Source organism: Miniopterus schreibersii (genome assembly GCF_964146895.1).
Source record: "Miniopterus schreibersii genome assembly, chromosome: 18".
In the NCBI taxonomy this organism is placed as follows: Eukaryota; Metazoa; Chordata; class Mammalia; order Chiroptera; family Miniopteridae; genus Miniopterus; species Miniopterus schreibersii.
This window is the reverse complement of record NC_138121.1, coordinates 2,607,781-2,736,255: the sequence shown is the minus strand read 5'-3', so window position 1 is coordinate 2,736,255 and position 128,475 is coordinate 2,607,781. Positions and strand designations below refer to the sequence as shown.

General features: G+C 53.7%; 14 protein-coding genes across 16 annotated transcripts in view; 3 read left to right on the top strand and 11 right to left on the bottom strand.

Moving 5' to 3' along the window:
* The first annotated feature begins 9,186 nt into the window (after window positions 1-9,186).
* On the top strand, window positions 9,187-23,284 carry IGLON5 (IgLON family member 5). 2 transcript variants are annotated; one of them, XM_081118599.1, is made up of 8 exons: window positions 9,187-9,288; window positions 15,767-15,845; window positions 16,483-16,715; window positions 17,962-18,081; window positions 19,114-19,248; window positions 19,417-19,537; window positions 20,071-20,225; window positions 21,726-23,284. In XM_081118599.1, the coding sequence occupies exons 1-8, from the start codon at window positions 9,210-9,212 to the stop codon at window positions 21,812-21,814; spliced, it is 1,011 nt and encodes a 336-aa protein (XP_080974725.1). In that variant the 5' UTR covers window positions 9,187-9,209; the 3' UTR covers window positions 21,815-23,284. The 2 variants fall into 2 exon arrangements, with proteins under 2 accessions (XP_080974725.1, XP_080974724.1); XM_081118598.1 differs by lacking the exon at window positions 9,187-9,288 and adding an exon at window positions 14,723-14,836.
* Window positions 23,285-24,385: 1,101 nt separating this feature from the next.
* On the bottom strand, window positions 24,386-31,060 carry VSIG10L (V-set and immunoglobulin domain containing 10 like; the record flags this gene model as incomplete). Of its 2 annotated transcripts, none has more annotated exons than XM_081118491.1 (10): window positions 24,386-25,486; window positions 25,986-26,140; window positions 26,370-26,483; window positions 27,236-27,532; window positions 27,894-28,175; window positions 28,481-28,735; window positions 28,977-29,261; window positions 29,391-29,684; window positions 30,070-30,915; window positions 30,997-31,060. In XM_081118491.1, the coding sequence occupies 10 exons, from the start codon at window positions 31,034-31,036 to the stop codon at window positions 25,415-25,417; spliced, it is 2,640 nt and encodes an 879-aa protein (XP_080974617.1). In that variant the 3' UTR covers window positions 24,386-25,414. The 2 variants fall into 2 exon arrangements, with proteins under 2 accessions (XP_080974617.1, XP_080974618.1); XM_081118492.1 differs by having other exon boundaries at window positions 30,070-30,765; window positions 30,997-31,036.
* A 2,758-nt stretch (window positions 31,061-33,818) lies between these two features.
* Window positions 33,819-43,473, bottom strand: ETFB (electron transfer flavoprotein subunit beta). Its single transcript, XM_081119121.1, has 6 exons — window positions 43,290-43,473; window positions 39,556-39,714; window positions 39,198-39,356; window positions 37,102-37,164; window positions 34,862-35,020; window positions 33,819-34,030 (listed from the first exon to the last, which is right to left on the bottom strand). The coding sequence occupies exons 1-6, from the start codon at window positions 43,344-43,346 to the stop codon at window positions 33,860-33,862; spliced, it is 768 nt and encodes a 255-aa protein (XP_080975247.1). The 5' UTR covers window positions 43,347-43,473; the 3' UTR covers window positions 33,819-33,859.
* A 456-nt stretch (window positions 43,474-43,929) lies between these two features.
* Window positions 43,930-45,462, bottom strand: CLDND2 (claudin domain containing 2; the record flags this gene model as incomplete). The annotated part of the gene is made up of 4 exons (XM_081119122.1): window positions 43,930-44,190; window positions 44,445-44,564; window positions 44,875-45,012; window positions 45,294-45,462. The coding sequence occupies 4 exons, from the start codon at window positions 45,460-45,462 to the stop codon at window positions 44,117-44,119; spliced, it is 501 nt and encodes a 166-aa protein (XP_080975248.1). The 3' UTR covers window positions 43,930-44,116.
* Window positions 45,463-47,273: 1,811 nt separating this feature from the next.
* On the bottom strand, window positions 47,274-48,559 carry NKG7 (natural killer cell granule protein 7). The gene is made up of 4 exons (XM_081119584.1): window positions 48,046-48,559; window positions 47,814-47,960; window positions 47,596-47,730; window positions 47,274-47,504 (listed from the first exon to the last, which is right to left on the bottom strand). Exons 1-4 carry the CDS (start codon window positions 48,200-48,202, stop codon window positions 47,446-47,448), a joined length of 498 nt encoding a protein of 165 aa, XP_080975710.1. The 5' UTR covers window positions 48,203-48,559; the 3' UTR covers window positions 47,274-47,445.
* Window positions 48,560-51,574: 3,015 nt separating this feature from the next.
* LIM2 (lens intrinsic membrane protein 2) lies at window positions 51,575-54,977 on the bottom strand (the record flags this gene model as incomplete). The annotated part of the gene is made up of 4 exons (XM_081119021.1): window positions 51,575-51,636; window positions 51,815-51,949; window positions 52,971-53,120; window positions 54,803-54,977. 4 exons carry the CDS (start codon window positions 54,975-54,977, stop codon window positions 51,575-51,577), a joined length of 522 nt encoding a protein of 173 aa, XP_080975147.1.
* Window positions 54,978-55,730: 753 nt separating this feature from the next.
* On the bottom strand, window positions 55,731-57,663 carry LOC308547884 (piRNA-mediated silencing protein C19orf84). The gene is made up of 2 exons (XM_081118814.1): window positions 57,585-57,663; window positions 55,731-56,903 (listed from the first exon to the last, which is right to left on the bottom strand). Exons 1-2 carry the CDS (start codon window positions 57,617-57,619, stop codon window positions 56,378-56,380), a joined length of 561 nt encoding a protein of 186 aa, XP_080974940.1. The 5' UTR covers window positions 57,620-57,663; the 3' UTR covers window positions 55,731-56,377.
* A 5,957-nt stretch (window positions 57,664-63,620) lies between these two features.
* On the bottom strand, window positions 63,621-80,647 carry SIGLEC10 (sialic acid binding Ig like lectin 10). Its single transcript, XM_081119020.1, has 19 exons — window positions 80,588-80,647; window positions 80,139-80,522; window positions 79,657-79,932; window positions 79,428-79,475; window positions 78,712-78,969; window positions 78,196-78,348; window positions 75,958-76,042; window positions 75,326-75,624; window positions 72,144-72,223; window positions 69,772-70,267; window positions 69,356-69,640; window positions 69,006-69,053; window positions 68,619-68,882; window positions 67,334-67,381; window positions 66,946-67,203; window positions 66,571-66,855; window positions 66,205-66,301; window positions 65,982-66,129; window positions 63,621-64,607 (listed from the first exon to the last, which is right to left on the bottom strand). The coding sequence occupies exons 1-19, from the start codon at window positions 80,619-80,621 to the stop codon at window positions 64,392-64,394; spliced, it is 3,762 nt and encodes a 1,253-aa protein (XP_080975146.1). The 5' UTR covers window positions 80,622-80,647; the 3' UTR covers window positions 63,621-64,391.
* A 4,656-nt stretch (window positions 80,648-85,303) lies between these two features.
* LOC308547489 (sialic acid-binding Ig-like lectin 6) lies at window positions 85,304-89,613 on the bottom strand. Its single transcript, XM_081117952.1, has 3 exons — window positions 89,520-89,613; window positions 89,152-89,230; window positions 85,304-86,428 (listed from the first exon to the last, which is right to left on the bottom strand). Exons 1-3 carry the CDS (start codon window positions 89,561-89,563, stop codon window positions 86,252-86,254), a joined length of 300 nt encoding a protein of 99 aa, XP_080974078.1. The 5' UTR covers window positions 89,564-89,613; the 3' UTR covers window positions 85,304-86,251.
* Window positions 89,614-91,527: 1,914 nt separating this feature from the next.
* On the bottom strand, window positions 91,528-98,259 carry LOC308547998 (sialic acid-binding Ig-like lectin 5; the record flags this gene model as incomplete). The annotated part of the gene is made up of 8 exons (XM_081119019.1): window positions 91,528-91,556; window positions 92,512-92,796; window positions 92,890-93,144; window positions 93,636-93,683; window positions 93,866-94,144; window positions 94,300-94,671; window positions 94,748-94,829; window positions 98,107-98,259. The coding sequence occupies 8 exons, from the start codon at window positions 98,257-98,259 to the stop codon at window positions 91,528-91,530; spliced, it is 1,503 nt and encodes a 500-aa protein (XP_080975145.1).
* A 3,187-nt stretch (window positions 98,260-101,446) lies between these two features.
* ZNF175 (zinc finger protein 175) lies at window positions 101,447-108,336 on the top strand. Its single transcript, XM_081117950.1, has 5 exons — window positions 101,447-101,528; window positions 103,257-103,425; window positions 104,397-104,523; window positions 104,757-104,852; window positions 105,605-108,336. The coding sequence occupies exons 2-5, from the start codon at window positions 103,276-103,278 to the stop codon at window positions 107,434-107,436; spliced, it is 2,205 nt and encodes a 734-aa protein (XP_080974076.1). The 5' UTR covers window positions 101,447-101,528; window positions 103,257-103,275; the 3' UTR covers window positions 107,437-108,336.
* A 753-nt stretch (window positions 108,337-109,089) lies between these two features.
* Window positions 109,090-116,889, bottom strand: LOC308547997 (beta-1,4-galactosyltransferase 3-like; the record flags this gene model as incomplete). The annotated part of the gene is made up of 7 exons (XM_081119018.1): window positions 116,823-116,889; window positions 112,903-113,180; window positions 111,133-111,368; window positions 110,261-110,448; window positions 109,577-109,699; window positions 109,316-109,420; window positions 109,090-109,243 (listed from the first exon to the last, which is right to left on the bottom strand). Exons 2-7 carry the CDS (start codon window positions 113,177-113,179, stop codon window positions 109,090-109,092), a joined length of 1,083 nt encoding a protein of 360 aa, XP_080975144.1. The 5' UTR covers window position 113,180; window positions 116,823-116,889.
* A 155-nt stretch (window positions 116,890-117,044) lies between these two features.
* Window positions 117,045-120,449, top strand: LOC308547996 (cytoplasmic tRNA 2-thiolation protein 1; the record flags this gene model as incomplete). Its single annotated transcript, XM_081119017.1, has 3 exons — window positions 117,045-117,159; window positions 118,480-119,027; window positions 119,914-120,449. The coding sequence occupies exons 2-3, from the start codon at window positions 118,520-118,522 to the stop codon at window positions 120,447-120,449; spliced, it is 1,044 nt and encodes a 347-aa protein (XP_080975143.1). The 5' UTR covers window positions 117,045-117,159; window positions 118,480-118,519.
* A 6,137-nt stretch (window positions 120,450-126,586) lies between these two features.
* LOC308547488 (sialic acid-binding Ig-like lectin 5) overlaps window positions 126,587-128,475 on the bottom strand; it is a 4,640-nt gene continuing 2,751 nt past the window's right edge. The window contains exons 8-9 of the mRNA XM_081117951.1: window positions 127,799-127,880; window positions 126,587-127,279 (exon numbers count right to left, since the gene is read on the bottom strand). Of these exons, the coding sequence (XP_080974077.1) occupies window positions 127,085-127,279; window positions 127,799-127,880 (277 nt within the window). The 3' untranslated portion in view covers window positions 126,587-127,084. The remainder of the gene's footprint in view (window positions 127,280-127,798; window positions 127,881-128,475) is intronic.

The window sequence follows — 128,475 nt, the reverse complement described above, 5'->3', positions numbered from 1 at the left end:
CATGTCGCAGCCTTAGGAGGAAGGAGACTCTCGCTTCCCTCTGATTGCAGATGAGAGCACAGTTCCCCAGATGTTCGTGAAAGGGCTGGTGCAGGGCGTGGTGTACGGCGTCATCATCCCGGCCCTCCTCTACTTCCTCCTGGTCCTCTGCGTGTGAGTACCCCAAGCCCCCAGTTCCCCAGCTTACCCCTGTGCCCGCCCTCCTGGCGCCAGCTGGTGTCACTGCAGTCAGTCTTCTTTTTCAATATTTGCACTTAAGGCTATAATTTTCCCTCTGAGCAAAGCTCTTTAGCTGCATCCCACAAATTTTAATGTGAAATATTTCATTATCGCTTAGTTAAAATATTTTAATTTCCATTGTGGCTTTTTGTCCCAAGGGATATATTTAGACACATCGATATTTCCTGATTACCCTTATTTATTTATTTCCAGCTTAAATCCAGTAAGTTCAGAGAATACATACAACGCATGATTTTGGTTTTTTGTTTTTTTTGTGGCACAATTATTGTTTAGTTTTTATAAATATTCCATGTGTGCCTGAAAATAATGTGTATTCTGCACTTGTTGAATTCAGTGCTGCGGTTGCTTTTTGGTTGTGTTTTGTGTTTTTTTCATCCTCACTGAGGATATTTTTTCCGCTGCTTTTCAGAGTCGAGGGGAGAGGGGGAAGCACATGGGCTGGTGGCCTCTGCACGGCCCCACCAGGTCAGGGTGGAGCCTGTCACCGAGGCGCCGCCATTGGCCGGAGTTGAACCTAGGGCCCTTCAGTCCTGGGCCGACGCTCTAACCACTGAACCAAACCAGCCAGGGCAAATTCAGTGTTTTCATACATATACTGTAAATCAGGTTCATGAATCGTGTTGTTTAAACCTTCTCAAGCTGTGCTGTAACTCCCTCTTGGTGAGCCCTCTGCACTGACTCTCCCACTTCTGTCCCCTCCTCTTTCTTGCCGCAATTTACTCGGCATGTAGCACTGGGCTCACAGCTCTTCCATCGGGTGCCCCCGGAAGCCTTGCCTGGCACTGGGCACGGTGCCTTTGGAGGGCTCCCGTAGCCCATTGAGCTTTGGGGTATTCACACTGATGTGGCGAAGTGTAGATATCTTTTGTTTGTTTGCTGTTATTTATATCTTTTTGGCCTCTTTAATGTGTGTTTTTGTTCTGGAAAATTCTCAACCTTTGTTTCTTCACATACCGCCTCTGCCCTTCCCTTTCACTATGGGGTTCCCATAAGATACTTGTCAAACTTTCTTTCAATCTTTATTTTATTTTTTTAATCTTATCCCGTGGTCTTGTATTTTCCAGAGCTATAGACAAGTACTAGGTGAAAGGTCTGTACAAGGAAGTCACTAGGGGAACCCCGCGCCCCTTCCACACTTCCACGGTGTGGGGGCGGAGCGCAGCACTTCCCAGAAATGCTTCACCTTGCCCCTAGTCAGCCCTCTCCAGCAGAGTGCTCAGCAGTACTATAAATGTGTTTCTTTTTTCCACAGCCCTCTCATCTCCTGCTCCTCTCACTCTCAGCACAAAGGTTTACATATTTCACGGGAGCAAAGCAACTCCCAACACCTGCAGAGTTATTACCGCTGGTGCTGGTGACTCACTCCTTGCCTTTTTCGGGGGACGAGGCCTTCCTCTTCCTGTCCGAGGTTAGTCCCACCTCCTTTGCGTGGGAATCCACCTTCCCCACACTCCATTCATCATCCCTTCTCTCTCCTAAACTTTCAGTCATTCTTTCTTTACTGGCCCTTTCCCTGAAGGATATAATCATGCCCAAACCTCTCCCACTTGAGCCCCACCAGCTCCCGCTGTGTGCCATCCAGTGTTGCCATTTGGGAGAACAGCTCACACCCACTTTCTGACCCTCATCACCCTTCCGCCCTTCAGCCCACTGCAGTCTGCTCCCCAGACCATGCCACCGAAGTGACACTGTCTAAAGCAACCAGATACCTTGTTTTCAAAATCCAGTAGCGGTGTGGGATGTTTCCTCCCAGCCGTGGTTACTGGGAGATAAAGAGTAGATGGTAGCATTGATCTAGGTTTGGGTCCTTGTAGGCAGAGTGCCATCAAAGGCTCATGCTGTGGGCAGCGAGGGAGGCAGGGAGTCTGGAGGGAGAGAGCCCTTCAAGAGGGTAGCCATTCAGCCAGTATGGTAGGGAAGAGGGAGAGAAACCAAGAGAGAGGCTGGAGAACGCGGTGTCTTGGAATTGAAGCTTCCACCTGTGAGATCAAAGGACAGGAACACAGACTGGAAGGAGAGCACAAGAAAACTGGAGAGAACGGAGGAACTAGGCAGATCATGAGATATTGGGGTTGAAAACTTCAGAGGTGGAAGTGTTTGGGGGGGACAACGGGCCCTTGGCAGTTGAGGGAGACAAGTTGCGTCAGCCAGGACAGTTCCCATTGTGAGCAGCAAGAGCAGAACTCTGCAAGTTCAAGGGAAAAAAAGAACAGTTCAGGTTATCTGTTGCTATGTCACTACCCCTGAAATTTAGTGACTTCAACCAAAGATCGTTTTGGTGTTTCTCATAATTTCAGGGGCAGGAGTTTGGGTGGGGTCCAGCTGGATGGTTCTTCTCCGTGCCATGGCATCCATTGAAGTCACTTGGTATGGCATTCAGCTAGCAGCTGGGCTGGAGGGTCCAGAAGGCTGGGCTCAGCTGAACCCCTGTCCCTTCCCATGTAGTCTCAGGGCCTCTCATCTCTTCCGAGGCAGGAGTTCCCAGTCATCTTTAAGGCGAGGCCTGGAGTAGACTGAGCATCGTTCCTGCCATATTCTGTCAGCCAGAGCAAGTCGTAGGCTAGCCCGGATTCAAGGGCAGAGGAAACAGACCCATGTCTTCATGGGAGGAGCACCAAAAGTCTGTGGCCATCTTTAACCTACCACAGGAACATATGGACCACATGTTAAGTCTAAGACTTAAACCACAGAGACTTATTTTCTCACAGCTCTGGAGGCTGGAAGTCCAAGATTTAAGTGTCAGCAGGATTGGTTCCTCCTGAGGCCTCTCTCCTTGGCCTATAAATAGCCACCCTCTGGTTGCCTCTTCACATGGTTACCCCTCTGTGCACACAGGCCCCTGCTGCCGCTCCCTCTTCTTACAAGGACACCAGCCACATTGGATTAGGGCCCCAGTTAACAGCCTCCATTTAACTTAATCACCTCTTAAAAGGCCCTAGCTGCAAGTACAGTTGGCCCTTGAACAACACAGGGTTGGACTGTGTGTGTCCACTTATACGCAGATTCTCTATTGGCCCACACAGTTCAAACCCACATCATTCAAAGGTCAACTGTACAGCCACGTGGAGTAGGGCCCATTCATAGGACCTCATTTAACCTTAATTACCTCTTCAAAGGCGCTATTTCCAAATAGTTACATTCAGAGGTACTGGGTGTTGGAACTTCCACATATGGATTTGAGGGCAGGGACACAATTCAGCCCACAGCAGGGAGTGTCTGTGCTTTGAGCATGGCTGGGTCCGGGCCGCAGGTCCTCAAGTCTGTCTCCCTCCCTTGACTCTGCTGCCTCTGCATTGACTTGATCTTCGGAGGCTCTCGCCACCTAGTGGTCCAGATGGCCCACAGCAGCCCCAACCTCACATCCTCCTGTCTTAGCAGCCAGCTGAGGGAGAACTTGTCCTTGTCTTGGTGATGTATCAATCCCAGAGGTAACTCTGGTTTCCCTGCTTGAGTCACAGGCCCATCCTCGACCAATGGCCATGTCCACGTGGGCGAGGCACTTTGATGAGCCTGCTTACCTTGCCTTGTCTGTTCCCTTGGAAACCACAAGGAAAGCTCCTACCTGTAGTTCCTCCTCACTCCTTGCACCCCCTGACTGACCCTGGTGCTTTCCCATGTGTCCCCATGTAGCACGGCTGCCCCTTCCTCTGGGAACTTTGAGTAACAAACTCTTTTCAATGGCAGTTGGCCCCGATCTATTGGCTCCATCATAGCCAAATATGAATAAAATCCTAGGTACACTTTAAAACAGCTCTGGGAGATCCAGGCTGGGCAAAGCAGGGGACCACTGGGCAGGCCTGCAGCTGCCAGGCAATAGAGGAAGGGGTCTGGTTATGTAATCAATGGCAGGGCCACACGATAGAACGCTACACAGCTGCGTAGATGGAGGAAGCTCTCCATACACTGATGTGCACAAATATACCAGGAATATTAAGAGAAATAAGGAAGGTACCAAAAAAGATTTGTCCAGAAAAAAACAAACCTATACTCTTACCAATAAATTAGGCCCTAGCCAGTTTTGCCCACTGGCTAGGGTGTTGGCCCACGTACTGAAGGCTCCCCAGTTCAATTCCAGCCAAGGACATGTACCTCAGTTGCAGGTTGCATCCCCAGCCCTGGTCAGGGCGAGTGCAGGAGGCAGCCAACTGATGTGTGTCTGTCATATCAATGCTCCCCCCACACACTCTGTGTGAAAAGCAATGGAAAAGATATCCTCGAGTGAGGGTTAAAAAAAAAAAAAAGATGTTAGAAGCCTGGGAGAGAAGCAGAGAAACAGTGCAGTCATGAAAAGCGACCAGGCAGGAGGGCTGAGACTTTGTCCTGGGGGCTCTGTGGAGCCATGGAAAGACTGTGAGCAAGGGAGAGGCAGGGGCAGCTCTGCGGCAGGAGGCCAAAAAGAGGGTGGGGAGAGGGTCCAGGCCAAAAGGTAGGTATTTGTACCCCATTTGATGAAGGGAAGGGAAGGCTGGTCACAGAACCTGCAAACAGAGGAAAACAGTCTTCTGACCTCCCGCCCAGGGCTCCATCTGGTAATGAGAAGCTGCGGATGGGGGACTGATCACAGCATTAACCACAAGGTTCATTGCCTTAGAATAATGTTTCTTAAGTGGTGGGTGAAGCATCAAATCCCCAAGGAGGAAGAGGCCCTGATCCTCGAGAAACCAGAGCTGCTGGAGGAGCCAGAAGTATCCAAGGAGACTGAAGATGAAACCTCACCAGTTTCCATGGAGGTAAGTCCCTGGGACTGTGGGAGCCCAGGCAGTCCACCAGCCAGGCTGCTGCACCGCTGAGGCTACCAGGGGGCACTGGTTAGAAACAAAGACTCCCAGGACCCCTGGACCCTCCAACCAGGACGCCCAGGGCTGGACCCCAGAGGGTATATGCTTGAGGCAAGCTCTCCTGCTCATTCCAGTGTATGGCCACCAGCACAGAAAACCGGGGCTGAGCCTTAACAGCCTCTGTCTGGTTCTGCAAAAACTCGGGATCCAGCAGCCAAGCCCCAGGCCCAGCACCTGTCCCACAGAGGAGGCCACTCGGTCCAGGTAGCCACTGCCCTGCTGAGAGGATAGTAAATCCTAGGGAGGGAGCTTTATTAGTCTGCTCAGGCTGCTGTAACTAATTCCACAGACTGGGTGGCTTAAACAACAGGAAGGTATTTTTCATGATTCTGCAAGCTGGAAGTCTGAGATGGTGTCGGCAGGGTTGGTTCCTTCTGTGGACTGTTCCTTGGCTTGTAAGTGGCCGTATTCTCTCCATGTCCTTGCATGGTCCTCTCTCTGTGTGTCTGTGTCCTAATCTCCTCTTCTTATAAGGAAATCCTGCTGGATTAGGGCCCACCCCAATGACCTCAATTTACCTTAATTATCTCTTCAAACGCCCTTTCTCTGAGTACAGTCACATTCTGAGGTCCTGGGGTTAGGGCTTCATTGTACGAATTTGTGGGGGGAACATAACTCAGCCCATAATAGAGGCTTCCAGGAGCTAGCTGGATCTCTCCATTTGTGGGAGACCCAGAGAGAAGAGGGACTTGCCCAGAGCAGAGGAATGACAAGATCTGGTTCTCCGGCAGGGGAAAGCTAGAAAGAAAGACGCAAACGTGTAGATCCACCACCTAACAAGACGAGCGCGGACCTGCAGAGCAGGAGGAGTGACTCCATCTCAGACTAAGACGAGAGGCCACGGCTGGGCACTCGCCATTCACTCCACAGACATCTCCCCAGGCCACCCTGTGCCGGCCTCTTGTCAGCCACATCGGAAACATGCCTGCTCTCTGCCCTCGCGGAGCACCTAAGAAATACGGAGGACTCTGGGCCCCAGGAAATGGGCTGTTTCTGGTGCAGAAGCCAGACAGGGCACTGTGAATCCAGAGTGACAGTGACCCTCCTACAGCCTCGGGCACGGCCATCAAATCCAGCCTCCACATCCTGCAGAGAGAATCCGAAAGCTGTGGGAAGGAAGGGGCTGACACACTAAAACACACACAAACAAAAATGGAGGTCCTTCTGTGGGGACATTGAGAGTCCTGAGACGCCATCGTCCACACACTGCTTTGCAGACAGGGAAACTGAGGCTGGCAATGTGCCCTGCCCAGCACCCCTGAACCTGAAGGCCTGTCCTGGATCGTCTCCTGACCTTACAAGACTCTGGTGCAGGGGTTGCAAACTCGAAACTCCACAGGGCCAAGCCGGCATCAAAATGAGCGCAGTGTGTCCGGTGAGCCCACCTGGAGAGCAGGTCCCCACCCGAAGGGGGCTCCCTGCAGCAGCAAGGTCCTCCCACTCATCCCCCACCTCCTCCAACACCCGCCTCCCAGCTGGAACTGTGTCTCTATTGCCAGATCTTCTGACTTTTTGTTGTTGTTTCATTATAGGAAGAAACCAGAGATTCATATTTCAGTGTGAAGTTTCTGGATTCGAACATGTTAGTAATTAAAACCATGTTTTTAAAAACAATATGGGTCCAAGAAAAGCCTCTCATTTGCAACTCTGAGTAGAAGCACAGATATGGAAAGGACACCCTTTTGGCAGGACGTGTCTTTATTCAGAATGCGAACCCCTAGCCAAGTGCAAATGGAGTCCCCAGGTACTGGGCAGAGGCTTGGGTGTGGACGGGTGAGGAGGTTTCCTGGGTGCAGAAGGATGTTCCAGGTGAGTCAGTGGCCCTCCCTAAAAAACGCTGCCCTAGCAAAGCTTACATTCTGGGGAGTGGGGAATGGGGGAGATGATTGGAAATGAGTGAACACGTGAAATAAGGGAATGGTAAATGCTATAGAGAAAACAAAACAGGTATGACAGTCTGGGGAGTGGGGGTTACTGTGCACAGCATGATCAACAAGGGCTTCTTAAAAGGGAGACAAATGATAGGAAAGAGTTCTGTGCCAATCTGGTGGGAAGAGCACTGCAGAAGCGGGAACAGTCAGTGCAAAGGCCCTGAGGCTGGAATACTTCTGGCTTGTCCCGGGAACACACAGACAGGCAGAGCAGCTGGAACCAAGTGAGCATCTGAGGCAGGGTGATGGTGTCAGGGCCGTGTTCAGTGGTGGTTGATCTAAGGTGGCGACAAAGGTGGGGGCTGGGAGGCCAGGGCATTGGCTGCTGTAGTCAGAGCAGCCCTGCAGGGGGAGGCAGCTCAGAGCAAGGTGGGGGAGGGATAGAGAACAGTTGAGATCTGTTTAGGAGGCAGAGCCAGTTTCTCCTGCACATGGATTGGGGGGGGGGGGGATTGAGGATGGATATGCTTTTGAGGTAAAACAGCTCCTATGGGGGTAGTTTACAAGTTCCTGCCTCCAGCTGCCCCAGACGTGGAGCAGGCTCAGAGAATGCTCTCAGAGGCCTACCTGAGGGACGGGGGACAGGGACACTTCTCCTGGTGGGCCAGGAGGGAGGGCTAGGCCTAGCAAATGGATGCATGGCAGGGCCAGGAGGAAAGAAGAGACTACAGGTTGTCGGGGTGCTGGGCAGAGCTAACCCCTCCCCAGGATCTTTATTCTTAATACGCCCTGGAAATGGAGGGGTCCATCTAGCAAGGGAGGACGCTGAGGTCCTGGGAAGAGAGGTGACTCGTCCAAGGTCGCACGGCCAAGCCTGTGAAAGAATGGGAAATGGGATTTTTTTGCACCTAAGCTTTGGACTACCATCTCCTCCCCACTTCCAGCCCCAAGATCCGGCCCCCCAGGCCCTCCCCATTCCCTTGTGATCCTGGGGGTGAGGACTGGCATGGAGGGAAGGAGGAAATGGCATCCCTAACGCCAGTGCTATTCATGAAAGTGGAGAAGCTGAACTATGTCCCACCAGGAAGAGGGGGCTGGGGGCCTGGACCCCTGGGTGTGAGGGGGGAGGGCTGGGGGTCAGGACCCCTGGGTGTGAGGGGAGAGGGCTGGGGGTCAGGACCCCTGGGTGTGAGGGGAGAGGGGCTGGGGGCCTGGACCCCTGGGTGTGAGGGGGGAGGGGCTGGGGGTCAGGACCCCTGGGTGTGAGGGGGGAGGGGCTGGGGGCCTGGACCCCTGGGTGTGAGGGGAGAGGGGCTGGGGGCCTGGACCCCTGGGTGTGAGGGGGGAGGGGCTGGGGGCCTGGACCCCTGGGTGTGAGGGGGGAGGGCTGGGGGCCTGGACCCCTGGGTGTGAGGGGGGAGGGGCTGGGGGCCTGGACCCCTGGGTGTGAGGGGGGAGGGGCTGGGGGCCTGGACCCCTGGGTGTGAGGGGAGAGGGGCTGGGGGCCTGGACCCCTGGGTGTGAGGGGGGAGGGGCTGGGGGCCTGGACCCCTGGGTGTGAGGGGGGAGGGGCTGGGGGCCTGGACCCCTGGGTGTGAGGGGGGAGGGGCTGGGGGCCTGGACCCCTGGGTGTGAGGGGGGAGGGCTGGGGGTCAGGACCCCTGGGTGTGAGGGGGGAGGGGCTGGGGGCCTGGACCCCTGGGTGTGAGGGGGGAGGGCTGGGGGTCAGGACCCCTGGGTGTGAGGGGGGAGGGGCTGGGGGCCTGGACCCCTGGGTGTGAGGGGGGAGGGCTGGGGGTCAGGACCCCTGGGTGTGAGGGCGGAGGGGCTGGGGGCCTGCACCCCTGGGTCTGAGCGGGGATGACACTGGGACCCGAAGCAGGAGGGCGGTGGGCGCCGGGAGAAGCGCCCGAGCCCGGGGTTCTGGGCCGAGGGTGTCGCGGGGACGTGGGGCGGGGGTAGGGGCCGGGCCGCAGTAACAAAGGCCTCTCCCTCCCACCAGCACCCCCCTGGGCCCCGCCTCCCCGGCCCCCCGCCCGCCCTGATTGGTCCGTTTCCCTGCCCGTCAGCGCCGCCCCCCTCCCCGGGTCTGCTGCAGCTCCGGCCGCCTCGTCGCGCCCCCCCAGCCCCTTCCCCCGCCCCCGCCGCCCCCCCGGGCCGGTGCAGCCGCTGGCGGGGTCCCCCTCCCCCTCCCCCTCTCCCCCTAGGCCTCGCGCGCCCCGGGACGGCCCCCCTCCCCCCTCGCGCCGCCGCCGCCGCGATGCCCCCCCCCGCGCCCGGGGCCCGGCTCCGGCTCCTCGCCGCCGCCGCCCTGGCCGGCCTGGCCGTCATCAGCCGAGGTACCGCAGCGCCGGGGGCGGGGGTTCGGCCGGGACGCCGCGGCCGGGCGGGGACTGGGGGCGGCGGGGCTGCACCCGCAGACGGGGAAGGGGCGCCCCGGACGCCGCGGTCTGGGCCCGGGCGGGGGCTGCGTCCCCGGGCTGGGAACGGGGTGCTCGGGCGCCTGGATCCGTGCCCGGGGCACCGTCCGCGTCCCGGGGCGCGAGCCTGGGCCTGGGGTCTGCTCCTCCCGCTCGGCCAGGGGTCGCGGGCGCCGGGTCCCGGCCTGGGGCGCGAGTGCGCGGCTCCGGGCGGAGGGGGCCGAGCTGGGGGCGGGGGCTGCCCCGTCGGGGTCTTCTCTCCGCGGGGAGCGGGCCCCCGACGGGTCCTGGCCTGAGGGCGGGGGCTGGCGTTCGTGTGCAGAGGTGGGGGGATGGGGTCTTCCCAGGGTCAGTATGAGGAGGGGGCAGGGGTGTCCAGAGACTTCAGCCCCAGGGCCAGGGAAAAAGAAGGGGGCGGGGGTCTGGTCCCCCGGCTGGGTCCTGTGGGTTGGGGAAAGTGTTGGCATTTGGAGGGTTGCAGCTATGTGGGGAATGGAGGTCCAGGAGGTTGGGGTACTGAGCTGGGGGCAGATGTGGGAGCTCTGTCTGAATATCTGCCCCCCCCCCCCCCGGACTGGAAGGATGAGAGCCTGGCAGCCTGAGAAGGACGGGAAGGGCCAACAGGGGCCAAAGGGTGACTGTCACCCCTCCCAGGCGGGCGGGCTGGGGGCTGGTTTGTGCAGGGAGAGGGGAGAGTGGAAAGGGGGGCAGGGGGTGCACCGGGAAGCCTCCGGATAGAGGATGTGTAGCTGGACCTTGTGTCTCCCCAGCAGGGGGTGCTGCCCAGGTGGGCCAGAAGGTGCCCTCTGAGGAAGGCAGGAGTGGGCAAGGAGGCCGGAGGCCAGGAACAGGGGCAATTCAGTGCTTTTGGAGCCCTCTGCCTCCAAACAAGGGTCACAGAGTCAGCGACACACAGTTGGGGACAACGTAGAGCCCCCAACGGTCTCAGTGAGGCTCCCGGCCTCCCGCCCACACGGGCCTGGTCTAAACGCCCTCACTGAGGGTGGCGGGAGCACCTGCATCCTGGCACCAGCAGCCCAGCAGCCGCCCACGGTCACACCAGCCCGGTCACACCAGCCCGGCTGCATGCACGCAGGTCAGCAGCCAGCCAGCGGCCGCAGGACCCAGGGCCCGGGCCCCAGCAGGTGCCAGCGTCAGTCCCCCCCTCCTGCGGCCGCTCTCAGTGCTCCTTCCAGCGGCCTCTCACTCTGACTTTCTGACTGCTCGCCTCTGTCCATCTGTCTCTGTCATTTGTCTTTTTGTGTCTCTCTAGGTGTCTCAGGCGTTTCTGGAGGCTCCCTGGCTCTAGGTGTCATTCCCTGTGTCTCTGTCTCTGGGTCTCTGTCTCTCCATCCCTGCTGGTCTCAGCACAGTCTCACATCTGTCCCTCCCTGCCTCTGGAAATGCTTCCCATCATCGCGTGCCGCGTGCCCCTGTCCCTTCCTGGCTCTCACGCGAGCTGCGTCCTCCTTGACTTCTGGGAATTCGTGTCCCCTCAGTCACTGGCACCTCTTTTTTCTCTCTGCCCTTGCCTTGTCTCTAGCCTTCTCCCTCTCCTCCCCTCACTCCCTCCCCTCTCCCTTCACCGCCCCCTACTCTCCCCCCCCTTCACTCTCAAGATAGCTTCCCACTTCCCCCTTCCCCCTTCTCCTGGTGTTGACACATCCTGGGCTGGGAGCTTTGGGCAGCCGGGAGGTGGCTTCTGGCCTAGGTCAGGTGCTTTCCCCCCCTGGGCCTCAGCTTCCCCACCTGAGAACCGAGGGCATGGAGGTTGGGGGACTGGTGAGCTGAGACCGACCAGCAGGCGGAAGGCAGCCCGCCTGCCCACCCACCCACTGAGCTGGGGCTCCCGAGGAAAAGCTCCTGGGAGAAACGCAACTGCGTCTTCTCCTCTCTTGTTTTCCAAATTGTGGGAGGAATGTGTGCAGGTCACCATCCCCTACAGCATGTCCCTGCCCACTCTCCCTGGGCAGTCTGACCTGCAGAGCTCCACAGGGTAGGAACAGAATTAACCCATTCCTCTGCGGGGGGCTTTTTTCTACCTTTGGGCATCTGTAGATACTGTTCTAGCTTTAATTTTTTTTCCTGCGGGGCAGTTCCCGAGCGGAAGTTTCCAGGGCCCTTGGCTCAGCGTTCAGAGTCTGGGCATCAGTGATGAGATGGCCCCTGGACTTCCAAGGTCAGCAGTAAGAAAGAGGGGTCTGGGGGCTCCTCCATGGCAGCGAGGCCAGGCCCCCCCTCTCACCGGCCTTCCCTGCCAGAGCCACACACCCCATCCCAGCATGTCCCCACACCCCCTCCGGCTCACACAGACTCCTGGCCCCCTTTGTGGGTTCCAGGACTGTGGTATTCCAAGCACCCCCTCACATTGGCAGGTCCCAGTTTTGCCTAAGTTCCTTCCAGGGATGACAGGAGGTTCTTTCCTCCAAGTCAAGGTCACCAGCTTGTTAGAAATTTCCTCCCTCAGGAGAGGGGCGCTCGCCCACCTGCAACCTTCACTCCTCGATTTATCAAACAGGGGGCTCCCTCCAGTCACCGCCAGACCCCTATAATTACAGGCTGGCACCTGCCCCACAGTGCAGCCGTTGGCGGTGCTTAACCAGCGGGCTCTGCATGAAACCAGTCCTTGAATGACCTCATTTCCTCTCCCCTCCCACCTGATGAGGGAGGCAGGATGATCACCCCTGTTCACAGGTGGGGAAACTGAGCCCCAGGCAGGTGAAGTAACTTGTGGGACACAGAGGCAGAGCTGGGCTTTGAACCTGGGCGGCCAGCCCCCCAGGCCTTTCCTTCAGGTGTCGAGCAGACGCTGATGGGGCATCTGAATGATCGCCAGCTAGGGGGGTGGGTGCTGGGCACGCAGCAGCTTACAACCCAGACACCCCTGCCCTTCCCAAGCCCCACCCCCAGGGAGACTGACCCCAACCCAGGGGTCGCAATAGATGCTTCTTTAAAAAGAAAGTGCTGGCATTTATCGGGCCCTCTCTGCATGCCAAGCACTGAGCTAGACATCTTGCTAATATGTCCTGTGGACTCCCTCACAAAGCCCCAGAGGGAAGAACTCTTATTTTTCTCTCTTTTACAGATGGGGAGACTGAGACTCAGGTTGGTGGTGGGAGTCACCCAGCCAGGAAATGGTGGGGCAGACATTTGACCTCCCAGCTCTCGCTCCCCAGGGCTTTCTTATCCAGTCTCTAGAGACCTTCTGTTCCCTCTTCGAACACTTCCCTGCTCTGAGCTAAGCCCAGCTGTGGGGAATACAGCCAAGATTCAGGCCCTCGGGGAATTCCGGGTCAGGCGGAGATACGCCACAGCTGAGTCCAAGCTACCCCTTAGAGAGAGTGGAGACTGTCTGCCGTGAACACTCAGAGAGGTCCTCCTGGAGGAGGGGGCATTTGAGTTTGGGTCTTGAAGAATGAGTAGGAGTTCGAGTTGGAGAAACATGTTGCAGGCATCTATTATATTCATTTATTCAACAAGTATTTCCCAAGGCCTTCCAGGGCCAGACCCTGTGCTGGGAGGTGCTGGAGGCACAGACCTGAGTCAGACCCAGGCTCTGCCCTCAAGAAACTTAGGACTGCCCTCAGCTATGCCCGAGCTGGCATGTTGGGACACAGAGATGCTCTGCCCCGGGTCCTGTCCTGGAGGAGCAAGTTTGGGAGGAGGTTTGACCCTGATCCAAGGTGCCCTGGGCTTATATACACCATCCCTCCCAGAAGAGGCCCCACTATATTAGGTCCCTGAAGAAGGAAAAGCATTTGGTGGGAAACCATGAGACAGAGGAATGGACAGAGCTGGGCCCCACACGCACTGAGAGGCAAGGCAGGAGAGTGACACGAGGCTCCGGGCCGCAGCACGGAGCCGTGGGAGGGATTGCGCAGTCCTGTGTGTTGGGAAGGGGGTTGTCTGTGTCTGTTTCCATCGGCCAGGACGTTTGCTTAGGGTCCTGGCTGCTGGTGTGGGGCCCGCTCCTCACGCCAGAGCCTGGTGTGTGGGCCCAGCTCCTGTGGCAGCTCCTGGCTGGAGTCGGGCTGAGCCCAAGAGCCCTGGTGTCTGTGAAGCTTGCAGCACCTTGGACAGCTCCCTCCGTAACCCCAGGCGGGGTTCCCCTCCTTTAAACTGGGACAGGTGCGGTTAAGTGTGGAGGGGCACATAAGGGACATTCCACAATGACTGGAGGCGTTTTGGTTGTCACCACTGTGCACTGGGAGGAGCTCCTGGCATCTAGTGGGTGAAGGCCGGGGTGCGGCCTCACATTCTCCACCGGGCTGGACGGCTCCACAGTGCAGAATCCTCCAGCCCTGAATGCCAGAGGTGCCTCGGTGGAGAGGCCCTGGCCCAGGACATGTGTGACCAGGAGTATGACAAATCCTGTTTGTTTGTGCGCGCGTGTGTGTGTGTGGATATGACCATGTGTGATCTGATTGTAGGTGACAGCATGACTGTGTGTGCCTGATTCTTGGCCCAGAGCAGCCCCTTTGTGTCAGTGCGCAGGCTGTGGCTTCATGCGTGAAACTCTAGTGGAGGTGGGGACGAGCAGGGCCCCCCGGGCTGGGGGTGTCACTCAGGATCAGGCCAGCTTGTGTGTGTGTGAAGATGGCCCCCAAGGTAGGGCTGTGACTGTGTAGACTTTGCACCTGCGTGTGGGAGGCTGTTGGTGTCCATGTAACTCAGTTGTGCTGTACATGGGGGGGGACTCAGTGTACAACACTGCTTGGCCTGGGATGTCCCTCTGTGCCTGACCATGACAACAGCAGCGCTCCCGAGAGAGACTTGTCTTTTCTCACTGACCTTCCACTAGGGGTGTGTCCCAGGCTGTGTCGTCACCCTGAGTGTGTGTGGGTCTGTCCCTCTGAGCAGGGCCCGTCGCCATTCCTGTGACTGAGTGTGGGACTGTTTCTTTGCCTGGCGATGGCTCTGTACGTCTTTCCTGGGCCTTGGTGGCTGTGTGTGTGACCGCGTGTGTGTGTGTGTCCATCCACTGGCCATCTCCTGCTGTTCCAGGGCTGTGTGTGGTGCTGTCCACTCCGCACAGCTGGGGCGGGCCGGCCCCTTCCCTCCACCCGGGAGTGACTGGGTGAAGCCAGGGTGAGGGCCGCCCACAGCACTGGCCCTGCCCCAGCCCTGCCCTGAGGGGCTGCTGATGGAGAGGGCCCTCGGGAGTCATTGGGGCGGCTCAGGCAATTAATTCATCAGATTAATTAGCTCCTCGCCCTGGGGCAGGGCAGGGCCCTCCCTCCCAGGCGTCCAAGGTCATCCGGCCTCCTCCTCTCCCCAGCCTGGTGTGTCTCCATCCGGCCGCCTCCACTTGCCCAGCCCCCATACCCTGGCTCCGGTCCAGCCTGCTGGCCACCGTCCACAGAGAGATGAATGGGTGGGGGTGGGGGCCCTGCCCGGCCGTGGGGCCTGCAAGCTGCACTGGAGTGTGCGGGCAGGAGTGGGCCTGTGCCCACCAGAGCGTGTCCGGGTGAGCATGGGCACATGGGTGTGTCTGTGTAAAAGTGTGTGTCTGCAAAGGTTTGTGTGTGGCTGTGCACCATGCCTAAGGGTGTGTTTGTGCATTTGTGGTAGATGTGTGTCCAGTGAATATATGCATGTATGTGTGTGTATGCATGTGCGCTGGCGTCTATGTATCTATATGTCTGTGTGCACATGCATGGGTGTTGAGTGCATGCAGCCAGCTCCATGTGTGTGTCTGTCCACGTGTTTCTGAATTCATGTGTGCACATATGTGTCTGCAGGTGTTGGTTGCATAGGTACATGTTTCTGTGTATATGTGTATATCTGTGTACTCATGTCTGAATGTTTGTGTGCCATGTCCATCTGTGTGTATGTTTGTGTGCATCTGTGTATGTGTGTTAGTTGCATATGTGTACGTGTATATCTGCCTATGTATATGTATCTATGCACTTTAAAATCTATGCATGTCTTCTCTGTGAATATGTCGTGCATGCATGTATGTGCATATGTGTTTTTATGTGTACACATGTATCTGCATTTATGTGTGTGTATATGTATGTGTCCCTGTACACAGTACCTGTGGATATATGTGTATGTGTGAACATGTGTGTGCTCTTGAACATGTGTCTTGTGTACACATGTGTTCATGTGCTATGATTGGGGTATGGTCTCAGTGTCTCTAGAGGTGTGTAGGTTTGTGTGTACCAGTCTGACTTAGTCAGTGTGGGCTTGTGGGAAGGTACATGTTGCGTGTGTCTTCTCTGAGTGTGTCTGATGTGTGTGTTTCTGGAAACATCAGTGAACCTGTGTGCAGTGGATGTGGAGAATGTCTGCGAAGGCAGATTGTGTGTGTGTGTGTGTGTGTGTGTGTGTGTGTGTGTGTGTGCATGCACATGAGCATAGTCCCGCTGTGCTGAGCTGCCCCTCCCATCCCCAGGGCTGCTGTCCCAGAGCCTGGAGTTCAGCTCACCTGCCGACAACTACACGGTGTGCGAAGGTGACAATGCCACCCTCAGGTATGGGACTCAGATCGCCGTGAGACTGCAGCCCTGCCCTCTCCCCTTCCCTGGGGAAAACAATCTTGACCTGGGGCACAGCCCGCATCTTACTGTCAGGAGAGGCCATCAGGGCACAGACCCTGGGCCACAGTGTCCCTGTCTGTCAAATGGGCGGAGGGGTGGTAACCACTGTGTTGGTTGTTGTGGGGATTTGAAGGTCTGTACCCACACCCCGAGCTGAGGGAGCACGGCACACTGTGGCTGCTTAGCAAGCGAGAGCCAGGATCTTCATCTCCCAGACCTCTGCCTCTGCCCACTCTGGGTCCCTGTGCCCCTCTCTGTGTCTGTGTCCCTCAGCTTTATGCGTCTCTGTCCCTCTCTCCCAGAGGGCCTGTCCTCTTTCCAGGTCTCTAGCACAACCACCACTCAAAAACTATCAGCTACCATCCCAGGTGCACTTGAGCTCACATCTCTCCCTCTCTGGAGCTCACTTTACCCCCCTGTAAAGTGGGCACAGTCACCTCTACCTCACAGGGCTGCGGTGGGACCTGGAGGTGTGGTGGGCCTCCCCCACCTGCTGCAAGCCCCTGCTGTGGGAGGACCCGGCTGGGGTGGGGGATAGAAGAACCTTCCTCCCCCCCCCCCCCCCCCGCAGCTGCTTCATTGACGAGCATGTGACCCGCGTGGCCTGGCTGAACCGCTCCAACATCCTGTACGCTGGCAACGACCGCTGGACCGGTGACCCGCGGGTGCGGCTGCTCGTCAACACGCCCGAGGAGTTCTCCATCCTGATCACCCAGGTGGCGCTGGGCGACGAGGGCCTCTACACCTGCTCCTTCCAGACCCGCCGCCAGCCCCACACCACGCAGGTCTACCTCATAGTGCACGGTGAGCCTGCAGCGGGGGCCCACCCTCCTGGAAGGCAGACCCCACCCTGCCCTTGCGGGTTTCAGCCAAGAAGAGGGAGGGACAGTCACGTAGAGAGTGACCCTTCAGCGTGGCAGCTTCTAAGACAGGAGAGCTACAGGGTGAGGGGATGGCGTCCTCACAGGAAGCCTACATTCATTGACTCAGCCCCCTTTATGGAGGCCTACTGTGTGCAGGCAGTGCTCCAGGCACCGGGGATGGAGAAGCAGCCGATCAGGCTGTCCCCACTCCTTCGAAGGTGATTTTCCAAGGAGAGGCGGCTTCCCAGGCATAATGTCTGAGCTGAGACCTTCAGCCGGGTGCAGAGCTGGGACCCCAGGTGCCCAGGGAGAAAACGAGTCGGGTGTGCAGAGGCGAGCCCTGCGGGGCAGGATGTCCGAACTCACAGCGGGCAGAGGGGCTGGAGGGACCCACAGAGGGGGCCGGGGAGGCATCAGGAATGGGCTGCAGGGAGGGAGCCCTCGCCCAGGCGGGAACCCAGCCACACCGACAGCCCAGGGGGCCAGGACAGGCCCTGCCCGGGAGCCAGCCCGCCTGGGCTCCGGCCTCCGCACCACCACCAGCCGAGGGACCCTGGGCAGGCGGGCAGCCTCGGACCCCCCAGGTGCATCCAATCTGAGGCATCAGCAATCGGAAGGGGCACTGTTAGTGTTTATGCTGCTGGAAATGAAACAAACCAAAAAACAACAAGCCTGCCAATTAGACTCTGGCATCCTGACTGGAGACATGATCAGGTGGGGAAACAAAACCCACCCGCAGGTGGAACTGATGAGCAGCCGCGTGTGCCCCACGGGCGGCCGAGGGGGCTGGGTGACTTTGTTTCCGTAAGTCGCTGAGAGCGGGGTCTGCCGCACCGTAAGCGCCATGTATTTGTTAACTAAGTTAACTAAAAATAATAATAACAACAAATAACTGAAAATGGAGATGGGGAGAGAGAAACTCGGAATAGAAGATAGAAAAACCAAGCTAGGATGAAGGCGGAGAGACAGAGTGAGGAAGACAGAAGTTAGGAAGCCAGGCCCAGAGGCAGAGAGAAAGGAGAAATCTTAGCGAAAGACAGGGAATGTCAGCTGGACCCCGGGTGTGAGGGGGGAGGGGCTGGGGGCCTGGACTCCTGGGTCTGAGGGGGGAGGGGCTGGGGGCCTGGACTCCTGGGTCCTGGGAGCCCATATCTGCCTCTCGCTGACCTCTGTCTCCTCCCCCGCAGTCCCCGCCCGCATTGTGAACATCTCCTCGCCTGTGACGGTGAATGAGGGGGGCAATGTGAACCTGCTTTGTCTGGCTGTGGGGCGGCCAGAGCCCACCGTCACTTGGAGGCAGCTTCGAGGTGAGGACCTCACCCTTGGCCCAAGCCCCTTCCCCTACTCCACAATTTGGGCCCCTCCTTTCCCCCACTCCTGATCCCCCTAATCCTTGTGATGACTTGATTTCCCCCTCCACCCTGATCCCCTTGTTTCCCTGGCAGACCTCAGATTCTTAAAGCCTTCACCGCTTGGCATCCCAGGCCTGGGCCACTTCCTCCAAATCATCCATTAGACCCCAACCTCGCCCCTCCTCCCCGCGCTCCACCCTTCCCCTACCCCCAATATCCAGTGTCTTCCCCACGAGCCACAGGATTCTCCTGGACTCGGATCCCTGCCCCTGGATGGCCTGAGCCGGGTTACAGCCAATGCCCACCCACATCCCACCTCCTGGCCACATCACTACATCGCTACTGGGAGCTCCAGCCCAGCAGTTCCCAAAGTGTGGTCCCGAAATGGCAGCATCAGCATCAGCTGTCCTGCCCCCCCCATCACTATCACCCTCATCACAGTTTAACAAGCCCTTTAGGTGATTCTGATGGTGGAGTTGAGAACCACTGCTCCAGGCTACTCCCAATATAGTGCCAAGGTGCCTGAGCGTGACTTCCCCGACCCCTAGATCCCACAGCGCCTTTTACCTGGATCTCCACCACCACCTGCCGAGTCCTAGACCCTCACTCACTGGGTCTTTGCAGACCAATGGTGCCAATCACTGGATCCCCTGGGATCCAGTCAGATCCCTGATCCTCCCCCACTGGGTCATCTGAGCCTCATGGTCCGAGTCACTTGCTCCCAGTTCTCTGGATCCCCTACACCCCTAAATTCTAGGACCCTCCCCACTGGGTTCTAGTTACTGAGCCCGGATCCCCACTCCCTGCCCTCCCCTAGCAGATCCCAGCGCCTCGCCCCCCGCCCCAGCCCCTCCTGTCTCCCTTTGGCCCCGGGCACACCAGGCCCTGTGGTGCCCGCCCCGCTGATGTGTGTCCGTGTTGTGCCCGTGTTGTCCCGTGTTAAGTGTTTGTGTCCGGCCCTGCCCCTCCCCCTCCCAACCTCCACAGACGGCTTCACCTCTGAGGGCGAGATCCTCGAGATTTCCGACATCCAGAGGGGCCAGGCTGGGGAATATGAATGCGTGACTCACAACGGGGTCAACTCAGCACCCGACAGCCGCCGCGTGCTGGTCACCGTCAACTGTGAGCCCCCCGGCAGTGCGCGCGGAAGCCGGCGGGCCCTGGGTCCCTGGGCGAGAGGGCTCTGGGGCAGGAGAGGGCGGGGCCTGGGCTTCTGGGGGGGGGGGCTGGAGGAGGGACCCTGAGGCCCCACCTGGCTGGGAGAACTCGCTGACGCTCTCCGGTCACCAGATCCTCCGACCATCACGGACGTGACCAGCGCGCGCACGGCCCTGGGCCGGGCTGCCCTCCTGCGCTGCGAGGCCATGGCCGTGCCCCCCGCGGACTTCCAGTGGTACAAGGATGACAGGCTGTGAGGACAGCGCCGGGGGCGTGGGGGGAGGGCGGCCCGGCTACCTCGGCCTGCGCGCGCGGGGAGGGGCGCGGGGCGCGCGGAGGGGGGCGCGGTCCTCCGTGCGGAGAACGGGGTGGGGGTGGGGGTTCGTTGGGCGTCAGAGCGAGAGGGTGGGGACTTTCTGGAAGCTTGGGTCCGACGATGGTGAACGCTGGAGCTCCATCTCCTCGGGCTATTCAGGGGGAAAGTCGGGGGTCGATGCTGAGGATCTGGCGGGGAAGCTTTAGGAGACCATCGGGCTGGGGGCCAGCAGGGTCTGGGAGCCCCTAGAGATTGGGGGGCACACCGGGAGAGTCCAGGGTCCCTGAGGGGCGTGGGTGCCTAGAGAGGGTCGTCGGTGGGAGTGGCCGGGGACCCCTAGGGAGCTAGACTCCGAGGATCCGTGTGGGGGCGGGGGGTTCCCCAGGGAATTGGGGAGCCTGAGAGTCGAGGGTCTGGGCTCTGCGCCCCGAGGGCGTCACGGCCCGGCCCCTGACCCGGGTCCCCGGCAGGCTGAGCAGCGGCACGGCCGAGGGCCTGAAGGTGCAGACGGAGCGCACCCGCTCGATGCTGCTGTTCGCCAACGTGAGCGCCCGGCATTACGGCAACTACACGTGTCGCGCCGCCAACCGGCTCGGAGCCTCCAGCGCCTCCATGCGGCTCCTGCGTGCGTCTGAGCGCCGGGCGGCGGGCAGTGGGGCCCGGGGGCGGGGCCTGGGCGGGGGCGGGGCCCGGGCGGCGGCGGCGGGGGCGGGGCCGCGGCGGCGGGGGCGGGGCCTGGGCGGCGGGGGCGGGGCCCGGGCGGTGGACCCCCGGGGACAGCCCCCAGACTCGCCCAGAACTTTGCAAAGAGAAGGGCGCTGGGACGCGAGCAGCTTGATTGAACCAGAACCCGATCCCTTCGGTGATTTCGGGTTCGCTGGACGCCCACTAAGGGCTGGGCGTGTCGCTGCGGACACAGCAGTGCACGAGACACAGGTTTAAGGGCTCGCAGGACTTACGGTCCAGTAGCAGAAAAGCAATGAACAAGCAGTCATAAATAAAATAAAAAGCACACACATATACACATAAATAAGCAAAATACGATAGGATTGGGGATGGGATGGGGTGGTAGCGTTAGATAAGCCCATCGGGAAAAGCTTCCTGGGGGGTAACCTTTGGACGGAGACCCGAGGGGTAAGCAGCAGCCCGCTGTGCCAGGCCTGCGGACCGGCGCCGCAAAGGCGCGGCAGGGGACCAGCACTCGGGGGCCTGCGGTTACAGAGGAAGGGAGAGTGCGTGTCTCCTGGGCCGTGGTCGAGAGGCTATCCTACCTCAGGGCGAGGCCACTGCGCGCTGCTGAGCAGGGGAGCGGCATGTGGTGGACGCTTCTCAGAATCGCTTCGACTGCTATTCCAGAGATGGGCTGTGGGGGGCGCAGAAAGGGGCAAAAGCCCAGAGAGGAGGCTACTGCAGGAACCCAGGCTTGGGGGGGGGGGGGGGTGACGATGCCTGTCTCAGGGAGGTGCTTTGGGGGTGGAGGGAGGTAGAGGCCAGGGGATTCCAAGGCTGGGTGAGCATCTGGGTGTGTGGGGATGTAGTGCTGAAGTCCTGGAGTGGAGAAATAGTGGGGGTGGGGAGGCAGGGCCTAGCCAGGCCGGCCACAGAGCCAAGAGTGCAGTTTGGGACATGCTGCCTGTGAGATGCCTGGTGGCAGCGCCGGATAGATGGAGACTGTATGACAGACGGATGTTGAGAGCCCCAGGCTGATGAAAAAGATGTGGCGATCTGAGAAAAACAGGGAAGTCAGACAGACAAATGCTCCAGGAGATGCCGAGACTCAAAACAGAAGAGCGCCCTGGCCAATGTGGCTCAGCTGGTTGAGCCTTGCACCTAAGGGTCGCCAGTTCGATTCCCAGTCAGGGCACATACCCAGGTTTTGGGGTCGATCTCCCTTCCAGGCACTTACAGGAGGCAATTGATCCATGTTTCTCCCTCTCCTTCCTTCTCTCTCTAAAATCAATTTTTTTAAAAAACTATTTTGAAAGATAGAAGAGCAGGCACATGGAGTGAAAGGCTCAGAATGGCCTCGGTAGGGAGCCTTAAACAAGAACCTCGGGCACCTGGGAGAGACACACTCGGGCCTCCTCCCCCCAGTCCGCCTCCGTGACCCTCTCTCTTTCCCCAGGCCCAGGATCCCTGGAGAACTCAGCCCCGAGGCCCCCAGGACCCCTGACCCTCCTCTCTGCCCTGGGCTGGCTGTGGTGGAGGGTGTAGGAAGCACCCAGTGCAGCTCGCCTCCCCCTGCGGGGACCTGAGGCCGAGAGCAAGAGAAAAAAGGGGGAGTGGGTCTCGAAGGGGCGGAAGAGCTCTCGGCCGCCGAGGAAGAAGACAGGAGGAAGAAAGATCTCTAGAGAACCCATCACTGTGAGGGATAACGCAAAATTATGCATCTTTCTACAGCCATTCTCGCCACCGTTCACGTTTCTGATTGTGACCCACCCCCACCACTCCCACCCCTCTCTTAGCTCAGGCTGTCAACTGGGTTGCATGTGTGTAGCGGGTGTGTGTGTGTGAGCCTGCACGTGTGTGTATGTGTGTGGGGGGGAGTGGGTGGGCAGGGTGGGGAAGAGGGCTTCCATCTTCCCTCCCTGACACCCCCACTGCCTCTCCCCTAGGGCTGGAGGTAGGTACGGGGGCTTCGTGGTAGAAGCTGTGAGGGAGGTTTTCCAAGCCCCCTGTATTTTCCCAATATATGCACGGACACCGCCCCCTCCCCTCCCTGCTGAAAAGGTGTCTCCTGGGCAGGTTAGGAGTGGGGAGGGGTGTGGCACTCACCTGTCAAGCTGTCATTCAGCCTTTGTGGGCAGGTGGGGGATCTCCATCTGGGCTCTGGGTCCCTTTGCTGTCAACCACCAACTGCCTGTAGCCAGAGGCTCCATCACTGGCTCAGCGGCCTGAGACCTTCCCACTTTCCCTGCCCCCCTCTCCCCTGGACTTTCTGGCCCCCTCCTGGGCCAATCGGTGCTTCCATCCAACTGTCAGGCTGGTGTCTGGTCACCTGTCTGTCTCAGTGCTTTTCCCCACCCCACCCCCACTCCCTTTGGCCACCTGCAGCACCAACCAGCTGCCCTCAGCGTCCCTGAGCTGGCCCACACCTGCGGGTTAGCTGCTCTATTCCCTGGACTCTCCGCCACCTGTACCTCCCAAAGGCTGGCCTGACGCCCCCCACGCACACCAGCGACTGACCAGCAACAGCCCTCTGGCTCCAGCCGTAGCCAGTGACCAGCTGTCATTCCCCCAAGGGTGGGCAGCATTGTCAGGAGGGGCGCTGAGAGGCTGTAGCCTCTCTCTGGTTGTAGAAATACCCCACCCTGGCACACCACACCACACACAGTGGAACAGCCGGAGAGAGAGGCCTCACACAGACATCCCGAGCCCAGACCAAGACGCCACGTCACCAGCTCTGACTCCCGGGAGACCCTCTATAAACACCCACCCTGAACCACACCACCCAGCACTTGGGAGGGACAAGGGCAGAGCCAGGGCGGGGGCAAGGGGCAGTGACTGTACCTCAGACAGGGGCGTGGGCCCCATCCCACATTGTCTTCCATTCCCAGGGTCCAGGGGATGGGGATGGGAGGGGGAGGGAGACAAGGGAGGGGGTGGGAGGGCCCTGGGGGCCGTGTGTTCCGATTCATGGGGAGTGTTGAGACCACCACACCAATAAACGCCTTTTTCCAAAGTCTCTGCCTGCAGGTGTCGATGTCATTAAGGATTTGGGTGCATGGAGGTCAAAGGGTCACAGTCATTGGTGGTGCCTCCCCAGCGTCATTCTCATGTCTCCTTTCTCTTTGGCAGACTTGAAATTGGCCTGGTACAGAGGTGGCCCCTAATGGGCTTAAGCCCATTACCCACTGTTATTGGTTCAAAGCTAATGAGAGAGTTAATAGCAAGGCCAAATGGATTCACAAGAAGAGATGGTCCTCCACTGGATAAGGTGACTCAATGATGTGAGGTCTAGAGCTGTGCAGTTGCTTTTCTCCCTCACGTGGAGAGATCTTGGGCACGTGGGGACAGCAATGGTGGGCAAGACAGACTGTGGAGCCTGAGAATGATAGAAACACTACGGAATGCAGAGTGGAAGGTCTGTATACAGACCTGATGATATCATTTGAACTGCTGGATCAAAACTTACCTGAGGCCTACCTTCACTTATACAAGCAAAGTCTCCTGTATATTTAAGCCAATTTCTGTTAAGTTTTTCTGTCTCCGGTGATCAAGGAAACGACAACTCTAACTGATATAAAAGAGATATGGAGAGTCCAGGTACCCAGGACTCCAGCCCTCAACTCTTCAAAATGATCCAAGAGTTCTATTTCCCAAAGGCCTCTTTCACTTCAATCTTTAACCAGAACCCTTCACATCCTTTCCTTCCCTGAGACATGCTGGCTGCCTTTAGTTACTTGTTTCCTTTTTCTTTGCTGTCAGACCCACCTCCGATGATACAGGCTGAGCTGCCTGGTCCCCCAGGCTCCCCTGCAGTGAGTGATATGACCAGTTTTGGGTCAATGACACAAGAGAGGTTTTCTGGTAGGCTTCCAGGAAAGCTTTTCCCCCCACTCATGAGATTGGTGGAGGAGAGGTGTATGAGAAGAGAACCCAGCTCCCTTCTTTTTGTCTTTAAACCACAGTTGTGTGAAGATGTGATGCCTGGAGCTGCAGCAGCCATCTTGCTACATGAGACAACATGCCAACCCACTGAGAATGGCAGAGTAGAAGGATGCAATAAGCCCAGGTCCTTGATGGGGTCACTAAGTTGCTGCACCAGCCTGAAATCACCGACTTCCATGTTTCTTTCCATCATTTATTTTGTTAATTGCAGCCAAAAAAAAAACCCCTTCATTGGTGCATACCCTAAATTTCCAGTGAGAACCCCTGCTGGAAAAGGAAGGCATCCTGCTGGGGAGAGCAGTAGCAAACCCAGCCCTTGCCTGGTACCAAGACATTTGATCAGTTAGCTTATATTTACTGATTGCACACTGTGTGCCAGGCTGTGTGTTAACTTCTGGGGATAGCAACATGGTCTGTGCTTCCATGAAGCTCTCAGTTTAGAGAGAGAGTCAGAGGTTAAAGAAGTAGTTATGTATTTATGGATGAGAGGCGTAAGATGCAGGGTCTCTAGGACCTAACCCATGACTGAGGCAGGGGTTAGAGGAGCATCTTCTAAGATGGCAGTGGTCACCTTTACACAGGAGAAAGAGCTGTGCTCCAGACAGAGTAAACTCTAGGGGCAAAGGCCTGGGGGGAAAATAACATGCCAGAGAGAAAGCCTGTGCTACTGGAGTGGCAGGGGAAGTACTGGAAGGGAGGTCAGAGAGGCCAAAGGAGGTCAAACCACGAGGCTTTGAAGGTCATGATGAGCTTGGACCACATCTGAAGGGCAATGGGCAGCCAGAGACCGGTTTAAAGAAGAGAGAACGTGTGATATGATCTGTTTTAAAATGAAGACTCTGGAAGCGGGATGGGCATGGCCTGGAGGAGGCAGAAGTGGATGTAGGAAGATATTTTCAGAGATGAGGTGGGCCCCCCTCTCTGGCTCAGAGCTGTACACCAAGCTGCCTGTTCGCTGCAGAGCCCGTACATCTTGCCTGCTTGGTGGTTTGCAAACCACACTGTTAGGTCAGCAGCAGTCTCCAGCTCAGGAGTCCCACCTCCTTAGTTACACAAATACCGGTAGAGTCTTCTGAGGTGAGAGAGGGAGACAGAAGTCCCACTTTCAGGGTCCAAGCTTGGGTCACAGTAGGACAGGAAGGCTCTGCGTGCTGCTGAGGTGAGACAGGAAGCCCTGCCCAGAGCAGGCCCTTATAGTCCTGGTCACACCTGTGTGGCTGCCCGAACAGTCTTCGGGCCCCCACCTGGAGAGATGACTGGACTGGGGCTGGTGACCTGGAAGAGAGAGAAGGAGGAGGGGTTGGGAACAACCTCAGGGCTTACCCTGGATGTGACATGACTCACCCTTTTCTAGCATTAGTTCCCATTATTCAGAAATTAGCTGGGTTTCCTCCATTTACAAGGAATAAAAAAAAGTCTAGCCAACCTTGGGAGAGATGAGACATGCAACTTTACCAGGAAAAATAAATTCCACCCCACCTCAGAGAGAAAAATGGAAGTTTTGCCCATTTCTATGGAAAAACGAATAAATAAAGAAGGTCCCATCTTACCTTTTGGGGTGGGGGGGGATTGGAATATCACTCTTCTTTTAAAATACATAAACATTGGATGGGAAGCCCTGTCCAGCTTTTATATATATTTTAAAAGCATAAAATTTTAGCAGGATTGTAAACCAACAAGGAAAGCTGGAGGAAGACAACTCAGGCCATCTCATCTTCCCGACTAAACACGAAATTCTGCCCTGTCTCGGGAGCTCATGGGCACCCGCGCTCACCTGGCAGGCCCGGGCTGGGCTAGGATCTTCTGGCGGGGCTTTGAGGGGCACAGGCTGTGGAGTCTTCACGGGGGCCACGCTCTGCATTTTCCTCTCCGGTGGGGGGACCACAGGCATAAAGGTGGGCAGATGCGTCTTTTTCTTGGGAGCCCCTCCTGGAAAAGAGAGAGGAAGAAAAAAATCCAGAGAAACACGTCATTGGCTGCTCCAACATGACCACCCAGCCAATGGCAAAGGAAGCTGGGCTGAAAGGTGGAGCCTTTAATCTGATTGGCTGATATGGAGGCCGAAAGGTGGACCTGTGGCCTGTAAGCACGCTGATTGGTGCAGCCAGTCCTCCAGCGGGGTTTACCTAGGGAACCTCCCCGTTGGCCCCTCACTCACCCCGAATGCGGCGCAGGCAGCAGATGCACAGCAGGGCGAGCGCTGCCAGGAGCGCCAGGCCCAGAAGGGAGCCCAGGACGATGCCGGCGATGGCCGCGGGGCCCAGAGCGGGGCCTGGCGGGGGCAGACAGAGGAGGAGAAGGGGAGTGAGAGCCAGGGCCTGTTTCCTGAGGCCCGCGTCCCAGCCCTCTCAGAGCCCAGGAGTCTCAGTTCCCAGAACGTTTGCTGAGTGACTATCGTGTGCCCAGCATTCCACCAGGTGAAGATCCATTGCTGAGCAAACTCAATACACCTCCCCTCCCTCAGTACCTGTGAACGTGGCTCTATCTGGAAATAGAGTCTTTGCAGATCATTTTGACTTGACCACACCAGCTCTATTTCCAGATAAGGTCACGCTCACAGGTAATGGGGATTAGAATGTCAATGTATCTTTTGGGGGAGACACAATTCAACCGATCAAGTCAGGATGAGATCATGAGGGTGCATCCTAATCCAGTATGACTAGTCTCCTTACAGGGAGAAGACGCAGATACACATGGGGGGGGGGGGGTTGTGGGAAGCTGGAGGCAGGGACGGGGCTGATAGGGCTGCAAGCCAGGGAACACCAAGGGCTCACAGGCGCCGTCAGAAGCTGGAGGAGGCAAGCAGGCCTCCCACCCAGGGACTCTGAGGGAGCACCGCTGACGCCTCTATTTTGGACTTCTGGCCTCCAGAGCTGTGTGAGGACACATTTCTGTGGTTTCAAGCCACCCAGTCCATGGTCCTTTGTTACTGCAGCCCCAGGAAACTAATACAGGGGGAAGGAGGGTCCAAGGAAACAGGCTGATGGAGGCAGCCAGGAGAGGGCTCTGACAGCCCCAACTCACCTGCACTGTAGACCCGGCTTTGTGATGGGGTCCCTGGCTGGCCCCCCAGGGTGGGCAGGATACGCAAGGCCCAGGACCCCGGGTTCTGAGAAGGGAGGGGCACCACGGCTGATCGGTCCTGAGGCCCCAGGATGAGCAAGGAGACCCAGTCCTGGTAGGTAGTGGCTCTGCCCGGGTCAGGCCTCTCGGGCCGTGCCTGGATCTCAAAACCACTGATCAGGGCCCCACGCTCCACATCCCAAGTCAGCACCACTGCATCCTGGGCTCTCTGCAGCCTCCATGAGGAGATGGACGGTCCTGGAGGGATCAAGATGGGGGGCGGGATTTGTGGGTCCCAGATGGGAGAGGGAAGGGGGCTTCGCGCCTGGACTCATAAGTCCCAGGGAAAGAGGACCTGAAGACCCAGACTTTGGTGCCTATGAGAAGGGGCTGGAGGCCTGGGCTCCTGGGTCTGAGGGAGGAGGGGCTGGGGCCTGGACTCCTGGGTCTGAGGGAGGAGGGGCTGGGGGCCTGGACTCCTGGGTCTGAGGGAGGAGGGGCTGGGGGCCTGGACTCCTGGGTCTGAGGGAGGAGGCACTGGGGGCCTGGACTCCTGGGTCTGAGGAAAGAGAGAACCAGAGGACCTGAATTTTGGGTTCTGGGGAAGGACAGAACTCACCAGTAAGGGTGATCTGGTCGCCCCCAGCACCCAGCACCCCACTGCACAGCACGGAGTAATTTCCTAGGTCCCAGTCAAGGCTGAAGTTGCCAATGAGGAGCCTCCGCCCATCCTGGCTGAGCCTCAGGCGCCCCCCGCCGCCTCCGGAGACCAGGGGCCGCCCTTCCCGGGCCCAGGATGCTCGTGAAGGGGGCTGACAGCCCGAGGCCTCCAGCGCCACCTCTGCCTCCCCCGGCCGTGTCTCCTCCACTACTGGATGCAGGAGCACCTCTCGGGGGGCCTCTGCAGGTGCAAGAAACGTAGTCAGGAAAGTCAAGACCTTGCCCCAAAGTCAAAGAACAAGTCCTGTGCCCTTTGGTGAATCCAGACATGGAAACCTCGGCGCCTTAGTTAAGCGAGGAAACGCCATCCGTTCACTTTCTCCCTCCCTCATTCAGCATCTGAATCCGTAACGAAGACTTAAGTAGACTATGGGCCAGGTCCTGGGCTGGGAAAGCCGCGTTGTTCTCAACCATTTATTGCTCAAAGGAGCTAAGAAATACCCCGCCCTCCTCAGGACAGAGAAAAGACGTCCCACCCGCTCTCACCTGGGGTGACAGTGCAGGTGCGCGTGGTCACCAGGTGGCGAGCCAGACAGGTGACGGCGACGCCGCTGAGCCGAGGGTGGGCGGGGACAGCCGCCAGGAGCACGGAGTGCGCGGGCCCCGCGCGGACGCCGTCGGGGAGACCCTGGAACTGCAGGGAGGCGGCGGGGACCCCACCGGGCCACCAGCAGCGGAAGCGAAGGCTGCGGTCCCCGGGACCCCCTTCGACGGAGCACTGTGGGGACCCGGGGGGCGGATCTGTGAAGCGCAGGGGGAGACCTCGGGGTCAGCCCCGCTCGGCTGCAGCCCCGCCCGCGCGCGCCTTCGCCCCGCCCGCCGCACAGTCGCCGACCGCGCCCCCGCGCCCCGCCCCCCCGGGTGTCCCCGCCCCGGGCCGGTTCCGCGCCTCCTCCCGGGCCCCGCCCCGCTGGCCCCGCGCCCCGCGCGGCACTGTCCTCGCCAGTTACCCGCGGCTGCGAGCGGCCCGGGCTGCGCTCACCGGCCACCGTGAGGTTGAGCAGCGAGCGGCGGCGGCGGCCGGTGCGCGGGTTCGCGGCGAGGCAGGCGTAGGCTCCCGCGTGGCCCGGCCCGACGGCGGGCAGCAGCAGGCGCGGGCCCGCGGGCACCGCGGCCTCGGCGGGGTCGGCCAGGCTCCACGCGATGTCGGCGGGCGGCCGCGAGGCGGCGGCGCAGCGCAGGGTCACGTTGCTGCCCGCGGTCACGTAGAGCGCGGGGGCCGCGTCGCGGTCGGAGGACACGGCGATGACCGGCGGGTCCGGGCCGTCTGGGCGGAGGGAGGGGTCGGAGCCACGGGAGCCGGGGTCACGCGGGACTCCTCCACGGCCCGCGGAGGCCGGGCCGCCAGCCCCCGCCCCCAGGGCCCTGCCCCCGCTCGAGGCGTCGCCCCACTCACAGAAGACACTGACGTCGGCCGCGGCCTCCGTGTGGCCGAAGGGGCTGCGGACGCGGCAAGTGTACCGGGCGTGGTCGCCGCGCACCGGGCGCGCAATGAGCAGCTGGTCGCCCTCCGAGCGGATCCGCGGGGCCTCCGCTCCCTCCGGGTCCGCTGCCTCCAGGGCGCGTCCGTCCCGGCTCCAGCTCAGCGCCCCGCAGCCCGGCCTCCACCCCACGCAGCGCAGCCGGAGCTCGGCCGCCCCTTCCTCTGTCTCCGGGGCCTCAGGCTGCACGGACAACCGAGGCAGGGGCTCTGGGACAGGAGGACCGCGATCAGGACCCAGCCCCGGCCGCCTCCTCCCTTAGGTGCAGGACTCCAAGCCCCAGCCCCCCACCGCCGCCACCCGGCTCTTCCAGCCCCAGCCGGGGCCTCCTCTTAGGCCCAGTCCCCTCCCCACAGACCCGCGAGTCTCTCCAGCTCTCTCCTCCGGAGACCTCAGGAGTCGAGGGCCCCAGGTCCCGCTTCCCTCAGGTGCCCTGGTCTTGGCCCTCAGCCCCTCTTCTCCCTGCAACCCAGAGGTCCTCTCCTCTGTCCCCTTCTTCGGGGGAGGAAACACCCTCCCAGCAGCAGTGACCACCCCAAAGGTATGGCAGAGCCGCCCTTACAGCCTGCATTCTGGACCTCAGAGCCCACTTACCATACACACCCACCGTGAACTCCCGAGTCTGCCGGGAGACCCCAGCCCGGATGATCTCAGCCGTGTAGACCCCAGCATCCTCCAGCTGGGCGGAGGCGAGCTCCAGGCCTCCTCCGGCCTGGTCAAACCGGAGGCGATCTTTGTGAGCAGGGTCCAGGCTGATCAGGGGGGCCCCTGGCCCAAGGGCCCCTGCTGCCAACACCTTCGAGCCCCTGCGCCAGACCACCAGAGGGTCAGGGGGTCCAGGGCTGGGGACTGGAACCAGGGGGAGCTGGAGGGTGGTCCCCACCAGCACAGCAAGAGGCCCCCCCACCTGCTGGGGGAAGCTTGGCCCTGGGGCAGCTGCTGCAGGAACTTGGGGTTCAGGGCTCTGGGGGGAGAATTTAAGATCCAGCTCCTCAGGGGAGAACTTTGAACCTGGGCCCTCCGCAGATACGTGAGCGTCAGGGACTTGAACAGGAATGTTTGAAGCTGGGGTCTTAACAGAAAAGGCAGGCTCTGGGTCTTTGGCAGGAACTTGAGAACCCAAGGTATCAGGAAGTCCTTGGGAATCAGGGATCCCAGGGATGGTGGGCTTCAGGCCCAACTTTTGGTCCCCAGCAGAAACATTTGACCAGAAGGACCCAGGTACATCGTTTGAATTCGGGGCCTCGGGAATCCATTTGGAATGGGGGATATCAGCAGTGGCTCTTGAACCTGGAGGCTGATCCAGAAATTTCCCTCCAGGGGGTTTAATGAAAGAAACATTCAAATCCGGGCCCCGGGAAGAGCTTTCTGAGTCCAAGATGAAATTGGTTCGCTGAACTCCAGAAGAGGCTCTGAGAGCAAGCACCCCTACTCCGGAGGCTGCAGAAGAGAGGAGGGGAGTGCATTGGGGGGCTGCTAAGAGGGGAGCCTGGTGGGGAAGGGGCTGAGCAGGAGACTCACCCAGGAGCAGGAAGAGCCGCAGAGCCTGTGAGGTGTCCATGGTGCTGCGGCACCCAGGAGGACACTGGAGTGAGACTCAGGGCCCGCACCTGTCCCTCCCGGGACAAGTCTGACAGGACTGGTAGCTTCTTGGGCGGGGAAGGGAGCCAGAATCAGTGGGAGGCACCAGGATCCCCTACCCAATCTGGTGGCCAAGCCACCCACCCCACCCCACTGGTCCTCATCAGCTGGTCCCTCCTAAGGGGAGGCCCAGCCTGACCCCTGACCTCTCCACTCTCAAGGGGGAGATAGTAAGACCTGAGTCTCAGCTGGAAACAAAGCCTGGAGGACTTCCTGGAGGAGGGTGAGGTGACCTTTCAGAGAGCCTCACCTCTGACAGCCTTGGCCTCAGCTCAGGCTTCCCCCTCCCCAGTCTCCTGGCCTCTCCACTCTGTCCTGCCTGCAGCCTCAGATATACCCATGTCTGGCCCTGCTCCTAACCCTCCCATGACTTCCTGTTACCCTCAGGACCAAGTCTCAAGTGGCTATCTCCCACCCAGTCATCTCTCCTGAGACCCAGAACTGCATCTCCAAGTCCCCTAGAGCCTCCATGCCCTGCATCCCACTAAACTTAGCATCTTCCCTCTAACCCGACTCTCCTCCTGGATTCTCCATCTCAAGTACAGTTCCACCACCTATGTAGAGGCTGGGGCGCCTTCCTCCCTCTTTCCTCCCCCTCACCCCTGTGAATCTCTGAATCCCACCCCTCCTACCCCCTACATCTCTCTGTCCTATTTCTTCCTCTCTGTTCCCATTGGCCAGGCCCCAGCATAAGCCTTGTCCACTCCTCCTGCCCCTTTGTCTAGCCTTCTATCTTCAGCTTTGCCTCCTACAGTCCATGGATTCCCCACGTGGCCCTTGAGTTTTTCTACACCCAGAGCTGCCCCTGCCCCTTCCCTGCTCACAGCCCTCCCATGGCTCCCCAGGGCCCTCAAGAGACATCCAAGGCATTTCCAGATCCTGCCTGACCTAGACCCATGCACTCCACCCATTCCCTCCCCACTCTAGCACTTATTCTTAGAACATCCTGCCATTCTTAGGCCCATCTCTCCCCTCCCAGATCTGCAGGTGCAGTTTCCTCTGCCAAGAATGCTCTCCCTCACTCTCCACCCCCCTCCAACCTGGCTAAAACACAACTTGTCCTTCAGGTCTCTTATTAAGAACCAAAATAATAATTACCACTTATCATGTGCCAGGAACCGTGCAAAAATGTTTCCCAGACATTATGGCCGAACCCTTCCAAACGCCCTATGGGCTGAATGTTTACCATCCAGGAGACTGTGGCTCAGAGAGGGACCTACTGGAGGTTGCACAGCCAGAGGGAGAAAATGGGTGGCCTCAGCTCAGGATGGTCAGACTGCTCACTCCTTCTGAAAGCTTTTCCTGCTACCCCATACTGGCCTTAGCACCTCTGTTCAGGTCCCAGTCCTCTGAGCTGACCCAGATAGAGTTCTCACCATGCAAATAATAATAAGGGTAATACTACATAGTGAGCATTTTCTGCAAGGCAATGTGGTTCTGGGGGTGCTACATTAACCCTTAAAAACCCCATGGGGTAGGTTTTATAGTTTAAAGACAGCTGCAAATTCAACCCTTCTCCCTTTAAGGAGTAGGGTCTCTGTCCCCTCCCCTTGCATCTGGATAGGCTCTGTGACCTCTAGACCAAGAGAGTAGAGTGGAAGTGACCCCATGTTTCTGCACCTAGGCCTCAAGATACTGGCATATTCTAGTTCCTGTATCATGAAACACCCCTACTTGGAACCCAGCCTCCATGCTGTGGGGAAGCTCAAGCAGCCCCATGGAGCAGAATCATGGCTCCTAGTTAACAGTCACCTGGAGCCAATAGCCCCAGCCAGCTTGAAAGCATGTGATGAACCCATCTTGGATGTTGATCCTCTGGCCCTATTTGACATGGAAGAGAGGCAAGCTGTTCCTGCCAAGTTCAAATCTCAGGTTTGTGAGCAAAGTAAATGATTGTTGGGTTAAGCCACCAAGCAGCAGACAACCAGATCACAGGTATTGCTACTAACTGCAGCTGATGGAGGAGGAAACTCAGGCTTAGAAAGTAGGAAGTTGACAAAGGTCCTCCTGGAGACAGGGATTGGCCAGGACCTGAACCCGGGACCTCAGGATCCAGACGCCAGGCTCATAACCACTACACTAAGCTCTTACTGTTTCAATAGGCCAAGTGAGGAAACTGAAGCTCAGACACAGGAACTGACTCTCTCAAGATCTCACAGTTGGTAAATATGAGAGTGAGAGCTTGAAATCACTAAGTTTGGCTCAGGCCCTGGCTCTTCATCCACACACCAGATTTTGATTGTCTCTTGCTTGTCTGTCTCCCCAACCAGAATCAGAGCATCTCGCCTCCTTCCCTCTTGTGTCCCAAGACTCAGCAGGGACCTGGCACTCAGGAGTCCCCAGCAAATACTTTGCAGATGAAAGCTCTCCATCCCCTCCACCTCACTATTTGTCTTTCAAGAATCAGATGCCACCATGCTGGGAAGTCTCTCTGACCCCATAGGCTGCTCAGATGCCCCATGTGGGCTCCCAATGCCCAATGCTGCCTCCATGTACAGCAAACAGCACCCCACTTCATGGCTGCCTTTGCCCATGTCCATCCTCCCTTCAACATGGAAGCTTCTCAAGGGCAGGGACTAGATGTGACTCACCTGGATCTTGGCATTGTCCAGCACAGGGCCTGGCACACAGGAAGATTAAGTAAGTGTTTGTTGATGAATCAAGGAATGGGTGTCCATGGAATGAAGTAACAGAGACAGACATCAAGAGTCATAGTTTTATTGCCAAGTTTCATGGAAGGGGCTCAAATCCGCCCTATCTCCTTCAACTTGGCCACCAGGTCCTCCGTAGTCTCCACCTTGACGCCAGCCGTGCGCTGGGGCGGATCCTCCACACTCACCACAGACAGCTTGGAGGTCAGGTCCACACCCAGGTCCGCGGCCTTGAGGACCTCGATCTTCTTCTTTTTGGCTTTCTACAGACAGGAAGCCACAGTTCACAAAGCTGCTGAATCTCCTGCCCACCCTCCTGCAGCCCCCGTAGGTGCCATATCTGCTGAACCCTTCTGGATCTACCCACCAGCCAGGACACATACGACCCCTTGTAGGGCCACATCTGGTGTGGACAATTCCTGTTGGCTGGGATGTCCTGGGAAGCCCTCCTATTGTGAGAGTTCTACTTTAGTCAACAGTCTTCACTGGCTGGAATGAACTGGCAAACTCATCCTCTGGCAGTAATAACTCATTGGACTTTTGGTCAAACTGACCCATTAAACTCACCCTATTGGCTGAGGTGACTCAGTGAACCCATCTGATTGGATGAGATGACCCACAGAACCCACCTTATGGCTGAGATGACCCACTGAACTCTCCCTATTGGCTGAGATGACTCATTGAGGCTGTCCTACTGGCCAAGATAACCCACTGAACTCTCCCCTCTGGCTGAGAGACCCAGTAAACCCTCCTCTGGCTAGGATTAGAGAATGAACTGCTCCTACTGGCTGTAATGATAAGGGGAACCCTCCTTTACTGTCTAATGAAGCCTTTCTGTTGGCTGAGGTGAACAGCACCCCCTGCTTAGCCAAAACACCCCCTGGAGCTCTCATTATTGGCATAGATGACCCAGTGAGCCCTCTGTGTTAGACAAAATGACCAGTGATCCCTTCCTTTGGATGAGATGTCCCTTGGATCCTGTCTCCTCCCACCTGACCACCAGGGAGGCACAGGGCCTGCAGCACTCACGCATTCCCGGGCCCTCAGTGTACCCCACTCGCAGGCCCTCACTGACCCATCCACCAGGGGCTCACCATGATGTTGGGCAGCGTGGCATATCGGGGCTCATTGAGCCGCAGGTCAGCGGTCACCACCGCAGGCAGCTTCAGGCGCAGGGTCTCCAGGCCCCCGTCAATCTCCCTCTCCACTTTCATCTTGTCCCCTTCCAGCGTCAACTGGGAGGCGAAGGTGCCCTGGGGAGAGACAGCGTGGGGGGAGTGGGGAGATTAATTCAGGGCAGGCCCGGGCTGTCCTCCATAGGCCACTCTGAGGAGTGCGCGCAGAAGCGTGAACAAATGACAACTGGAGAGGGAGTCTCCTGCAGGGTGCTCTGTAGACGTGAATTCAAAGCTGGGGTAAGCCACAGAAAGGGGTCTCGACAACCTAGGGGGGTGTATTCGCTTTCACTGGAAGCCAAGGCATAGGTCCCACCGTCCTGAACCTGCCAGTGGGTCTCCCTGCCTTAATAATGAACGTGCGTAGAATATCGGGTGCTGTTCTAAGCAACTTAAATGAATTAAGTCATTGGATCCTCATAGGAATTCTACGAGGGAAATGTTGTTATCCCCACTTTACAGATGAGGAAAACTGAGGCAGAGAGAGGCTCAAAGACATTCCCACTGTCACTCAGAGCTGGCAAATCTGAAAGCGGGCGGTCCGGCTCTACGCTCCATGTCATGCTCTCGCCTACACACCATTCCGTCCCCAGGAGCTCCCTTCAAGGCCCCTCTGCTGGGCTGACAACAGCCTTGTGCGCTTACCTCCACCCTCGAAACATCCTCTGGGGCCTCACCTTCTTGGCTCAGTGCCCATGCTCTGGTCAAGGCCCCTCTGCCCCTCAGTCCTGATTCATTGTTTCCTGACCGCACCGTCTAACCGATCTGTTCTCCCCATTCCCTTAGCTGGACATCTTTCAGGACTTAGTTGAAATGTCCCATTATGCTCGGTCTCCTTCGAGTGCCCATGAGTCCAGCTCTGGGGATATACTGTGAAAACGACCAACCAGGCCCTGCTCAGCTTGAGAGGGCGCTTATCCTAGCAGGGAAGGCCACCAGCGACTGGCCACGAGGGGCTTCTGAGTGTGTGGAACGTGGCTAGCGCAACGGAGGGAGGGTGGGATTTTTCATTTGACCTAATTATTTTAAATTTGAAAACCGGTAAGCGAGATAGGTGATCAGGATTGTGGTAATGACTTCATGGGTGTATACGTGTTCAAAGATGACCAAATTGTACACTTTAAGCATGTGCAGTTTTTTGTAGGTCAGTTATAGCTCAACAAAGCTGTTTTTAAAAAGATACTCAATGCAGTTATTAGAAAATGTTTAAGTCTGTTTGGAAAAACGTGGGTGTATGAATCTACTTTTTCAGTGGAGCATTCTAGGTCTCTAAATCAAGTATTTCTAGTGGAAATTTATCATCTGAATTGAGATGTACTGTCAATATGAAATACCCACTGGATTTGGAAAATTTCATACAAAAAGAAAAAAGAATGGGGGGCAGTTGGGGGCTGGGGGAAGAGGGTGAAGGGATTGAGAAGGATAAATTGGTTGTTACAAAATAGTCACGGGGATATAAAGTACAGCACAGGGAGCACAGTCAGTAATATTGTCAGAGCCGCGTATGGTGCCAGGTAGGTACTGGAAATGTTGGGGAAACACTCTGTAAAGTGTATGATTGTCTAACTATTATACTGTACACCTGAAACTAACACAAAATAATATTGAATATAAGCTGTAATTGAAAAATAAAATAAAATTAATAAAGATACAGAAATGTAAAAGATTTTTAAAAAAGAATACAAAATAGATCATTACTTTTTATATTGATTACATGTTGAAATGATATTTAAGATATATTAGGTTAAAAATATCATTACAATTAATTTTGCCAGTTTTTCTCTCCTTTTTAGCATGGCCATGAAAAATTTTAAATTACCTCTGTGGCTTGCATTTCTATTGGACTGGCAGAGGTGGGGACTGGGGAACCTGGAGTTTGGAGGGAGCGTGAGTACCTCACAGAGGGTGGGCAAGGTGGGCCTCTCTGAAGAGGTGATGTCTGAGAGGTCTCTACCTGAAGGAGGGGAGTGAAAAGCCCTGAGGCAGTCTGAGGGAACCATGTTCCAGCTGAGGGAATAGCAAGTGCAAAGGCCCTGAGGCAGGAATGAGTTTGGTGTGACAGGAGCAGCAGGGCTCATGGGGATGGAGCATGTGAAGGCCCTGATGAGGCCCAGTGTCCTGACCCTCGGCAGGAGCTCCCCATCCCCATCCAGCCTCACCTGTGGCCAGTCCAGAAATCCAGCTGTCATCTGTCCCGTCTGGTTACAGTCATCATCAATGGCCTGAGTGGGGAAAGAGAGAAAACTATATGACAGTGGGGTTTCTCGCCCATCCCTGGGGCCTTTGTCTACAACAGGCCAGAGAGTGAATATCCTGTGGTCTCTATCCCAGCGCCTCAACTCCGCTGCTATAGTGAATGAGCAGCCATAGACAACACCTGTCTGCCTAAACGAATGGGTGCAGCAGTGTTCCAATAAAACTTTATTTACAAAATTGTTGTCTCCATGAGCCACAGTTTGCTGACTTCTGGTCTGAAGTGATCCCATCCCCTCACAGGGGCCAAGAGACAGGCAGTCACTCGACCAGGGGGCACATGAGGGTATCTGGCATCCCCAATGCCAAATCTCTGCCCTGTCTATTCACAGAAGCCTCCTGTGAGCCAGGGCTGGGAGGGCCACACTAGGGAACCAAATGAATGGGTTCTGGGCCAATGAGAACATTCTATCCCTGACTCCAGAGATTGGCTCAGGGATGAATACACGACTCTAACGGGACCAATGGAGAGTCAGCCCTGGAAGCTTTGCTGGAGCACTTGGGAAAGAGGCTCTTATCTTTCTCCTGGCGTCGCTGGGTTGGTGGGATGTAAGCCTGGAGATGCAGAGAGTGAAGCCAAGACAGAGGAGCAGAGTATAGAGCACATGTGTGATCCTGGATCAAGCTGTGCCTGAAGCTCTCCTCACATGAGCTATTAAATTCACTTTTTGGCTTAAGCCAGTTTGAGTTGTGATTCTGCCGCCTACAACAAAGAGCATCCCCATCGGTTCATCCAGCATCTCCCCGGGCCCCAGGAGGCCCAGACCCCCGGAGCTGTCCCTGACAAGCAGGACATCAGAGTCTGAAACCCACTAGCAAATGCAGGAAGCTTCAATAGTCGCCAGCACCTGTTACCTGGGGAGCCTGTGTGACACCTGAGCCCCACCCAGCCCCTGCCTTTTTGGCCTCTTCTGTGGTTAGACTCTGCCTCAATTTCCTGATTTGGAGTTTAACTCCCCTACTGTCATCTCTCTCTGTTTTCTACTGCCTGACTTGGGCAGGACATCCTATGACCTAATTGGACCCGTTAGTCTCCCCCTCTCCCCAGGGGCTGACGGGCATCTGGAATCCTGGTCTCCCCCAGCTGGGGCCCTGGCTCTACCTCTGAGCCTCCCCTGTTCTCTGCAACCCTCTCATCTCGCTGTCTCTGACCTTCTTTCTCAGCCTCCTCCCTGCCTCATGACCTCCCAGTCCAACTCCTGTCTGTCTGAGGCTCTTCCGATGGCCCCCCTCTGCCCTTCCCCTGGGTAAGGCCACCAGGTCTGTCCTCAGATGGGATGGGGTGGGGTGGGGAGACTACCCCCAAGGGAGGTCCCCCTGGGTGTTCTGGGGGAAGGATGAGCTGGAAGGCACACCTGCCTTGGCCAGGAGTGCTGTGTGCTGGGAAGGTTCTAGATAAGTTCTCACCCCAGTGCAGTCTGTTAGCCCCCAGTCTCCTCCCTAAACCCCAGGTCTCTAGTCTCTCCCCTTCCAGCCCATTGCTCATGGACTGAATCCACAGCTGGTCTCGCTTCTCCCACTCACAGAGCCCCCATGGCTCCTGAGCACCCTCCAAAGGCCTCAGATCTCTGCTCAGGCCCAGGCCTCACTCAGAACCCATGTGGATGCCCCACCCCCACCTGTCTCTGTGCCTCCAAGCCTGCCTGGCACGGTCCCTCCCTCCTCCCTCCCCCTCACTCCCTACGGGATCCCTGACCCTCTAGCTACATCTGTCTCTGCTCTGTCCCATCAGCCCTGGCCCAGGCCTCCTTTTCTCCCACTTGGACCATCATCATGGCCTCCAGGGTCCCAATCTCACCTCCTAGGACTCCAAGGGGACTTTCTGAAGCCCACAGTGACCCTGCCTTCCTGTTGAAACTCTCCAGCAGGGACAGCAAAGTCGAAAGCTGCTCAGCCTGGAGTGCCTGCACCTGGGCCTGGTCACCTGCCTCTGGCCTCACTCCTCCCAGCTCCCAGGCAGGGATGGAGCAGGCCTGGGGGGGAAGGGGCTGAGCACACCCACCTGCTTGCCCAGCAGCACCAGGTTCACCTTCTCCTTCTCTGCCAGCTTGGCCAGGACCCGGGCCACCTGCAGGGGACCCAGGCGATCTGCCTCTGCAGCCGGCACCTCCACATGGATGCCTCTGTCTGCGCCCATGGCCAGAGCAGTGCGGATGGTCTCCTGTCCAGGAGGGGGGGGGCTTGACTCCCGTTTCTAGCACCAGGGGGATCCAGGAGCCTGGCCCCCAGCCTCTTCTTCTGTCAGACCCAAAGTCAGGCCCTCAGCCCCCTCCTCCCTCAGACCCAGGAGTCCAGGCCCCCAGCCCCTCCTCCCTCAGACCCAGGGGGCCAGGCTGAGCACCCCTCCCAGGCCCTGGCACCTGGCACTGGTTGGGCCCGCAGCTGACAACTATAACCTCCTTCACCAGCTTCTTCTCCTTGAGCCGCACGGCCTCCTCCACAGCGATCTCGCAGAAGGGGTTCATGGAGTGCTTCACGCCATCTGTCACCACACCCGTCTTGTCCGGCTTCACTCGGATCTGTCCAGCCAGGAGGGGAAGGGACGGGGTCAGAGGTCAGGGCCACAGCACCAACCCTCGGACAGGCTGGATGGGGACAACAGGGGTCTGGAGATGGAAGGGCCTTGCCCAGGGCTCCACAGCTCCAGGCACAGAGTGGGCTGAGACTACAGGCGGGCGGAGGGTGGCCCTCTCACCCTCTCCTGCAGGCATTCCCTGACACCAGGGGCATTTGATGTGCTCGTCCCTACTCCGTCGCTGTTCCTTGGACCTGAAAGAGCGTTTCTCAAAGTTTTATTGTCACCCACAGTGAGAAATACATTTGATGATATCCCCAACTGTATTATAAATACATATATATATTTACATATAAATATAAATACCACTGCAATGTGAGGCTCGATGAAGGACACTTACCTTTACTTTATACACTATACCATGACATTTTCTATTCTTTTTTTTTTTAATTGATTTTAGAGAGAGAGGAAGGGAGAGCGAGATCGGGAAACATCTATCCGCTGCTTCCTGCACGCCCCCTACTGGGGATCCAGGGCACAACTGGGCATGTGCCCTGACCCAGAATGGAACCCTCAACCTTTCGGTACATGGGAGGAGGCCACACAGGTCAGAGCTATTCTTTTTTCCCTAATGTCAGCCCTCTACATGGATTTAATGATCAACACATGGTCACGATAGAGTTTGAAAAACACCAGCTTCAAGGCCTCTCTGCCCCACGGGCGAAGGTGGGAGTGGGACAAGCAAACCTTTCCTCACAGGGGTGCATCTTCCCTGAGCAGCAGCTGTGTGCCTGGCCCTGAGCTGGACAAGGTCATGTATGTTCTTAATGAAGAAAATTGGAAAAATGGCAAGAGCAGAAGTGGCGAGACCACTGGGCGGCTGTGAGTCATTGAAACAAGAGATGATAGTGGCTCGGGCAGCCTTGACAGTGGAGGCGGAGAGGCAGAAGGACTGGAAAAGTCTTTGGAGGTAGAACTTGGTGCTCGACAGGGTGCTTGGTGGGGTGAGGAGGGAGAGTCCAAGAGGACTCTCAGGGTTCTGGTGGGACATTTGTCCAGCCGGGAGGATGCTGACCTCGGCTCTAGGCTCTCTGTGCTCAAGAGGCTGATGAGACTCCCAGAGGAGCCTGCACGAGACCCAGCCTGGGGCCTGCCTTCTCTCTTCTCCCATGTGGCTGCCACCAAACATCTGGCCAAAGCAGTCCTAGCCCAGCTGGGGGACGCTGGGACACTCTTACTATTTCCCTGCACCTTCCTCTCTGGGAATGGTGGGTGTGGCTGTCCCTCCCACTGGCAGGACAGAATCAGAAGTGAGAATCTGGGATTCCAGCAGGGCTTCCCAGCCTGGCTGTGCCTTAGGCACCGGAAACATTATAAGGTGAGAGAAAGAGAAAAAGGACAACCGTCATTTTCTATCACCATCATCTCGTTTTTAAACAGTCATTTCAGCCCTGGCTAGGGCTCAGTTGGTTGGAGCATTGTCCCCGTATACACGCAAGAGGTTGTGGGTTTGATTCCCGGTCAGGGCACATACCTAGGCAGTGGGTGCAATCCCCAGCTGATGGGCTGTGGGAGGTGAGGGAAGGAGGGGTGCCCGGGGTCTGGCAAGGTGATTAGGTTGTTGCCAGTGTTTGAATCATTTATTTGTTCAGAAAGGGACATCAACAGATACACCCATAGAGGCAGGATGCCATGGAGGGGGCCCCGGGAGGCGCACACAGCACCCACACTTTGGGAAAGCTCAGGAGCCGATACCAGGATGCTTCACTTTTCTGCTCTCGCAGCACACAGAGCGGAGGCACCCATTGCCGGCCCTGGGCTGGGTGATGCTGGGACCCAGAGCTGATTAAACATGAGCCTGCCTGGTAGGGGAGACAGATAGAATCCCAGCCATCTCGGGCCAGGGACCAGGGCTGGGGATAGATCAGGGTTGACAGGAGCCCAGGGGGACTATGGAGCCCAAAGGAGCAGTCAGAGGCGGGAGGAAACTAGGAAAGCTGAATCCCAGAAATCCAAGAGGAGAAGCTCTCCAAAAGCTTGGAGGCCACACCCCTGCCATATGCTGCCAAAGCTGCCAGGAGGCGGGACGGCTGTCCCATGGAGTGGGAAGAGTGCAGACTGGAGCAGGCCTGGCCTGTGTTTCAATACTACCTGTCGCTGCCTGCTGGATGGCCAGGCAAGTAACAGACCCCTCACGGGCCTCAGCCCCCCGCCTGTGTAACATGATTAATAAGTCTAGAGCAGCAATTTTCAACCTTTTTCATCTTACGGCACACACAAACTAATTACTCAAATTCTGCGGCACACCCAAAAATACATGATCCTTTTTCTTGCCAATCTGACCAAAAAAAAAAAAGTGTACTTCCGATTCATTCACACCAGACAGCTATGGTTGTGTTGGCTGCTCTCATTTTTATTTGACAAGCTAAGGGGGAAAAGGTCAGTGCCCCTGACTAAATAGTCAGATATTGCATGTTTTAAAAATTTCTGCAGCACACCAGTGCCCTGGCACACTGGCTGAAAATCGCTGATCTAGGGGGTGCTGAAAGGGCTAAATGGGTTCATCTCAGCCAAGGACTTAGGATGCTACCTGGTGAACAGTTAAGTGTCCACCAAATACGAGCTGTTATGATCGCTGAAGTTTTCATGCCCAGACCTGGCTCCTGGGCCCTCCTCCCCACCACGTACCCCAACCTGGCAGGGGCCCCAGTTTCACCCACCCTGAGGCCTCCAGCATGCCAGGTCCTGTGCAGGGCAATGCTGGGGACACAGAGGATCTATGCTGGGGACATAAAGGCAAGCGGGGCACAGACATGGATGGGCAGGGGGCAGACATGGTTGGGCAGCCACCACCTTGTCTGGTTTAGGTCAAGTCCTGAAAGAAAGTGGCCTGCGGGAGTGTGTCTGCTTCACCTCTGTCCCCACCAGCTTCTCTCTGGGGACAAGCCAGGCTCTCAGAGCCGTCCCCCGAGGCGTCCCATGGAGGATGGGAGCCATCCCAACAACTCATCAGACGGGCTTTCGTCTGGGGCACACACTCTTCCCTCCCTTCCAGCTATGTAGGGTGGGACACATCCTCGGGGCTCCCCTGGCACCCGGTCTGAGCCCCTTGATGGCACGTCTCCTGCACTGCAATGGTCAGAGGGTTTGCAGTGCAGCCTCGTGGGTAGAAGCATGGCTTGTGTGCAAAGCCCTGGTGGGGTGAGGGGTCGGGAGGGCCCGGACAGGCACCTCTGCTCTGCCCCTTCCCGGCTCAGGGGCCTCTCTGTGCCTCAGTGTCTCCGTGTGTTACACAGGGGCCGTGACTCCACCAGCAGGTGGGAGACAGAGGCCATCACTCGCCCTGCACCCAGTTACTGAGACGCTGAGTTCAGAGGCGGGGTCGTAACCCCAGCGGAGCGAGCGGATGTCAGAGCCTCACAGGCCTTGATCTTTGCCCTCAGGTGTGACTTTGACGTTTGGAGGGGAGAGGCTAGAGATCAGAGGTTACGAGAAGAACCCCCCATACAGGGTGCACTAGTGACCCCGGAATCGCACGGCCTCAGGGCACAGGGAGGTGGGAGGGGGGGGCCCGGTCACCTTCACGGCGAAGTCGATGACCCTCTTGACAGCCACGAGCGCGCGCAGCTCCGCCATCTTCCAGCCGCGGCCACCCTTGGGGGTCAGGCTGCACCTCGGCTTCTCGGCCCCGACGCCCCGCCTCCTCGGCCTTCTCTGCGCCTGCGCCCCGGCCGCCAGCCTGTCAACCTCCGCGGCCCGCCTCCGCCCCGACAGAGGACCAATCGGAAGGCCGGAGCGAGGGAGGTGTGTCAAGCAGAGGGGGACCAATGGGAAGCGGCTTCCAGAGAGGGAGGCGGAACCCGGAGGGTAAGTGACAGGCTTCTTGGAGGGGGCGTGGCAGGGAACTAGGGGAAAGGTCTTTGCCGGGAGGGAGGCGCTCCCACGGCGGACTCCTCCCCTTCGCCCCAAACTTTTCCTAGCGTCCTCGGACCTACCCCCGCCCCAGTTCCCTGCCTCTTCCTCGCGCCTCAGAGTCGCGCCCCGTGCCGAGGCCCCCACGTCTGCGTCCTCCGGTGTCTGTCTCCCCATTTTCTCCATGCCCGTGTTCCTACATCCTCTCCACGCGCCCCTGTCCCCTCCCGACTCCACTCCCCCGTGTCCCCGGCCCCCTCCACGTTCGTGTCTCCCTGCCCCGGTCCCGCAGGCCTCCGTGTTCCCTGTAGGTTCGAGCCCTTAGGTCCTCCCTGAGCCTCTATGGACCCCCGTGTCCGAGGCCCCGTGTTCTTCACGGTCACGTTCCCACGTGTGTTCCTGTCGCCCGTGCCCGAGTCCTCACATCCCCCAGAAAGGCAGGCGGGGCCGCAGCTGTGGTAGCCGTTCCTTTATTCTGCGCCAGGCAGCCGCGGTCACAAGCACACGGGGAACCCGCTGATGGCTTCCGTGCTCTGCAAGATCATGTCCGCCAGCAGGAAGCAGAAGCCTGGCGGGAGGGGAGAGGAGGCGGGGGAGGGCGGTGTGTCCCGGGGCGGTGGCCCGGAGGGCCCGGGGCCTGGGGTTTGGGGCTCGCAGGGCGCCTCTGCCGGGTCTGCGGAAGGACCCGGGAGCGGACTGGAGCATGTGGGGGAGTTCCCGGGAGGTCAAAGTGGGGTTTCCTGGAAGGGCGGCTGGGGAGGCTCTGCGGGAGGAGGTTCCCCTGGGTGGTCTCCTCCACCCTCTTCCCGCTGTCCAAGTTACCCGCGAGAATAGAGAATGGTAAGGCCAGCCACCCCAAAAAATAGGACCAGGAGAAAAAGACGTCGCTTTTCCACGCAGTCTTCACGGTGTAGCCGGTCAGAGCGATCATCAGCAGCAAGCCTGGCCCCGCCCACCCGCCGCGTCAGCGCGGCCGGGGCGCCATCCGGGCCACACCCAGGCCGCGCCCCGCCAGGCCACGCCCCGCCCCAGCTCGCGCCGGCCACGCCCCAGGCCACGCCCAGTCCGCCCGGCTTGAGCAGGCCACGCCCTCCGGGCCCCTCGGCCCCGCCCCCTCCAGCGCCTGCCCGTGGCGGGCGCCCCGGCCCCGCCCCTTGGCTCCCTTCCGCGCGCCCCAGGCCGAGCCTCCGCGCCCTCTGCTCCGCGTGGGGCCCGCGCCCTCTGCTCCGCGTGGGGCCCGCGCCCGCCTCACCGCAGACGAAGAAGACGGCGCTCGTAGTCCTGCCCCGCACGTCGCCCCCGTGATACAGAATCTGCAGCCCCATCACCAAGCCCACGACGCCGAAGCCCGCCGCCAGCACCATGCTCGCCGCCGTCACCGCCAGCGTGGCTGCGGGAGCCGGAGCCTCAGCCCCGCGCCCGCGCCGCCCCGCCCGCCCGCAGCGGAGTCGGGGTGCGGGAGGGGGGGTTCGAAAGCTGTCACGAGGGGGGGTCGTGTTCTCCGTGGCCTTGGTCACGGAGGGGCGGCTGGATCCGAGGCTGGCGTGGAAGGAGCGGGGTGGGGGCCCCCGCAGGATGCGCCCCGCCTTTGTGTCAGGGGAGGGGGCCAGCCGCGCTCAGCGCTGGGCTGTCTGTGGAGTGGGGGGCTGACCCCTGGAGCCTGAGCCTCACCTTGGCAGGGGATGTTAGAGCAGACGCCGTCATTACAATCCTGCCACAGGCCACTGTGTCCTCCGTGGAAACGGATCCAGTAGTTGGTGGCCGTGGAGAGAATCGTGAGGACGTTGGTCAGGAGGCCCAGTATGGTGCCCCCAAACTGAAGGCTCCACTTCACCCCCATGCTAAGGAGGCTGCTTCCTGGGGCCACACACGCAGGGTTGGCCAACACCCCTCGCACCCCAGACCCCTCTCCAGGCTCCCTGGGACCCCCTCCCACATGTCTCTCGACACCCCAGCCGATACCCAGCACCCCTGCCTGGGGACTCTGAGGCCTTTCCCGCCCCCCAGGAGTCACAGTTTAGGAAGCTCCCTGCCTTCTAGAGGCCCCCACCCCCCAGTGGGATGTCCCTTTGGCCTGTCCAGTGCACTCCCACGCCCCACGCCCCACACCCCCTAAGTGACTCACAGCCAGCTCCCAGGACTTCTTAGAGGCAGAGTGCAGAGGGGTGGCGGAAGGGAGACTGGTCAGTCTCTGTGAGGCAGCAGGGGTTCCAGAACCCCTCTCCCCAGGGCCATTTAAAGAGATAACCACCCACCCACCCATCCACACAGGCATCTCTCCCAGCAAAGTGACAGCTCAGAGTCAGACGGCAGGTCTGGGGGAAGCCTAAGGGACAGGACACGGTAGACCACGTCCTTCTAAAAACTTCTCTTCCCTTGACCCCATAAGTGTTCCTGGTCCCCAACTCGGACTGTGCCTCCCAGGCCCCTACGCAGGCTCCTGCCGCTCCTGCTCCCTACATCCTGCACCTTCTACCAGGTGAGTGGCCCGCAGCTCCAGTGGCCACAGTGCTCTGAGAACACCCCAAACTCCATCTCCAGCCCTGGTCTCTCTCCCAGCTTTGGTCTGGAGTCTTTGCCTGCTCCTGCCCGTCTCCCAGACATCTGGCACTCAGCCACCTCCTACCTGAGCTTAGCATCTTCCACCAAACCAGGGAAGACCTCACCATCCCACCCCTGGGCACTATCCTTGCACCCTTCCCTCTCCTCACCCCACTTGGGGAACTGGGTTCCCCAAGTCTGGTTCCTCCTGCTCCCTGTATCTTTCTGGCTCCTTCCCTCCTTTCCACCTCACGCCCTGTTCTGTCAGGCCCTGTCCTAACTCCTGTCCCACCTGTTGCATTGCCAAGCTCTCCTCTCCCTTTCAGCCTCTCTGGATGCCCCAGAGAGGGCTTGCTGGCCCCGGGAGCTGGCACTGACCCTCCTCTGCTCTCATCCTGGCTCCCCTCAGGAGAAAGTCAGTTGTGGCATTAGGGGTCCTGGCTCCCACCCACCACCACTCTGTCCTCATTTTCTACCCTACACCCCCACATTCCACATCCCAGCCACAAATCGCTGTTTATCTTCCGAACACTTCGGCCTTTTCATGCCTCCACCTTGGAGTCCTTCTGCCTGGATTACCTTTCCTGGCCCTCAAGAAGTCCCTAAACACCCCCTCCCTGGAAAAGCTCACCTCCACCCCCCACAACACAATCACCCTTTGCCCCACGCCCTTCCTGGGCCGTGCCTGTCCCCCTGGCCGTGCCTGTCCCCCTGCCTGTATCAACACCTCGCCCCGCCACCAGACTCGCAGCCCCTGGTGGGCAGGACCTGGGTCTGACTCCTGTCAGTGTTCCCAGCGAGGCTCAGCAGAAAGCCAGCAGAAGGAGCGGATGGATTAATGAAATGAACAGAGGAAACTAGGGCTCAGGTGGGGGACAGAGAGGGAGCGGGAAGGAAGGTGCTAGAGCAAGAAAGGCACAGGGAAGAATAGATCGAGGAGATCAAGGAAGAGAGACGGAAACAGAAGACAGACAAAGGCTAGGGAAGGGGAGAAGGGATGTGGGCAGGGCCCGAGTCCACACTGCACGGGAGCCCCCTGAGAGCAGGAGGCGGTTTCTGACTCTTTTCTGGGTGCCCAGTGTCCACCCACCATGGAGCTGACGCGCCATTGGCTTGTGTCGTGGTTGAATTAATGTCAGAATAACCAGGTTGCAGCAAAGTGTTGTTGAATGGATAGAGAAACCAACATAGGGGCTGTGGAAGGGGGGGGGCGGGGGGAGGGCCAGGCGATCCGGAAGCTCCAGACGATGTTCTCCAACCCACCTGCTCTCTTCACCTGTGCTCACAAGGTGTCATAGCCAGGCCGGGGGACACGGCTGTGAGCAACCAGACCCAGGCCACCTGGGGTGACAGAGGAGGGTTAGCACCTGCCCCCTCCCTGCTCCCTCAGAGCCCCCAGTGGGCCCTCCCGAGCCCTTGGGGCAGCAGTCACCTGCACTGAGCCATAAGGGAACCGAGACCCAGCCCAGGTAGAAGGACCAGGAGAAGGAGGACTGGATCTGGGGGTGTCGAGGTTGGTTCCACCGCTCACCAGTGTAGACCGCCATGGCCACCAGCATAAAGAGGGCTGGGACAAAAGACAGAAGACTGCTCAGCCCCTCTGCAGGAACTCACAGTGCCCAGTGCCCACGGGCAGCCCAGATTTCTCACCTGCAACAAAAGCTGTGATGGACGAGACAAGGGGCCCGCGGCCCGGTGCGGACAGCGAGGGAATGCAGGACAGGACCAGGAGGCCCACAGACGCCACGCCACACAGGACAGCCAGAATGTTGAAGGTCTGCGTCACATGGATGTAGCCTGCTCACAGAGGAGACCTCTGAGGGCTGTGCCCTCCGGCTCTTCTCCACTATCCCCCCAGACAAGACAGACCACTCCCCCTTACCTGCTACTGACTGCGGATTCCCATCCGGCCAGAGGCCAGAGTGAGCTGAATAGTGGGGCCCAATGGCCACGAACCAGAAATCCGTGCTCAGAGCAACAAGGGCAGAGGTCAGGGCCAGGGACCCCACCAGCAGGGCCACGGACCGACAGGGCTCCATGACTGTGGGCGCTGGGTTTCCGGGTCCCGAAGGATGAAGGGGCTGGTGATCCAGACTCCTGGGTCTCTGAGAGAGGAGGCTGTACGCCCTGACTCCAGGGTCCTCTGCGCTCAAAAAACAAAGCAGCCAGCAAGCAGTAGGGGCCACTCGGGGGCCTGTGCTCCTAAGACCAGGCTGGTTCTGTTTCACCCAGTTCAGTTCCCGGCAGCCGACTCACACAAGTCCTCCCTTCCTGGGTTGTGCTGCGAACGTCTCCCTTCCTGGAGGTCCTGGTCTCACCCACAGTGTGTGGTGGGAAGGGTGTCATCAGAGGTTTGGTCGACAGTTCAGAACATGCCTCTCTATCTCAGGTTCTATAGCTGACGCCCTCGGAGCCCTCAACACCAGAGGGGGCTTCCGGAAGAGCTGAGAGAGGCTTGGGGGCTCAGAGGCGGAGGTGGCAAATGAGGCCAAGGTGTGTGTTAAATGGGAGGAGGGATGTGGCCAGAGGGGACAGTTGGGGGATGCGTCATGCTTTCCTGTGGCTGGCTGCTGCAACTTTCCGGTCTGGGGGGGCCCACTCTAGGGTCTCCATGATGTCTGGGCCTGAAGGAGGAAGGAGCTGGAGGCACGGACGCCAGGCCTGGAGGGAGGAAGGGGCGGGTGGGCAGTGGAGGGCTCAGTGTCCTGGATACCCGCTTAGAGCTTATGCTCAGGGCAGGCAGAGGTGGAGAATGACAACTGTAAAAGTCTGTGAGGGGAAGACAAGCCCACATCCTCAGCTGATAAATGAGTTCACAGATAGCTCTGCTCCGAGGGTGGCCTGCTTTCTCATGAAGATCACAGTGGGGGTAGCGATGTCGGTGCAGGACCCTCTGGCCTTCCAAGCTTCTTCCTCCCACACCAGCATGGGGTCCTGGGCAGCACCTCACCTGTGAGCAGGTATAAGGTGAAGGTGCCACGGCCCAGGAAGAAGGCCCAGGCAAACCTGACCCCTCTGCAGGCGGAACAGCCCTGAAGAGGCCCTCTGTTGTGAAGACAAACTGAGTCAGCTGGAGCAGGGAGAGCCAGTGACCCCGTAGGCCAGTCCTCTTCTATTATTGGAGACTCCAGTTTGCAGGCCCCCATCCTTCACCCAAACTGCTGGAGGGCTTAGAGCAGGAGTGACATGGTTGCCATAAATATTCCTGCAGATGCTGCACAGAGAATGAACTGTAGGGAGGGCGGGGTGAGGGCTGAGCTGGTTTGGAGGCTGCAGCAATAAACCAGGTGGGTGATAGATGACAGTGGCTTGCATTAGGGTGGTGACAGGTGAAGCGAGATGGAGTGAAATTCCAACACGTTTTAAAGGGAGGCCCACACTACTGGCCTATGAGTCAGACGTGGGATGTAACAGAGGGAAAGCAGCCGGCCATGACCCCAGCGTGCGGGGAGTTGTCATTTACTAAGATGGGGGAGGCCGTGGGAGGGACAGGGGTGGGGTGTGAGAAGAACCAGAAGTGTGAGGCTGGAGATCCGTCCTTTCTGGTGGAAACGCCAAGCAGGGCAGTGGAGATAGGAGCTGGTGGTGTAACATCATTATTGCTAGAGTAAGCCCCCGTAAACACGACTGCTGAAACAAGCCTCAGGAAATGTTTCTGCTTAAAGAGGCCGCAGTGAGGCGGCATTAGAGAGGGCCTCAACTGCCATTATAATGGGAAGAAGCCGCTATAAACATAGTATTATTGTTATTTGAGGAGTCCCCAATAAATATTATTTCTAGGGAGTCAGCCTCTGTTAATATAACAACCACTAGCATGGGCCGTGGATAAAGACTCTTGGAATTGGCCTTGTAAATAGTCTAATTATTTTGTGATTGGCGTCAGTAAATCTCATGGCAGTGGCGTCAGTTTAATGGATGAGCTAAGAGCGAATGAAGAGAAGGTCACGGTCATGAATAGCGTGTGAAGAGGTGGGGGAAGAAGGTGAGAGGTCAGAGTGTGAAGAGGTGGGGGAAGAAGGTGAGAGGTCAGAGTGTGAAGAGGTGGGGGAAGAAGGTGAGAGGTCAGAGTGTGAAGAGGTGGGGGAAGAAGGTGAGAGGTCAGAGTTCCCGTGTGTCTAGTTGGAGGAGCCCATTGGGGAGGGGAGAGGAGGCTGGAAGGGCCAACTGGAGATGGGAGGGGGCAGGGGGGCAGGGAAGCTGCTTTTGTTTACCGAGCTCTTCATTTATGCTATTATCCTACTGTGATATTGAGATTTATAATAAGAAATACATATTTTATCTGAGTCCTGATTATGAACAGCTCCTAAAACCCCTGGAATCCCCCAAGTCACAAAAGCCATAAAGGTGTAAATGGGGTGACTTTTGGACCCGAGGGGAATGGTTGCCAGTGGAGCCAACCACGTGATTAGAGGGTTGGCACTTACAGTCCCAGCCCCTGACCTCTGGAGAGGAGAGAGGAGCTGGAGGTTGATTTCAAACACCAATGGCCAAGAATTTAATCAGTCACACTTGTGTAAAGAAATCTCCTGGGGAACTTCAGGCGTGGTGAACACGTGGAGACCGGGAGTGGTGACCAGAGAGGATATGGAAGCTCCGGGCCCTTCCCCCGCACCTGGTCCTATGTGTCTCTTCCATCTGGCTGTTTCTGAGTTATATACTTTTATAATAAACCGGTGATCTAGTAAGTAACATGTTTCTCTGAGTTCTGTGAGCTGCTCTAGCAAATTAATAAAACCCAAAGAGGGGGTTTGGGAAACCTCTGATCTATAGTTGGTCAGATGCACAGGTGACAACCTGGACATGTGATTGGCATCTGAAGCGGGGATGGGGGGTGGGGGGGTGGAGAGCAGTCTTGTAGGACCGGACGTTTAACCTGTGGGATCTGATGCTATCTCCAGGTAGATAATGTCAGCATTCAATCCATAGCTTGGTGGTGTGAGGGAAAAAAGTACACATTGGAATGGGCGTCAGAGTTGGACCTACAACATCAGTTTCCTAGAAGCCGAATTGCCGCCTGTGTAGGGGTTGCGTGAGTTACCTCTGTCCCCGTGCCTGCACAAACAGCAGGTTGGGTTGCCATCGCACACCCCCAACCCCATCCACCACACTCACCCCCACCCCTCGGGAGTCACACTGTAGTAGTTTCACATCAGTTTAATTAGACTCCAAAACATCGCTCTAATGGGTGTTCCATTTCTCAAACAACCCCCCTGGCAGGTAGAGCCTTGGGTCTTCTCAGCTCCCTCCCACCAGGCCCATCCTTTCTCCTTCCACTGTGGGACTCCACCCAGAGTCCAGAACTGAGCCCCTTCATGTCCCCAGGAACCAGGATTTCAGGCCTCTAAACCCTCCCCCTCCTCTTCAATGACCTCATTTTAACTTTCCAGTGAAGTCTGTGGATGCATCTGGGCTCAGTGGGAAGTGGACAGGCGCCGACATTCATTCATCCGGTAGGCACACATGTAGAAAATTCCTGCGCGAGAAAAGGGCCCAATGGATGCCCCTTCCAACCCCCCTGGGTGTCCACAGGGCCTGGAGTCTGCCTTCTGGCTGGGTGCTAGGGGCCCAGGTGGGACACTCCATCACCTCACCCTCAAGACTGCACCAGCTCATCCCCAGACACGGCCCTTCCCACCCCCAAGCCCAGGTACCTGCAAAAAAGGTCATGAGCAGGGCCACCCAGGCCAGGATGTAAGACCAGGAAAAGCGCCAGTCCCCGAAACGGCGACCAAGGAAGCTGACGGTGACTCCAGTGTAAATGGCCAAGGCCAGCAGGAGAAAAAAGGCTGGGGAGGCAGAGTAGGGGTGGGAACAGAATAGGGTTGGGCTTGGAGATGGGGTGGGGGTGAGACTGAGGGAAGGGGTGGGGTGGTGGGTTTGGGGATAAAGGTGGGGACACAGTTGAGTTGAAAGTGGGAGTGCAGACGGGCAGGGAGTGGGGTTGGGGTGGGGTTGGGTGGGGATGGGGCAGGGTTGTGCTACGTCATAGAGAATCCGACTGGTCTTTGTCTCTGGTTCCTGGGAGAAGGACTCTCAATCCTTGGAGCTTCCTGAGTTATGAGGGTCTTTGCTATTGTCGAGCCTGTGGGATCGCACCTGCTGTGGAGCCGAGATGACTCGGGATGGGAGCTGGTCACCAGAAAAACCAACCACCAGAATGGAAAGTTGAGGCTTTAAGCTGATTGATATCAGCTCCTCTGGGGAAGGGTGTGGGGAGGAGGTTGAGTTCAGTCACGTGGCCAGTGGTTCAACCGCTGGATGCCAAGCGCCCTGGGCTTCCTGGATGCTGAACACGTGGGTGTGCTGGGAGGGTGACAGACCCTCTCAGGCTCTACCCTACTTATGCGTCTGTTTATTTGGCTGGTCTTGAGTTATCCTTTGTAAGAAAACTGTAATTGTAAGTAGAGTCCTTTTCCGAGTTTGGTGATTGGTCCTAACAAATTTTCAAACCTGAGTGGGTCCTGGGAACCCTCCAATTTGTAGCCAGTTTGTCAAAAGTGCAGGTGGCTTGGGGACCCCACTTGCAGCTGAACTAGGGGTAGCCTTATTGGGAACCATGGCCTTAAACCATGGGGTCTGATGCTGACTCAGGGTGGTTATGCCAGAACTGAATGTCAGTGTCGGAAGAGGTGGAGTAAGAAATAGTCTTGGAGTTGGTGTTGGGTGAGGGGTTGGTATTAGGGCGGGGGCGGGGTTGAGAGTGAGGAGTCGGGGATGAGAGTGGTGCTGGGGTGGGGACGGATCGGGGTGGGAGATGGGCAGGGCATAGGGAGAGGGAGAGGGAGAGGATAGGGCAGGTCCACTCACTGGAGGCAAAGAATACGATGCCGGCAGAGAAGGGCCTGGAGAGGCGAGTGAAGGTGGGCTGCTGAGCGAAGGCCAGGATGCCCATGATGATGCCAGAGGTGGCACACAGGGAGGACAGGATCATGAAGGCCCGGGTGGCGTTCCAGTATGCTGTGGGAACACCCCACGGTCACTCCCAGGCCTCCCCTGCCCTCAGTGGTGAAAGCTGTTATCTCAGAGGGCCGGAATGCCTTACCCCTCTCCATATCCCTGACCCAGCTTCTCCTTCACCTCTTTGCAAGTGCCCTCCTCTTCACCTGGCAAACTCCTATCCACCCTGCAACCCCCAGCTCCCAAATCCCCTCCTCTAGGAAGCATCCCTTTGCCACTCAGGCATCGTCCTCACGCCCTGCTCTGGGTTGTGACTCTTCATCTGTCTTCCCCTCCCGGCCTGATTGCCCCCTGGGGGCAGGGGCTGGGCTGACTCTATGTCACGAACACCCCCAGCATAGGCTTGGTTTGCACAGGGGCCTGGAGACACGGTTGCGGGTGGGGGGCGCTGCTGCGGGTGCTGCCTCGCCCGCCGCTCTTTGTCCCGTCACAGCGCTGTTTCGCTGCCTTCACACCGCTTGCCCACCTCTGAAAATGCCCATGTGTTGATTTTTGTTTCTGCCTGTCTCTCCCCACGGAATCCTCAGCTCTGTGAGGACAAAGGTCTGGCTTTCTCAGGCACTGCTGCGTCCCCAGCACCTTGCGCCTGGCACGCGAGAGATACTCAATAAACACCTGGAGCGACAGGATGCTGAGCACTAGAGGTCGTTCTCCTCTCTCTCCATAAGCTGTGTACTACGTAACATACTCTATCATACACAGAGACGTAGCATGTGACATAATACATACTACGTCCACACTATAAATGTATATGTGCATGCTATACGCTGCAAGAGCCCTACACTGTAAGTACCACCCGTATCCCCATATTTATAATATATATTGTAATATATACATACACACGCACATACATACATATACTAATATACATATATGTCACATAGCCTGGCACATAGCAAGTATAATACCTCATCCATATTTAGCAAATTTAGGGTCTATCTTGCTTTTGTATCCCCCAGTACCTAACATAGTTTTTTGTTTCAGTTACAGTTGGCATTCAATATTATTTTGTATTAGTTTCTGGTGTACAACATAGTGGTTAGACAATTAAATAATTTGAGAAATGATCCCCCAATAACTCAAGAACCCACCTGGCCCCACATATAGTTACCACAGTATTACTGACTGTGTTTCCTGTGCTGTGCTTTACAATCCCTTGACTATTTTCTAACTACCAACCTGTACCTCTTAATCTCTTCACCTTTTTTACCCCACCCCAAGCCCCCTCCTGTCTGGCGACCATCAGTTTGTTTTCTGAGTCTATGAGTCTGTTTCTATTTTGTTTAGATTCCACCTATAAGTGAAATCACATGGTATTTGTCTTTTCCTGACTTATTTCACTCAGCATTTTAACATAGTTCTTGATACATAGTCAATATTTAGAAAATGCTGTTCTGGTGACCCCAGCCCACCTGCTGTACCTGACCTCTACTTTGTTCGGGACATGTCATCTCTTCCCCCTTAACCCCTCAATCGGTACGTTCTGTGACTGCACTAGAAAGAAATACAGAAACCCCAGCTTTGCCCCTTCCGTGCTCAATGAGCTCGGGTTGGCCTCTTTCCTTCCCTGAGCCACAGGTCTGAGGTTTCGCCATCTGCAAAACAGGTGGCCCTTTGGCTGTGAGGTTCTGCCCTATGGGGCTCTGCCCCCAGGAACAGCCAGACGCTGCCAGGAGCCTCACCAATGCTCTCCGTCTGCAGGTAGCACTTGTTGCCCAGGCAATATCGCCATAAGCCCTGGTGGGCAAAGGACCCCGACAGCCGGTACTGCATCCAGTGGTCTGTCGCTGTGGCCACCACCAGGAGGATAGTCCCCACCGAGGCGCAGAAGAGGCCGCCACCCATGAAGCTGTACATGCTGATCTGTGGGGAAGGGGAGAGATGGGGTCAGGAGTTGGACTCCCGGTATCTGGGGGAGGATGGCACTTGGGGCCTGGGCTCCTGGGGCCTGGGAAGAAGGCGGCTGAGGGGATGAACTCCTGGGTCTGAGACAGGACCAACCGAGGATGCAGACTCCAGGGTCTTGGGGGAGGAAGAGCCCAGGGGCCTGGATTTCCAGGTCCTAAGCCAGGGGGTGGGCTGGGCACTAGGACACCAAAGTCCTTGGGGGAGGAGGAGACTGGGGCCCTGGACACCTGGGTCCTAGGGGTGAAGGGGGCTTGGGGCTGGAACCTCACCAGGTACCAGGGAGAGGAAGGAGCTGGAGGACTGGATCCTTCCGTCTTGGGGAAGGAGGGGCTGCATGTCCCATTCCCGGTCCCTACCTGAGTGGCAGAGCCTGTCCTAAACCCTCCGTCTGCCTCAGCCCTTCTGTTCAGACTGAGTCGAGCCAGGTCGCTAACCTCTCTGCTCCCCGTGTCCCCCAAATCCCTTAAGCCTCCCCACACAATGGCCCCATAGCCCAGCAGCTTCCAGAAGGCAGAAGTGCAACGGTGGCAGGGGCCCCGAATGGAATTCGCTGAAGCAGGGATCCAGGCCTCCCTCCTGTGCCCCAGGCCCCGCTGGCCTCCCTGTGACCCTCCCAGCCACCCTCCCACCCTCCCACAGGCCACGCTCACAGCGCCCGCTGGGTCAGCCTCAGCTGGTAAGCACACACGGACACGAGGCATAGGGACACGTCCATTTATTGTTCAGCCAGGGCCCCCACCCCCAAGGGCGGGAGGCAGGGTGGTGTCTGGGTATCCTGGGCCTAGGGGACGCTTGTGGTGGGGTCACGGAGCTCGTCACAGTTGGGGCAGGGACAGGAAGGAGGCTGAGGCCGAGGTGGGGCTGCGATTGGGGCTGGCTTTAGATGAAGTCAAGGATGAGGGCTGGGTTGGCCTGAAGTAGGTGGGGACCAGGATAAAGAAGCTGGGAGCGTGGACTCCATGGAGATGGGACAGAGATGCGAGGGAGGGAGCCTAGGAATGTGGTGCCGAGAGTGGGGACCGGGTGGGGTGGCAGAGGCAGGGGAATGGCTTTGGGATTGAGAACCGCGTCAGAGTTGGGTTAGAGGAGCCCTGGGTTGAGAATGAGCTGAGGGTTGTCGCTATAGTTGGGGAAAGTGTCTGGATGGAGAGAGGCACTGGGTATGAGGTCCAGGGCCTTTTCTGGCTTGGGAACCCAAGTCAGGTCCAGGTTTCACCAGGGGACTCCCACCCCCGCTGCTGAGGCCACGGTTTGGGGGAAGAGGGATGAGGTATCTCTGGCAGGGCTGGGGTCATCTCTAGGCTCCGAGTGGCCCTCTCTGGATTCTGTGGTTCTGGGCTCTCAAGGTCCTAGTACTCAGTGTCCCAGTCCTCCGTGGCAGGTGGCGTGGCCAGGGTTGGCTCCGGACCTCGGGCTTCCTTCTTCCCACCCTGAGTAGTTGGTGTTGGTGGTGAGGATGGCGTCGTGGGTGGGGTCTTGGGGCCAGCCCCAGAGACCCCTGCCCAGACCTTCTTTGGCTCCTCAGACCTTCCACGTCCCCATCGCTGCTGGCCCCGGCCCCAGCTAGACCTTCGAGGGACGCCCCAGTCCCCACGTCCCCTGCATGGCCTCTTGGCGGTGTGCGGCTGGGTGTCACAAGTCTGGGGGTGGCAGGTGCAGGAGGGTAGGGACTGCTGAAGGCTATAGGCCCCCAGCAAGGCGCTGTGCAGGAGGTAGGAGAGGGCATCCAGACGGATGGGGACGGTGACAGAGGCCACGCTCTCGGGGAGCCCCAGGTGTGCTGGATCTGGGGTGCCCAGGAGAGAAGATGGCAGGGCTGAGAAAGGCGCAGGGGGCCATGGCTCAGTCCCAGGTGATGGTGGGGACAGGTTGTTCCTGGAATGGCAAGAAGACAGGTCAGCGGGTCTCACCATCCACATACCTTTCCCAGGGCAGCCAGGCTGCTTCTGTGCTTCTCCTGGGGTCCACCTCTCCATCCTGACTTCTGCGTCCACCCAGGAGCCCCTCACCCCCTGCCCCCAACCTCCTCTCTTCCCACCCCCTTTTCTGTTTCTCCCCATGTCTCTCTGCAGAGAGACGGGCAGCTGGGCCAGAACTTAGCATCAGGGAGAACTCAGTTCCAATTCTAGGCTGCCCAGCTTGCTCGTCCTGTGTCTCAGGCCAAAGCACTTTCCCACTCTGCACTTCAATTTTTCCTACCAAAAGATGGCTTTTGGTGATACCAAAGGTGCCTGTTAAAGGGCAGGGTCTGGGAAGTGTTCAAGAAATGTAGGCAACTATTATTATTCCCCCCCCCTCCAGTCCTACGGTTCCTGGCATTTTCCATTCTCCTGCTTCGTTCTTGAAGTTTCTCTGTTCCACTAATATCTGTTTCTAGCGCTCCCCCTAGTTCTAAGCATCCTGCTCAACTCCGCCGCCAAGATCCTTTAGGATTCTGTTTCCACGTGGCCGTAGCTGAGCCTTTTTTCTCTCTGCTACTCCCCCTGGGCCTGTTCACCATTCTCTGCTTTCCTTGTGTCCCCTCGGCTCTCTGGGTCCCTGTCTGGAGGCTCTCACCCTTCCGGCCCTGACCCTTCCTTCTGCTGCGCCATCCTCGCGAGGGTCCCCCGAGTCTCTTCTAGCACCTTCCACTGCATCTCTGCGGGGCCCCGGGAGGCGGGAGGGGTCTGGGAAGGCAGTGGGCGGGGCCTGGCAGGCGCGGGGCGGGGCCTGAGGGCGTGAGACGCTGCGGGAAAGCAGAGCCGGGCGGGGCGGGGGAGGTAGTTCTTCCAGCCCAGGCGGCTCAGGACGCGGGAGTCGGGACCCCCACCCCCTCCTCTTTCTGCACCTGAACTCCCGCTTTCCGGGGCCCTGATGGTGCTCTTTAGGGCTAAAGGGACATTTAGAGAGGGAAACCTCGAGGTCTGGACCCTCCCCAAGGTGGAGGGGTTAGTACGTGGGCTGAGAGTTTTAGGGGCTGGATTCCATTCTAGGCTCTGTCTCTGACTTGCTTTGCGACCTTAAATCCTCCTAACCCCTGCCTTGCTTTCCCCATCTGAGAAATGGGGCTATACTACCTTCCGGGTTCTGGGGAAGTTTAAAGGACACCACGTGTGTAAAGTCAACACAGAATTGCAACTATAATAAACCTCAACAAATGAGGGTGACTTAGCATTATTGCTGGCAGTCTTGGTGGTATTTTATTGAGGACCAAGAGTCATTCTTCTACCCATTCATTTAAGAAATACGCGCTCAGTGCCCTGCTCTATGCTAGGCTGGACCCTGGGGCTGTAGCCCGGGATAAAATAGACGCGACCCCTACTCCCACATGTGTTGTGAGAGACGGACCAGACACAATCAATACATTTCCTGTAAGTACTGTGACGGTGTGAAGTCGGGGCGAGGGGATGCAGAGGTGCAGCGGGGCAGTTATTCTAGACAAGGCGGTTAGGGAAGGTACCAGGGGACCTGGGGCTTGAGCGTTCCCAGTGGAGGGAACAGAAAATGCGAAGGTTTGAGGGTGGAATAAGCATAGTACTTGAGGGGCTGGGCAGGAATGAGGGATAGGAGGAGAGGGATAGGTCTATTTTTTTTTTTTAATTAATTGTTGATTTTGGCGTATTTTTATATTTACAGAAAAGTTACAAAAATAATACAGAGGATTCCCATACACTCCTCACCTAGCTTCCCTAATGTGAGCTTCTTACGTTTTGTGTAGCATTTGTCACAAGTTACAAACCAACATGTTAACTAATTTTTAAACCACTGCCCTTCCCCCTCCCCTGTTCCAGAATCCAATGCAGGATCTCATTTGGTCATCACATCTCCTTTGTATTCTCTGCTCTGTGGCAACGTCTCCCCCCCCCCCCAATCTTGACAGTTAGGAGGAATACCAGTAGCTATTTTATAAAACAGAGATCGACCTCAATGAATAATTCCAACTCATTAGATTCTCATTTCAGAGAGGACCAAACTGTGCCTCAGGGAGTTTGAGAAAGTTGCCTAAGGTCATGGGGCCAGTAAGCCGCACAGCAGGGACTCCAACCTGGGGCAGCCTGGCTGCAGAGTCTGTGCTTTCAATGGAGACACAAGTAGAAGCCAGACTGCAAAGGACCTTGTAGGCTACAGTAAAGACTTTAGACATTTTTTTTTTAACATCTAGAACATTCAGATAACTTTGAACGTTTGAAAGTAGAGGTGTGACATAATTTGAGCTGTGGCTTAAGAAGAGCACTGTGCCTTCGCTTTGGAGATTGGGTTGTAGCGGAAAGCAAGAGTGGGCGCATGGAAGCCCCGGGAGGAAGCTGCTCTGGCCCAGGCGGGGGGTGGCAGTGACACCAAGGTGGTGGGCATGGGAAGATGGGCATGAATTTGAGAGGTACGGGTGCCCCTTGAACAGCACGGATCTGTACTGCGTGGGTCCACTTATATGAGTCAACGTTTTGTTGTTTTGCGAGACAGCGCTTACTGCTCACACCGGGCATAAGGGGGTTGCTCCCGGCTCGGTTGTTAGGTTCCCGCTACGGCCGCGATTACGGTCCTATTCCTCCGGGGCCGCGGACCCGGCCCTTTAGGGCTCCCCGCTCACGCTCGGAGGGAGGGGGCGGGATCTAAAGAAGGGCCTTTCGCCCGGCTTTCAAAATTGACAGACCAGTTCTGAAAAGTGGCCAATCAATTCCTGGGCCTGGGGAAGTAGAGCTTCCGATTTGCTGGGCACCTCTTTAGCCTCCGCCCACTTCTTGTTTTGAGAGGCAGCGCGAGACCTCATCCTCTGCTCTGATTGGAGGGTGAGCTTGAGTTGCGTCCAAGTCCCCTCCCTTCCTCCCTCGCTCTTTGATTGGCTACGTGTCTGAGCCCGAGCTTCTTTCTCACCCTCTGATTGGCTGTTCTCTTTGTGCACCTTTTTCGTGCTTTTGCTTTTGGCTTCTCTTGGTGGCAGGTGCCCGCGCTCCGGGAGGATCTCCTCGGCCGCGCCCGGTGACATCCAGCCGAGGCCTAGAGACCCGAGGGGAGCTTGGAGAGGACGGGGCCCCGGGCTGAGGGGAGTCCCGCCCAGGGAGCCCCACTGCCCCTCCCCCGCCTTAGAACCAGCCCTTCCTTTCAGCGCTGCCCGCAGGCTTCGGACAGCCAGAGACGCAAGATTCGGCTCAGGGCCTCCCCAGCCCACAGGGCCCCGGGGTCCCTTAAGGCCCCTTCCCCCCACTTCCGGGAAACCCGATAAAAACGCCCCCAAGCCTCGGCGGGGGCGGGGGGCAGGGCGAGCTTCCCGGCTGGTGACGCACCTGCGTGCCGGGAAGACCGAGCGTCGCGACGCAGAGCTGTGCGTTTGGGACCCTCCCTGACCTCCCTCTACGCGCCTGATCTGTCGGCTCGTCCTGATTTTTACCCTTGATAATAAAGCTGGAGTCACGTACAGCGCTTTCCTGAGTCCTGTGAGTCATTGTAGCGAATGACTGAACCCAGGGAGGTGGTGGGAACCCCTGAATTTGTAGCCAGTCGGTCAGAAGTGTTGGTGGTCTGGGGTCTCTGAGCTCGCGGCTGTGTCTGAAGTGGGGGCAGAGGAGGTGCAGCCCGCACCCCACAGTCCAGCATGGTTAGGGTGTGGGAGTGGAGGGGGCACCCAGGAGGGCATCTCACCCAAGAAGGCAGCAGGAGGCCAAGTGACGTGTGCTAGTGATGGAATTGGAGAAGATGTGTGTAAAATAATAGAAAATATAGTATGTATGTATATATATAGACACGCGCACACACACACACACACACACACACACACACACACACACCAGGTTCTTGGCACAGAGCTCCTGAAACCCTTATAATTTCCTGAGTGATAGGAATGTATTTTGTTCTAATGAGGTGATTCTTGGTGGGCTCCTGGATGGGGGCTGGTCACCAAAAAGACCAAGCAATGATTAGAAACCTGGGCTTTTCTCCCCTCTGGGAAAGTGACAGAGGCTGGAAATGGAGTTAATGGTCCATCCTGCCTGCATGATGAAGCCTCCCTAAAAATCCCAAACTACGGGGCTTATAGAGCTTCTGGATTGGTGAACAGGTGAAGGTGTTGAGAGGGGGATACATCTGATGATCGCATGGAGGTTCTTCACCCCTTCCTCACACCTTGCCCTAGGTGTCTCTTCCATCTGGCTGTTCCCCTAAAACATCTCTTTATAATAAACCAGCAAGTGTAAGTAAGGGTTTCCCTGAATTCTGTGAGCCATTATCAAACCCAAGGAGGGGGTCATGGGAACCTCCCAATCTATTGCGAATCGGTCAGAACACAAAGGACAAACGGACTTGTGACTGGCGTCTGAAGTTGGGAGAGGGGCAGTCTTGTAGGACTGAACCCTTCACCTGTGGGTTCTGATGCTATCTCGAGGTAGATAGTGTCAGAATTGAGGTCAATCATAGGACACCCAGCTGGTGTTAGAGAAGCTCTTGATGTGTGGAAAAACCACACATCTGGGGTCACAAGTGACATGAAGTATGATAGCAGTGTGAGAGTAAAAGAGGAACACACAGGAGGGTTTTAGCCCTTACAGTGTGGGAGGAGGGTGCACTTTCATGTCAAAAAACAGAGGAGTTGAGAAAGTCTGACCAGGCCCGTCTCACACTGTTTGCTCCATGAGAAAGCCTGTCTTTGGACACCTGCCACACAGAGGGCTAGCCTGAGTTAGCCAGAGGGACCAGTTTCAGCCAACAAGAGGCCATAGCTGTGGCCAGTTTGGTCAAGAGTCACTTGGCCCCATACCTGCCCCTCCTCTGAGCCCCAGTACTTGGGGAAACTAGGACTTGAAGTGGGAATGAAGAAAAGGTGTCAGGGACAACTGGTCTCCCTGTCTCCTCCAAGGAGTCAGGTCCCAGCCTAAGCCTGTGCTGGATGGAGGGGGAGATGATGGGGTTTAAACCAAGTTTGAGGTGAAGATATAAGATTAGGCTGATTTTAGTCATTAGAACTGACTGGAAAGTTACAGAATGTCAGAAACGCTGTTAGGGGCTAAAAAAAAAAAAAAGTTTAACAGAACACAACTGAGTCAGTGATCAGAAATATGGAACTGTTTTATACTTACACTTCCTGGAGCTGATAGTCTCTGATTAATTGGTTATGCAGAGTATCTGGCAATGCAGAAAGCCCAGGCTAGGTCCTCGAGTCCGGGCCTGGTGGTGGTTTTTGTTTTTGTCTTTCTCATCTACACAACACTGCGAGAATTGGGTGACACCCCTCCTTCCCTCCAAGTCCCAAGTCATTATTGCATAAGTCAGGACCTTAGCACACACACTGCAAATTTACTGACCCCTGGTCAACCTGTTGCCCTAGCGACAAAGACTTACAATCTTGCAATTTCCCAGGTCAGACAAACGCAGAGGGCTTGCGGAGGGCTTGCTCTCCTGGAAGGATGTGGGGATCCAGGGAGGGAAGCAGAAGCTCCTCCAGCGCCCTCCCCGCTCTGAGTTTATGAGAAAGAGCTCAGGACCTGCAGTGCTCATCTATTTTAGGTTCTCAAAACCTGAGTTTGGTTCTCAATTCTGCTATTTTGCAGTGTGACCTTGGGCCCATCTATGAAAGGAAGTGGGTGCACTGGGTGACCTCATCCACAAGTCTGTAATTCCATTACTGTGTGTGTCCTGGCTTCTGAGGGCCAACTTCAGTCCTGGCAGCTCATTCAGTTTTAAATTTGTTTTTTAATTCTCACCCAAGGATATGTTTTTATTGATTTTTAGAGAGAGAGAGAGAGAAACATCGATGTGAGAGACAAACATCGATTGATTGCCTCCCATCTGGACCCTACCAGAAATTGAACCCGCAACCCAGGTGTGTGCCCTGACGGGGAATTGAACCTGCAACCTGTTGGTGTAGCAGACGGCGCTCCAACCAGCTGAGCCACCTGGCCAGGGCCAGTTTTTCATTTTATTCAGTACCCAGAGGCGCTGGCACATGGGGAAGCACAACATGTCAGAAAAGGCCTCGTCGCCATATCCTCAATTACCCAGTAACTACCAAATCAAGGCTCCTAGTTAATTAGGGCTTGGCAAGGTGGTCTTTGGCCAAAGACATCCTTAACTTACTATGAGTATTAGGTGGGGTGATATAAGCGTTAAACAGCAGTGCCTGGGGTAAGTGCTCCATGTAAGTCAGTGTTGTAAACATCTTCACAAATAAATAGCTCTGGAATTTGAGAGGGTTTAGCTCAAGTGGGTATAATCTCTGGACTTCCTCTCTTATTCCCTCGCTCGGGACATCATTACTTCAGCGCATCTGCCACACAGCCCTGCTTCAGCTTAGACAACGTTAACCTCTCCGTTCACAGCTTCGTCCTCTCGGTCTAGGTTGTCGCCTTTTGAAATTGTCTGCCTTCTGTTCTAAATCTTGCCCTGCTCTTCAGCATCTTTTAAATATTTATTTATTTATATTTCCCTCTGGAGAAAAAGAGGAAATGTTTATTATCAGCTGATAGAAGTTTTTTGCATAGAAAAACCCAAAATAATTTTCAGATGAAGTTTAAAATAGGCAAACTTCTCAAGGTTGATAGATATAAGGTTAACATGCAAAATTCAATGTATTTCTACATAGATCAGAAGCAACCAAAAAATGACAGAGAAAGAAATATGCCCTTTTCCCTTTCTTTTTATTGTTGACACTATTACAGATGTCCCCACTTCCCCCACCTTTGCCCCCTCCACCCAGCCCTCATCTCCCAAATATGCCGTTTTTAATAGAACCAAAAAATATTAAATACCTTGAGAGAAATCTAATGAAAATATGTATGTCTTCTACACAAAAGATTATAAAGCATTATAGAGAGAAAAATATTTAAAGGACACGGTAAGTGAAAGACCATGTAAAATATTGACTGGATTTTATAAAGATGTCCATCGTTCCAATGAAATAGCCTCCTTTTTAAAATTTATTTTTCAATTACAGTTGGCATACAATATTATATTTGTTTGGGGTGTACAACATAGTGACCAGACATTTACATACTTTATGAAGTGATCCCCCCGATCAGTCTAGTCCACCCCGGCCCCATCCATAGCTATTACAATACTACTGACTATATTTCCTGTGCTGCACTTCACAGAGGCGACTGTTGAACCATTTTTAAAGGTTCTCCCACCTTGGGGAAAAGTGAGGCTGAGTCATCAGCTAGGGCCGTGCCCGGGTTTGTGAAACAAAAAGTTTATCCCTGTTCTCAGAATGATGGACCCAGAGAAGGTGGCTCTGGAGAGAGGCGTCCAGCGGTTGCGAATGCCAGGTCTGGGATGGGATGACCCACCCTTGGAGGAGTAAAAAGAGGAGAGAGAGAGGCTTTTCCCTCTTTTCTGCATTTGCTCAGTGACTCTGCCCTTCTCCCCAGCCTGGATCCCGACCCACAGCCCAGCGGACCTTCAGTGGAACCTGATTTCTGCATATTCCGAGCTGGTGTCGTTGGGCTGCTGGGTCTCCTGCGGCCGGAGGCGTGGGAAGCTGAGAGCAGCATAGTGAATCTCCTCTTGGCTGTTCCTGGGCCCTGGGGCTGGAGGGGGCGACTTGAGTTCTGGGGAGTTAGCACCTGCTGGAGGGGCCCGGGAAGGGCTGCTGGGTTTGGCCTTTCGATTCCCAGCCTAAGGGGAAAACGACCATCACTCGTGATTCAGCCAACACTCGGGCGTGTGCCGTGCGGCAGGCACTGAAGGAGGAACCGGGGTTACGTCGGGGTGTAAAATAAAGTCTCCCTTCTCACTGAGCTCACCTCCCATCTTGGGACAGAAACAATAAACAGATGGCTGTTGAGTAAGCCACTGACTGGGTCTGTGGCTCTTTGCTGTGGCCACCCCGGCAGACTCACACAGGCCGAGTCCTGTAACCACCATCAAGATACAGAACGGCTCTAACCCCACCGAGGCCTGGCCCTAACCCCCCGCAGGTACTAATCTGTTCTCCAGCTCTACAAGTTGGTCATCTCAAGACTGTTCTATACATGGAATCATGTACGTGTGACCATTGGAGATTGGTCCCTAAGCTCTGTTTAACCGGTAGCAAGTGTCACTCATTTGTTCCTTCCTTCTGATTGTATTCGAGGGGGTTGATGGCCCTGTTCAGGTTTTAAATGGATACAATGTACAGAGAAATGGATTGGGGGTGTGGGGAGCAGAGAGGACCCACAGAAGGTGGCGCTGGTGCCCAGGAGGGAAGCAGGAGGAGAAGTGGTTTGAACGTGTCTTGGAGGGGATTCGCCAGTGGATGGACTGGGAGGTGATAGAGGGGAGACGCGTGACAGGGGACTGAGGCTTTGGGCTCAAGCAGCTCGGGAAACGTGCTCTTTGCTGTGATGGAGGAGACGTGGAAGTGGTGTAGTCACTCATAAGTTTGCCTTTGGACAGGCTGAGTTTGGAGCTGCTGCCCTGACAGTCGGATGAGAGTGTAGGGTTCAGGGGTGAGTCTGAGAGATGTGAATTTCGGGGTCATCCGCGTATAGATGTTTTCTCCTGAAAATATCCAGCATTTGCCCTACATTTTCTAAGTGCCAGGTACTATTCTACATGTTTAACAGGTACAATAGGACCCTACCAAACATCTGGAATGATCCTAGCTGGTAGGTACCACTCTTTCCCCCATTTTAAAGTTCAAGAAAAGGCCCAGAGAAGTTAAGCTACTTGCCCAAGGACACACAGCGATGAACGCGGGTCTGAACCCAGGCAGCCCTGCTGTTAGCTACCGGGACACACTGCCTCTCCGCGATGCCAATAACGGTTCCATCATTAATGATAATTAATAACGTCCTTGGTGGTGGTGATCCGGCCTAGCTGCTGCATCCCGAGCAAGGGCGTGCCTTTTACTCCCCCAACCAATTCAGAGGGAGCCCGCGATTCTGGTCAAGGTCTCGCAGACGGTAAGTGCCAGGGTCAGGATTTGAATCCAACAACCATGAGGTCCCTCAGGCGAAGGGCGGGGACAGGGCGAGAAAGGGGCAGAGCGCGCGCATCCAGGCCACTCACCAGGCCACGCGCGGCGGGGACCACGTTCACGTAATCCAGGATGGTGCTCCTCCGGGTGACCCTGGCCCTCCCGGTCTCTGTCCCAGCCTGAGCCTCTGCCTGGGCCCCAGCCTCCGCGTGCGTCCGAGCCTCCCGCAGAGCCTTCCCGCTGAGGAAAGGACCCGCGTGGGTGTGCGCCCCGGCGCCTCCCCGCCCCGGGCCCTCGCTCCTGCCCCTCACTCACGCGAACAGGACGAGGCAGAGGACCAGGGCGGCGACGCCAGCGCCCAGAAGTGCTCCGGCAGAGAATCCTTTCGAGGTGAGCCCTGTCTTCCCCGCACCTGGAACCAGTCAGCCCCCCTGAGCCTCTCCATCGACCGGGCGCCCGGGCTTCCAGCGCCCGTTCCCGGCGCCTGGCCCGCAACCCCTCAAGGTCTGGTTCTCTGAAACCCCGCGGCAGCCCAGCCCGGGCTTGGCACGTTCCCCCGCTAAGCCCCAGCCGCGGGGGCAGGGGGCCCCTCCCACTCCAGCTCCAGCTCCAACCGCAGGACCCCGCCCTTGCCCCCCCCCCCTCAGGCCAGGCCTCGGGGGCATCCAGCAGGCCCCCCACCTGGCCGCAGCAGGACAGCGGCGCTCTGGGCCCCGTGGACACTCCTGGCCTCGCAGCCGAGTCTGAGGCCGGCGCTGAGCCCCCCGCTGAGGCTCAGGGAGCTGTTGGTCCAGGGCCCTGTGGAGCGGGAGGTGACCGTGTAGGAGGCCTCGCTGCGGTTCCCCTCCAGCAGCTCCTCCCCCAGCTTCCAGCGCAGGGAGGGGGCCGGCTGGGCTCGGGAGGAGCAGCTGCAGGTCAGACCCTGGTCCTCCCAGGAGCAGGAGGGTCCCAGCAGCCGTGGGGGGTCTGTGGGGAGAGAGGAGAAGGGTCATTGGTGCCTCTGCCCTGCCAGGACCCAGGCGTCCTGCCCGCAGGTGCCCCCGTCCCTCCACTCACAGTGCACAGAGAGGTTCAGGGAGACGCTGAGGGAGCCCAGCAGGTTCTGAGCGTTGCAGATGTATTCTCCTTCATGCTCCAATTGTATCCGAGGCAGCTCAAGGACCCCAGAGTCTGAGGGCTGGGAAGGGCTCCAAAGCTGTCCCCCCCGGGCCCAGCTCAGCAAGGCTGGGGGGTTGCTGTGGGTGACACAGAGCAGACGCAGGCTTTGGCCCTCCAGGACGGGGAGGATCGCGCCATTCCTGAGGTTTTCCAGGACTAGGGGAGGGAAGAGGCAGGGAGTACACGTAGTTGAGGGCACCGGGACCCTCGCCCATGGGCACATTCCAGACGCCCAGGCCCCAGTCAGGCAATGAGAGGCCCAGGCGCCTCTGCCCCCCTTTCCTACCTGTCCCATTTGCTCCAGAGACCGTCACTGTCAGGTTCTCAGGGGCATCTGAAAAAGAGACACAGCACCAGCTCCAGACAGGCCAGGGGCCTCACTCTGGGCAAAGGGTCCCTGGGGACAAAGGACAGTGGCAGGCGTGGGGGGAGGATTATATCACCCACTGACACAAACTACTCAAGGAAGTAGATAGGTAAGAGGGGCTGGTTCCTGTGATACAGTGATTTATAGTATATATATGTATAGGTACAGAGAGAGAGAAAGATAGACATAGACATAGAGATACAGAGATAGACATAGACATAGATACATAGAGATATACAGATATAGATGATATATAGATATAGATACACATATATGCATATAGATATATATGTGGTCTGGGTCCCCTTTCCTGACACAGAGCCCCTGAAAGCCTTGGGGTTTCTAAGTGATGAGAGTGATAAAGGAGTCTTGATATTCATAACAAACCCTTTGCCACTACACCTGAGTTTAGGTTAATGAGGTGACTTTCGGAAAGCACCTACAGATGGGAGCTGGTTGCCAAGGAAACCCATCAGGGAATTGGAGGGTTGGAGGGTTGGGATTTTCAGTCCCACTCCCCGACTTCCCAAAGGGTGCAGGGACTGGAGATTGAGTTCAGTCACCAATGGCCAAGGACTTAGGAAATCATGCCTATGTAATGAAGCCTCCATAAAAACCCGAAAAGAGGGCGTTGAGAGGGCATCTTCAGGGTTGGTGAACATCTGGAGATTTGGGGAGAGTGGCACCTGGGGAGGGCATGGAAGCTCTAAGCCCTTCCCCATACCTGGCCTTACCCATCCCTTCCATCTGACTGTTCCTGAGTCAGATCCTTTCATGACTAACTGGTAATCTAGTAAGTGATACGTCTCTCTGAGCTCTGGGAGCTGCTCCATCTAGCAAATTAGTCGAACCTGAGGAGGGGTCATGGGACTCCACCTGTAGCCTCTACCCTATGGGCAGAAGCACAGGTGACAACCTGCACTTGCTATGGGCGTCTGAAGTGGGCAGTCTTGTGGGACTGAGCCCTTAACCTGTGGGATCTGTATTTCCGGGCACTTAGTGTCAGAATTGAGTTCAACTGTAGGACACCCAGCTGGTGTCAGAGAATTGCTTGGTGGTGGGGAGAGAAATACCTGCATTAGAATTGAAACCAGAATCATTAGTCCCATAGGCCTGGGTTCCTAGAACTCTGGGACCGTGTCCGCAGTCCCTGCCCCCTCACCCTCTTGCCTCCTGGAAACCAGGCCCCGCTTGTCACACTCACAGTTGACCGAGAGCTTCAGGGTGCGGCTCTGGAAGCCCAGCCTGTTCTCCGCTCTGCAGGAGTAGCGCCCTGCGTCCCCAGGCTGCACCCCAGGCAGTACCAGCTCCAGGCCTCCGGAGCCGGAGGGGTGGGACTGAGAAAGGGCTCTGTCCTCCAGGGCCCAGATCAGGGTGGCAGGGGGCCTGCTGTCAGCAGCACAGAGCAACCTCAGGAATTGGCCTTTCTGGGCTTGCCAAGATGGGCTGTCTCCCTGGAGCTCCAGGACTACGGAGAGGGGGGGAGAGAAAAAGGGGGAGGGAGGAACACTGTTTTCCCCACACTCCTGACAGCTTTTCATCCCCAGAGAGGACCGGCCCAGCCCTGTCCCACCCCGCAGGCCCCCAGTACCTGATTCCTTGTCGCTGGAAATGCTGATGACTGGGACTTTGGGGGCGTCTGCAACGAGATTGTGAGCTGGCATTGGGGAGGAAGCTTTGGTATCCCACAGCCAGAGAGAACCCACTCTGGGAACACAGAGTGTGACTAACCTCAGGGAAGTCAAGTGACAAGGAATGACAAAGACAAGCTTTTGGATGGAGGACCAGATGGCATCATTCCCCCTCCTATTCTCCTATCCTGAGATTCTACACCTTCCTCTCCTTGGGAACCCCCCCCCCAAGCCACCCATCACCAGCCACATCTCCACCTCTCCACCCACCCCTCCTGTTGGCCACCCTGAAGTCCCCCACCCAACTCACAGGCCACATTAAGCAGGACACTGTTCTCGATGCCCACACCCCTCCTGGGGAAGTCCACTCGACAGGTGAGGGTGGTGTCATGGTCCTGCTGTCTCGGGGTGAGGGTGAGCACTGAGACGTGGGCTGTTGTCACATTGATTTCTTGGGAGGAGAGGGCAGCCCCCGTCCAGGAGAAAGTAGGGGCTTCACATTGTTCCCAGTAAAAGTCAAACACACATATGGCTGTCACCTGGTGCCCAGGATCCAGCAACTCTGGGACGTAGACAGCTGGCTTCTGTGTCAGGGCTGGTATGAGAGAGGGCACGATTGTAGCCCCAGATGGCGTACTTCAGGGGGTGCTTCCCCCACATCCATCCCAGCATGAGAGACAGAGGGTGGCAGGGGGAGGTCCCACCCCATTCCAGCCAGTTCCATACCTGTCACATTCAGATAGAACTGATATCCCAAAAAATTAAATTTCACAGAATTGCCTCTCTCGAACCGAAAGAAATACGATCTTCTGTCTCCCTCCTGCACATCTGTGATCAGCAAGGAGCAGCTGCGATCCCGGAGACTGCCCACCAGCTGGAATCGGCCCTGGGTCCATGATGCCACCTCCCGAAACTGGTTGTTTGTGGCCACTGGAGAAGCACTGTCCGTATTCGCTGGATGTGTGAACCAGTAGCCATGAGCTGGGGTGCTCTCAGTGTAGCCTTCCTGAGGATAGGAGAAAGAGCAGGGCACGAGCACACACAGGCCTCGCTGCGCTGTCACCGTCTTCTCCACCTTAAGCCAGTAACCTGGAACCAGTGTCTGCGACTTCTTGTGGCCCTGATCCTGGCCCACCCAGCCCTCGGCCCACTCACCGCCCCACAGCAGGGCCCAGAGCAGCATCAGGAGCATCGCTGCCCAGGAGACACTGGGACCTGCCCTGAGACAAGTTCATTCCCCTGAAGCTGTGACTGACACTGGGAAGGGACAGAAGAGGAAGCCAGGGGCGGGCAGGCGGAAGCTGGGTGTGGGAGACTGATGCATGACATGAGATTCTCGTCTGAGACCAACGGGATCTCCCTTTCTCCCCACTCCCCACCCCACTTCCCCCACCTGGACTCTTTGTCTTTCCTGGGGGTGCCTGCCTGGTGTTGGGCTCTCTGAGCTGGTCCTTCCCAAGTCACCTCTGCAGGAGGCAGTGGGGGGCATGTGTCCAGTCCTGGGGCCTGGCTGGCGTAGGTGGAAGGTGGGGGCTCCCCTGCTGGGCCCTGGGTCATTGGGGAAGCAGAAGTGAAAGCTCACAGTGAGCCCTTCTTACAGGGGCCCCAGTGATGGAGCAGAGTGCAGTGGAGGGTGAGTGTGTGGGGGTGGGAACAGGGCTCTTCTTGCCACATAGATGCAGGGTGCCCAGTAAATTTCACGTTCAGATAAACAAGGAATCTTTTTTTTTTTTTTTGGTAAGTATAAGTATGTCCCAAATATTGCACGGGACATACTTATACTAACATGATATGTTTTTTACATCTGAAATTTGAATTTAACCAAGCGTCTTCTATTTTTATTTGCTAAATCTGGCAACTGTAGGCTGGTCTCAGGGCCACCCATAATCATCCATGGGAGGTTCACTGACCCTGGTCCCCCAGGAGCACCCACACCTAAGACCTGAGTCCATTGCCCATCTCCTCTTCTTCTGTCATACAATTGGGTGACACATACTTGTAACACCTGTTGTAATAAGAACACCTGCACCCAGAGGTGAAGCTGAGGTTGGGAGTTGCAGGGGATGTAAAGGGCATGGGAGGCGTGAAGTGAGATAAAAACCCCATTATAGCTCTTCTTCTAAAATGACTCTGTCTTGTTTGTGTAGAGTCACTGTGCTTGACCACTCAACCCCATGTCCTTGGACCTCATGTGTGGCAGGTGCCATGGTGCAAATGGGAGACCTGCACGTAAATGAAGTACAGTGACTGACCTCAAGAGACCCAGTTTGGTAAATGGAGATCCTTAGAAACAGCAAAGTACTAAAGTGCTCATAAATGTCTCACTACCCACCCCCCTGCTGGCAGGAATGTTCTTGATGGGCCTGGGGAAAGAGGGGTCCCTTCTTCCAAGTGAAGTCAGGACAGGTGTCCTAGAGCAGGTGACATCCAGCTGCTCCTGTCCTGCTCTCATATCCACTGTATTACCTTGCACTGGCTGTCATAACTCCACTGACTGGGTGGCTTAAACAACAGAAATTCATATCTTCCCAGTTGTGGGGGGTAGAAGTGCAAAGTCAAGGTGTCACCATGGTTGGTTTCTTCTGAGGCCTCTCTCCTTGGTGTGTAGGCAGCTGTCATCTCCCTGTGTCCTCATATGGTTGGCCCTCTGTGTGTCTGTATCCCAATTTCCTCTTATAAGGACACTGGTGCTCTTAACCTTGGGCCCACCCTATGACCTTATTTTAACTGAATTGCTTTCTGAAAGCACCTATCTCCAAATATGGTCCCATTCCTAATTACTGGGGGTTAAGACTTCAGCATACAAATTGGACGTGGGACATAATTCAGTTCATAGCATCCACCCTCCTCTTTCCTGTTCACTGTGATCCCTAGGTCCTCACTGCCCAACCTGGGCTTACTGGGGGAGAACCAGGCTCCCTCCTCCTAGGGGAGCTCACAGAAGAGGCAACTCTACAGGGAGGAGTGAGAGGGAGGGAAGGGTGCCTGGTCCTGCTGGGAGAACGCTCTGGAGGAGCTGAGAGCTGAGTCCCCAACCCTCAGCTTAGACCCAGGCCCACCTCTGCCTTTGAGCATTCCCATGCCTCTGTGGCACTCACTGGGGTGGGAAGCAGGAAAATGGCAACCTCGTGGTCCTTAGGTGGTTTCTCCACACCACTCTTGGATGCTGCCCCTTCAGCTGGAGAAGGGACAGAAGACCCTCAGCCTCGTCAGGGCTGAAAGATGCCAATCCACATCCCCCCAGCTCCTCCAGGCTGACCTGGGGCCTCAGAACCCACCTCAGAGTGTAGACCATTCTTGGGGTTAGATGGCCCTTTGAAGCTCAGAGCTGATCCCTCGGGTGTGGGGCTGAGGAGGACTCCAGTGCCAGGCAGGACAGCTTGGCAGCTCTATGTCCACAGCCACATTGGCAGGGAGAGGTGGAAAAAGAGTGGGGCCTGAGCGCCGGTCAGTGACCTCGGCTGTGGACTGACCCTTACCCTTCCAGAGGCAGCTACCAAGAAGTTCCTGGAGCTGGTCCCGAGACCATCATCGTCTCCTCCCCTTTCCCAGCAACACTGAGGGTTCTCTTTTCTTCCCTTCACAGGGAACTTTCTTCAGTTATCAATCCTTCTTTATTGACCATCCACCCTGCCCAGCTTCGTCCAACCTTGCTCCATCCCCACATCACTCAAATTCATCCTGTAAAAATCACCAAAGACCTCAAACGACCAAAACCCACAATTTGTTGAAGCAGATGCCCCTCAGCAGCATGTGATGTGCTCATCACCTGTTCCCTTTTGAAGCACTACATTGCGGCCCCCGTGTCACCTGGAGCTGCCACCTTAGTCATGCGGGGACACCATGCACCTACTCCAGATGAAGGCGCGTCTTCCTGTCCCAGTTCCTTCCTTAACGTCCTGTGCTGCCAGCAGGGGGCGCTCCATTCCACCAGCACAGACTAACCCTGTGGAGCCCCAGGCACCAGGGCCTGGGCCATCACAGTACTGGTGAGGTACAGCTCCGCAGGGACTGCTTTCCCAGGACCTGGACACGTTTGCAAATATTGTTCTTCCAAAAATACTGCATTCGTTCTCATTTGCACCTACAAACGATGACTGTGTCCCTTTCATGGCACCTCCATAGAGCTGAGTCTCTGCCCGGGGGGAGCCTATCAGTGCAAACACTGTCACCACCACCACCCCACTTGGCCCCCTACAGACCCACCCTCCTCCAAATTTAAAACACTTCAATATTGCCCCCCACTCTCACAGCATCATTCTGAAACCACATCCACCCAGATGCACTCACCATGTGATGTCACCTTAAAAAAACACACGTCCCTGTGGTGTCTGAGTACCTTCGGGTTGCTGTCACAGAACACCACAGGCTGGGTGGCTTCAAGAGCAAACACTCATTTCTCACGGTCCTGGAGGGTAGAAGTCCAAGATGAAGAGGCCCGCGGGTTCGTGTCTGTGAGAGACCGCTTCCTGGCTCATAGCAACTGTCTCCTCACTGTGTCCTCGCATGGTGGAGGGGGCAGGAGATCTCCGTGGGGTCTCTTTAATAAGGGCACCATCCTTTTTGTTTTTAAATATATATATATTTTTATCGATTTCAGAGAGAGGAAGGGAGAGGGAGAGAGAGAGAGAAACATCAATGATGAGAGTCATTGATCGGCTGCTTCCTGCACACCCCCTGCTGGGGATCGAGCCTGCAACCCGGGCCTGTGCCCTGACCCAGAGTCGAACCTCAATCTTCTGGATCATAGGTTGTTGCTCAACCGCTGAGCCATGCTGGCCAGCCGTAATGACAGCATTTTCAAGACCTAAGAGCTTCTCAAGTCCTTTGTTTTATTGTGGTAAAATATCTGTAAAATGAAACTTTCCATTTTTAACATTTTATGGGGTACAATTCATTGGCACTAGTTACATTCATAATGTTGTGCAACCATCACCACTGTCTATTTGCAGAACTTGTCGCCACCCCAGACAGAAACTCTACACAGTTACACAGTAACTCCCATTCCCCATCCCCTGACTCCAAGCCACCACCGTGCCACTTCCAGTCTCGATGAATTTGCATAGTCTTAGTTCACATAAGCAGAATCATACAATATTTGTCCTTCTGTGTCTGGTTTCTTGCATTTAGTGTATTGTTTTCAAGGTTTCATCCACGTTGGAGCAGATGTCAGAATTTCATTCATTGCTTTTTAAGGCTGAAGCATGTTCCATTGTATGTGTTCACCTCCTTTGGTTCATCCATTCTTCCGTGGATGGACACTAAGGTTTGTTCCAGTGCTACTTTGACTAACACTGCTATGACCCGTGGGGTGCAATTACCTGTTTTTGAGTCTGTGGGTCCAATTCCTTTAATATATACCCGGGAGTGAAAGTGCTGGGTCATATGGTAATTCTAGGTTCAACTTTAGCAGGAAATGCCAAAGGGCTTTCCAGGAGGCTGCACCAATTTTCGCTTCCACCAGCTATGCACAAGGTTCCAATTTGTCCAGATCTTCACCAATGCTTGTTATTTACTGTTTTGTAAAACATATAGCACACGTACGTCCCAATGATTGTGAAGTAGTATTTCATCGTTGTTTTGAGTGCATTTCTCCAAGGACTAAAGTTGTTGACCATTTTGTTTATGTGCTTCTTGGTCATTTGTATACATTCTTTGCAGAAGCGTCTTTTCAAGTCTTTCAGACGGTAGGTGTTTTTAAGTTGTGTTCAGTGATGTACCTCTGCTGTCTACAGCAATGCTGGCCCATGATAAGTGTTCAATAACACTTGCTAAATGAGTCTATAAATAGATGCCCGAATGTCACTATGCTCAGAGCTATCCAATGACACACACACACACAATGAGGGAAGATTAAGACTTAGAGATGTAGGGATGGGGACGGAATGATATTCAGCCGGAGAAACTGCACATGCGACATCTCAGAACCATATAGGCTGTGGCTGGGCTTGGTGTGGAGATGGTGTGAGATTCAGAGACATGGTAGAATCTGGTGGAGAGGGGAGAGACCACGCAGAGCCCTCAAACCCAGCCTGTGGTGTTTGCACTCTTCTCTGGCCACGGAGAAGAACCATCAGTGTTCATACTTTGCTAGAAGTGCACCATATGTCTTGGGAACCACCACCTGGAGGACTGGGTCGAGCACAGAGATGGAGTCAGGAGGTTGATGTGTTCGGACAGCCAGGGGAGAGATGACACCACAGGAATGACCAGGGTCAAATGGGGAGGGGACAGAAATCAGATGAGCTCTGATTAGGTGCGAGGATGGACAAGACTTAGGGAATTGCTGGATTGGGGAGAAGAGAGGGAGCACGAAGTGGAGAACCACACCCCACTCCTGGCCTTAGAGAAGGGGACCATCGTGTCATCACTGTGAAGAAATGGATTTGGGAAGAAGGTGCCAGCTCGGCTTTAGCAGTGCTGAGTGGAGCAACCTGGGGGAACATACTGGGGAAAGTGTCCATGGGGCGTAGGCTGGTAGAAACCTGCGTCACCCACCTGAGGGGCCAACCAGGGACAACGTTTGCATCCGCCATGTTTTCTGTGGTCCTGACCCCCTTCCTCTTGCAGGACCTCACTCTGAGAAAAGAGACCAGTGTCTTTAAAGCTGATGAGATTGGGGTGCAGGAGCAGCAGACCTTGTTCCCTGTAAGGAGCTAAAAGGGAAACTGAGGCGGGAGAGGGCTGGTCTGGCCTCACAGGCCACCTTGAGTACAACAGGTGCCTCTCATCCTGGACACTTGCCAGGTGGTGCACTAATGACCATGGCCCATGTGGAATCCTCACCCGCCACCCATCAGCTTCCTGGGTGCCCCATTCGCTGACTCATTCAAACCCCATTACTTGTTCTGGGACTCAGCCTCATGGTCCTGCCCTCCCCACGTGTCCCTTTCCCCCCGGGGCCGAGCTCACATGAGGACAGTGAGGCAGAGGAGGAGGAACAGGGTCTTCACAGCTGCTTCCCCGATGGCCACCAGCACCACCTCTGTCCTGAGTCCTAAAAGATTGATCAATGTGACTGCAGATATAAAAAGATCCCTAAGCACTGTAAAAATTCCCTGACCACAAAGAAAAGTGTGTGGCGTACTGAAGAAACTCATCTCAGCTCATGTTCCTGAAAAAGAGCTACTTCCTCTAACTTGAACATTGGTTCCAAGAGCGATTAGGAAAGTCTCAAGGACACGAAGTAGAAGGCTCAGCAAAGAATATCGACAGACGGTTCACAGAATGAAAGATACACAAAGTGCTCTTCATCACAGAAAGTCATGCGCAACACCGTTCAGAACAAGAGAAACACTAATGATAGCGTGAAAGCCCTAAACGTTTTATTTACCCCTAGTCTGGTGAGGCTGGGGGAACACTGACACTTTCACCCATCGCTGGTCTGGATGAAAATGTCCACCCTCGATGCGAAACAAATTTGCATATTTTTGGGAAATGGAAAATATGGAGGAAAGGTAACCCTTGTGCACTGTAGGTGGGAATGAGATTAGTGCAGCCACTGTTGGGGAACAGCATGGAGGTTCCTCAAAAAATTGCATAAGAAACTATCATATGATCCAGCAATTGCACTTCCTGGTATTTATATGAAAAAAACAAAATCACTAACTTGAAAAAGTATTTCAACCCCCACATTCATTGCAGCACTACTTGCAGTCGTCAAGATACAGAATAAACCTGGGTGTCCACCGATAGATCAATGTGTAAGAATGATGTGGTATACATACAAAGCCATAAAAAATGGAACTTTCCCATTTATGACAACATGAATAGCCCACGAGGCCATTATGCTTAAAATATGTCAGACAGAGACAGACAAATACCATTTGATCTCACTTATATGAGGAATCTTAATAACAACAAAAAAACCAGATTCACAGACAGAGAACAGAGTGGTGTTTGCAGGAGGCAGCAGATGGGGTTCGGTGAATGTGTGAAAACTTCCAGTTAATAAAATAAATAATTCTTAGGGATATAATGTACAGAATGGTGACTGTCCTTAACAATACTGTATTGCATATTTGAAAGTTGCAAAGGAAGTATATCTTAAAAGATTTTAATGCAAGAAAAACATTAAAAATAAAATTTTATAAATAGAAAAATAGAAAGAACACACGAACTCAGTTTTGTAACTTTAGGAAGTTATGCCAAAGGTGTGCATATGTGCACATGCACACAACACACACATTTGTGAAATTAGATACAATATTCATTGCAGCATTTTGGTTAGCAAATAAAATAAATGTCACAATTTCCCATTATTAGAGATGCAAACAAAATCAGAATGCATCCATTCGATACCCTGGTCATGGAGAAGGAATGAGGAGAGTTTGTACAACTCATATCAAATGACCTCTTAGATCCTTTACCTGAAACCCCCTGAGGCCAAATAAGAACAATGTCTAAGGAGAGAACAGTTACCAGAGAGCTATTAGGTAAAAAATTCCCAGACACCATAAAGCGCTTGGTCCTGTACATAGTGCCACCAGATAGAGTGAAGATACCTCCTTGAATACATGGTATCAGTCAAATATTGAAAAGAACCATGTCATTCAAGTGAATGCCCTAGAATAAAGGCAACATTAGATCTACCATAGGAGAGAGATTAACAATTAAAGCCTTAAAAATATTGGCCTAACATGCAAGTCGCTTCACTGCCTTCAAGGAGGGGGACCAATATTCTTTAAAAGAATCCAACAAAAACAGGCCATTAGCCACATAAAACTGACAATGTCCACCACACAGTGAAAAATTACTAGACATATAAAGAAGTATGAACATGCAACACTTCATTAAGAGAAAAACCATTCACTAAATCATGCTCAGACATGGCAGAGATGATGGACTTAGCAGACAAAGACATTCAAAGAACTCTTACAAATATGTTCTATATACTCAAGGATGTAAAAGAAATATTGCCATAATAAAAGAAGAAAAATAAGATAAAAAACTAAAAGAGATCAAAACCACATTAAGGTAAGCGCACCAAAGCAAATATTACATGGAGTATGATTCAAATTCCTAACAAAACACTACATGTTTTCCTCACTTGTCCTCCCAACCAGTAAGGTAGAACTGTCAAGAAGAGTCCTGGGAACCCAAGGCAAAGAATTATTTCTGAGTGGGGCATGGGGATGAGTGGTACTGCACCTCCTTGCTCCACAAAGCTGTGCAGAGTGGGTATTGGGACACAGTGGTTAGATGGGCCCTCATCCTCCTGATAGGGCTCTGGTATCCAGACCACAGCACCACCTCGAGGAAGGGACTCAGTCACTCCTTGCAGCCTGGTCGCCATGGAGGTCTCTGAAGAAGTGGAATAAACAAGTGAGAGAGCAGTGCTTTGAAGAGTTTGCTCTAGAGTGGACAAGAAGTGTGAAGCCATCAAGATGTCCCCAAATTCCAGGACACTCTGAGAAGGCCTCCTCCCCTGGTGTAGTAGATCCAGGTGAGGCCATAGGTGAGGAGAAAACCAGCCCCGTGAGGGTTCCCGCCCTGAGAAGGTGAAGACCAGGAACCAGGCACCCTACTGATCCCCACAGATCTGGGGACAGGACCCAGAGATGCCTGGGAGGAGAGTGGGGAAGGTGCAGAAGTGCATTCCTTTAAGTCCACTCCTTAGTCCTGCTTACAGCCCCACCTCACAATGCAGGTCTTGCTAATACTCACCCTGCACAACCAGGTTCAGGGAGATGTGGTAGGAGATCCATGGGTGCTGAGCTCGGCAGGTGAATTCCCCTCCATCTGACAAAACCACCTGGGGCAGCTCTAGGACCCCAGGATCCAAGGGCTTGGAGGGGCTCAGGGCCAGGCTCCCTCGGGACCAGCTCAGCTTGGCAGGGGGCTTGCCATCCGTTTTACAGACAATGCGCAGGGACTGGCCCACCTGGACTCTCAGGGAGGTGGCATTGTCCAGGTCCTCTGGGACTAAGGAGACAGAAAAAGCCAGAAGGGCAGGGCTGAGAGGCCCTTCCCTTATATGTTCACCCACAGACACAAGAATGGAAAATAGCGTCTCTGAGGCAAGCATTGCAAGTAATGGCCAGTAGGGGTGAATGTCCATGGGGTGAGGTGGGGGAAGGAGAGGCAACCTGCTGATCCCAGAACAGGGGGATGGATATTTGGGGAATAGTTGGTTAAATCTAATCCTGGGGAAGTGGTCCTTGATGTGTGACATCGTGCAGAGATGTTGGCACACGTAGGTCTGACCATCGGAGGCTCATACACAGGTGATGCTCTCAGCCTCTCCCCTGAGGGCTGAGGGAGCCAGGGTGACTTCTGAGCAGGGAAGGAATAGGGTCACATTTGGGGTATGGAGAGATCATTTTGGGGCTCAAATTGTGGCATCCTGAAGGGGGGTGTTGAGACTCCAGGGCCTCTCCCACCTGTGCTGTTTCCCCTGAAGACATGAATGGTAAGGTTCTGCGGGCCATCTGGAAGAGAAATACATAATTGGCCACCTGCAGTAGGATGGGCTGGTCATGAGCAAGGTGCTGGGTCTCGGTGTCCTCCCCATCTTCACTTTAGCCATGCCTCCCAGAACAGTCACCAGGCATCCTGCCCCCTCCCTGACACTGTGCCCACAGGAACCTGTAGGCCTGGCTGAACACTCACACACGTTGAGCTGGATGGTTCTCTCTGTGCTCACGCCAGCTCCTGGGAAAGTCACTCTGCAGGTGAGATTGGTGCCGTGGTCCTGGGGCCCTGGTGTGAGGGTGACCACTGAGGAGTCGAAAGTCCTGGAATCCAGGGAGGTGATGTTGACCCCAATCCAGTAGAATTTGGGGGGTGTCCCCCTCTCACAGGCCCATGGCACTGTACAGGTAATGTTCTTGGGGTTCCCAGATTCTAGGAACCCCTGGAAGTAGATGTCAGGAGTCTGAGACAGAGCTGAAGAAAAGAGAGACAGACCCGGGTCCTGGAGATGGGGTCCCCGAGCGTGCCCCTAATAGCAGCCTCTACCTCTCGACAGCCCCAGTGTCCTCTCCCCGTGGGTCCCCCTGGGTTTTATCCGGGATGAGATGAAATGGGTCCCTTCCCCGCCCAGGAGCCCTCAGGACCCATCCATGTGCCCTCTCCTTGACCCCATTCCTCACCCGTCACATGAACAGAGAGCTGGTTCTGTTTGTAACTGTATGCCTCATAATATCCCCTCTCCACTCTAAAGAAGTATGTCCCCGTGTCTCTTCTCTGTGCATCTCTGATGTCCAGGGAGCAGTTGTAGGCCCGGGGCTCCCCGGCGAGGTGGAATCGGCCCTGCGCTTTGTACTGCGCTGTACGGTCGGGGTTGTTTGTGGCCACTGGAGGGTCCTGGAATTCATTGGCCCCTTCCCGGAACCAGTAGCCATGAGCCGGGGTAGAGTCGGTCCAGTAGTAACGACGATAGATGACAGTACAGGGAACAAAGACGCACAGGCCCTCCTGCACTGTCACGGACCTCTGCACTGTCACCTGGTGGCCCTCATCCTCCGCCAGGGATCCTGTGGGAAGCGGGGGTCAGCTGCAGCCCCCATGCCACCCCCACCTTCTCCCCTCGGGCACTCACCTGCCCACAGCAGGGGCAACAGCAGCCGCAGCATCTCCAGAGGGTATCTGGGCTCCTGCGGGTGAAAAAAGAAGGAAGTCAGTGGGAGGACTGCTGTGGGGAGTGAACCAAAGCTAGGGAGGAACATGGGACCTTCCCGCCCACGGAAGAGGAACCTCAGAGCTAGAGCTCGTATACACCCTCTGCACACAGCAGGCACACACCCAAGCCCCCCAACCCTGGAGATCCGCCCAGAGATGAGTACACAGGGGCAGACCTCGGTCCTGCGCCATCTGGAGGGCTTCCCTCCGTCACCGCATCAGGACCGGGACCTCTGAGGGCATCTAAAGATGGGACACATGAGTCTCCTAAAGTACCTCCTGGTGTATTGCCTTTTTAATTTTTTTCCAGTACAATTTTTTAATGAATTTCTTCCATGTCCTACTTTAGGAAGAGTCATATTACAAAGACAGGTGAGTTACTAGCCACCTAACCCACATCCTTAATGGGAAACAGCTAGACAGGTGAGTTATCAGCCACCTAACCCACATCCTTAATGGGAAACAGCTAGACAGGTGAGTTATCAGCCACCTAACCCACACCCTTAATGGGAAACAGCTAGACAGGTGAGTTATCAGCCACCTAACCCACACCCTTAATGGGAAACAGCTAGACAGGTGAGTTATCGGCCACCTAACAGGCACCGTTAATGGGAGACAGCTGTTGGCAGAATAGGGGAAATGTGAGCCCAGGCGCCCCTTCCTGGGCTCCCTCCGGCCCCTGCTCGCCCCCGGCCGGGGTGGATGGCAGCCGGTCCAGAGCAGGGCTGGAGGGAGAATCTGCTCTGCGCCCTTCTGACTAGAAGGGGGAAAGTGCGGAGCAGCCCCTGGAAAAGGCCATGTCCCGCATTAGGGGCCTTCTCCTTGTCTGCTTTAGGGAAATGCTGTCACCTTGCCATGTGCCCACTGGAGGGGAAGGGTCTCCAACCGACCTCAAAGCAAGAGGCCAGCTTTACTCCAAGGGTCAGTCCTCCTCTGTCCCTCCCAGCCACTGGAGCCTGTCACCGGAGGGGCTCTACCTACAGCCCCTCTGTGGCCTTGAAGAGGACAAATAAGCCAGATGAGGAAACCCCTTAACCACACAGCAGTCAGAGGCCTGGCCTGTAAGGGGGTGGCCGCAGGACTGGTCAAAGCGAGTTAACACAGAGTATTGGGAACACAAGAAACGCACAGGGGAACCTGAGGTTATGCAAATAAAACTTACTTGGTACCCTTAATTCTCAGGCTCCACCCAGTGGACATTTAGCCCAGACACCGCCCTATGGAAGGGCCCTGCCTACCTGACCAGACTCCTCAGTTTCCCTTCTGGCAAGTCCAGGATCCATAAAGCAAAAAAAACACACACAAAAAAACAAACAAACAAAAAACAACCAAAGAGAAAGAGGGAGGGACTGTACCCAGCAGCACCAGGAGCTCGGGCAGAAGTGGCCGTGGCCCCACTTTCAAGAGAAAACTGAGCCCGGCCGGGCGTGGCTCAGGGTTGAGCATCCGCCTCGGATCCAGGCGATCGGGGTTCGATCCCCGGTCAGGGCACATGCCCGGGTTGCGGGCTCGATCAATGACTCTCTCATCATTGATGTTTCTCTCTCTCCCTCTCCCTCTCCTTTCCTCTCTCTGAGATCAATAAAGATATATTTTTTAAAAAAGAAAAAAAGAGAAGACAGAAAGTTAAATTATCCTCATTTCAAAATGTGGGTGTTCTCGTTTCCCACGGCACCGCCGGGCCCCCAGAGCGCCTGGGACCCGGGACGCGCCTGGGGGGCGCAGCGCCCTCCACTCCCCGCCGCCGGCTGCTGGGGGGCGCAGCGCGCTTTCTCCGCAGCTTCTAAAAACTCTCTGCGCAGGGTTGGCTTCCTCTGCAATTTTGTTCTGGGCTCTTTTTTTTTGGTCCAGTTTCAAAAACCCACCGAGAGTTAGGGCTTCAAACACAGCCAGGCGCGTGCCTTTGTGCGCCTCCTGGGGTCGCCCTCTGGCTCCCACCCTTCCAGCTCCGGGACGCGGGAAGAGCGCTGGGCCCCGTGCCCTCCCAGGACCGCCAGCCCCGGGGTGTGGAGACGAGGGGGCCTTGGGGTGGAGGTGCCAGGCCGAGGGCACCCATCCCGCCGCCGCCCCCAGGGGGCCGCCATGCAAATGCCGCCTCTTTGATTCTCTAATCCCCACCCGAGGGTATTTTCCCCCCCACTGGTTGTTAGAGTGGAAGTGGGGGGAGGGAGGGAGAGAAACGGCATCCACCGGTTGCCTCCCACACGCGCCCCAGCTGGCGCCGGGGATGGACACCTGCAGCCCAGGTGCCTGCCCGTGGCCGGGAATCGAACCCGAGGCCCTAGGGTCTAACCGCGGAGCCACACCGCCCAGGGCTGCTTTTTTTTTAAAAAAATTTTTTTAAAGAAATCACACGTATGATCTCGCGGGTCGTCCTTCGTGCCCGCTGCACGAGGAGAGAGCATTTTCTCTTGGGTCGCAAATAGTTCTGACAACACGCGGGCCCAGCGAGAAGCGCGCTCGCTGCCCGGTCCCAGGAACCGGAGCGCAGCGCCGGCGCCGCCCCTAGTGGCGAGTCTCGGAAGTGCACTGGGTCTCCCTTTCGTCCGGGCTGAGCGGCGGCCTTGGGGACCCACCGATTCTCACTGACCAGCGGCTACAGGTTTGAATAATGTAATTGTCTGTGAATTTGCCCACTGACCACAGATTTTAAACTTACGGGCTTTAAAGATTTTCACTACTTTCTGTTCAATTTCTGCCACTTAGAGTGATGTCTTCTTTGTGTTCCTGGGTGCTGTTACTGCTGCCTTCTGCATTTATTTCTGGATTTGATTGAGCTGTTTCAGCTTTCCTGTCTGTACCAAAGAGCTAGAAGTTCGTGTGATGTTGTTCATCTCCATTGAGTATTTTCTCTCTTACAGGTGCTCTTATCATTTGGTATTTCCTTCCTTCGGCTTCCTTTTGGCTTATTTTACTGTTATTTAAGTTTTTAAAAAAATAAAACCTTAGCTTATTAAATTTTAGTTTTCCTTCATCTCTGATATAGACATTTGACGTTATATATATTTGTTCTAATAACCACTTTAGTTTTACACTAAACATTTTTTAGTATTTTTATTATCACTTAGTTTTAAATAATTTTGAATTTGTATTATGATTATTTTATCCTTGACTTATTTATGAGGGATTTTCTTAATTTCCACTAATATTTACATACACAGTTATATAGAGAGTTACATTTGTGACTATATAATATATAAATATATAAACATATAATTTATTATATATTTATGACTATAAAATATATAATCAAATATAAATATAATTTAATAATGATTATGTTATTGATTTCTAGCTTGGAATCAGGGAACATATTCTGTATTATTTCAATCCACTGACATGTTGAAATTTTACTTTATGTGACGCAGTATATGATAAAATATTTTGGAATGTCCTGCGTGTGTGCTCAAATGGAGTGTATACCCTGCCATCACTGGGACAAGTTTCTGTCTATGGCTGTAAATCAAGTTCATTAATGATGTTGTTTACATGTAGTATAACAACATACCCTTAGTGATTTTCTTGTCTGTGTGTTGCATCAGTCATTGTAACATATATATTAAAATTCCCTCTAGGAATGTGGATTAGTTTTGTTTTTTAAAAATGTGTCAGTTTTTGCCATATGTTGTCATATCCATGCACATTTCAAATGTTAGACCTTCCTGGTAGTTGAACCTTTAATCATTATGAAGTGGTCCCATTTATCCCCATTGAAACTCTTTATTGCACAGTATATATTTTCTGATATTAATATACTCATGATGGTCAGTATTCCTCAGAAAAATTCAAATACTAATCTAGGTTTCACACAGATCTCTTGTAAACAACATATAGCCACATTTCCCCCCAGTCTGACTATATTTGTATTTTACCGTGAGCACTAAGTCCACTTGTGCTTTATGCAATTTTTTAAATGCATTTCAGCCTAAATACAAAATCTTATATTTTTACACGATATGTTCTACTCTCCTTTTCCCCCCTCTTAATCTCTCATTCCTTATTTTCTCTGGTTTGATTGAATAATGTTTCCAGAATCTTTTATACTTCTCCTAGTTCGTAGGTGATAAACTTGGGGTCAATTCTTTTAGAAAATTTCCTTGAGATTACAACAAAATATCAAAATCTAAAGCTTAGCATAACATTTCATTGTCTCCTGAATAACATAAAGACTTTATCAAAGGTAAATTCTACTTACATTTTCCTGAATTATGTTACTGTAGTATGGTATTTAAATATTATATTTTATGTTTGACCCCTCTACACATCAACATTTTTTTACAATGAATATTTGTTTCCTTTTGCTCACAGATTTGCCACTTTCTAACGTTTTCAGTCCTTTTTGCATATTAGACCTTCAATCTGGGGTCACTAATAACCTAATCATATCTCTCAGAATTTACTTTGAGAAGTCTTTTGTTTGTGAATGGTCATATTTTCATTTGTATTAAATATCTTTATTTCACCTTCAGTAGTAAAACATAACATTCATTAAGTAGGACTTCTAAACTAGCATTTATATCTCTCAGGACATAAAAGATGCTCTTCCATTGTATTTGGGCTTCCCATATTGCCCCTGAAAAAAAACAGCTGTCGGTCTAACTGTGGTCTTTTTTAAAGTATTCTTTTTTTTTTTTTTCCCTTCTGGCTACTCTTAAGAATCTCCCCTACTCCTTGGTCTTCATTGATTTTCTTTGGTTTCACTGAAGACCGAAGAGGAAGCTGTTGGGATTGGCATGGAAAGCGGTGGCTGGTAAGAAGTGAGGTTGGTGAAATTAGTATGGACAGCGGCTTGTAGAGCCTTGAACAGAAATATGAAGGACATAAACTTTATTTGGGGCACTCAGAAGTCTTCACTTCTGAGCAGGCTGTGACATAAACATCTGGGACTGGCCCCTCCAGGTTGTAGGGGAAATTGTTGGCAGAAACTCTGTTATAACAGCTAACAAAAGTCCTGACGCAAACATGTCTTCAGAGTTCACAAAAAGCTTTGTGTCAGCACTTTAGTTAGCTATTTTACATGTACCATCTATTGATCTTCCGCAATAATCTAGTTAGATGGGGATGATTTCCCTGCTTTGCGGAACAGTAAAGTAGAGCGTGGGGAAATAAATGAACTAACTCAATAAGTGGCATAGATGGATTTGAACTCAGTTCTTTTGGATACAAGTCCTGTGGTCCTTCATATATACTAAGGGATTCAGACCATTGCCAGGAAAATCATTAATTTTAAAATAATCAGACACTGAGATTATGGGCTGAAAATCATGAAATTCACAAGTTGAAGTCCTAACCCCAGTACCTCATAATTTCTCCTTGCAGCCCTGTCTAGTTTCAAGATAGGGTCTTTAAAGAGATATTTCAGTTCAAGTGAGGTTATTATGGTGAGCCTTAATCCAATATATCTGTTGTCCTTATAAGAAGAGGAGATTAGGACACAGACACACAGAGGGAGGACCATGTGAAAACACTGAGAGAAGATGGCCATCTACAAGCCAAGAGGAGAAGCCTCAGAAGAAACCTACACATTGCTGACACGTTGATCTCAGAATTCTAGCCTTCAGAACTGTGAGAAAATAATTCCTCGCTAGTGTGTCTTGATCTCTGAGTACACGATGTTGGCATCTTCCTGTTCCAGAAGCTTCAGGTTGCGGAATCTGACGGAAGCATAGTGGAGCTCCTGTTCCTCTTTTGCAACGGGGCTAGCACCATCAGGGCCCGGGTGAGCTGAAGAGCTGTCTGTCCCGAACTGGTGCCGATGCTCCTGAGTGAAAAGAAGAGAAAGGATTCAGAGATGCTCAAAAGGGTCTGGGAGAAAGCAGCCAAGAGCCAGGATGGGATTGGGACTGGTAGAACTTTTATCATTTATTCATCCATTTATTTAAAAATGTGCAATAATTAAGGTTGGCCAGTCCTTAGGGAGTGTTTGTATTAATCACATTTTATTATTTTAAGAAATATTGGGGGAGGATGCTATGATTGTGTTCATCTTACAAACAACAAACCTAAGGCTAAGAGAGATCATACACATTGACCTGAAGACACACATCTATGTAAATGCACCACTGAGCCAGGACTCAGTACCAATCTTTCTAACAATAGTGGCATCCTTTGTTCAGGCAGGTTATGGTTTTCTAGGAGAGGTGGTTACTAAACAGATAGAAAACAAATATATTTCAAGCTCTAAATTTGGGATAGAAGATATTTTGAAATATAAAGCAGGGCCAAGGGTGGCATATCCTAGAAGACACAGACCAGAGATCAGGTCTTGCAGCTACTAGACACCCTCACCCATATCTGCTCCCTGCCCACAGCACCCTCAGGCTGCAGAAACATGAACTAGAAACCTTCAAACAGTAGCTCAGAGAGGCAAAGACTAATAGTTCTCAGATGAGGTGGAAAGGGCTTCACTATAGCAGAGTAAATAGAGGATAGGTAGAAGGATGCCCATGGTAAGCAAAAGCAAGATGGAAATAAACAATAAGTGGACCGCAATTCTACTGCAGCCAAAGCACAAAAGAGGAAACAATGTGACTGTTAATAACCATAACTAAAGTATTTGTATGTAGATGAACCTCACCAATCAAAAGATAGAGTAATGGTTTTTAACAGAAAACGAGGCCCAGCAATATGGTCATTCAGTGATTGATTCCAGAAATATTTCTTGTACCTACTGTGAGTTATGCAATAGGCACTCTCCTTGGCCCTGGGTATACAACAGGGAATCAAACCGCCCTTGGGGCTTACATGCTAGAGGAGAGAATGATTCTGACAGTAATCATGAGTCCTGTGCTTAGTGTATGCCAGGTACTGTTTGAAGCACTCCTCATAACCACTCTGTGATACAGGTAATTTTAATATCACCATGTCACAGAAAATAAACAAAGAATAGAGAGGGTTCATCATTTGTCCAAGGTTCCACAGATTCTAAGTGGGGGGAAATGGGATCTGAATGCAGGCAGTCTAGCTCCACAGTACATGCTTTGAACCTCTGTGCGATACTGACTACAAGAGACAGTTATTAAAAGGGAAAAGAAGTTGACTGAAAATTCAAAAATTAAATGATGAAACAGGTGTATTGTAATTCCTGACAAGATGAAGATTTAGCACACACTAAGGATTTCATTCCCCAAGATCAATCGGGCAACAATACAGGGATTTATGCAAATTAAAATTTTAAAAATGATTTCCTGTCTACTTGTTCTAGTTACTGAGAGAAGGCTTTTGAAATAATTGTGAATGTATCTATTCTTCTTCACAGCTCTGTCAGTTTTGGCTTATTTATTTTGGTGCTCTGTTATTGGGAGCATACATGTTTAGTACTTTTATATTTTTTAATAAAGTAATAGAAGCAAACTGTGTAGAGTAAATATTGCATGGTTCCAATTATATGAAGTTCCAGAGTGGACAAAACTAATCTGTAGTGACAGAAATCAGAGATTGCTGCAAAGGGGGAGTTGACTGGGAAAGGAAACTTAAGAATTTGGGTGGGGGGTGTGATCAAAATCGTCCATATCTTGACTGGGGATATGGTTACAGAATGTATACATTTGTCAAAAGCCATCTAACTGTATACTTCAAATGGTACACTTTGTTATATGTAAAGTATACCTCAATAAAGTTGATGTTATTTGATTTGAAAAATGCAAAATGAGAGTGATGAATTGTGACTTTGGGATGCCTCAGCTGTCTACCCTGGGGCTCCTGTCCACCCCTTCCTTGTACTCAATGGGTCTGACACAGACTAAGTTTGGGTCATTACTCTTCCTCAGTGTTTAACACCAGAAGAAAAGGCTAATATTCCCAGTACTCAGCCATAAAAAAGATGAAATACTGCTATTTGAGACAACATGGATAGTATCATGCTAAGTGACATAAGTCAGATGCAAAAGGACAAAAACTGTATGATTTCACTCACGTGTGGAATATAAAACAGAAAGCAACAAACTCGTAGACACAGGCAACAGAATGATGGTCACTAGAGGGGAAAGGGACTGGGGGGAAGGATGAAGAGGGTAAAGGGGGGTCAAATATACGGGGACAAAAGGAGACCAGACTTTGGGTGGTGAGCACGCAATGGAGTATACAGATGTTGTATTATAAAGTTGTACACCTGAAATGTATATAATGTTACTAACCAATGTTTCCCCAATAAACTTAATTTTAAAAAGAAAAAAAGAACAGATTCAAAATAAAAACCCATCTAACTGTACACCCGAGGTATCTGCATTTTGTTATATGTAGACCAAAAAAAAATATTCCAGGGTAGACGATAATCTGACATGAGGCTTGAATTCACCCCAACAAACCAATTGGATGACATGACATTCCACCAGAAGCAGTAGCATCAGAGCAGTCGAGTCAGTCATTTAAAATAACACCTGTGGAATTCCAGAAAGTGCTGGACATAGAAATGTCTAAAAGCCCCTACAGAGGGCAGCATCCATCAGACGCAATGCTGAATGGAAGCTATGTCCGGTCACTCACCCCAGAGCTCGAGACTGGTTTCGCATCCTTGTCCATGCTCTGCACAAGCTGGGCGGCTTTTTCCCTGCAGGTCTTCACTCTAAGGAAACAACCCTGGGCTTTTCAGCCTTGTTATTTGGGGCATGGACTGGGCAGACCATCCCTACTCCCTGTGAGTAGGTGGAGGTGGGTCCTGTCTCCAGGTGCTCCCCTAACCCAAGCACTGGACACAGAGTAGTTGGGAAGAGACCCACACTTGGCCCAGTTGACCACAGGCTCCAGGCTTTCCCACCAACCCAGGGCCCTCCAGCTCAGGTTTTCTGAGATTCCAAGACCTTAAGCCCTTCCCATCCCAGACCCTTCTCTCTGTCCCTGGAGCTCACTCTCACCTGAGGATGAGACAAAGGCAGAGGGAAAGCAGGGCCAGGGCCATGATGCCAGCTCCCCCGACCACTCCCAGGACCCTGCCGGCCTTGGGTTCTGGTTTACCTGTAGATAATTTGAGTTTTGTGTAAGTTCCAACCCCAATCCAAAGCATCCTCCAAACTGGCCACTTCTGTCCCTGTGTGCTCCATTAGTGCATCCCCCACCACTCCACCATGTCTCAGAATGTGACCTTATTTGGATATAGGGTCTTTACAGAGGTAACAGTTACAATGAGATCACTAGGGTGGACTCGTAATCCAATATGCCTGTTGTTTTCATAAAATTGTGGAATTTGCACCCAGACACACACAGGGAGAATGCCACGAGGACGTGAAGGCAGAGATTGGAGGGATGCTTGTACAAGCTAAGGAACACCAACGATTGCCAGCAAACCCCAGAAGCTAGGGGAGACCTGCAACACACCCTCTACCTCAGAAGGAATCAACCCTGCTGACACCTTGACCTTGGACTTCCAGCCTTCAGATCTGTGAAACAATAAATCCCTCTGTTTAAATTTCCCAGTTGGAGGTATTTTGTTCTGGTAGCTACTGGTATTTTGTTCTACTACAAATGTCCAGGCTGCTCTTCCCCCAGGCATCACCACCCTCCCCCAATAGATCCCAGGCAGCAGCAGGACAGTGGATCTCTGGGCCTAATGAACAGCAAGGGAAATGGCAACTGAGTCTGAGATCAGTACTAAGCCCCACTCCCCACCATGAGGCTCAGGGAGCTGATGGTCCAAGGCCCTGCTGAGCTGGAAGTGCCTGGGAGGAGACCTTGTAGGAGGCTTTGCTGTGGTTTCCCTCCAGCAGTCCATCCCCCAGCCACCAGAGCAGGGAGGGGGCTGGCTGAGCTCTGGAGGAGCAGCTGCAGTGCAGACCCTGGTCCTCCCAGTAACAGGAGGGTCCCAGCAGCTGTGGGAGGCTTGGGGGGGGGAGGGTCAGTGTTGCCTCTTCTCCCCCAGGACCCAGATGTCCTGCCCCCAGGAGCCCCTCATGCCCCCATTCGCAGTTGCACAGAGAGGCTCAGGGAGACACTAAGGGAGCCCAGCAGGTTCTGAGCTCTGGAAATGAATTTTCCTTCATGCTCCATTTGTATCCGAGGCAGCTCCTGGACCCTAGGGCCTGAGGGCTGGGAGGAGCTCAGGGCTTTTTCTTCCCAGCACCAGCTCAGTGTGAGACCACCACTCGCAGGACTCAGTCTCTCCTCTTCCCACCTCCTTGCAGAACCACCTATAGGTTCTGTTCAGGCACCAGATGGAGGGCCCTGTCCCAGCAATCACCCCCATCCAGGCCTCAGCCACCTTCCCCCAGGTCCACCTTCTCTCTGACCCATTCCTCTCTCCCTGAGCCTCTGCCCCTGAGAGCCCCCTGACCTGGCAGCAGCAGGGCAGAGGCACTCTGGGCCCCGTGGACATTCCTGGCCTCACAACTGAGTCTGAGGCCTGCTCTGAGTCCCCTGCTGAAGCTCAGGGAGCTGTTGGTCCAGGGTCCCACTGAGTGGGAGGTGACCTCGCTGTAGAAGGCTTCGCTGTGGTTCCCCTTCAGCAACCCATCCCCCAGCAGCCAGCGCAGGGAGGGGGCCGGCTGGGCTCGGGAGGAGCAGCTGCAGGTCAGACCCTGGTCCTCCCAGGAGCAGGAGGGTCCCAGCAGCTGTGGGGGGTCTGTGGGGAGAGAGAAGGGTCAGGGGTACCTCTGCCCTCCCAGTTGGTAGGCAGCTATACAGACATGAGCTGAGTAAGGACCATAGGCCAGGTACAGAAGGTCACCAGGGTGAAAAGTCCCAGGTGCCTAGCAAAGGGCAAAACTGGCCAGACAAGGACCTGGTGCCCCAGGGTGACCTTTCCTCCCCAGCACATCACTGGTCATGCGGTTTAGATCCCATGACCTTTCATATGGCCGGTCATGCAATTCAGACCCTCCCCTGACCTTCCCTTCCCTGGCATGATCTATGGAGAAGAGTCCATAAACATTAAGCCCCCAGGACAATGAAGTTCTGACCTGCATCAGATACATCTAAGACTCAGTTATGTTTCAGCTCCAGGCCCAGAAGAGCAGCAAAACCAGATAAGTGCCGCCATAGCTGACCTCAGGACCAGCTGCAATGACTAATGACCCCCTGCCCTGGCACCCACCAATCAGTGGAAACCATGACCCTGATAGGCACACCTGGAAAGCTGATGAATATTCTACTGGGATCCCCAGACCTCCAGATACATACCCTCAAGAGAGGATCCAGTGCACTAGGGAGCACGCCCACACTTTCCCCCTCCCCCACTTCTTCCCCCAGGTGCCTTAACTTTGTTCTCCTCTCTCCCAAGCTCCAAGGGCCCCTTCTTTTGCCTCTGTAACTTGTTTCCTGAGCCCATTTCTTCTACGGATCACTTCTTCTACCTCTTTGACTTTCTAAATAAACTTTCTCTTATAGCTTGAGTCTTGACTCTGAATTCTTTCTTAGCCAGGAATCAAGAACTAAGGTTGGTGAACCGAGGTTTGGTCTGACCCCACCAGTTTAACACTTGATGCCATTCTCGCCACTGCCAACACCAGGGCTCAGGTGTGCTGCCCCCACGTACCCCTGTACTCCCCTGCACAGAGAGGCTTAGCAAGTCCAGGAGAGAGCCCAGCAAGTTCTGAGCTCAGCACACGAATTCACCTTCATGCTCTCCATTTGTATCCCAGGCAGGTCCAGGACCCGAGGGTCTGAGGGCTGGGAGGGGCTCAGGGCTTTTTTCTCCCAGCACCAGCTCAGTGTGAGACCACCCACTCGCAGGACTCAGTCTCTCCTCTTCCCACCTCCTTGCAGAACCCCCTTTAGGTTCTGTTTGGGCAGCAGATGGAGGGCCCTGTCCCAGCAATCACCCCCGTCCAAGCCGCAGCCCCTCTCCCCCAGCTCCACCTGCTCTCTGACCCATTCCTCTCTCCCTAAGCCTCTGCCCCCAATAGGGCCTCTGACCTGGCAGCAGCAGGACAGCGGTGCTCTGGGCCCCGTGGACATTCCTGGCCTCGCAGCCGAGTCTGAGGCCGGGGCTGAGCCCCCCGCTGAGGCTCAGGGAGCTGTTGGTCCAGGGCCCTGCCCAGCGGGAGGTGACCGTGTAGGAGGCCTCGCTGTGGTTCCCCTCCAGCAGCTCCTCCCCCAGCTTCCAGCGCAGGGAGGGGGCCGGCTGGGCTCGGGAGGAGCAGCTGCAGGTCAGACCCTGGTCCTCCCAGGAGCAGGAGGGTCCCAGCAGCTGTGGGGGGTCTGTGGGGAGAGAGGAGAAGGGTCAGCAGCTCCTCTTCCCTTCCAGGACCCAAGCGTCCACTCCCTGGGTGCTTCCCAATCCTCCTGACTCACAGAGCACAGAGAGCCTGAGAGAGACACTTTGGGAGCCCAGCCTGTTCTGAGCTTGGCAGGTGAACTCTCCTTCTTCTGCAGTCCCCACGTGAGGCAGCTCCAGGATCTCAGTGCTGGAGATGGGGGTGGCGTTCAGGGCTGGGGACCCCCGGAACCAGCTCAGCTGTGCAGGGGGGTTGCTGTCAGCCACGCAGCGCAGACTCAGAGTTTCACCCTCCAAGACGGGAAGGGATGTGGTTTGCAGAATCTCAAAGGCTTAGGGGAGAGACGTGGAGAGAGAGAGAGGTGGGGTGGGCAAAGCTGGAGTCTCCCTCCTCCGTGATGTCCACACCCGCTCAGAGGAGGGGACCAGCAGCATCCAGGCCTCAGGTCTTCAGAAGAGACCCAAATGATTTTCCTGGAGTTGCCCAAGCTGTCTTGCAGATGGAGGGCAGAGGGCTTGAGATATGGGGGGGGGGGGGAATGCAGTTATGGGCCAAAGAGGAGCTAACAGAAGTAGGAGAAGGTGAAACTTCAGATAGTAGAGGGAAGTGAGAGGAGGGGGAGAGCTTCCTTTTGATTTTGGTCACAGAAAGCTGCAGATGAGCAAAAGATTTAGAGAGGTGAGGTTTGGAGAGGGGTTTTCCATCTGACCGCAGTAGCTGGCTTTCCCTATATATCCCACTTAATCCCTGGCACACTGGAGCTCTGAGACCCACCTAGACCCTGTGTTCATCCAGCTCTGGAGAGAAGAGGTCCTTTCCTACCTGTGCTGTTTCCTTGGAAGACGCTGATGGCCATGTTCTGTGGAGCATCTGAGACAGAAGGACATGGCAGCCTCAACATCCATGGTGACAGTTGGGTAGGCACGGGGCCTTCCCCCCAGGAGCCGTGGAAATAGATAAGGGGGTTCCCTTCCTGGTAGACTACTCAGACCCTGATCTCAAGCCCTGGCCCCAACCCCTCCAGGACCCGGGCATCCTGACCCAGCACTCACAGGTGACATTGAGCTTGGTGGTTTTCTTTACAGTCGCACCAGTGGGAGGAAAATACACCTGGCAGGTGACGTTGGTGCCGTGATCCTGGGGCCGTGGAATGAGGGTGAGCTCAGAGGAGAGATTGGTCCTGGCGCCCAGGGAGGTGTGAGCAGCTGACACCCAGGAGAAGATGGGGAGCGTGCCCTCCTCACAAGCCCAGGGCACAAAGCAAGTCAGTTTCTTGGGGTGGCCTGACTGCAGGGGCCCCTGGCTGAGGATGCTGGGTGTGTGGGTCAGGGCTGGAGTGAACAGAGAGATGATTAGGGCCACTCAGCACAATGTCAGCCTGCCCCAGGGTCTTGTCATGGCTGTCCCCACTCCACCACCAGGGGCCTTCATTTTTCTATTTCTGGTACCCCACACCCTGGGGCCTTTCCCCAGCCCCCTACTGTACCTGTCACTTTCAGAGAGAGCATCTTATCTGAATATGAGTGTGTACTGAAGCCCTTTTCTATACGAAGGAAGTATGTCCCACTGTCCCTCCTGTTGACATCTCTGATGATCAGGGAACAGTCGTTGTGCTTGAGGCCCATGGGCAGCAAGAACCGGCCCTGGGTCCTCCCCTGCAGCCTCTGTGCTGGTTTATTTGTGGCCACTGGAAGACCATCCTTTGTATCCACTCCTTTCCTGAACCAAGACAGGTAGAGAGATCCAAAGGATAGACTGGAATAGGAAAATGTGCATGGCACGGTCACACACAGGCTCTCCTGCACTGTCACGGACTCCTGTATGTGCAGCTTGTAGTCTGAACTCTTAGCCAGGGGCCCTGAGAAGAGAGAAAAACAGCCTGGAGCTCCAGGGCCTCCCCCGAATGGGCTCCCCTCTCCCATCGGCCCACTCACCTCCCCACAGCAGCAGCAGCAGCAGCAGCCTCAGAGACATCCCTTCCTCATGCCCTGGGATGGTCCGCCTACTCGGGTCCCTCTGAGAGACAGTGGAAAGATGCAGATAAGGGAGGGCAGAGAAAGCTTAGACAGGAAACCTGTGGTGAGAACTTAAGGTCACAAGTCCAGAAGAGGGAACTTGAGATTCACAGAGTGTGTGCTATGATTGACTCTTTGAGATGGTCCAGCCCCACTTCTGCACATGACAAATGAACCCCGAGGCTCAGAGGAAGTGAGGGGCTTGCCCAAGTAAAGCAGCAATGGAAGACACAAGCCCCCAAGTCCTGGGTTCATGGGCAACCACCTGCACTAGAGAAGCAGGTCCCACCTGACCAGGTCCCTGACAGTCATGGCCTTGGGACCCTCATGGAGGGGGCCTACTAAGGATGGGTCTCCAGATAGCCTATAGGGGCACCAGTGGCAGAAAAAGGTCCAGATGAGGCAACAGAAACATGACATATCATCACTCATTTCATTCATTCATTCACTCATTCATTCATTCATTTGCAAACTAACAGAAAAGGTTTGAATCCATCCTGATCCTCAAGTAGTTCAAGCAGTGAGGAAAGACAGACAAGCTGATGGGCTACAGCTTTATCTGAAGGCAAATGTTCTTAAACAAGAAAGGGGCAGGGCCGTATAGGTATCATCATGGACCCTCAGAGGCCAGTGTAGGGAAAGAGCTGGAAAGGAGAGGCAGGAGGCCAAGAGGCCAGAGAGGAGAGACTATTGTGATTGTTCAGGGAGGGAAGAACCAAACCTGCATGTGATGGAGGAAAGATTTGAGATTGAAGACACTTTGAGTAAGTGAAACTTGAAGGGAGGTGTGGTGGGTGGGGAAGGGAGGCACCTAGAATGACTCCCAGAGCCCTGACTCTAGTAACAGGGGCATGGAGGTGCCATCACCAAGAGCAAAATAAATGGGCAGGGCTGGGCTGGGAAGAAAGTCATAGGAAGACAGCAGAACTGGCCCATGGGGCTCTTTCCTGGGGGCCCTTGGCTACCTGTCACATTCAGAGACAATGCCATATATTGGGAGTCATAGTTCACGTAATATCTTTCTATCCTGATGTTCAAAGAGCCACTGTGAGCCCTTAGGCCCCCAAGGTGGTGGAACAGGCCCCAGGTTCTCTTCCAGGTTTTGATAGGGTCTGTGGCCTGAGGAGTTGATGGTGCCTGTTGGCCACCACCAGGATCTGAGGGTGAGTGTCGAGCAAGCTAACATTAGCCCAGGAAATCCATGGATTGGACTGGAGAATGGGACAGGGTACACAGGCAGGCCCTCCTTTGCTGTCACTGACTAAAGGTCACACATTGTACCTGCAATATCCCCCAAGGACCGGAGTCTCTGACTGCAGCCCCACCCAGAAGTCTCTTGCTCAGACCTCTGTCGCCCTCACAGCTGTGGCATCTGGGCTGCAGAGAAATAGTCCAGAATCCCATGACACCATCTGATTCTCAGACTGGAAGTAGGGGCAACTGCTGGGTGGTAAGAAAACTGGGAGCTCTTTCTGGATGGAAGTGTGTGGTCTCTGCCCCAAACTCCTCCCTTCAACGCAAACACCCCTCTCTCCCTTAGGCCACTGCAGGGGAAGTGAAAGCTGAGCTTTTCTGCCCCTGGACCACAGCAGGGTGGGCCCTTCCCTCCACCTGTAGCCTGAAACCCTGCTCTCACCTCCTGAAGACCAACATTCACTTCCCTCAAGGCAGATGTGGAGTTTGAGGGTCAATTTTCTCCAGAGTCCCTCTCATGGGAACAGAAGAGTGGGATTCCAAGACTTTCCTGAGGCCAAATCCTCTCTGTGTAGAACCCATCCCAGGCCTGGAGCACCCCAGATGCCTCAGGAAGCACTGGGTGAACTCTTGACTCCATTTCCCTAGACACCCTATGGACAGAGTCTGGGACTGAGCCTGGGGCTCACTCCAGCACCAGGCTTGGGTGAACAGTTTGGGTTCAGAGGGAGACAACTTATGACTGGGTTTTAACCCCTCCTCAGAGTTCCAGCACATACAAGTACAAAATATTCCTCCCCATGTTCTCCATAGCTCCTCCAGCCTCCAGAGTTCCTCTCCTCCATGGGCGGCCACCTAATGCTTCTCTCCTTACTTGTCTCCCTGGTGCAGCTTCTAGGTCTTACACTAGCAGCCATCTGTTCCTCAGATTGCACCTTGAGGTTTCCAGTCTAAGCAAGATCACTCAGGTGCCGACATGTTGCATGTTTTCCATGACCTCTGAGACAAGCCCTCCATCAGCCTCCTGATTGGTTTTTCCTTCATTATCCCACAGGCACTGAGGTATTTTTTTCTTTTTAATCTTTCAGGCCCTGGGCAGCGTTGCTCAGTGGTCAGAGCATCATCCTGTACAACAAATGTTGTGGGGTTCGACCCCCGGTCAGGGCACATTTGGGAGGCAACTGATCTCTCTCTCTCTCTCTCTCCTTTCCTCTTTCTAAAAATCCATTTCAAAAATTTTTTTAAATCTTCCAGGATTTGGCACAGAGCTATATAGACAGTAACAGACAGTAAGGGACCATGTGCTTTTGTTCTCTGTCTTCTAGAACTCTATGTAGGTACCAGCCAGAGACTGAGCAAGAGCAAGAGAACAGGAGAGGAAAAGAGGGGCAGGGGCGAGGGGCAGGAAAGAGGGGGAGAGAGGAAGAGAGAGAGAATCAGCATGTTGGAGAGAGGGGCCCTTCCTGTCTCTAAGCACAGGAGGAGGGGAGGGGGGTGTGGAGTCTGCCCTGAGCAGCAAGAAGCCAAGAGTATGTGAGCAGTCCCTCTCTGGCTGAATTTAGGGCCCTATCTCCTAGGGCGACAATAAAAGAGCAAAGGGGCATGAGAACTATATAAATTAACTAAAATCAGAGTTAAGTCAGGGCTTTCTACATGCTGCCTGAAATGGGACTCAGCTGACCAGAAATGCAAGCAGACCACAAGAAGCCCCCCCACAAAGAAAATTCCTGCAAAGATGAATAGCTACTTGCCCATATCTTATCGTTTACACAGACCACAAAGAGGAAACAGACCACAAAATATACCTTGCAAAGGTTAAAGTTAACCCCAACTTTTTTTTCCCCACTCTATTTCCCCATACCAGCAATTTTTTATAGAAACTACAAACAGATGGAAGAGGCCCAGGGTCCTCTCCCGCAGCTTCGGACCTGGTTTGTTTGTTTGAAAATCCTGGTGTATGTTGGCACCTTCCAGGAACCAGAAGCTGGAAAGTGGGTCCAAGTGATTCCATCATCTGGGAGGTAGGAGAAAGTACAGGGCACCGGGATATGCAAACCCTCCTGCACGGTAACCAACCCTGGTACCTGCTGCTCATACCCTGTGTGCTCCTCCAGGGACACTGTGCAGAGCCCCACATTTATCTCTGTGACATTTAGCTCCAGCAGTCCCCCACCCTCCTCTGCCCCAGCCCACTCATCTCCCCACTTCAAGGACAGCAGTAGTAGCAGGGGTGACATCTCTGAGAAGGGAGGGCCTATTCAGAACTCCTTAACACAGTCAGATCAGCCCTTCCTGACAAACGTCTGGCATCTATCTCTGGGTTTTGCCTCAAATTCTTCTCTCCAACAGGAACACCCCAAATCACTGCAGGGGAAGTGAAAGTTAAGCCTAATTGACCCCAAGGACACTTCAGATGGGAGCTCTCTTCCTTTCACTTCCCCACACAGACCCTTTTCCACCTCCTGGAGACCCTTCTCCATCTCCCCTCGGGAGAGCAGGAATTCGGGTAATCTTCCCACCATGCAGGGACTCACCTGGGACCAAATCCTCCCACCCCATGTCCATCCTCAGCCCAGGTCTGAGCACGTAGGGAGCCTTGGGAAGCACTGGCCAGAGCTCCTAAATTCCTCTTGTGACAGACCCAAGGTTCGTGTGCCAGGTGCTTCAAAGCAAAGGCCAACATTCAATAGGTCAGGGTTTGGACTGTCATGTAAGAAACTTCCAAACCTGTGAGAATTTTTATGAGCTTGCTTGAGCCAAACTGACGACAATTGCCAAGAAGCAAAATCTCAGCAGACTGAGAAAATGCTCCTGAGAATGCCAGTTTTACCTTTTATTTTTATGTTACAGTCAAAGGAAGAGGCATAAAAAGGGTTACACGAAATTCACTGGTGGTAGATTAGGGAGGTGGGAGGCGGGAGAGAACAAAGCAGGGGGGACTCCGTGAGATTGGAGAAAAAATAAAATGAAGAGACAAAGACTTCCTTTACGTTGGTGGGTACAGGACAGCTAACAATTAACATTTACAGCATGTAGAGATGGTATTTGGGCAACAAGATAACAACGAGAGGTCCATGGTCTCCTGCTCTGGCGCGAGACTGTGCCCTGAGGGGTCTGGGAAAAGGGGGATTATTCTGACATTCCATGTTGTCGTAGATGCAAGATGACAACAGACAAGATCACTTAAGGTAAAGATTAACCTCCGTCAAGGAAGATACCAGCCTAGGACATGACTACCCACGAAGACTTGCTTTTAGCTGAGTTTTCATTTCAGACCATCCTCTGTGGTTCTCTGAGGTCTCTGAGTTTGTCAGGCTGCCACACAGGCCTCCCCTGAGCTTGTCAGGTTTAGTATGTGACCCCTTTTTTTCATCCACAGGCTCAAGGAGCAGCCTGCCTCACACGCCCTCCCTCCTTGGGTTTCCCCACAAGCTCCACCTTTGTAGTGTGGTTTTCCTCTCCCAGAGAGGACCAAGATAGCCTTGCCATCTGCTGCTCTCACTACCCCAAAACCCTCCTCTGCCTCCCCCTCAGACCTCTTCTTTCTCAGGGTTTAGAGTCACATGGGCTCTTGCAGCAGGTCCTGAAGACTCGCGTCATCCAGCTCCTTACCCCCCCCCCCACCTCCAGATCCCATCTCTTGAGACCATGACATCTCCCTTCCTCACCCTGCCTCCCTTGACCCAGCAGAGCCCTGGCCTGCTAAGCTGCCTCGCTGAAAACCATCTGGCTTGTGGTTACATGAAGCCCCAAGTTCTCTTCTGATTATATGAACCTCCTGAGCCTGAGACTGTGATACGACTCAGAAACACCCCGAGGGAAGAGATGCATAGGGCAAGGTATGGGGAAAGGGCACGGGACCCCCATGCTCTTCCCAATCGAGTGTGCCACTCTCCCAAATCTCCACGTGTTCACCAACCTGGAAGCTGTCCAAACCCTGTCCTTTTGGGGTTCTATGGAGGCTTCATTTCCTAGGCACGATTGACGAAATCATTGGCCTTGCCTCCAGCTGCTCACCTCTCCTCAGGGCTGGGGGACCGGGGTGTGGGACTGAACGGTTCCAACCCTCTAATCACACAGTTGGTTCCCCTGGCAACCAGCCCCCCACCTTTAGGTGCTTTCCCAAAGTCACTTTGTCAGCTTGACTAAAGACCCGCTTATAGCTCTGTCCCTGAGGAAATTCCGAGGGTTTGGGGAGCTCTGCCAGAAACAGGAATGACGACTTAAGTATTTTGTATTGTATTCCTAATTATAAATCACAGTATCACAAACACGTACCTCGGACAGTCTCTCTGTCCGGCGACGCAAACTTCCTAGGCGACAACGTGAATACAATACAAAGAAATAACAGGTGAAGCTGCCGATTTCTCACGAGATGCAAGATTTCACGAGGTCGGTGATGAAAAGTGATGTTTGGGAAACGTGCCAAAGCCATGAATTTGGGAGGATCCGGAAGAGGTAGGCCCAGCACTGTAATGGAACCAGTAAGAATGACAGCATGATGATTCAACAGAGAACGAACTGAACATCAGAGGGTTTGCTAGTGGTTTTTTGGGGGGCGGGGGTGGGGATGTTGAAATCCTCAAGCACTTTTGCAAACATTGACCTTAAGCAATTTTTCCCTCGAGCACATCATAGAAACTTGGCAACTATCTGTTGAATGGATGAAACAGAATGAGCCTCCTCTTCCTCGTGTAACAGCTCGTTATGTAACAGCTCGTTCAGTTTTAAACGTTCAGACCCTGACAGCCGCTGCAGGCTCTCGGGCGCCCCGCCCCCTCGCCTCTGTCGCCCGCAGGGCGCCGGGCGGGGCCAATCCCCGCCTTCGGTGCGCGTGATTGACAGCAACGCCCCTCGCTCCGCTGAGAGCCAAGCCCAGAGCCGGGGCCCCGCAGCTGCCCCGCGGAGCCTGGCGATGGAGGAGAGTTCGGCCAACTCAGCAGCCTCTGGGCTCCCAGCACGGCTCCGTCAGCGTCTCCGCGGCAGAGGGAGTCGTGGGAGAGACGACGGGGCCGGATACCTGGATTCTGAGAGCGGGGCTTTTATATCGGTGCAAAAATACACAGAAAAGGTATCTTTCAGAACATACAATGCCGGTGTCTCCGAGAAATAAACATACACGGGTATTGAATAGGCCTCCTGCCAACGCGGGACGACCCCAAGACTTGACTCTGTGAGATTGCAAATGCAAAAGCCGGCTGTACGGAATGGAAGTTTTTTTTTAAAATGGCGGCCTCTAGTGTCATAATCCTTAAGGGCGCGGCCATGACAGTCCCTGGAAGAAAATGAACCGCGGGATAGAGATACACCGTAATACGCCATGATAACTATTAGCAGGATGTGGCTTCAAAGGTTCTTAGTGAGCATGCGCACGGTTCACCCAAACCGGAAGTGGCCCAGGGCGGCCATTTTGTTTGTGTGGTCAACTGCTTCTAACCGTCTGTGGCTTGCGGGACGCTGAGGTGATTGGGAACATTGGCAGTGGGGATTCTGTGGGGTCAGTGAGGTAAGATCTGCTTGGTGTGAGTGATGTGGGGGCGGGGGGACGAGTGGCGGGGTCTGCGGAGTGATGGGGGGATCTGTGGGGTGAGCAATGGGGCTCTTAGTGATGGGGGCAGTGGGGTAAGCGGGGGGTTTCGAATTGAAGTGGGACGATTGGCTCATTCAAGTTCACTCTCTGCGTGTTTTCTGTATGTAATAAGTATTTTTTTGTAACTTAAATCCCAAGTGTACTTTAATAATCAGATTTTATGTTGTTGGCCCATGAAACTTGTTCGTTTGAGGTGTGTCGTAAGGGGCCTTAGTAGATGGTTCTGGGGACATTTGGGGAAGGGCTCCGCTGCCTGAGGCACTGAAGGAGGCAGTAATTGGTTGGAAGCAGGAGCTTCGGGGCTTGGAGGACTTGGGGGGGGGGGGCGTTGTGACACATTCGGGTGGGGGGCAGTGATTTGTTAAAATCACTTTACCTGTGAAATCGGTGACGTGGGGTGCTAGGGGTAGCATGTGGGAACCAGTTGGCAGTGATGCTCTGTGGGCAGTGAGTGTTGGGGTCCTCCAGGGATGGGTGGTAGGGTCATTGCGGGCCTCTCCTTGCTGCCTGTGGACATGGCGACGGTCAGTAATTGGCAGTTGAGCAGATAGATGGTTTCCTATCAGGGTGTTATTTGGAACCCCACCTTTGGGGATTACTTGGGGTCCTGTGGATATCACGCTCTCTGGGACACATTTATTGACAATCAAGGTAGTAATGCTTTCAGGAGCCTGGCCATGTCAGTGGCTGGGAGGCATTTAGTGACCTTCCGGCAGTCCCGAGGCCCACTCACTGGGGATTTCTGGAGGCCAGAAAGGATGTTTCTGGAAGCTGTCCCTGCAGGGGACCACACTGGATAGTGGCAACGGTGTGCAGTCTAGAACGAGGCAGACACGGGACTGATTCCCTTTGCAGACTGAGTGACCTTAAGGCAAATTATGTAACAGCATTCAGTCTCAGTTTCCTTACCCACACAATGGGTATAATAATGATTATAGGGAGGGGGGAGGTAGAAGAGGGTAGAGGGGGGTAAATGGTGATGGAAGGAGACTCAACTTGGGTGGTGAACACACGATGCAATACACAGATGATGGATTATAGAATTATACACCTGAAACCTATATACTTTTATTAACCAGTGTGACCCCAGTAAATTCAATAAAAGTAATAACAATGATTATACCCTTTAGCTGATAGTATTGTGTGAAAATTAAACAAGGTACCTGATACCTGACTTGCAACTTGGTGATTTTTATTCAGTGTTTACTGCGTGCCACGCAGCTGCCCAGGGCTTAATAAGCCTCATGTCGTGTAAGTTTCCCAATGCCTGTGATAGAAAACCTTCTTCCTCATTTTGGAAGCTACAGCTAAAATAATAGCTTCATATTCTCACTGGTAAAAGGTGGCAGAGCTGCAATTAAACCTTCATTACATTTAGTCCAAACTCATGTTTTTTTCTTTATTTTTCACTGATTAATAACTGAAGTTGTAGTTTTCTGAACTTGGCTTTTTTCACACACAGTATCTAGCACAATGACCTTCACCTAAGAGCCCTCAGATATATTGGTGTGGAGCAAATGTTAGGTGAGTGACATTGCGGGCATTGCCTTTCCGGGGCTTCTTAGTGTCTCTTCAGAGCCCCTGGATCAGGCCACATCTTTGAGGCTATAGGATCTCCCTTCACAGCCCTGTTCTCTCCTGCAGCCCTGACTGGAGCCTCCAGATGCCCACACAGCTTCGGGCTCCTGGGAAATGTGGAGTTGTCTGCAAGAGAGACCAAGAGTTGAAGCCCAGAGAGGACATGCCTGCTGATGTGAATTTGCCCCAGCAGCCCCAGGTCCTGTGTCCAGAGGAGCAGGATGGATCATGTGAGGTCAGCAGGAGAAGCCCCAGAAACAGCTGTTTAGAACTTCTGGACAGACACAGGAAGCAGCTGATTCTGGACTCCCTGTGCCTGAGACAGTCTGGATCCTCCTACTGAGAGTGGACCACAGGAGGCTGATGTTACCTCATATTCACAGGCCTTCTGTATTAAAGAGGAAACTGGCCTATGAAAGAGGCTGTGTTAGAGAAGAGGGTCACCTCTGGACCAAAGGAAGAAGAAAACTTAGCCCATGGTTTAGGTGGGAAGCCCTAATCACAAACAAGACAATGCTAACTCCTTCCTGCTCAGCATAGGCTGAGATCTGCCGCAGGGCTTTTGTGTATTCTCAGTTGGTCCCCACCTGACTTCTACTTACCTGCTCTGTTGGGCTGGCTTGTTTTCCCTCTGTCTTCATAGTTTATAGAGTCATAGGGTCCTAGAGCAGGAACTGCCTCTTAAGACCATGTGATTCTTCCTGTTTTAAAAAACACATAAAAATGCCAGAGAACAGTGTTGAAAAGTTGCCCACAGCTATTAATATTTCAGAATGAGAAAGCAGGATACTTGGGTATACTCAAGATTTCTTGAAATTCTAAGTTACTCTGTATATTTCATGACACTTTGTGTTTTAAAATTGCTTCCTCCTCCCAATTTCTATAGCTAATTATCTTGTAAATGAGTGGCAGTAATAATAGTACATCATTGTCATGTGATAGGTTTATGTTCAAATTACAGAGAAGTTCTATTTTAAAAAGGTATAGTAAATGCATGGCTTTTTATCATTGTGAGCTAATATATTGTGAGAAGATTATATATTTCAGTAGTGTTTAAAAATCATCTCAACCTGACAAAAACATTTTATAATAGAAGACATTAAAAGAAACTTTAACACTATTAAAAGAAATTAAAAACATGCTCTACATGTATCTTTCCCATTCACCAATGCTGACTGATTCACACTGAGCTGGGGTATGTTATAGGGATCAGTGTCATTTGAGGATGTGACCATGGACTTCAGTAGGGCGGAGTGGCAGCAACTCAGCCCTGCCCAGAGATGCCTGTACCTGGATGTGATGCTGGAGATCTATAGCCACCTATTCTCTATGGGTAAGCACACATGCCCTGGGACCCTTGGATGGGCCTTCTCATGGACTGCAATGGGTCATCTATAGTATGTAGTTGGTTTGTCCTAAACTGTTCATTACTTTTGGGCATCTTTGAGTATTACTTTGTTCTTAGTGAAAGATGTTGACTTTTCTGCTGAGCCAATGCAAGGCTTCATTGAATGGCCTCTAAAGCCCAAGACCATATCCAAATCCAATATCCTTTCTCATTAACAGGGTCTCACATTCCCGACCCAGAGGTCATTTTCAGGATGGAAAAAGAAAAGGAGCTATGGATAGAGGAGGCTGAACTCCCACATCAGAGGCATCAAGGTGAGTGACTGTTACCCTGGCAGATGTAGGTATCTTTGGGGGGCCCATTATTCAACCTATCACACTTATCCATTCCCACAGTGGTGGACGCTTAAGTTGCTTCCTACTCCCAATTTCTATAGCTAATTATCTTGTAAATGAAAGGTTTTGGAGATTGGTCGCACAACAATGTCAACGTACTTAACACTACTGAACTATAGACTTAGAAATGGCTAAGGTGGTAAATGTTATATTGATGAGTTAGGTTTTTAATAGGACAAGGGATCTGGAATACTGTTTATCCAACGTGACTGAAAGACAAAAGAAACAAGATGTATTCATTCACCTCTGATGGTCATATCATGCTCATTTAAATCTCTAGTGAGATATTAGTCACTTTTTTTTTTTAGTATCTACTGCATCTTGTGTTCTATACTAGTAAATTATCATCAGTGATTCCCATTCTTGCTTCTCCCCCCAAAAAAGGTATATTTGGTAGCAGAAAGCTGAAAGTTATAACAGAGAACAAGGTCCAGAATAAATGAGTTTATATGTGCATCACATAGAACATTGCCTGGAAAATGCTAAGTGCTAGATAGATAAGTGCTTGACATATAAGGGCTGTGTGACTGTTTTCTTCAATCACCACCACCATTACCATTGTCATATGACTCAACTATTTCCCTTGCTCACTCTCAGTCAGCTCCATATGAGTTTTCTTTTACCCTTTTCTAACTATTCATCATGTCTATTTCATCTTTTTCTCCTTCTAGAAATGAAGTTTGGTCTTAAAACCCCACAACAGGAAATTTCTGGAAGAGCTTCATTTCATAATGATATGGTGGACAAAGTCCCAAGGGATGGCTCTTGGTATTATATTTTAGAAGAACTGTGGAAAGATGCTGACCATACAGAAAGAGAGCAGCAAAATCAAAATAAACCACATTATAGGGCTTCCCTCAACAAGAAAAAATTGAATACAAAGAGAGATTGTGAATATAAGGACCCTGGGAAAATCACTCATGTGAAGCCTCACCTTGTTTCTTCACAAAAAAGACCTTGTAAACATTGTTCATTTGCAAAAACTTTGAAGCCTAACCTAGAAGTCAATTGTCAAAATCAAAGCAGTACCACAAAACACCTTGATGAGATTATTGGATCTGGTCAGCTACTCACCCATAGCTCTTCCAATGCTAGCTGCAAGAACATTCATACAGGAGAGAACGTCTGTAAACATAATCAATGTACGAAAGTCCTCAACCATAAACAGTCAGTTGCACGACCTCAAATTCATACCCAGGAGAAACCAGATAAATGTACTGAATGTGGGAGAGACTTCATGCAGAAGTCACACCCCATCAAGCCACAGAGATTCCACAGTGTTGAAAACCTCCAAGAATGCAGCAAATGCAGAAAAGCCTTCACCTCACAACCAAAATTTGGTGAATATCTGACAGATCACACAGGTAACAAACCTTATATATGTAAGGAATGTGGAAAAGCCTTCATTCAGAGGTCAGAGTTGATTATACACCAGAAAACTCACACTAGAAAGAAGCCCCATAAATGCCATGAATGTGGAAAAGACTTTTTCCAGATGCTCTCTCTCTTCAGACATCAGCGAATTCATACTAGAGAAAAACTCTACAAATGCAGTGAGTGTGGGAAAGGCTTCTCCCAGAATTCGACCCTTATTATACATCAGAAAATTCATACTGGTGAGCGGCAGTATGCATGCAGTGAATGTGGGAAGGCCTTCACCCAGAAGTCAACGCTCAGCTTACACCAGAGAATCCATTCAGGGGAAAAGTCCTATGTGTGTATCAAATGTGGGCAGGCCTTCATCCAGAAGGCACATCTAGTTGTGCACCAAAGAAGTCACACAGGAGAGAAACCTTACCAGTGCCACAACTGTGGGAAATCATTCATTTCTAAGTCACAACTCGATATACATCATCGAATTCATACTGGGGAGAAACCTTATGAATGTAGTGACTGTGGAAAAACCTTTACCCAAAAGTCACACCTCAATATACACCAGAAAATTCATACTGGAGAAAGACACCACATATGCAGTGAATGTGGAAAAGCCTTCAACCAGAAGTCAATACTCAGCATGCATCAGAGAATTCACACTGGAGAGAGGCCTTACAAATGCAGTGAGTGTGGGAAAGCCTTCACTTCCAAGTCACAGTTCAAAGAGCATCAGCGAATTCACACTGGAGAGAAGCCCTACGTATGCAGTGAATGTGGGAAGGCTTTCAATGGGAGGTCAAATTTCCATAAACATCAGATAACTCACTCTAGAGAGAGAACTTTTGCCTGTTACACATGTGGGAATTCCTTCATTCAGAAATCAGAGTTGATTACACATCAGAGAATTCATATTGGAGAGAAACCTTATGAATGCTATGACTGTGGGAAATCCTTCAGTAAGAAACCACAACTCAAAGTACATCAACGAATTCACACAGGAGAGAGACCCTATGTATGTTCTGAATGTGGGAAGGCCTTCAACAATCGATCAAATTTTAATAAACACCAAACAACTCATACCAGAGACAAATCTTACAAAGCAGTTAATTCTGTGAAAGGCTACACCTAGAAATCAATACCCAGTACAAATTAATGTATACAGAAATGAAACAAACACTCTGAATTTCTTGAAGAAAAATAATCTCATGAGTCAGATTTAATTGTATATTTTGGATTCAGAAAAAAAATCTGTGCATTGCATGTCACAAAGTTCCACATTCTTCTATGTGAAGGAATTACTCAGAAAAGAACTTTTAAGAATGAGTAGAATTTTCCATATTTGTGGTATCCTTGTTAAGGATTATAAAACTCATCTGGGGAAGAAATTGTGGCTAATGTCTTGAGAAAAGTATTTCTGTAGAAAGGGATAAAAGTCAGATTGGAAATCATGTTAATGATAACTGTGTTTAATGTGAGATATCAATATTTTTAAAGTGCCAGCAAACAACAGGACAATTATGTATGTATGTATGTATGTGTATTTGTATGTATATTTATATATGTATGTATATTTACACACACACACCCTCAGTTCTGTAGTGTTTGCTACAAAATCCACTGCATAACAGGAGGTGTGGATAGATTATATACTTTTTAAAGAATGTAATGATTAAATTTAGTCCTTATTGATATTTATATCTTGAGATTGCACAGCCAATAATTGTTCATTTCTTTATGTAGACACATGAATGTGCGTTTTGGTAAATGCGTAAATGTGACTGTATAATGTATACTGGTATTCATAATGTAGTGTTTCTCTTTGTTCGTGAATAGCTCAGCTCTACCCTCGCTTTTTCTTTCCACTCCACCATCTGTGATAAGCCTCGTGGATAACCAGTGTATGGACTGGTTATGGACTCTCTAATATTTTTATACAGGCTCCTAATCATACACACCAGGAGCAGGCAAATGCTACCAGCTAAGTCTGGTCTGCCACCTGTTTTTTTAAATAAAATTTTATTAGGACACATTCATATTCATTTGTTTATTGTCTGTGGTTGCTTTTGTGCTCCAGTGGCAGAGTTGAGTAATTGTGGCAAAGACCATATTACCTACAAGCCAAAAATATGTACTCTCTGGCCCTTTACAGAAGTTTGCCAACATCTGTTATCCACATACACTCCTTACTATGCTCATAATCATATACCTATGTACGAACTCTTTCCTCTGTTTTATAAATATCAAGTCATATCACACACACGTGCATCTTGTTCTCTTCACACAATACAGCTGTTAAATGACTGCATGGTATTCTATCACGAGGACATGCTGTATTTACCCAACCATCCTCACATTTTTTCATTCATCATTTTCTCCACTTTTTTCCGCTACAGAAAGCTAGGTTCCTGTATTTGAATCTACGTCAATTGCGCAAGTCATTTAATTCATCTGTCCCGGTTTTCAAAAGGAAGATTATAATAGTGCCTACCCCATGAGTCTGCATGAGAAGTAAGGGGGTGGGTGGGTTGGTGTAAAGCACTTGGAACTGCATGGGGAGAACCAATGCGGTGAGTCTGAGTGGGAACATGAATGAATGAATGAGTGAATGAATGAATGAATGAATGAATGAATGAATGAATGAAAAAATGAAAGGGTGAGGATTAGCGATGACAGAAGAAGTGAATAAAATAAACTCCTTTAATAAGAAATCAGATGAAACAGGTAGGAGGGCTTCTTCCCTGCAGCCCGTCTTAGAGATTCTCTTCCAGCCTCCAGATACCCCTTAGCTTGGCACTGGGGCTCTTGGGGCTGGGACATGGATGTCCACAGTGAGGTTGGTATAGAGGGGCTGCAGCTCCTTGGAGAGCAGCGTGTAGCCCAGTGAGTTCAAGCCATCATGCCGCCACCTGCGTTGCATCAGGGCAAGGAAGCCAGGACTAGGGGGAGCGACAGCCATGTGAGCCCAGGGATGACCCAGGACCAGCCACTCCCTTCTAACCCCAACTCACCTCTTGGGACTCTGCTTGTGGCTGGGGTCCAGCCCCTCCTCCAGCATGTGGTAGCGGCCAAAGAGCAGATGCGGTCGTGAGAGGAGCATCCCGCTTAGTTCCAGCCTTAGAGGGTAGAGGGCAGGGAGGCCAAATGCCTGTCTCCTGTGATAGGATCCCCATGCCACAGCCTAGCCTCTCAGGCCAGGGTGGCCTGTAGTTCCCACACCATGGAGGGACCTGCAGCCCCCGTGCTAGGCGCCCTGGAGCAGGGCCCCTTACCTGGCAGCGATGTCTTCATCCTCACGATCCCAGCCCCAGCATGTGTTGGGAAAGCCATTTATCCTCAAGTAGTGAACTGGGCGCAGGGCAAACACTCCTCCAAGGTAGCCTCGGTAGGGAAGCCTGGAGAGGCAGAGAGGGTTGGAAACAAGGAATTTCAGGTAATAGGCCCTGGCCCTTTCCTAGCCAGGATCTCCAAGGTTAATTTCTGGGTTAGCCCTTGTCCACTCACCCCTGTGATAACATCTCCCCTGACCCCTAGGAAGTCCCCTTGCCTGATCCTTGGGTAGCCCTTCCCCTGATCCTTAAGATAGCCCCTTACTTGATCCTGGCATATCTACTCCCTGAATCATCTGACAAGCCCATCTTGTGACCCCATTGCTGGCCCCTTCCTGATCTCTAGTCGGCCCTAGCATTCATTCCCATCCTCTGACCTCAGTTAACAACCTGTCTACCTACCACTTTATTAAGTGCATCCTGACTCCCTTATGAATAACCAATTCCACCCCCATTTGACACCCCATATCCAAAAGGAAGATTCTTCACTGTCTATGAGGTCCCTCTCCAGGTCCCATTGTCCCCTCCCTGCCTCAACCCTAGGGATCAGGATCTAGATCATAGAGATGGATGGCAAGATCCAGGGATGAGCAGGGCCTGGCCAACAGTCCACCTTCCTCCACGTACTTGTAGTTGAACTTATCAATGGCCACGGACACATGGGCAGGGAAGATGTCACAGATGTAGAGGTTGCGGTTGTCCTCCGGGAGTAGGTTCACATCGTGGAAAAAGACACAGTCCCAGTCTTCCTCTTTCATGGCCTCCCAGAATCCCACATTGCGAAGCTTGCCCCGGTTGAAGGCGGTGTTGTTCACCTGGGTGGACAGAGACGCTCAGTGTCGTCCTCACCAGCAGGCAGTTGTGTTCTCTCACCTGCTAGGCCTATCCTCACCTTTTCCAGTGCTGTTCTCCTGCCTGGAACCCCTTCTTATTCCCACTGTGGAGCTGGAAAACCCACACTTGTCCAGGAAGGTGCAATTCAAAGGTTACCTCCCCTGGGAAACTTTTCCTGGACTCCCAACCCCATCCTAGGCAGAGCAGTAACTTCAGCCTCTCAGTTCTCCCTCCTCAGCCATGTTCAAGGTTCTCAAGGATCACTACCTTCAAGAGGCCATCTGAGGGAGGCAGAGGCTAGGAGCAATCAGGGACCCCCTGGGTCTGTTTCTGTTCCAGCTAGACAATGACTGGGTTTGATGTCTAAGAACCATGAGAGGACTTGCCTCTCCTCCCCAGAGAGGCCCAGATTCAGTGAAACTGAGCCTTTCCCTCAGACAGCCATTCAAGCTGATCCCAAACTCAAGCCAGTCGAGAGACCAAACCTATAGCCCTCGGCTCTGATTGCCCCCCATTCAAGATCTTCTTGACTCATAAGCCCAGCCCCCAGATACTCTCTGGCCCAGACACTCTTGGCTCAGAGTGACAACTTCAGCTCTGGCTGCCCAAGGCCATGCTAAGAGCCCCCTGCCTCTTGCCTTTGGTCCTCCCCATTCTCACCATACCTGATTCACCACGTAGATGGCATAATGCAGCTGCTGACGCTGCAGGAAAGGGTGCAGGTGGAAGAGCAGGTGCTGCAGGTGCTGGGCTTGCCCGTAGTAGGGCACCACTACTGCCGTGCGGTGCTGTGTCCAGCAGCCGGGTGGCCAGTATTGGCCTCCGGGCTCCACCAGTGGGTTCTTTTCCACCACCTGTTCCAGTGTCAGGTTCTCTGGGATCATCACCTTCAAGGGGCCACCTAAGAGAGGGAGAGGCCAGAGATTATCAGGAACCTATGCCAGAAACCCCACAACCCAGCTATACTGGGTTGAATCATTCCCAACCCCCAAATTCCTGACCACCCAGAACTTCAGAATGTGACCTTATTTGGAAATAGGATCTTCACAGACATAATTGGTTAAAATGTGGTTATATTGGATTAGGGTCAGCCCTAAATCCAATGACGAGTGTCCTTATAAGGCCATGTGAAGCCCCTGAGAGAAGGCAGCCATGGAGACATAAGTTAAAGTGATGTGCCCACAGGCCAAGGAACACTGGGGATTGCCAGCAACCACAAGTGCAGGGAGAGGCATAGAATGGTTTCTCCCTCAGAACTTCTAGGAGCAACCAAACCTGGCCACACCTTGATTTTGGACTTTTGGCCTCCAGAACTTCTAGAGAATAAATCTCTGTTGTTTAAGCCACCAAATTTGTGGTACTTAGTTATGGCAGCTCTGGAAACTAATACACAAGCACAAAGGGCTCTGAGGTTCCTCTGTTGGCTCAAAAATGCCCTGCCCTCCTGGTTTTCCCTGAACCTCTCAAAATCTCCTCCTCTGATTCTTCCTTCCTCTCTCCCCCAGCTCCTATGTTTCTCTCTTCTCCCCTCAGCAAGCTCATCACCTCCTATAGCTTTTCTTCCTGTGGGCCCCAATGGTCCTAAATCTGCCTCCTGAGCTCCAACCCCAACCAGCCTCCCACGTCTCCTCCTGAATGGTTCTCAGGCTGACCACTTTCCCTGCATCTCAGAATATTGTCCTTCTCAATTCTCCCCACCATGGAGGGCTCCACTGTCTGCCCACTCACCCCCTGCCTCCTCTCTTTCTGTGGTGGACCATATTTTTTCCAAAGATGGCTACAACAATGTCTTACCCAACATTCCCTTCTTACAATGTGACTAACAGTCCTATTGGAAGATGCGTCAGGGTCCCCACCCTTTAAATCAGGTATGCTTTTATGACTGTCTCAATGAATGGAGTATGGCAGAAGTGATGTTATGTGGCTTTTGAGGCTAGATAATCAAAGGCCATATGGTTCTGCCTTGTTTAAGCAAATACTTGCTTTTGAAGCCATCAGCCACCATGTGAGCTCTAGGCCCACCTTGCCTTGAGGAAGCCTGAACTAGCCCATTGCAGAGACATCATAGAGAGATCCTGAGATCACATGAAGAGAACCAGGTGCCCAGCCAGTTTCTGCCACACCCACCCCTTGCTGTTGAAGCTCTAGCCACATCTCACTGCAACTGCATAGAAATCATGGGCCACAACCGCCCAGCTGAACCCTTCCCAACACTCCTGACCCACATAAATTTTGAGAGTTAATGAATGTTTTAAAGACACAAAGTTTTGGGGTGATTCACTATGATGCAGCAATAGTTAATCAGCTCTCTCTCCACCTAAAGCCACCAGGTCCACAGTTTCTGCTTCCAGGTTTTGCTCCCTCCTCAGCAATTTCTTGCCAGCTCCCAAAGCCTGAAGTAGGGTTGGGGTGTAAGAGGCCCCCCACAAGCTTACTGATGTAGGGTGAGATGATGGGGCAGTTGGGCAAATCCTCCCTACTGGTGTCCACATGGTGGATCTGGCTGATGTTGGAGTACACGTCCTGGTGAGGGATTCCTAGAGAGGAGACCTGGGCCACAAAGGGAAGCTCTTCTCCCACCTCTGGCTTGTCTTGTATGAGGAAGTGCAAGGAGGTGAAGCCATGGTGGCGGTGGTTTTGGTAGAGGAATAACCCCATAAGCAGCAGTTGTAACCCCAGAAGTAATAACAGGAGCCCCTTCTGCTGTTCCATTCTGGGAAAGGAAAACAGAAGGTCATTCCTCCCATTTTGCAAATCCCTCACTTCTGTGCCACAGAGTCCCCATCTCCTGCACCCATCCTTCCCTGATTGACTTTGCACACTCCACAGAAGGGAGACCAGAGTGAGACACTTCCTGAGGCCACTCAAGGCCACACCATCTGTGCAAAAAACTTGCCTTGTACACACCTTCAGCCTCATCTTGTCGGCCCGGTTCAACACTCAATCTCTCTAAGGCTTCATGTCCTTGTCTGTAAAATAGGGCTTACTGCTGGACCAGGCTCATTGCGCTAGGACATGCAATGTGCTCAGGTCAGGGTATGCATTATTCCAGGAATGGGTCAGGTTCTCTCACATCTCCAGCATTTTTGCTTTGTTTTAATATATTTTTTATTGATTTCAGAGAGAGAGGAAGGAAGAAGAATAGAGAGATAGAAATATCAATGAGAGAGAAACATCAATCGCGTGCCTCCTGCATGCCCCGTACTGGGGATAGAGCCCGCAACCTGGGCATGTGCTCTGACAGGAAATGGAACCGGTGACCTCTTGGTTCATGGATCAACATGCAACCACTGAGCCACCCCAGCTGCGCTGGATGTCATTTTAAATTTTCTATTAGCCACATTTATAAAGTAAAAATAAAACAGGTACAACTAATTTTAATATATCCCAATATATCAAAAATATTACTACTTCAGCATGTAATCAAGATAAAATTCGGGAGATATTTACCATTTTTCACATAAAGTCTTCTAATCTGGTATATACTTTGTAGCTCAATTCAGACTAGCTGCAGTTCAAATGCTCATTAGTCACATATCGCCAGTGGGGACCATACTGAACAGTTATGCCTAGGACATCTGTACAGATTCCATGTGTGCCTGGCAAAAACCTGTCTTCTCAAATCACTGGGTAGAGGAATCCATTTCTGTCCATTACTTCAAGCTTGTTAGTGGAGACTTAGTTTTTTGTCTCTTTAATTACTGAGATATATTAAAATGTCACAGTGCTTATAGAATGGGTTGATTTCTTGTCATCCTGTTAACGTTAATTTCTTTTGAGACTATGTTGTTAGGTGCATCAAAGTTCAGAACTGTTTTGTCATCCTGGTTATTTTTAACTAAAAATCTATCTTGCTTTGCGGTTAATGCAGGTAAACTTAGATTTCTTTGGATTATTTTCCTGGTAATCTTTTCCCACCCTTTTACTTTCTCACTTTCTGAGTCTTTGGTTGCTACATGCAGGCCTCATGTAAATAGCACGTAATGTTTTCTTAAGTTTCTTGGTGATAGACGATTTTGCTAGTTCCTATTCTTTCCACAGTAAAACCTTATTAAATAATAGCCCTGGCCAGTGTTGCTGAGTGGTTAGAGCACCGGCTGACACACCAAAGGGCTTCAGGCTCAATTCCTGGTCAAGGGTGCATACCTGGGTTGTAGGTTCCATCCTGGCCCAGTGGGAACACCTGCAGGAGGCAACCAATCGATATGTCTATCTCACATCAATGTTTCTCTCCCTCTCCCTTCCACTCTCTCAGAAAATCAATGGGAAAAAATATCCTCGGGTGAGAATTAACAACAACAAAAAATTTTAAAAGTCCCCTGAGGGTCTACTGCTCTAACCCGATGAGGGCTATATCTCTATTTACGGGTGAGGAAACATAACTAGCTCAGTTACACAAGCAGGATGGAAGTCCCAGGATCTGAAACAGGCACCTCAGTCCTTAACTACCTATCTATCCCACAGCCAGCTTCCTGCCTGAGCTTTGTGTTCAGTGGGATTCAGGTAACAGGAGACGAGATGTAAGCTGGGAATAGTTCAGGAAGGGCCTTGAATATTTTGCCTGCTCTGTACCAGGCCTTGTGCCCACTGATGCTGGAAAGCCAGATTCAAATCTGACCAAACCCCTCACTCAAGGGGTTCCCAGCCCAGAGAGACAGTGAAATAGACACAGAAGGTGACAGGGCCTCTGACAAAGTGAGGGACCAGAGGCTGTGGGAGCCCTCACATGGCTTGTTAATCCAGTGCAGTGGAGGAGGGATCCTGTAGGCTTCCTGGAGGAAGTACATCGTAACGCTTTACATGTGCAAATTCATTTAGTTCTCCCAAAAATTGCTATCATCATCCCCATTGAACAAATGAAGACACTGAAGCACAGAAAGGTTAAGCCACTTATTCAAGGTCATACAACTTAGTAAGTGGGCTTAGTCACCCGGGCAGGCTGGCTTTCACATCCCGTTTTCTTCATTTATGCCCAGTCTGCAGTTTACTTTCTTTTTACCAACTTCTCACTCAAAAGTATGTGATTGGTCTTGAGATCTGCTAACATATTAAAGAAACTTTGAAAGCAGGAGACTAAAACCAACACAGAAACAGCTGAATATGTAGAAAACCAAGGTACAGTACAATACCACTTAGGCCAGGGTTCCCCAACCTTGGCACTACTGTTGTTTTGGGCCAGATAACTGTTACGGGAGGCTCTCCTGTGCAGTGTTTTGTGGCATCCCTGACCTCTACCTACCACGTAACAGTCACACCCTTCCCCTTGTCCCCTAGTTGTGACAACCAAAGATGTCCTCAGATAGTTCTGGGGGCGGGGGATAACATCACCCCCAGCTGAGAACTGACAGACTATCTGTAGATTGCCTGAGGTTCTGAAATTCCCATCTCGCTGCCTGTTTTAAAAGAAAACTTAGGCCTGGCCCAGAAAAGGAAGCCTTCCCTGATTGTGAGAACTAAATGAGAAGATAATCCAAGTTTTCTGTTTGGTCAATAAACACTTTCCATGTTAACTCATTTTTCTTCACAAGCATTCCGCGAGTAGGTGCTATTACTGTCATCCCCTTTACAAATGAGGAAGTTGAGGTGGTGCATGGGAAGTGCCAAGCAGTGCCTGGCACAGGCGGACTGCTCATTAAGTGTTGTCCCCCCACCCCACCCCACCCCGGCCCCTCAGGTCCCGGTTAGCACTTGTAACCTCTGGGCTCCTGCAGCCCCTGACTCAGGTGCCTACCCATCAAGCCTTATCATCCTATCTCCCCGACCAGGCCTGACACACCCGTCTCACAAAATGAGGCCTTAGTACAAAGGAAGCCCCAGGAAATGAATGAGTCTGATGACCAGGGTTCAACCCTTACAACAGATGCCCCACCCACCCAGCCATCCTTCACTCTCAACCCTCCCTTATCAAGGGCTTCACAAGAGTAGACACAAGAGGAACTCAGATAATAACACACAGGACCGGGGGCTCGGACCTGGAGGGGTCATCCGTGTTTTGGTTTGGGGGGCTTGTGCCCGGGGGAACCCTGTTTCACGGGTCTCACCTGCCCTCCATCCCGAGCTCTGCCTTCAGCCCCACCAGACAGGAGGCGTGCGCACAGGTTACGGACCCCGCCTGCGCATACCCGCTCCCCGGGCCCGCGCCGCGAGCCTGGGGCACGTGCAGAGAACCGCAAACCTGGCTCGGTGGGCTTCGCGCACGCACCCAACTGCCGGGCAGCGGAGGCGCGCGCCAGGGGCCACCCCGTGTCCCCTCGGAACCTGCCCGGCGCACGCGTCACCTCTCCCTTTCGCACCCCATCCTTCCTCCCCACCCCCACCCCATACCTCCCCACCAGCACCACAAACTCTATCATACTCTCAAGAAAGCACGAAATCTGAGAAACACCCGCCCCCTGCTCGGAGCGCACTGCACAGTACGCGGCGCCGCAGCGCACACGAAACGGGCGCAGACGGGAAGTGGGCGGGGCGCGCCCGGAGCCGGCGGGGCGGGGCGGGGCGCGTGACGTCACCCCGAGGCTCGCCGGGAGCTGTAGGCCTAGCTTGTCGGAAAGGAGCACAGTTCGCGCTGCGGCCCGAGACGCGCACCTGGGAGTCGTAGGCGGGCGGACCCGAAGCCTTCTGGGAGTCGTAGTCTGTTTGCCCGCCTCCGCGTTTTCCGGGAGCCTGGACCTTCCAGCGCCCGTTCGGCTCGGGTGAGTGTCCCCTCTCGCAGCGGGCTGGTCTCGCTGCCGTGCAGGAGGGGGTGGTTTCTCTGTTTCTCTCCCGTACAGGGTAGGCGCCCCTGCAGAGATGGCACTCCTCTCCGCGATCCCCCAGTGCCCGTCTCCCGGCGACCCGCCTTGGCCTCAGAGGCCGGGTCTGACTCCTCGTTTCCACCACCCAAGCTGGGTGCGGTGCGATCGCACTTGCCTCTGTCCTGGTTACCACCTAGAGTGGTCAGGGCTGGCCAGGGGGCGCGGGGGGGGCATCGTGGCGGCCATTGGAGCCCAGGGGAGGCGCCATCAGGAAAGACTTCCTGGGCGAAGGCCCTCAGCTCTGCCATGCTCAAGTGAATTTCCAGATTCTCCGCCTTAAACCTATCCCCCTCGCAGTATTTCCCATTCTTCCCTATCCCGCCCCTCATCCCCACTAAACAGTCCCACTCTCCTTACAGTTACTCAAGTCAAAACCTTGTAATTGCCCCGAGCCCCCTGTGTCTCTCCCCCGACCACGTCCTGTGAGTCCCATCTGCTCCATTTCCAAAAGAGACCCAGAATCTGACCACTTCCCTCCACTTGCTCCGCGCCTCCACTGCGGCTCCCCTGGATCACCGCAGGAGCCTCCCCTCGGGTCGGCCGGCCGCTCTCCACGCTCTAGTCACACACAGCAGTCCGCGGGCGCTTGTTAAAATATAAGTCAGACCCTGCCACTCCACAGCGTAAAACCGCCCAGTGAGTCCTGTCTCATTGAGAAAAGGGCCAAGCTACTCACCCTGACAACCTCCAAGCCCCCGACCCTCTCCCGTTCAGCCACCGCACACTTTCCAACCAACCGAGCACAGACGGACGGCGCCCACCCTTCAGGTCCTGTGCGTCTGGTACTCACTCTGCCTGCAACACGCTTCTCATCCGGATCCAATGCCTGGCTCCTTGCCCTTCATCCCAGATGATAATTCCTCCATATTACTTCTCATTATTTTTAAAGTATCTCGATTATTTCTTACTTATCCATCGGTTGGTCCCTCCACTTGAACGTAGTGCCTGCAACCTTTCCTGTTTGTTCACTTCTGTGTCCCCTGTGCCTAGTATCCACTGAGTTGGTATTTGTTGGATGGATGGATGGATGGATGGATGGATGGATGGATGGATGGATGGAAGCTTGACCTGAGATTTGAAGATGCCTGGCCTGCACAGTGCTGAGGGAAGAGTGTTCCAGGCAGTGGGTTTACTCTGGGCGCTATCCAGGCAGCCTCCCTGGAGGCAACGACCCAACAACCCAGAATCAACCTGTAACGCGCCTCCCTTCTGTCCTAGTCCAGGAGAGGCGGACCCCTGCCACCGGCCCGAGTCCAAGATGCCCGCGCCGCAGTGCGCCTCCTGCCACAAGGCCCGCGCCGCCCTCCGCCGCCCGCGCTCCGGCCAAGCGCTGTGTGGCGCCTGCTTCTGCGCCGCCTTCGAGGCCGAGGTGCTGCACACGGTGGTCGCGGGCCGCCTGCTGCCGCCCGGCGCCGTGGTGGCCGTGGGCGCCTCGGGCGGCAAGGACTCCACGGTGCTGGCGCACGTGCTGCGCGAGCTGGCGCCGCGCCTGGGCATCGCGCTGCGGCTGGTGGCGGTGGACGAGGGCATCGGCGGCTACCGGGACGCGGCGCTGGCGGCCGTGCGGCGCCAGGCGGCGCGCTGGGCGCTGCCGCTCACCGTCGTGGCCTACGCCGACCTCTTCGGGGGCTGGACGATGGACGCGGTGGCCCGCAGCACGGCCGGCTCGGGCCGCAGCCGCTCCTGCTGCACCTTCTGCGGGGTGCTGCGGCGCCGGGCGCTGGAGGAGGGGGCGCGCCTCGTGGGAGCCACGCACGTCGTGACGGGTGAGCGCGTGCGCCGCAGCCGGACGCCTGTGGGAGGGGCGCGCGCCGAAGGGGCTGGGGCGCATGCCCAAGACGTGGAAAGGGGGCGCCCGGGTGCGTCCTAAGCGGAGGGTCTCGGGAGGCAGAGGGGGTCTGTGTGGGGCCCTGGGGCGGGCGGGCCGCGCGCGGCGAGCTGCTGGGGCGCCCCACATCCGGCGCACGCGCAGTGGCAGGAGGGCTGGAGGCGCCTGCTCCTGCCCGATTCTCCCGTAACAGCCACAGCCTGAGAAATGCCAACAAGGAAAATCACACGTTGTGAGTTTGCGGCAGGAGGACCTAGTGCAGGCAGGAAGGTGGGGATTGAGGAAGCGCTTCCCGAGGCAGCGAGACCCGAAGGCTGCGCGGGTAACTGGGTGACTGTCGGGGAGAGGCTGGGGGTGTCTGAGCAAAGGCCCGGGGAGACGCGGGGCCGACGGGGAGCCCCAGGGAGCCCAGCGCCTCCCTGGACAGACTCGAGTGTAAGATGACAGGGTGCCGAGTAAGTAGAGGTTTCGCTTGAGTTTTAGGGCGCCTGCTGCGTAGTCCCTTCCCCGCGCTCTGCTCTCCCGGAGGCCCTTCCGCTGGCCGCGCTCCAGAGCCCCCACTAGGTGCCATCTGGCCCTTCGTGTGCAGCGCGAGCGCGCGGTAAACTGAGACTGCAGGGTATTTGCAGTGAAGCCCTTGTGCTCCCTCCGCGAGCGGCACCTAGCACAGGGCGCGCCTGGTCCGGTAGGGGGGTGGCAGTGAGGGCCCCCAGCTGCTCCAGGGGAGCCCGTCCTCCCCGGTTCTCGCCGTGTCCACCCTCCGCCTCCACCCAGCTGCCCCCCGCCCCGCGCCCCTCCTGACCCGCTCCCCGTCTCGCCCCCAGGCCACAACGCGGACGACATGGCGGAGACCGTGCTCATGAACTTCCTGCGGGGCGACGCGGGCCGGCTGGCGCGGGGCGGGGGCCTGGGCTCGGCGGGCGAGGGGGGCGCCCTGCCGCGCTGCCGCCCGCTGCAGCTGGCCTCGCAGAAGGAGGTGGTGCTGTACGCGCACTTCCGCCGCCTGGACTACTTCTCCGAGGAGTGCGTGTACGCGCCCGACGCCTTCCGCGCCCACGCGCGCGACCTGCTCAAGCGCCTGGAGGCCGCGCGGCCGTCGGCGGCGCTGGACCTGGTGCACTCGGCCGAGCGCCTGGCGCTGGCCCCGGCCGCGCGGCCCCCGCCCGCCGGCGCCTGCTCCCGCTGCGGGGCGCTGGCCAGCCGCGCGCTCTGCCAGGCCTGCGCGCTCCTGGACGGCCTGGACCGCGGCCGGCCCCGCCTGGCCATCGGCGAGGGCCGCGGGGCGCGGGGCGAGGCGGGGGAGCCCAGCGGCCCAGAGCAGGTCCGAACTCCGGCCTCCGAGGCCGTCCTCACGTCCTAGGAACCAAGGGTCTCTGTTGGGGTCCGACCGGGGAGCGCGGGGCGCCTGTAAATGACACTGTGAATAAACCCGTTACCTTTGTCCCGGGCTTCAGCGTGAGGCTGGGAGGGGGTCGGAACCGGGTACCTGGGACCCTGGGCTCCTGGGTCTGGGGAGCAGGTGGCTGAACAACTTCCCCACCAACCAACACAGCATCATTCATCCAACATTTATTGAGCCCCTAATATATGCAAGGGGTTAGTGGAAAAAAGAATCATCTCACTCGTGGAGCCTACAGTCCAGTGAGAGAGAGACAACAGACAAGTAAATGCGTGCTATGAGGTCTGCTGAATAGAAAATGAAGGAACCCAAGGGGAAAGACTGTGAAGGGAGCTATTTTAGTTTGGGAGATCAGGGTTTCTTTGAGGAGGTGACTTGGGTAGAAACCAAAGTAAAGAAAGGGAGGTTTCCAGCCATGATGGAATATCTCTTGTCAGAACAATCCTTATACTGAGACCAAATGGAAAAAAATACATAATACCCACAATGTATTTGACTACATCAAAGAGCAGCCAAGGTGGCCAGGATCCCAGAGCAAAGGGCAGCTCATTCTGCAGGAGGGGCCAGAAGACTAAGGAAGCTGCCAAAAAGCACAGGCTGAGAGGCTGGGAGTCCGAGCTGAGTCTTCAGCAGCCTCGTGGGGCTGGAGACAGAAATGGAGCCTGGGGCTATGGAGGCAGCTAGGACTCGAGAGGCCAAAATCTTGGGGAGAAGGGAAGAGCAATGAGTTGAGCTCAACATTGTGCTCATATTTTACGTTGGGCAGTGTCATGGAATTTGGGAAACAAAACTTGATGTTCAGGGTCTCCGAAGAAAGAGAGGCCCATAAATACCTCACTTAGGACCCAAATAGAATTATAAATTAGAGTAAGGGTCACAGGCAAGTAGACCCAACCACAACACCAGAGCCCAGTTTCAAACTCACTTAATCCCACACTGGATTTTTTTAAAAAACATGTTTGTATTGATTTTCAGAGAGAGAGGAAAGGAGAGGGAGAGAGAGAATCATCAATGTGAGAGAGAAATATTGGTTGACTCCCATATGCACCCCAACCGGGGATCGAGCCCACAACCCTGGCATGTGCCCCACTGGGAATCGAACCAGTGACCCTTTGGTACACGAGATGATGCTCAACCAACTGAGCCACACTGGCCAGGGCCTACACTGGATTAGGAAGATTCCTACTCTATCTGCTTGCTAGATAGCAAAATAAGGGTAGCCCTGGCCGCATGGTCCTATTTACATTTAAACTGGTTAAAATTAAGTTTAAAGTTCCACTCCTCAGTCGTACTAAACACATTTCAAGTGCTCCACAGCCACATATCCCAGTGGCTACCGCACTGAGCAGCACCGGTACAGAATGTTTCCATCATAGAAAATGCCATTGTGCAGCACTGTTCTAGACTGCTAGAATCCAGAGGGAAAACTTTTCAACCAGAGCCTCGGAAAATCTCTACAATTTTTCACGCAAAATGCCCAGTATTCAAAATTTTATTTTTATTTAATAATGTACTAGCACGCCTGGGGATAGAACGAAATGGCTGAGCACCAAGAGGAAAATAGGGCATCCACACAGTCACGGGTGAACCAGGTGCAGGAGCTTCAGGCATGGACAGTCATCAACATGTTTAAGAAAACAGGTGCTAAAATGGGGACTTTCACTGTCAAATGAGAGCACATAACAAAAGACCCAGGCAGAAAGGAATGACTGGTACCAGACTTACCCTCCCGCTGTGAACAACCGTCACACCAGATGGAACACGGTCGGCAATGCGCTCCGCCTTGCTCCACCTGGAGCTCATGCTCCCAACTGCCAACCCCGATGAGCAACTCCAGCATCACCAGCCACCGCCTGTGTGCGCACAGAGGCAGTGGCCACGCAGACACAACAGCTTCCCCGATACATTTCTGTGGGCCTCTCCTTTGGACTCCCGAGCTGGCGGCTGGACATCTTGGCTTTCCGCACCCTGCCCCGCGCTCTCGAGTCCACCCGCACCTGTGCTTCAGGGGCGCTGCTTCATGATGCTCTCGTAGCGTCCTGCCGCCTCCAGAACATCACTTCCTGCCCCTGTCACATTGCGTAAGGCCTGGGCTTTCTAATAAATCCCTTCCTCTCATGGTCCTCTCGGTGGCTGTTTTCCTGATCGCACCGTCTGATGCAGCTCTGACCAGCTATACAGCCGATTTTAGACCCTGGCTAGTACCTCTTCCTCCAGGTATATTTACTGTTGCCTGTAGCAGGTGGGTCCCTGCAATCCGATCAGGGATTAAGAGAATTCAAAGCCCGGCTTCCATCCCTATGGGGGCTCATCCATTTCCAGTCCGAGGTCCTTGGTCGTCACCTGCAGCTTTTGACCTGGTCTGTAGGGCATAGGAGGACCACAGTATATGTTGGCCTCTTCCTAAATCAGAGGATGTGTGGGCTATTCTACAGTAAACCCATAAACTTCAGGATGAGAGACGGTCAGAGCATGGGATACACGGGCACTTTGTCCTACACCGTGTCCCCAATCCTCATACCTGCAGCTTCTACCCTGCGTTCTGTTCTAAGTTGTACTCCAGTGAAGACCCAGGACCGTGTCCCACAGCCCTCTTACCCCACACGTGCACAGCAGGGTCGGCGGCAACAGCTGGGCTGGGAGGGGCCAAGTCCAGGACGCTGGACATCACCCAGTCAGTCCCATCTCTCTGGAGATCGGGGTCAGTGGCAGGAGCAGCGGGCATCGAGGGCTCTTTCTGGGTTGGGTTTCCTCCAAACCCTGCCTCTCTCAGGAGCTCCCTTCTCCCCAGTGACAGCCAGGGAAGTGAAGACTGAGCTCTTCTGACCCCAAGTCTGGTGACAACCTGTCAGGGTGGCCCCTTTCCATCCCGCTCCCTTCTCGTGTCACCTGTCCCAAGTGTTTGTCCCCACCCCCTTCAGAGAAGGGATGAAGTGTGCTCCCTCTCTGTTCTCATAAATTCTCCGAACATATCTCTGGGAGTAGGAGGGTCTGGAAGCCAGGACCTACCTGGAAACGAATCCTGTCTTTGTTCTGGCCCACAGCCCGGGCCTGGCGACACAAGGAGGGATGGCTGAACTCACTCATCACAAGGGGCCCCTTATGGCCAGAGGCTAGAACTGACGGCGGTGACCCTGACTCCAGCTGTAGGTGTGAGTGTGCTGTTTGTGGGTTTCTGGTGTCGATTTCAGTTTAGAAAAACACTGGACTTGTGCGTGGCTGTGAACCCATCCTCAGGGTTCCCATGAGTCCTGCACTCACTCCTTCTAACTCCTAAACAGTTCCTCCAGCTACAAAAGGCCTTCCCTCTTTATGGCATCTATTGAATCCCCCTCTCCTTACCCCACCACCATTTCCCCCTGACCTTGCCGTTTTGCCCTGCCCTTCATGACAACTCTTTCCATGCTGTGGTCCACTGAGGCCACAGGATCCTTTCCCCAATCTGAGTATTTACCCTTTATGTAGAATAAATTAAAACTTAGAATTTGTGTAACCTGCCAGCTCCAAATACATCTCAACCGGACTTCTGACGCTTCATTTCTTCATTTGCACTGAGTCAGGACTTGGCATCCTGCCAGGCACCAGGAAAGGATCGCAGATCATGCTTTCTGTCGTCCAGAGCTCCGTGACAGCACCAGGAAGAGATTAAAATCAAGAGCAAAATATTGACCCGCTGTTGCGAGGGCAGGAAGTGAGAGGAGGAAGGGCAGGAGTCTGGTGGCTCAGGCTTTCTGGAGGGATGAAGGCAGAGTCAGCCCTGGGGGCAAGCAACCCAGCGGCCTCTGAGAAACGCACTGTGGCTCTGGAGCTAAGACCCCTCTTCCCTAGGATGAGGGGGAAAATGAGGGAGCATCTGGCTGCACCTCTGTCCTGTAGGACAGAATGTCACCAGCCTCATTCCCCAGCCTCTCCCCTCCACATGAGACAAGTCAAGGCCGGGCCTCCAGGGGGCAATCCGTGCACCTGGGGAGCCCCTGGCCAGAGGGTGGCTCTGTCCTGATTCTGGAGCAGCAGGGGCTCAGCTCTGCCAAGCATCTCAATTCACAAGCCCAAGGTCCCGAGCCTTAGGCCAGCAGGGCACCTAAGTCAGTGGGGCTTCAGAAAAGCCCGGGCCCTCTTGGGGAGGAAAGTCAGGAGAAGGGGTGGAGCGGGCTTGGTTCGCATCTGTGCTTTTCCTCTCACCCCTCTGGGCCTTACTCTTTGAACCTGTGGTGCCAGCAGCATGCTCACTGTTACTGAAGCGGTGGGTTCCACTCAGCGTTGAGACTGAAATGTCCCTAAAAGAGGAAGTTCCCCATTGAATTGCTGCATGTCTCAGGGGATCTGCCACGATAATCAGGCCACCACTAAGAATTAAGATCTCAGTGTGATATACAAAGAGGGTAGTTTGGGGGAAATGTTAGGCCAGCTAAGGAGAAACAGGAGCCTGGGAGGAAGCAGCGCATAAAGAGGAAGAATTTGCAGGCACTCATAATGACTAAAAGAAATATTGACCATATGTGTTTACTGCCCAGAGGCTGGAAAGACTGTTAGCTGTTTGCATGTTTTCTCCCCTGCACTAGCAATATAGGAATTCACCTTACAAAATAAACTATATTTGAGGGGAGGCTGAGCTACTCGAAGCAGTCATAAGTAAACGTGAGCATCTGCCTTGGCTGCACACTGGGCCGCGTGCTAGAGATTCAAAGGTGAACAAAGCAGGTTTGACACTGACTTCAGAGTGAAGCAGAACATCCTGTGGAGCCTCAGTTTCCTTGTCTGTATAACAGGACAGAACACCATTGCCCTGAGGTGACCTTGGGGCGGTTGTGAGGACAGGGAGGAGCCTTGGGGACCTCAACTGCCCCATTGCTGCCAGGACTAATGTCTCTTCAGCATTTACCCAACCCTAGCCACACCTCCCTCCCAATTTCAGGACAAGGCAGGCTGTGCTGGGCCTCCTGCCTTTGCTCAGAAAGGTCCTTCCATCTGGTATACCCGTCCCTGCTTCTCCACAACCCACTTCTGCCCCCTGGGGGCTTCACCTTGCCGACCCCTCCCCCAGTCTCTCACCTATTAACTGCTTCTGCATTGTCCTTCATAGGTGTTTTCAATTTTAGTGTTGTCTCATCCTTCACAGTTTCTGTCGAGAAGGCTTAGTTGTTTTTATTAACTTTTTGTCACTATCCCTTTCAATAGTGTTATTCTTCCTTCAAATTATTCCACAAAAGATGACCATCAGAATATAAGACATTTCCTTGCCTGAAATATTTTTACATATATTTGCTGTGGAAAACATACTTATAGTTTCTGTGTAAACCTCATATATTTATTATAGTGTATATTATATAAGTATGTATTATAAATATAATTATAATAATTCATAATATATTGTAATTTATTATACTGTATCTCATGTTATTAAAATGTATGTATATAGTGTAAATATATAATATGATATCTTACAAGTATATTTTATATTATATAAATATATATTTATAGTTTACATTATGTGATCACCTCTCAAGTCATGAAGGCTCCAGGAGCCTCAGAATGTCTCTCGGTTGCCCATTCTATCCAAGCCTCCTCATAGGTTACCACCCATGATGTTTGGGGCCATCTTTTTTCCTGCCTTTGCCTGTGAGCATAGCACCTTCATATCTGTTCTTAAACAAGGGAGTTGCCTCGGAAATTCACGTACGTGGGATGATGTAGTAACATGTATTTTGTATGACCTTACTTGGACTACTCCAGTTTTTTTATTATTTATGTTGGCATAGTACATAATCTCGTCTCCTTTGACTTTTTGACATTTGCTATCCTTATCATTTAGATGAATGTATTATTAAGAGCATATACTTAGAATACTAATCCAAGCTGACCCTCTGTTTTTAACTGAAGCATTTATCCAGTTGTATCCCACACTATGTTTATTTTATATATGTGCCAACAATTCCATATTACTTTAACCCTTTGATATTGCCTTCTTCTGATTTACTAAGTTTTCCCAGTATACTTTTTTTAAAAAGAATAGTTTATTGATCTTTAGCGAGAAAGGAAGGGAGAGGGAGAGAGAGAAATATTAATGTAAGAACTTGACATCCATCGACTGCCTCCTGCACGCCCCCTACCAGGGATCAAACCTGCAACCCCGTCATGTGCCCTTGACTGGGAAGTGAACCTGCAACCTCCTGGTTCATGGGACAACACCCAACCCACTGAGCCACACCAGCCAGGGCCACAGTACACTTATAACTACTTCTAGTTGGTAACTTACACATTCTGATTCTATTTGTAGAGTCATTAGCATAAAATTTACTTCATCCTAATTAACTTAGTAAACAAAAACCTCTCTGTTTAGGAAATGTAAAATCCATTTATGCCACCATGACCACTTTGGACTTAGCTGTTATTACTGTCAGGAATTTAAAACCTATATTTTTACACTACAGGCAATGCTTCTCCCCATTTATTTGCTCCAAAACATCTGTATTACTTTCTCATTTTTAAATGATCTCCACTGAGCATAAATTTTAATGTGATGTTTAAACACAGTATTTGTTTTCTTCTGCTTTTCGTGGTTGCTAGAGATAATTCAATTTGCTCTGAGCGAGTACTCATTTCCTTGTCGTCCTGATCTCTGAGTACTCATAGGTACTGGTGGCCTCCTGGTCCTGAGGCTCCCTCAGCTTCATCCTATAAAACCTGAGGTTGGCATAGTAGAGCTCCTGTTGCTCCCCCAATGGAGGGGCATCCTTGTCAGGCAACGCTTGGTCTGGAGGCATGTCTGGGCCTAGCTTTTCCTGGGAGCCCTGAGTGAAGGGGAGAGAAGGGAGTGAGAGAAGATTAAGGCAGACACAGTCCCAAGGGGAAGTTGGGCTGATGGAACAGTTTTCCATTCATCCTCTCACTCCACACGCTTCTTATGAACTCAACTATTCTCTCATGCATTTAAGATTTTGTAATACTACAATTGATTAGACCATACTGAAGGCCTACTAATCACATTTCATCCTCACAGAAAAACCAGTGTCAATGACACTGTTATCCCCATTTACAGATGAGGAAACTGAGCTGAGGAGGTGAAGCAACACACGCAGAATGGATAGAAAGTTACAGTCTTGGGGAGATGTTTCTGGCAACCTGTGCCTATCAGAGAAGTCAGGTGGGCTCGGTGGTCAGGATGGCTGGGGCAGGAGGCTGGCATGGGCTCCGGGAGGTGTTCAGAAAGGAGCGGGTTTGGGGAAATGCCAAGGAGCTGAGTGTGGACTCGTTCAATGGACATGCCCAGCCCTCCCTCCACTGCGTGAGAAGACACCCACATCACTCACCCAGGTGGCCGTGCCCATGACAGGGTCTTCATCACCCGTGACCTTTGGTCTGCCAGCTGCTTGCTTCCTGAGGGCTTTCACTCTGAGGGAAGAAGTCAGCAGCCAGAAGGGCTCAGGCACAGGTGGGCAGGAGGCCCCCACTGCATGACAGACAACGAGGCATCCAGACCCTGGAACCAGACTCAGGGACCCTCCTGACATGCAGGTGAGGACTCTGTCCCCCTGGATGCACAGGTCATGAAATAGTTTTAAAATTTATTGTGGCCCCACCGGCGTGGCTCAGCAGTTGAGCATCAACCTAGGATCCAGGAGATCATGGTTTGATTCCCGGTCAGGGCACATGCCGGGATTCCAGGCCCAATCCCAGTGGGGGGCGTGCAGGAGGCAGCCAATCAGTGACTCTCATCCTCGTGTTTCTTTCTCTCTCTCTCCCTCTTGCTGAAATCAATAAAGATATATATATTAAATATAAATAAATAAATAAATAAATAAATAAATAAATAAATAAATAAATAAATAAAAATAAAATTGATTGGGGTGCCGGGTCGTCCTGGTTCAGTGGTTGAGCATCACGCCTGGCTTGTGGGCTCGATCCGCAGCAGGGGGCATGCAGGAGGCAGCCCATCAACGACTCTCTCTCATCATTGATGTTTCTCTCTCTCCCTCTCCCTTCCTCT

Excerpts from the sequence above, each read along its gene's own strand:
- IGLON5 (XM_081118598.1), top strand. The coding sequence starts at position 14,740 with ATGGGTGGGGGTGGGGGCCCTGCCCGGCCGTGGGGCCTGCAAGCTGCA. Across the intron at positions 16,716-17,961 it reads GGTCTACCTCATAGTGCACG|TCCCCGCCCGCATTGTGAAC; the intron begins GTGAGCCTGCAG and ends CCTCCCCCGCAG. Across the intron at positions 20,226-21,725 it reads CGCCTCCATGCGGCTCCTGC|GCCCAGGATCCCTGGAGAAC; the intron begins GTGCGTCTGAGC and ends CTCTTTCCCCAG.
- ETFB (XM_081119121.1), bottom strand. The coding sequence starts at position 43,346 with ATGGCGGAGCTGCGCGCGCTCGTGGCTGTCAAGAGGGTCATCGACTTC. Across the intron at positions 39,715-43,289 it reads TCATCGACTTCGCCGTGAAG|ATCCGAGTGAAGCCGGACAA; the intron begins GTGACCGGGCCC and ends CTGGCTGGACAG. Across the intron at positions 39,357-39,555 it reads GCGGGCCCAACCAGTGCCAG|GAGACCATCCGCACTGCTCT; the intron begins GTGCCAGGGCCT and ends CCTCCTGGACAG.
- NKG7 (XM_081119584.1), bottom strand. The coding sequence starts at position 48,202 with ATGGAGCCCTGTCGGTCCGTGGCCCTGCTGGTGGGGTCCCTGGCCCTG. Across the intron at positions 47,961-48,045 it reads GAATCCGCAGTCAGTAGCAG|GCTACATCCATGTGACGCAG; the intron begins GTAAGGGGGAGT and ends CTCTGTGAGCAG. Across the intron at positions 47,505-47,595 it reads TCCCTTATGGCTCAGTGCAG|GTGGCCTGGGTCTGGTTGCT; the intron begins GTGACTGCTGCC and ends CTGTCACCCCAG.
- LOC308547884 (XM_081118814.1), bottom strand. The coding sequence starts at position 57,619 with ATGGCGCAGCAGAAGGAAGGGTCAGGGCCGGAAGG. Across the intron at positions 56,904-57,584 it reads GAAGGGTCAGGGCCGGAAGG|GAACAACCTGTCCCCACCAT; the intron begins GTGAGAGCCTCC and ends TTGCCATTCCAG.
- SIGLEC10 (XM_081119020.1), bottom strand. The coding sequence starts at position 80,621 with ATGCTGCGGCTGCTGTTGCCCCTGCTGTGGGCAG. Across the intron at positions 67,382-68,618 it reads CCTGAAGCTCTCGGTCAACT|ATGCCCCTGAGAACCTGACA; the intron begins GTGAGTGTGACA and ends TCTCTTTTTCAG. Across the intron at positions 67,204-67,333 it reads CTCTGGAGCAAATGGGACAG|TCCTGGAAAACCTCAGGAAT; the intron begins GTAGGAAAGGGG and ends TCCCTCCCCTAG.
- LOC308547489 (XM_081117952.1), bottom strand. The coding sequence starts at position 89,563 with ATGGCCCTGGCCCTGCTTTCCCTCTGCCTTTGTCTCATCCTCAG. Across the intron at positions 89,231-89,519 it reads TGCCTTTGTCTCATCCTCAG|AGTGAAGACCTGCAGGGAAA; the intron begins GTGAGAGTGAGC and ends TTGTTTCCTTAG. Across the intron at positions 86,429-89,151 it reads AACCAGTCTCGAGCTCTGGG|GAGCATCGGCACCAGTTCGG; the intron begins GTGAGTGACCGG and ends CTTTTCACTCAG.
- ZNF175 (XM_081117950.1), top strand. The coding sequence starts at position 103,276 with ATGCCCACACAGCTTCGGGCTCCTGGGAAATGTGGAGTTGTCTGCAAG. Across the intron at positions 104,524-104,756 it reads TAGCCACCTATTCTCTATGG|GGTCTCACATTCCCGACCCA; the intron begins GTAAGCACACAT and ends TCTCATTAACAG. Across the intron at positions 104,853-105,604 it reads CCCACATCAGAGGCATCAAG|AAATGAAGTTTGGTCTTAAA; the intron begins GTGAGTGACTGT and ends TTCTCCTTCTAG.